The 144,179-nt window shown below is 38.2% G+C and overlaps 1 protein-coding gene across 1 annotated transcript; it reads left to right on the top strand.

Moving 5' to 3' along the window:
- The first annotated feature begins 64,330 nt into the window (after window positions 1–64,330).
- On the top strand, window positions 64,331–126,510 carry PTGFR (prostaglandin F receptor). Its single transcript, XM_082672538.1, has 3 exons — window positions 64,331–64,427; window positions 65,883–66,752; window positions 125,657–126,510. Exons 2-3 carry the CDS (start codon window positions 65,955–65,957, stop codon window positions 125,945–125,947), a joined length of 1,089 nt encoding a protein of 362 aa, XP_082528664.1. The 5' UTR covers window positions 64,331–64,427; window positions 65,883–65,954; the 3' UTR covers window positions 125,948–126,510.
- Window positions 126,511–144,179: the final 17,669 nt, after the last annotated feature.

The raw sequence follows: 144,179 nt of genomic DNA, 5'->3' as shown, positions 1-144,179 counted from the left end.
GGAGAACAGTATGGATGTTCCTTAAAAAACTAAAAATAGAACTACCATATGCCTCAACAATCCCACTACTGGGCATATACCCTGAGAAAACCAGAATTCAAAAAGAGACATGTACCCCAATGTTCATTGCAGCTCTATTTACAATAGCCAAGTCATGGAGACAACCTAAGTGTCCACTGACAGATGAATGGATAAAGAAGATGTGGCACGTATATACAGTGGAATATTAGCCATAAAAAGAAACAAAACTGAGTTATTTGTAGTGAGGTGGATGGACCTAGAGTCTGTCACACAGAGTGAAGTAAGTCAGAAAGAGAAAAACAAATACTGTATGCTAACACAGATATATGGAATCTAAAAAAAAAAAAGGTTCTGATGAACCTAGGAGAAGGACAGGAATAAAGACGCAGACGTAGAGAATGGACTTGAGGATATGCGGAGGGAGAAGGGTAAGCTGGGACGAAGTGAGAGAGTAGCATTGACATATATACACTACCAAATGTAAAATAGATAGCTAGTGGGAAGCAGCTGCATAACACAGGGAGATCAGCTCGGTGCTTTGATACCACCTGGAGGGGTGGCATAGGGAGGGTGGGAGGGAGGCCCAAGAGCGAGGGGATATAGGGATATATGTATACATATAGCTGATTCACTTTGTTATACAGCAGAAACTAACACAACATTGTAAAGCAATTATACTCCAGTAAAGATGTAAAAAAAATTAGCTTGGATATGAAATCATGATGGCATGAAGGGTTTCCCATGACAGTACGTAAACAAAGACATGAGCTGCCCTGGTGAATCTCAGCATTCCAAATTGTCATGGGAACTTACTGTGCTCTTCCTAGAGAGAGAGTCATTTCTCTGCTCCAGTGTCTACTTTGTGTACTCCTCTTGAAAAGAAGTGGCAGGATCAGCATTTGTGGCAGAAGCCAGACAGCCAGAAATGAAATGGCCATGCAGTGAACAATGAGGCAGATTTTCTTTTACAAACCTTCACATAAAACTTGTCAGGTAGCTTGTAGAAACTATTGACTGGTTCTGTGAATTCTACTTCTGTTTCTAATGATGTATTGAAAGTTCTTGTACATCAGTGCTTTTATGTCAGTGTGTTTATTTATAAAAAGATATTTTACTTTGGAGCAATCTCAAATTTATAGAAAAATTGCAAAAAGAGAGTACAAAGAATTTTTTTCCTAAATTATTTGAGAGCAAGTTCCCCATCACCCCTGGATACTTTAGTGTATTTCCTACTACTGCCAACATTCTCTTAATGAACCACAATAAAACCTTTACATTAGGAAATTAACGCTGACACATTCCTACCATCTAACCCTCAAACTCCATTTGAGTTTTGTGAATTATCTTGAAAATGTCTTTTGTAGCAGAACGATCCATGTGAAAATCACAAGTTGCATTCAGTTGTCATGAGTGCCCCTTTAGTCTCCTTCAGCCTTTTTTCAATCTTTTTTTGACTTTCTTGACCTTGAAAATTATAGGGAAGTTATTTTGTGCAAAGTCCTCAATGTTATTTTTCTTGGTTCTATTTATGTGTCTTTGGCAGGAATATTACAAAAGTGGTGCTGGGTTCATCTCATTGTATCCCATCAGGATTTCTATTTGTTCCATTATTGATGATGTGCTCATCAATCATTTAATGATGTTTAATGATTTGATTAAGGTGGTATATGCCAGTTTATCTTTGTAATTACTCTTTGTAATTAATGAATGTTCTATAAAATGGTCCTTCGAGAATAGCTAGACATCCCTTTCCTCAACAAACTTTTTTCTTTCTTTCTTTCTTTCTTCTTTCTTTTTCTTTCTTTCTTTCTTTTTCTTTTCCTTCCTTCCTTCCTTTCTTTCTTTCTTTTCTTCCTTTTTCTCTTTCTTCCTCCCTCCCTGCCTTCCCTCTATCATCTATCATCTATCTATCTATCTATCTATCTACCTACCTATCTATCTATCATCTTGCTCTCTCTATTTCTCAGTATAGAATCATGAATTCTTATTTTATTCAAAGATTATAATCTATTTATATCACTATTTACTTTGAACTTAAAATATTCCCTCATTTGATCAGGGGAATCTTCTTCAAGCTGGCTCCTATATCCTTTTGACAGCCCATTATCCTTTGAACACATCTGTACTTTCTGGCACAAGAAGAGCTTCCAGGTTCATTTTTTATTTTCCTTGCCTTAGTCCTGGAATCATCCATTTCTCCAAGGACCTCTGATTCCTTTCATTAAGAATGGTATTTAGAAACCAAGATCTTGGTGCTAAGTAAGCTCATTGTTACTATTGTAATATTGCTGCTCCCAGGCCTCTTGTAGCCAAAGCTGGGAAATATATAATATTATAATTATATATTATTTATTTATTTGTTATATAGAATAATTAAAATATTATATATTCTTTATTTGTTTATATATATAATATATATATATAATTATATATTCCCCAGCTTTTTCCACTCAAGGTGCCCAGGGGTAGCAACAAATGAGTTTATATATATATATATATTATTTTTTTTTTTGTGGTATGTGGGCCTCTCACCGCCGTGCCCTCTCCCGTTGCGGAGCACAGGCTCTGGACGTGCAGGCCCAGCGGCCATGGCTCACGGGCCCAGCCGCTCCGCAGCATGTGGGATCCTCCGGCACAGGGGCACGAACCCACGTCCCCTGCATCGGCAGGCGGACTCCCAACCACTGCGCCACCAGGGAAGCCCAATATATTTTTTTTACATCCAAATTTTTCTATTTCCATCTAAATGTTGAAACTGTGAGTTCACAGATATATCTCCAGTTCCAATCTAATACCACAAGAATCATTCTAGTTTTTTCTCTTTCCATATTTGTAACTCCCTTCACCAACTGTGAGAAATCTAGCTCCCAATATCCTCAATATATTTATTTGCTCAATTCTCCTGTGTATAGCCCATCCCCCACTGCCAACACCCCTTGCGTTGATGCTCTATTTACCTTGCTTAGACATCTCACTCTGCTTGGGCTTTGACACCGTGTGCTGTCATATACACACAGACCCTCCTCACTCCATTTGGACAGCTTGCACCTGGCCATCCCTCTACATGGATACCTTCCTCACCGTGCTCAGGCTTTGACAACCCACTCTGGGATGTCTCCTGGCAAAGACATTCTCTTCACTCGTTTCAAGGCTCCATCGCCCCAAACTGGGCTGCCACTATCACTGCTTCCCTAGGTGAACATCCTCCTCCTTTTGCTTGGGCTCCAGTTTTCCATGTGGGATGCCACCATGTGCCATAGCCCCTGTGCTGATGCTTACCTTGCTCAGCCCCACCTAAGAGATTTTGGATAGAATTGTTCAGGAAGGAAAGGGAAAGGCAAAAAAAGAACAAGAGGAAGAAGAAAAGTTGGTTTATACAGTTTGCCTTACAGGTAATGCAGTGGGGCAGAAACTGAAATGAGAAAGACACTGTCAGATGATCTTGAGGAATGAGTTTAGTAATGGCATAGGATGAGCACTGGTTAGTAGTAAAGCAAAGGCCTGCCAAAAAGAACATAAAAAGTGGCCAAGGGGCATTCTGTCTCTGGACTACTTTGACTTTTTTTTTTTTTTTTTTTTGCGTTACACGGGCCTCTCACTGTCGCGGCCTCTCCCGTTGCGGAGCACAGGCTCCGGACGCGCAGGCTCAGCGGCCATGGCTCGCGGGCCCAGCCGCTCCGCGGCATGTGCGATCTTCCCGGACCGGAGCATGAACCCGTGTCCCCAGCATCGGCAGGCGGACTCTCAACCACTACGCCACCAGGGAAGCCCTACTTTGACTTTTTTATTAGATGAAGGGGGAAAACAGAATGTGAATGGCTTGACCAAGCAAGTTCTCAGGATGATGGCCCAGGAGTAAAAGTTCTATGGATAATTTCATAGCAAGTTAAGAATAATTGTTGTGTACTTATTATGTGTTAAGAACTTAAGTTATTTTATTTAGCAATTTCCTTGATAGGTGGGCATTATTCTACCCATTTTACGAAACAGGAAACTGAGGTTTGTAAAGATTCATCAACTTGCTAATGATCAATGAGGGGTCTGAGCCAGGACTCAAATCCAAGTCTGACTGACTTCTATAATCATTCTTTATTTTATTAACCATGATTAAGCTTGTTAATTTAGGAGAAGAAGTGATGATGATAGTTAAAAGTTTTTGTTTGACTTCTCATGGATTTGTGTACAGGTATATCTGAGGTTCTGAACTCTTTCAACCAAGTCAGTCTGGAAAAGCAGATTCAGGAGATGCTGGAAAACTTCCTAGTCCTTACTATAGTTCTTCCAACATGGAGAAAAAAGAATCTGAGAAGAGAGGTTGAGAAGGTTACATATCAACTCTAAGGAGAGAATGATCCAGAAACACAGCAGTCAGGAGTGGGGCCCAGGAAATGAAGCTTTATTTAGATTGGTATCTTAGAACAATCAATCTGCATATGGAGGATAATTTGTCCCCAACATGGAAGCTGTAGAAAGAAAGAGCTAATATGTATTTGTATCATCGCCTTGTCTCAATTTCAAAGTCCCCCTTCCCCCTTTTAAACTTCTGTTGGACAGGAGACAAGTGAGATCATGACAGTTTCAACAAGTATTTATGTCTGCGATTAGGTGATGTCTCTTGGAGCATAGAGAACCTGCCATTTTGTCAGTGTTTTTCTCTACATCTGCATTGAAACTGAGTATGAAGTTATTCTGGTGACCTGTATGTCACATAATATCACAGACTCCCTGACTGCATTACAATGGGGAAAACATACTTCAGTTTCCAGAATCTTATTGTTTGATGTTGGTACCTGTTGTTGTAATCATTCAGTTGGTATGTTTTAATCTCCTATAATAAATAGAATAGAGGTTTGGTTTTATAGTTTCCCTTACGTAAGCAACAGTAAACGAAACATGATTTATGCAAAAATAAATTTATGGCTCTCTTTTCCCCAATCATTAAGAATGAAGACTCCATAAATGAAAATCTAAGCCTCATCCAGAGTTATAAAATGAATTCCACCAACCTACCTAGCCCACAAATTTGTGAAACTTTGTAGAGTCTTATAGAATGTTTGGAACCAAGAAGCATAGAAGAGGACAGCCAGCATGACTTTAGCTCCAGGGGGAGGGAATAAAACCTAATGGCAGCTTCTCAACGTCCCTTTCACTTGCTGTGGTTACTCAAGTGATCTTTATTTCTGATGATGTAATGTCACTTAGTATTTACATTATCTTTTTATAAGAGGCACTCATTGCTTTGCAACATAAATTTTCACTGTGTGTCTGAGTAGGCGAGCAATAAACAGCACTGCCCATATTGTGGGCCTCGTCTGTATGAAGGGATGTGGAGAATTGAGCAATTAACTGCTTTTTTTTTTTCCAAGTTAGAAAGTTAAAATACTTATCTAGTAAAACAAGCTAAGACTATTTATTTGGAGGACTATATTCAATTTTCTGTAAATTATAAGGTTCTAATATGGTTATTGCTTTTGCCAGAGTGCTGGACCCTGCTATGAAGATGGGGTAAATTTTATAGCTGAGCTTCATATTGGTAATAAACGGTTGGACCATTTAGAGTTAAACGTAAGAACAATTACTCAGCTGCCTGAAGAAAAGAGTACGACTGCATGGTGAAAACAGGTGCTTATTAGGTAATTATAATATATTCTAGAGAAGTGGGAGATAGGGCCACCACTTAGAAAAATAAGGTTGTGCTCACATTTTGCTCTTTTGTTTAGCAAATTATTTGGTATCCTAGACACAAAGAATATTAAGGAGTTAAACTAAAATATTGCAGGATAGAAAGAATTTTGGATTATTAAAGGGTGTAAAAACTATTAATATAGGGAAGAAATAATTATTATATTCAATTACATTCTTAAGTGAATTAAGAGATTCTATTATTATTGGTATTCATGATACATGGATGGACATTGCTGCAGTTACATTGGTTTAAATCTCGAACATACTATAATATTTTAGTACTTGGCACAGTGCTGTGCATGTATAGGAGTTTGATGCTTCTTGAGTTTCAATAAATATATATCCAGTAACTATTTAGACAGCTTAATGAAGGTTAAAACTTGAAAATGTATGCCAGAAGCTTGCTCACTGTCAATGAGAATTCACTTTAAAAATGTTATTAATGTCTGAAATCAAGAATTTTTAAGTAGAAAGATAGAGGACCCATATTATATTTATGAATTAGAAGTTAATATGGGTCTTAAGAAATAAAAATATTTTATAAATATTAAACAACTCTTCACAGAAGAGTTTTGTAAGTATACAAATAGGTTGCCAGAGAGGAGTTTACACTTAGAATACAAATACGATTGTATAGCCAGAGAGTCCATCTGACTTACTGTATGAGTATTGTAATGATAGGAAGAAAAGTCTACAGAAAAAGAAAGAGGAAAACCATTAGGTGGTCTCCATGGGTCATGGAGCTTAAAGTGGGAATAACACCGCAGACTTAAACTTCAGAGCGGACCAGCGAGATAGGTGAAGAAAGTTGTCCTAACACTGCGATTCTTCAGGGTTCCCCAGTGGGCACACTTGTTTATGTTGTGAGTCATTGACTCAGAATTCAGTGTTGTATGGAAAAGAAAACAGTAAGAACAGCAATAATTAAATAACACGAGGCATTTTCATAGTGTTCTCCTGGCTCCTTTCAGCAAAGCTCCAGTCCATTGTCCAGGGAAGGATCCTTTTATCTCCTCTCTGGGGATTTTTCTTCAGTTCCTAACCAAGCAAACTATTGTGTGCATTTCCCCTTCACATAAAAGAAAAAAGAATGAAGATAATCACCTATCCTCCTTAATGCTTTCAACCAAATGAACGATAACAGTTATTGAAAGGGTAGAGGAAAAGGGGAAGGCAAGCCCACTCACCTTTCTTTATGAGGGATGGCACTCTTAAAAGTTGGCCTTTCTTTCTCCCTAAAGAGACACCAAAAGGAAGGCATCTGCTGGAATGTAAGTTAACGAAGCTCATTAGTCTTTAGTCTTTGCGATAAGCATTGCTGCTTTTGACTTGTGAGAGGATAGAAAAGCTCGTCTGAAGCAGTAGAAAGTTAGGGACCTACACTTCACAGCCATCTCTTAGTGATCCAAGAATTGAGTGTAAACAGGATGAATGGAGTTTACTATGACCGAGACAAGCATTAAGTGACTAAACAGCTGTACGTTTACACATTTTCTTCTTACACATGCGAGGGACTTCATGCACTCGCATACAGCAGGGGAAGGGAACTAACTAATTAGTGTTTGTCTTGTGCCGAGTTCCATGGCAGACATTTTATTTAAATTATTTCTTCAACTCTAAAATACCTGTTAGATTATTGCAGGGCGCTGCTTATTGAATTATTACAGGATTGCTGTGAGGATTAAATGAGATGAAACTGATAGTATATGGTACATTAGATTCTCACAACAACCCTATAAATCTCAACAGGGTTAAAGTGACCCAGCCAATGTCACACCGCTAGAAAGTGGTCAAGATGGTGTTCTAATCCAGAACTGATCCCACAGGCCTCACTCCTGCCGCTGCACTACACAACTGTAAAAGAGTGCATTTGTTGGGTACTTGTTTGTGACTTGTGATAAGAGGGATCTTGGGCCAGAAATTTCAAGCAAAAGCTTATTACTGTTAAACAAAGTCCATTCTGAGGAATAATTTGTAGTTCCTGGGAGAAGTGTACTTTTATGCTTTTTCTACTCTTGAAGTACAATGGTTAACGAATTGCTTAATTTCATCTTTATACGCTAAGTGCTGCAGGCAAGCTGTGTTTTCCCACTGGCAAAGTGTTTCCAAATCTGTATCTATGGAGATTAAATTTGAGGAAATTTGACATCCCAAACTTTGGGTTATGAATGTGACACTTATTGGGGAATTTTGTGATCTTATGATGATAAAGTAATTTCTCTAAGCTTGGTTAGGTGGAATCCTTGAAATAGTTTTTTGATCGGAAAGAATGGTATGCTCCATGGGCAGAAATGTGAGTGGAATTTACTATTCATAGAGCTGTCAGGACTGTGCTTTTTAGTCCTAATATCTATTTGTCATATTTTTTGATGCAAACAGGGTGGGTGCACAAATATCAGGTGAAATTATAAAGAGCTTAAGGATGAATTACTTATGATGACAAAAGTGATGGTTAGGCCATAGTTAATTCACTGAGGTATATCCTTAATAATAACACTTAATTTTAAGTTATCTAACTACTACCTATCCTTTCTATCTAGTTAATTTTATGATACTAACATATTCTGGAATATAAGCTCCATATGGATGGAGATTTTTGTCAGTTTCAGTCACATCCATGTCCTTAGAACCTAGAAGAATTAGGAAGTGTCCAATAAACATTATTTAAAAAAAGAATGAAACACTTAGGCAAAGGGATAGAAGGTTAAGAAGTTGAACTCTAGTAATGCAGGAATAGAAAGAATTCTCATTAGAGGAACAAAATATTAAAGGGAAAAACTATTTTTAAAAATTAATTATTTCTATTGAAGTATACTTGATTTACAATGCTGTGTTAGTTTCAGGTGTACAGCAAAGTGATTCAGTTATATGTATATATATATATATATATATGTATTTATATAGCTATAAAGGAACATATATATATTTCCTTTTTCAGACTCTTTTCCATTATACGTTATTACAAGATATTGGATGTAGTTCTCTGTGCTATACAGTAGGTACTTGTTGTTTATTTTATATATAGTAGTGTGTATCTGTTAATCCCAAACTCCTAATTTATCCCTCCCTTGTGCCCTTTCCCCTTTGGTAACCATAAATTTCTTTTTATGTCTGTGAGTCTATTTCTATTTTGTAAATAAGCTCATTTGTATAATTTTTTAGATTCCACATATAAGTGATATCATATGATATTTGTCTTTCTCTGTCTGACTTACTTCACTTGTATGATAATCTTTAGGTCAATCCATGTTGCTGCAAATGACATTATTTCATTCTTTTTTATGCCAAAGTAATATTCTATCTATCTATCTATCTATCTACTATCTCACATTTTCTTTATTCATTCATCTGTTGATGGACATTTAGGTTGCTTCCATGTTGGCTATATCATATAGCGCTGCAGTGAACATTGGGGTGCATGTATCTTTTTAAATTAGATTTTTTGTCTTTTCCAGATATATGCCCAGGAGTGAGTGGGATTACTGGATCATATGGTAACTTTACTTTTAGTTTATTTAAAGATCACCATACTGTTTTCCACAGTGGCTGCACCAATTTACATTCCCACCAACAGTGTAGGAAGTTTCCCTTTCTCCACACCCTAGCCAGCATTTATTATTTGTAAACTTTTTGTCGATGGCCATTTTGACTGATGTGAGGTGATAACTAATTGTAGTTTTGATTTGCATTTCTCTAATAATTAGTGATGTTGAGCATCTTTTCATGTGCCTATTGGCTATCTGTATGTCTTCTTTGGAGAAATGTTTGTTTAAGTCTTCTGCCCTTTTTTTGATTGGGTTGTTTGTTTTTTTGATATTGAGCTGCATGAGCTGTTTGTATATTTTGGAAATTAATCTAAAGGCATAAACTATTAATGTGGGAGTAGAAATAATTTTATAGAATTAAATCTTCAAATGAAATATAAAAATTTTATTATTGTTGGTATTTGTATTACAGAGAGGCAAAGAGCCTCTCCAAACTATCAAAGATAGTTTGCATAATTCTTTCAGGTTATTCAGAAGAAAAGATGAAAAGGATCATACCACAATGTCAAATGTTAAGTTTTAATGTTTCATTAAAAAAAATGTGTGTGTGTGTGTGTGTGTGTGTGTGTGTGTGTGTGTGTGTGTGATGGGGCAGGTGAAGGAGAGAATGGAGGGGTAAAGGATGCATTAAGATATTTTAACTATCTCCCTTGATTACATCTTATTTCAGGGAACTAGCCATCAGCAATGTCTTTTTGTCAATTTTGTCTAGTGTCTTTTTGGTTTTAGCATTATCAGTGACAATATGGTGCTGCACTGTTACTTCTTCATTTAATTATTGTTTACCTTTACCTATGCTACACAGACTTTACCAAAGTTGTTACTTTTTCTCAGAGATCAAATTCTTTAAACATTAAACATACATAATTTGTTTTTCACTAATAGCATGTAGAGTAAAGGAAATAAAAGGACGGGGAAAAGGTAGCGTAAGGGATCAGCAAGAAAATCTCCCTAGTTTTCTATCTTCAGATTCTAGGAAAAACATGGAACTTCCTTAATTTGTAATTAAAACACAAAAATTTGCTAATTTTTATATTTTGATTATTTTGAGGGTCTAAGTTTGGGGAATAAGGAGAAGCTCTAAGTAAATTCAAAGAAAACAATTGCCTATTTCTAGGAAAAAAAGCTTTAAAATTATTAACGACTTTAGACTGTTTATAAAATGCCTCTGTGGACATCAAATAGTTCTTACAAAACAAAATTTTGATTATTTGTGTGTAAATAAATTAGAAACATATGAACTAAATTTCACATAAAATACACATGACTTCAGAAAAATTGTGTAAAACGGTACTTGGCAAAACTTATCTGGGGTTCAGTAAAGCCGCAAACAGTTGAAAAATATCTGGAAATAATCACCAAACCCAAAGTGTTCCTAAGTTAGCCCATTCCTTGGAAACTTTTTACTGTAATGATGTCTGATGATTGATCATTTATTTCTTTTACTAAAGAAAAGCAATTCAATTATGAGAAATTTAAGGAAGATCAAATTTTCTTTTTCCAGTGAGTTGCTAGAATTTGAAAACCCAATAATTTAACAGGCATGTTGTTTACTTGTTAAAACTCTGCAGCAGTGCTATTATTACAGTTGAGTTATAATATTCAAGAATTAGCCTCTTTCCATTCACACCTCGTGTTTCCTCTTTTAAAGTTTGAAGAGAACTTCAGAGTTCATCTCATCTCTCTCTTGATCGTTCCCTGCCTCCTGCTCTTCCTCCTTCTCCTTCTCTTCTCCTTCTACTCCTCTTGCTCTTCCTTTGGTATTTCATTGTTTTTCTTGGGTATATCTCAATAACCATATCCTGGGTTCCATGTTGGGAATTGCAAAGTAGGCAAATGTCAACCTTAGTCCCCTTCCATCCCAGCAAACTTATTGCTCCTCTATAATCCTTAGCTTCTCTCCAGATGCTCAGTGTTCTGTAGCCGTGCCTACCCTACACTCTCAGTCATACACTTACTTAAATCCACCTCTGTGGAGTTCCCAAAAAATCATCTCATCAAAGTTTACCTTGTGGACAGCCAGCATCACACTGGGGAGAGGGATGTTGGAAATACCTTGTATTATTTAATTACGGTTGCTCACATTACTTTGTTGAAAAAGAAAAATGGCATTAGACTTTAGTTGGAGAGTTTCTGATAAATTTCTCTTATGACTGTTGGTGCAAGCAACAGAATTCCACCTGAGCTAGAATAAAGCAGAAAGAGGATGCATGGACAGCTCATGGTTCCCAAGGATTGCATAGTAGTTACATCTAGAACCAGGGGCTGAAATACTATCAGGCTTTTTCTGCGTCTTTCATTAACTACTCTTTGGAGGAGTCTGTATCATTTTTCTCTCCTGCAGGTAGATTTCTACTTCTTTGGACTACATGGAAGAACATGGCTCATATAGTTTCTGAGTTTACTTATAACAAGTTCAGCCACCAGAAGAAAGACTAAATTTTCCTTTTGTTCCAAATTCTAAATTTTAGAGGCAGAACTCTTACTGGTCAAGCTCGATTAAGGTACTTACTGTCATACTGGTCAATTGTGGCTAGGGGACGGGAGTCATATGCATAACTGTGACTCCTGGGAGCTATTTTTTTCAGCAAGCAGATGAGGCTAGGTGGATGTGAGGAATGATGGTGCTCAGAAAAAGAGGGGCTGGGGGACAACCCCAAAGATACACACTACAAAGATTGCTCACATTTAAGTGTTAATTTTCTTGATAAAGAAAAGAAGGATATTTCTTATTTATATATTATTTACTTGAAATAATGGATTTCTAGTGTAGATTTTATTAGGCATTACAAGCTGGTAGAGATGAATAAAGAGAAAGGAGATGTATAAAGATGCTTTTCATATCACACTTGCAGATAATTACACAGTCTATGTAAAAAATCTTTTGTTAAAAATTTGTTCAGGTTTTAATTTTCCTTGTTGGAAAAAAGATCCAGAAATATTCTGATACTCTCATTAATGGTAGGACACTATCCATTCAGTTCCTTGTATAAACATTTAACGAATACCTACACACCGTGTTAGGTAAGAACACAGAAATGATTAAGATAATATTTACTCTGAAGGTGCCCATAGTTCATCAGGAAGTCTAACATTAAAAATATCAGGGCTTCCCTGGTGGCGCAGTGGTTGAGAGTCCGCCTGCCGATGCAGGGGACGCGGGTTCGTACCCTGGTCCGGGAGGATCCCAGGTGCCGCGCAGCGGCTGGGCCCGTGGGCCATGGCCGCTGGACCTACGCGTCCGGAGCCTGTGCTCCGCAACGGGAGAGGCCACAGCAGTGAGAGGCCCGCATACCGAAAAAAAAAAAAATCACACTACATCATGCTAAGTACAATAATAGAAGTATGTACCAGGGACAGTGGTGGCATAAAGGATGGAAAAACGCAATGATTTTATGTGGATCAGGGGAAGCTACAGAGAATGAAAAAGAGTTCTGCCAGGAAAAAGAGAGAAGAAAAGGTGCTTTAAGGCAAAAGAAATATGATCAAAGGCATAGATTTGTGAGACAACAAAGTCTGTGAAGAGAACCCAGACAAGATTCCGAGTCTAAAGAGGTAGAAGTAGCTATGAGTATTCATTCCCCTTCCCTCCTCCCCAATTCTTACCTTAGCTAGATTAATATCACTCCCTCTACACCCCTGCAAGCTGACTTTATTTGGACCCTTCAGTGCTGCTCAGCAATCACACCTTATTTCTGTAGTATACTCTCTTTCACTCTCCTAGACAATTATTTCATTACTTCTCCTCTTTCCTTAAACTTTGAAAATTTCCTCCTCCATCCTGCCTGACTTTACTTTCCATATTACTAAGAAAATAGAAGCATTCTGCAGAAAACATCCCCAAGCTCCCATTTCTTCCACCCACCTAAGCATATCTGTACACATAGACTCTCTGTCCCCTGTGTGACTATGGATAAAAAATCCATGCTCCTATATGAGGCTAATCTCTCCTCTTGTACATGAGGAGACATCACTTGATTAAGACAACCCTTGAGCAGTTTTCCCTTCTCTCTTTACTGGATCCATTCCCAGTAGCACAGAGATGGGCTGTTTTTTCCCCTCCCACCTTAACAAAAACAAAACACCAACCAAAAGACACCTCTCTTGATCCCACTTCCTCTTTGGCTGTTGCCTCATTGCCATATTCTTCTTCAGAGTAAGTCTTCTTGAAATAGCTATCTATATTTGTAATCTCTGATACCTGTTGTCCCTTTCTGTTTTGAACCCACACCAATCATGCTTTTACTCTCATCAGTTTACCCAAACTGCTCTTGTCAAGGTTACCAGTGACTGCCATGTTGCCAAATCCAATAGTCATTTCTTAATGCTCATCTTTCTTGACTCATTAGGACCATTGGACACAGTTGATCACTGTCTCATCTTTCAAACCCTTGTTTGACTTGAATTCTAGGACATTACACTCACTTGGTTTTCCTTCTTCCCTAGCCACTCTCAGTCTTGTTTGGCTATTTGCTCCTTATCCTCTCAATATCTTAACTTTGGAGTGCTCCATGGCTCAGTCCTTAGATCTCCTCTCTAACTAGACTTACTGCCTTGCTGATCTCATCTGGTCTCATGGATATAAACATCAGCTATATACCCTTACTTAAGATGTGTCTCTTTTTATTTTTTTATTTTATTTTTTTTTGCGGTACATGGGCCTCTCACTGTTGTGGCCTCTCCCGTTGCGGAGCACAGGCTCCGGACATGCAGGCTCAGCGACCACGGCCCCCGGGCCCAGCCGCTCCGTGGCACGTGGGATCCTCCCGGACTGGGGCACGAACCCGCGTCCCATACATCGGCAGGCGGACTCTCAACCACTGCGCCACCAGGGAAGCCCAAGATGTGTCTCTTTTTAAAAGAGACTGGTTTGATAATCATTGACTTGGAATATTTTGGTACATTGAATGGAAATATTGATATATAGTGGTTAAATATCTTTAATTCAGTCAACTTTTAATTTGTTTTCTATTGGTTCTAACTGTTCTGTGTTCTTTTTCCTCTCTCTCTCTTTTTCAACCATTTTTGGGGATTAATTAAGGAATTAATTATGATAATTAATCTCTGAATTATCTTGTTAGTTATCCATTATTTTACTACAGTGTTAGTTGTAACTCTGCACCATACATCCTTGATTTGTTGAAGTCTAATATTACTTACATCACTTTCTGAATCTTAGAACACTGTAGCTCCATTTACTCACCTCTTTCCTTTTGTGCTACTATTGTACATTTTAATTCAATGTAACCCCATAAGAAATTATTGTTTTATAAGGCCAATATTAATTTAGATTTACTCATGTATTTACTCTTTTTATTGCTATTTCTTCTGTAATTACTGGGCTTCCACCTGAGATAATTTTCCTCTGCCCAAAAAATTATCTTTAGTATTTTCTTTAATGTAGATAATGAATTCTTTAGTGTGCTGGTGATTAATTCTCCAAATTTTTGCTTTTCTGAAAGTATTTCTATTTCATATTTATTTTCGAAGAACGTTTTTGCTGAATATAGACTTCCAGGTTGACAGTTATTTTCTATCTGAACTTTGTATGGATTATCTCATTGTTTTTGAGAAGTCAGCAATAATCTCTGGAAGCTTTTAAGATTTTCTCATTTTTTTCTATTTCCAGGAATTGTACAATGCCTAGGTGCCTAAGTATGCTTTCCATTGTAAATATTTATCCTGCTTGTGGTTTGTAGAAATTCTTAAATCTATAGCTTGATGTCTTTTACCAGTTTTGGAAAATTATCAGCTATTGTCTCTTCAAATATTACTTCTGCTCAGTCCTTTCTTCCTCTTTTCTTTTTGGAGCTTCAATTACCTGTGTATTAGACCCCTATACCTTGTCCATTTGTCTCTCTTTGTATCAATCTGGATATTTTCTTCTGATTAATCTTTCAGTTCATAAATTTCCTCTTCAGCTGTGTCTCATGTGCTGTTAAACTCATCTTAATTTCAATTATTGTATTTTTAAAATTTCTAGAATATCTATTTTTTCTTTCACTTTCCTTATATTTTCCATCTTTTCATTTAATTTTGGAACATATTAATAACAATTACTTCCAAATATTATTTCTAACTCCAAAATTTGGATCTCCCATGTGCCTGTTCTGTGTAATTTTTTCCCCTTAGTTTGTGGTTAGTTCCTTTCTTCTTTTTTCCTTTTAAAAAATTAACTTCTGGACATATGTACTAGTTTGCTAGGTTTGTCATAACAAAATACCACAGACTGGGTGGCTTAAAAAAAAGAAATTTATTTTCTCACAGTTCTGGAGGCTGGAAGTCCAAAATCAAGGTGTTAGCAGGTTTGGTTTCTCTTGAGACCTCTTTCCTTAGCATGAAGACAGCTGCATTCTCACTGTGTCCATATATGGTCTTTCCTCTGTGCATCCCTGGTGTCTGTCTATGTCTTAATCTCATCTTCTTATAAGGACCCCAGTCAGATTGGATTAGGGTCCACTCTCACAGCCTTGCTTTAATTTAATTACCTTTTTAAAGGCCCTACTTCCAAATACAGTCACATTGTGAGGTACTGGGAGTTAGGCTTTAAACATATGACTTTTGGGGGATACAATTCAGCCTAACAGTACTGTTTATGAAGAATTGTAGAGATAATGTGAGGCTCTGGATAATGTTGTCTTCCTTCAGAGAGAATTAACTCTTAGTTCTGGGAAGCAGATAGGAGGGGCAGACCTCTTTAATTCAGTTAAGGGTTGTGCTGACTAACAGCTGGCCTTCAGTCTTGGTAGGGGCTGATAAGGTATATGCTTCCAAGGGCCCACTTGAAAACTTTAACTGTTTTCCAGGACCCCTCCTGCTTAGTGGGCCCTGAGTTTCAATTTTTGTCTCTCCAGACCTTCAGCTGCAGGTTGTGAATCAGTAAATGACTCATGAGGAATAGCAGTATCAAATTCCAGGCTAATTCCTCTGTGTCTTCATTCTCTTGAGCTTCTACTATTGGTAGCTTACTGATACCCTCAAGTAGATTTTTAAAAAATAGTAATATGTCCAGATTATTTTCTTTGTTCTCAGCAAAAAGGTAGGTCTGAAACAAGCCAGCCCATGGTTTCTAGAAGGAGAAATCCTAGTCCAATACCTGAAATTAATTATTTGAATACTTATTTACCAAAGGATCAATCAAATGACCAAATTCCTAATTTATCTTTTACTAAATGCCTGTGTTTCTTTAAAATATTTATAAAGTTTAAAAAAATTTATATTGGATAGGACAATATTAATACTTTTAATAATTTTTAGCATTTTTGAGAATGTTAGGTGTTGATGTTTACATTTGTTTCTTCATAGCAATTTTTTAAAATTAATTTTTAATGGAGCACGGTTGCTTTACAATGTCGTGTTAGCCTCCACTGCACAACAAGATGAATCAGCCATACATATACAGATATCCCCTCCCTTTTGGACTTCCCTCCCTTTTAGGTTACCACAGTGCATTAGGTAGAGTTCCCTGTGCCATACTCTATGTTCCCATCTGTTGTCTATTTTATACATAGTATCAGTAACGTATATGTGTCAGTTCCAGTCTCCCAATTCCTCCTACCCCACCCCTTTCCCCCTTGGTATCCATACATTTGTTCTCTATGTCTGTGTCTCTATTTCTACTTGCAAATAAGATCATCTATACCATTTTTCTAGATTTTACATATGTGTGTTATTATACGATATTTGCTTTAATCTTTCTGACTTACTTCACTCTGTATGACACTCTCTAAGTCCATCCACATCTCCTTCATAACAATTTTTAAAGGAATGTTGAGTTTGTCTCTTTTCCAACTCCATGCTGAAATGGACCAGGGCAGAGGTAGGGACCCTCTACTAGAAAAAAGAAGGAAAGTCAGTCTCAGTGCCATCTCAGCTGTCTGTTCTTGAGAGTGGGGAGACTAAGGAGAAAAGAACCAGGGGAGGGAATGGGGGCACAGAGTGAGGTTGGAAGTCTAAGGAGGTTAGAGTCTTGGATTTACACATTCTTTTGCTGGAGAACCATACATTTTTGAGAACTTTATAAAAATCCAAAGGAAAAAGTTATTGGTTAATACATAAATTTGGTAAATTTGACAAATTGGCATTTAGCTAATTGATCTTTAGGCAAAGTAGCTTTCTGCAATTGTTGGCCTTAATTAGGGTGCAGGATCTCATAATATAGACTCCAAAATATGGGAGCTTAAAGAAGATTGAAATGGATGTTTCTTTCATTTAACACTCTGAGCCCACTGTTGATAGAGCAGCTCCTTGATATTTAAAAGCCAGGCTCTTCCATCCCAAGATCTTGGCCTTGTCCAAATGGTCAAAGAAGGACCAAAGCTCAATCACAGTATCCACATCCCAGTGGGGAGGACAAAGCTGGGACAAAGGAGGGCACATTTATGCATTATAAGAACATGGAGCAACCTACAACAAAGATTACTCTACACAGCAAGGATCTCATTCAGATTCGGTAGAAAAATTAAATCTTTACAGACAAGCAAAAGCTAGGAGAATTCGGTACCACCAAACCAGCTTTACAACAAATGCTAAAGGAACTTCTCAGGGCAGGAAACACAAGACAAGGAAAAGACGTACAATAACAAACCCAAAACAATTAAGAAAATGGTAATAGGAACATACATATCAATAACTGCCTTAAATGTAAATGTATTAAAAGCTCCAACCAAACACATAGACTGGCTGAATGGATACAAAAACATGACCTGTATATATGCTGTCTACAAGAGACCCACTTCAGAGCTAAGAACACATACAGACTGAAAGTGAGGGGATGGAAAAAAGATACTCCACGCAAATGAAAATCAAAAGAAAGCTGTAGTGGCAATTCTCATATCAGACAAAATAGACTTTAAAACAAAGACTATTACAAGAGAAAAAGAAGGACACTATGTAATGATCAAGGGATCAATCCAAGAAGAAGATATAACAATTGTAAATATTTATGCACCCAACATAGGAGCACTTCAATACATAAGGAAAATGTTAACAGCCATAAAAGGGGAAATTGACAGTAACAAAATCATAGTAGGGGACTTTAACACCCCACTTTCACCAGTGGACAGATCATCCAAAATGAAAATAAATAACGAAACACAAGCTTTAAATGATACATTTAGCAAGATAGACTTAATTGATATTTATAGGACATTCCATCCAAAAACAACAGAATACACTTTCTTCTCAAGTGCTCATGGAACCTTCTCCAGGATAGATCATATCTTGGTTCACAAATCAAGCCTTGGAAAATTTAAGAAAATTGAAATTGTATTAAGTATCTTTTCTGACGACAATGCTGCAAGACTAGATATCAATTACAGGAAAAAAACTGTAAAAAATACAAACACATGGAGGCTAAATAATATGTTACTAAATAAACAAGAGATCACTGAAAATCAAAGAGGAAATCAAAAAATACCTAGAAACAAATGACAATGAAAACACAATGACCCAAAACCTATGGGATGCAGCAAAAAACAATTCTAAGAGGGAAGTTTTTTTTCTTTTCTTTCTTTTTTTTAAACGTCTTTTGGAGTATAATTGCTTTACAATGGTGTGTTAGTTTCTGATGTATAACAAAGGGAATCAGCTACATGTATACATATATCCCCATATCCCCTCCCTCTTGTGTCTCCCTCCCACCCTCCCTATCCCACCCCTGTAGGTGGTCACAAAGCACAGAGTTGATCTCCCTGTGCTATGTGGCTGCTTCCCACTAGCTATCTATTGTACATTTGGTAGTGTATATATGTATATGCCACTGTCTCACTTCATCCCAGCTTACCCTTCCCCCTCCCCATGTCCTCAAGTCCATTCTCTACGTCTGCGTCTTTAGTCCTGTCCTGCCCCTAGGTTCTTCAGAACCATTTTCTTTTTAATTCCATATGTATGTGTTAGCATACGGTATTTGTTTTTCTCTTTTTGACTTACTTCACTCTGTATGACAGACTCTAGGTTCATCCACCTCACTACAAACAACTCAATTTCGTTTCTTTTTATGGCCGAGTAATATTCCATTGTGTATATGTGTCATACCTTCTTTGAACATTCATCTGTCGATGGACACTTAGGTTGCTTCCATGTCCTGGCTATTGTAAATAGTGCTGCAATGAACATTGTGGTACATTACTCTTTTTGAATTATGTTTTTCTCAGGGTATATGCCCAGTAGTGGGATTGCTGGGTCGTATGGTAGTCCTATTTTTAGTTTTTTAAGGAACCTCCATACTGTTCTCCATAGTGGCTGTATCGATTTACATTCCCACCAACAGTGCAAGAGGGTTCCCTTTTCTCCACACCCTCTCCAGCATTTATTGTTTGTAGATTTTTGATGATGGCCGTTCTGACTGGTGTGAGGTGATACCTCATTGTAGTTTTGATTTGCATTTCTCTAATGATTAGTGATGTTGAGCATTTTTTCATGTGTTTATTGGCATTCTGTATATCTTCTTTGGAGAAAGTTCTATTTAAGTCTTCTGCCTATTTTAGGATTAGGGTTGTTTGTTTTTTTGATATTGAGCTGTATGAGGTGCTTGTAAATTTTGGATATTAAACCTTTGTCAGTTCCTTCATTTGTAAATATTTTCCCCCATTCTGTGGGTTGTCTTTTCTTCTTGTTTATGGTTTCCTTTGCTGTGCAAAAGCTTTTAGGTTTCATTAGGTCTCATTTGTTTATTTTAGTTTTTATTCCATTTCTCTAGGAGGTGGATCAAAAAGGATCTTGCTGTGATTCATGTCATAGAGTGTTCTGGCTATGTTTTCCTCTAAGAGTTTAATAGTGTCTGGCATTACATTTAGGTCTTTAATCCATTTTGAGTTTATTTTTGTGTATGGTGTTAAGGAGTGTTCTAATTTCATTCTTTTACATGTAGCTGTCCAGTTTTCCCAGCACCACTTATTGAAGAGGCTGTCTTTTCTCCATTGTATATTCTTCCCTCCTTTGTCAAAAATAAGGTGACCATATGTGTTTGGGGTTATCTCTGGGCTTTCTATCGTGCTCCATTGATCTATATTTCTGTTTTTGTGCCAGTACCATACTCTCTTGATTACTGTAGCTTTGAAGTATAGTCTGAAGTCAAGGAGCCTGATTCCTCCAGCTCCGTTTTTCTTTCTCAAGATTGCTTTGGCTATTCGGGGTCTTTTGTGTTTCCTTGAAAATTGTGAAATTTTTTGTTTTAGTTTGTGAAAAATGCCATTGGTAGTTTCATAGGAATTGCATTGAATCTGTAGGTTGCTTTGGCTAGTATAGTCATTTTCACAATGTTGATTCTTCCAGTCCAAGAACATGGTATATCTCTCCATCTATTTGTATCATCTTTAATTTCTTTCATCAGTGTCATAGTTTCTTGCCTACAGGTCTTTGGTCTCCTTAGGTAGGTTTATTCCTTGGTATTTTATTCTTTTTGTTGCAATGGTAAATGGGAGTGTTTCCTTAATTTCTCTTTCAGATTTTTCATCATTAGTGTATAGGAATGCAAGCGATTTCTGTGTATTAATTTTGTATCCTGCTACTTTACCAAATTCATTGATTAGCTCTAGGAGTTTTCTGGTAGCATCTTTAGGATTCTCTCTATATAGTATCATGTCATCTGCAAACAGTGACAGCTTCACTTCCTCTTTTCCAATTTGGATTCCATTTATTTCTTTTTCTTCTCTGAATGTTATGGCTAAAACTTCCAAAACTATGTTGAATAATAATGGTTAGAGTGGGCAACCTTGTCTTATTCCTGATCTTAGAGGAAATGGTTTCAGTTTTCCACCATTGAGAACGATGTTGGCTGTGGGTTTGTCATATATGGCCTTTATTATGTTGAGGTAAGTTCCCTCTATGCCTTCTTTCTGGAGGATTTTTATCATAAATTTGTGTTGAATATTGTCAAAAGCTTTCTCTGCATCTATTGAGATGATCATATGGTTTTTCTCCTTTAATTTATTAATATGGTGTATCACATTGATTGATTTGCATATATTGAAGAATCCTTGCATTCCCAGGATAAACCCCACTTGATCATGGTGTATGATCCTTTCAATGTGCTGTTGGATTCTGTTTGTTAGTATTTTGTTGAGGATTTTTGCATCTATGTTCATCAGTGCTGTTGGCCTGTATTTTTCTTTCTTTGTGACATCTTTGTATGATTTTGGTATCAGGGTGATGGTGGCCTCATCAAATGAGCTGGAGTGTTCCTCCCTCTGCTGTATTTTGGAAGATTTTGAGAAGGATAGGTGTTAGCTCTTTTCTAAATGTATGATAGAATTCGCCCGTGAAGCCATCTGGTCCTGGGCTTTTGTTTGTTGGAAGATTTTAAATCACAGTGTCAATTTCAGTGCTTGTTATTGGTCTGTTTATATTTTCCATTTCTTCCTTGTTCAGTCTTGGAAAGTTTTTCTTTTCTGAGAATTTGTGAATTTCTTCCAGGTTGTCCATTTTATTGGCATATCATTGGTTGTAGTAATCTCTCATATTCTTTGTATTTCTGCTGTGTCAGTTGTTTACTTCTCCTTTTTCATTTCTAATTCTGTTGATTTGTGTCTTCTCCCTTTTGTCCTTGATGAGTCTGGCTAATGGTTTATCAATATTCTTTATTTTCTCAAAAGAACCAGCTTTTAGTTTTATTGATCTTTGCTATTGTTTTCTTCATTTATTTTTAATCTGATCTTTATGATTTCTTTCCTTCTGCTAAGTTTTAGGGTTTTTGTTCTTCTTTCTCTAATTGTTTTAGGTGTAAGGTTAGGTTGTTTATTGGAGATGTTTCTTGTTTCTTGAGGTAGGATTTTATTCCTGTAAACTTCCCTCACAGAACTGCTTTTGCTGCATCCCATAGGTTTTGGGTTGTCGTGTTTTCATTGTCATTTGTTTCTAGGTATTTTTTCATTTTCTCTTTGACTTTTTCAGTGATCTCTTGGTTATTAAGGAGTGTATTGTTTAGCCTTCATGTGTTGTATATTTTACAGATTTTTTCCTGTAACTGATATCTAGTCTTGTAGCATTGTCATCAGCAAAGATACTTTCTATGATTTCAGTTTTCTTAAATTTACCAAGGCTTGATTTGTGACCCAGGGTATGATCTATCTTGGAGAATATTCCATGAGCACTTGACTAGAAAGTGTATTCTGTTGTTTTTGCATGCCATGTCCTAAAAATATCAATTAAGTCCATCTTGTTTAATGTACCATTTAAAGCTTGTGTTTCCTTATTTATTTTCATTTTGGACGACCTGTCCACTGGTGAAAGTGGGGTGTTAAAGTCCCCTACTATGATTTTTTTACCATTGATTTCATTTTAATGGCTGTTAACATTAGCCTATGTATTGAGGTGTTCCTATGTTGGGTACATAAATATTTACAATTGTTGTATCTTCTTCTTGGATTGATCCCTTGATCAGTATGTATTGTCCTTCTTTGTCTTTTGTAATAGTTTTTGTTTTAAAATCTATTTTGTCTGATTTGACAATTGCTACTCCAGCTTTCTTTTGATTTCCATTTGCATGGAGTATCTTTTTCAATACCTCAGTTTCAGTCTGTATGTGTTCCTAGGTCTGAAGTGGGTTTCTTGTAGACCGCATATATACGGGTCTTGTTTTTGTATCCATTCAGCCAGTCTATGTCTTTTGATTGGAGCATTTAATCCATTTACATTTAAGGCATTTATTGATATATATGTTCCTATTACCATTTTCTTAATTGTTTTGGGTTTTTTATTGTAAGTTTTTTCCTTGTCTTGTGTTTCCTGCCTAGAAAAAATTCCTTTAGCATTTGTAGTAAAGCTGGTTTTGTGGTGCTGAATTCTCATAACTTTTTCCTGTCTGTAAAGTTTTTAATTTCTCTGTTGAACCTGAATGAGATCCTTGCTGGGTAGAGTAATCTTGGTTGTAGGTTTTCTCCTTTCATCACTTTAACTATGTCCTGCCACTCCCTTCTGGCTTGCAGAGTTTCTGCTGAAAGAACAGCTGTTAACCTTATGGGGATTCCCTTGTATATTATTTGTTGTTTTTCCCTTGCTGCTTTTAATATTTTCTTTTCGTGTTTAATTTTTGATAGCTTGATTAATATGTGTCTTGACATGTTTCTCCTTGGGTTTATCCTGTATGGGACGTTCTGTGCTTCCTGGACTTGATTGACTACTTCCTTTCTCATTTTAGGAAAGTTTTCAACTATAATGTCTTCAAATATTTTCTCAGTCCCTTTCTTCTTCTTCTGAGACCCCTATAATTCGAATGTTGGTGCATTTAATGTTGTCCCAGAGGTCTCTAAGACTCTCCTCAATTCTTTTCATTCTATTTTCTTTTTTCTGCTCTGCAGTAGTTATTTCCACTATTTTATCTTCCAGGTCACTTACTTGTCTTTTGTCTCAGTTATTCTGCTATTGAATTCTTCTGGAGAATTTTTAATTTCATTTATTGTGTTGTTCATCATTGTTTGTTTGCTCTTTAGTTCTTCTAGTTCCTTGTTAAACGTTTTTTGTATTTTCTCCATTCTATTTCCAAGATTTTGGATTATCTTTACTATCATTACTCTGAATTCTTTTTCAGGTAGACTGCCTATTTCCTCTTCATTTGTTTCATCTGGTGAGTTTTTATCTTGCTCCTTCACCATGTGTGTTTCTCTGTCTTTTCATTTTGCTTAACTTATTGTGTTTGGGGTCTCCTTTTTGCAGCCTGCAGGTTTGTAGTTCCCGTTGTTTTTGGTGTCTGCCCCCAGTGACTAAGTTTGTTTCAGTGGGTTGTGTAGGCTTTCTGGTGGAGGAGACTAGTGCTTGTGTTCTGGTGGATGAGGCTGGATCTTGTCTTTCTGGTGGGCAGGACTGCATCCGGTGATGTGTTTTGCAGTGTCTATCACCTTGTCATGATTTTACGCAAACTCTCTGCTAATGGGTTGTGTTGTGTTCCTGTCTTGTCAGTTGTTTGGCATAGGGTGTCCAGCACTATAGCTTGCTGATTGTTGAGTGGAGATGGGTTTTATTTTTGAGATGGAGATCTCTGGGAGCGCTTTCAGTGTTTGATATTACCTGGAGCTGGGAGGTCTCTGGTGGACCAATGTCCTGAACTCAGCTCTCCCATTTCAGAGGCACAGGCCTGACATGCAGCCAGAGCACCAAGACACTGTCAGCCACGTGGCCAGGTATGTGGGGTGTGTCTTGCCTTTTGGGAAGTCTGAGTTCTTCTGCCAGCATTCTGTAGGTGTTCTGTAGGAGTTGTTCCACATGTAGTTGTATTTCTGATGTATTTGTCATGAAGAAGGTGATCTCCACATCTTACCCCTCCTCTATCTTGAAGGTTTCCTTCATTTTTTATTATTTTTATGGGAAGTATATACACTCCTGTTTTCCTTTTCTAAGTTCATATTACACTGTGATTGCCTATTTTTTTCCTCTCTTTCTCCTGCCTGTTTTAAGCCCTTTGTAGGCAGGCACCTTGTCAATTTTGTTCTCCCAATATCTCCTCAGTGACACCTCAGGCTGAGTATAATCTACTTGGTGAACTCTATAAATATTTGAGAAATAAATGTTTGAATATTCCAGAAAACTTAGTAATAACAGAAAATGTTTGTTTGGCTCTTACCTATGTGCCACGAGCTGAGCTAAGTTTTTTCAGTAGATTACTTACTTTAAGCTTCAAAATAAATCTATAATACAATCTATTATTGACCTAGTTTTAATGTACAACCACGGAAAATAAGGCACTGAGAGGTTTGATAACCTACTCATAAGTCACATAACATAATAGACAGTGGGGTCAGAATTCAAACCTGGGAAGTCTGTCTGGGGCTCCGCCCTTAGCTCCCATGCTCTTCAACACTATTTCATAAGCTGCATCGTCCTTTGTATTTATGGTGTTTAGAAACTCTTTGTTCGGCACGATATCTAGGTTGCTGAACTTTCTTCTACAAAGGGAGAATATTTTCTTGTGTACTTAGCATTGTTTTCTTAAGGATAAGCCAAATTTCTCAACTCTGACATGGTGAAAGTTTCTTTACATCCAACTCTTTTTTTTGTTTCTTTTTGCGGTACACGGGCCTCTCAGTGCTGCGGCCTCTCCCATTGCGCAGCACAGGCTCTGGACGCGCAGGCCCAGCGGCCATGGCCCGTGGGCCCAGCCACTCCACTGCATGTGGGATCTTCCTGGACCGGGGCACGAACCCGTGTCCCCTGCATCGGCAGGCAGACTCTCAATCACTGCGCCACCAGGGAAGCCCCATCCAACTCTTTTTATGACCTTTTTAAAATGTGACCTTCTTGAAATTCTTTTTTTTCCCCCTTATTTCCATGATTTGGATGAATCCTTTCTTCACCATCATCAATTTACTAATGTTCTAACGTTCCCTGGTCCTTTGTAAACTCCTTTCTAATTGGTTAAAGTAAAAAAAAAAAAACCCACATCCTCATAGAATATACACACCCAATCATTGTATATATAATATTTACTGTTCATAATCGTGTTCCCACTAAGCTATGGGTGCCTTGAAGGAGTGGGTGTTTGTCATGCAGGTGGCTCTCTAAGGCCGAGTGTCTAATACATAGTGGGTGACAATCAGTGTTTTGTTACTGACAAAGGAATGAGTGTTGCTTTTGGAGGTATAGCTCCTTTGGGTCACTATCTAGATTGTAGATCTTCCATCCCAGAACTTACTTGATATCTGATGTGATAATGAATTGGAAGGAATTGCTAAGGTAGAATATGAATGCTTTTATTTGGTGAATACTCATAGTTGATACTCTTGATTTCCTCAAAACAGTAGTTCATTCCCCTGATTCTAGGAATATATGACATTAAACACTTGTTTGGACATGTTATTGGTTAAGTATTATTATATAGGCTCAGTCTCACAATAAATGAGTTTTCCATAACTCAGAGAGAGACAGAAATCCCAAACTACACAATCACATTTTCTTCGTCAAAAAGGCTGATCACTCTCATGTGCAATCGGTTTACAATAACTATATATTTTTTTAAGACTTAAGAATTAATTTGACCTGGAAGACAAGAATTCATGGTTATTTCATTGATTTTATGTGACTGTCATTCAGCCCACATGTTCTATAGGTCAGCAATTTGATTTCAGCATTTCATCTTACTCAGTTGGCTCTAGCAGTGGGATTGATTTTCAGATAAGAAACCCAGAGAAGCTCACTTACTATTCTTATATTTCTCAAAACAACATATAGCTCAAGGAATGAGCTTCCTTCTACAGATAATGAAGAGCTGATGGTCAGATAGTTACTCTTTGGCTTTTGACAAAGAAGTGCAGCTGGAGTAAAGGTTGTGTGTGAAAGCCAGTTAGGGAAAGGGGCCCCTGGCACTGCCTTTGTCATCCTAGCTGGAGGCAACCAGGCTCAGTCTGGGTCCTGTAGATATCTAACCCCTGACTGTCTTGTCTTTCCCACTGAGCCATTCAAATAGCTGTAAGGAGAGCCTCTTTTTTAGGACTGAAGAACTGATCCATGGTCATGAAATAATCTATTGCTGTCTCCACGCTGCATTTTTCTTTTAAAAAACACTCAAACTTTAAATTAATAAAACACTCCTTTCTTTGATTTCTTCAAAGGGCTTGGGGAAGCCTCTGAGTATAATCTCTCCTTAGGTTATTTCATTCACGCCCATGGCTTTAAAATCATCTATTACTATGACTCATATATTATAGCTCTTCCTTGATCTCCAAACTTGTATATCCACTATGTTCCTGATGATCCACTTGGATGTTTGTTGGAGTGAAGGGGTAGCTGGAGATGAAGATCAATTCAATTTTGAACATGAGAAATATAAAATTTCTATTAGATGTCAAATTAAGATTGCAGAGGTAGAAAAGTGAAAAAAAGCTCAAGACTTCCAACATTTAGGTGTCAGTAGAGGAAGGGCCAACAAAGGAGACTGCTGAGACACCCAGAGAAATAGGAAGAACACCAGGAATTGAGGCATCACAAAATCAAGTGAAGATTGTGCTTTAAGAAGGTGGTCACCTTTCATACTCTGCTGGGAGCCAGCGGAAGGTGAAAACTACAGAAGTGATCGTTATACTTGACAGCATGGAGGTGGTTAGTAACACAGGGGTAATACAATGATATTGACAAGTACTTTCAGAGGTATGGGAGGTCAGAAGCCATACTGAAGTGGATTCTATCACGAACTGTCAAATCGGTAAAGCAAATAATATATGCCATGCAATTTCACTCTGTAAGAACAAGCAATGATAGTAAAGTCCCCCAATCTAAAAAAAATGGTACAAATGAACCTATTTACAAAACAGAAATAGGGTCACAGATGTAGAAAACAAACTTATGGTTACCAAGGGGGAAAGGTGGAGGGAGAGATAAATTGGGAGATTGGGATTGACATATACACATTACTATATATAAAATGGATAACTAATAAGAACCTACTATATAGCACAGGGAACTCTATTCAGTACTCTGTAATGACCTATATGGGAATAGAATCTAAGAAAGAGTGGGTATATGTATATGTATAACAGATTCACTTTGCTGTACAGCAGGAACTAACCTAACATTGCAAATCCACCATACTCCAATAAAAATGAAACAAACAAAAAACCACAAAAACCTAAAGCCCCTCTATACATGCATATATGTTTGCACACATGAAAGGGCATGTGGATGAATACAAACCATGTTATTAACGTTGGTGACCTTACATAAAACATCCTTATACCATTGCATTCCTTCACTAAGTACAATGAATATGCATATTTATTTAATTAAAAATTAATTAAAATGTTGAAAAGAAAAGGGTTCAGAAGATAGAGAAGTGGTTACAGGGTATTGTGAGACTTTTTGCTAAGCTTTGTTTTGAAGCAGAGCAGGAATATGGGACAGTAGCGTGTGGGTGGTGCCGAGGAAGGAAGACTTTTAGAGAATGTCTGAACACTTCAGGATGATTGAATAGACCTGGTGAGATTGACAATGCAGGACAAGGGGATAACTTCAGAAACAAAGTTTGGGGAAGATTTCCGTGTCTTAATCTCCTAGTTGAAAAATTATCACAGGGAACTGAAGACAATTCAGGACCTTGCTTTGTGGAGTCATCTTCCTTATACGCCAAAGTGTCTCAGTGATGGAAAGTCAAGGACTTCAGGGTGAGAGAGGACAGCTATGTTTTCCTCCTTCCTCCTCCAATGGCTGTCACCCAACTCTTTGTCCAGAGATGTGACTGTGGTAACGCCTTTAACCTTTGTCATACTTGAATGTTACCACATTTTCCTCAATCCCATATTTCAATTCCATACTTCTGTTTCCTCCTGTTTACTTTATACTGTAAGCCTTCTTGTATGACTAAGTAGGTTTTACAAGCCTGCATAGATGCTTTATATACTTCTGCTTGCTTTTATTGGAACTTTTTTGTTAAGACAGTCTGTTACGAGCAATCTTTATAAATCTTTGTGGCTGAGAAGTTTCTCACTAATAATGAGCCTCATTCTTTCTCTCTCTCATCTCCCACATAGAAATGGGTGGAACAGTTCTTTTTGGTGACTCCTTACCCAAGAGATGGAGTCATTACGAGAGTTCTTGAACAACAGAACAAAATGACGAAGAATGTAGTTTTTGCTACTTGAACAACTTTCAGGCTGTGACTTATCCTAACCCCAGCTTACATACTTGATAAGCAGGCACTTATCCTTTCAAAAATAGATTGATAATTTGAACAACATTGCTGTTTTAAATTAGCAAAGGCAGTGTAGCAAGAATGCTACGTCATAAAGTGATACTCCAGCTATTATTTTTACCATGCCTGTTCTTGGTGGAGAAACTGGCCAAGACTATATTCACTTCTTTCACCCTCTAAATATGTTGAAAGATCTTTTCACACATTGAGGGAAATATTACAAATCTATGCCACCAAGAGGAAAGATGTAAAAAAACAGGAGATATTTTATCTGGAGAAAAGAAGAATAAATTCTCCATGCTTGATATCTTAAAAACTTTTGAAGAACTATTGTTTATAACTGGAATAAACTTATTCTCCATGACCACTGAATGGAAGCTATAGGGAATCAGATTACAGCTAAACACAAGAACAAATTCTCTCACAGTTGAGAAGTCTTCCTGGGGATCCTTAGGTCACCTCATTGGAGACCTTTGAACATGGAAGGGAAGAAGGCACCGGGAGTATTATGCAGGAGGACTAAAAACAGGTTTTGTAGTTAACCTACGTAAGTTAAATACCATTTATTAAATTTTTTTTGGTTACAAAGAATTGTATAGATTTTGCAGACATGGGAAGCCTAAGAGGAATATACAAGTCATCTTTATATAATCTTAGTATGTGAAAATAAACACCAGTAATATTTTGATCCATAGGGCATCCCTATGTGGCTGTTTAGATTATTTCTGCTCAAAGGTGCCAAGAAAAGGGAACAAGTGGGGCCCTAAGTGTGTGAATTTGCAAAGCTACGATCACACAGTACACTCTTTTGTAGGTTACTTTTCTCTTGTACCACTTAGCAAACATTTCTCACGTGGTCATGGTATTTTTAAGGTCAGTTTAGTAAACACAGTTTAGGTACACAGTGTGGATGTACTGTAATTTCTTTAAGCAAATAGCCTTTGTGTGCATTGAAGTTTGCAATGTTGCACTCTTAAAATCTGATGTGAGCATCATGTGCATATTTTTGACTTCTTTCTAATGAGACATCCTCTGAAGTGGATATGTTATAGCAATGTAAATATTTATAAGGCTTTTGGTTCATATTAGGTGATTTGTAATTTTCTTCTTAATTCTGAGATTCAACCAAATCTTGCACCTAGGTAAGTTACCACGTCAAAGGTCACACAGCTAATTATAAGCAGATTTACTTCTAATTGTATTATCCACTATCATGTGGATTGATATAATTTTCTATGAATACAAAATTCAGAACAAGGGATATGTGTTTTTCCTCTAGTCTTCTTGCTACTCTTGAGATAAAATGGGATGTGACCCTATTTATTTATGTTCAGTGATCTTTTTCCTTCTCTTATCCTTATTTTTCACCTCTTTCTGACTACATATACATTGGCTTGGATAAATTGTGAGTTCATTGAGTGTAGAGACCAGTTTACACACATAATTTAATGGACAATCTTGATCTTGAATTTTCTATGTAGGCAATTATATCATTTGCAAATACTATTTTTTCTTCCTTTCCAATACTTACCTCTTATTCTTTTCCTTTTATGCGTTGGCTAGGTCATCTGGAGTAATGGTGAATAGTAGCTGTCAGTGGGAATCCTTATTTTGTTAGTAATTTTACAGATTTCCTCAGTTATCTTGTTCCTTCATCTGGTACGTAGTCCTCTGCCTCTTCATTTTGTCTATCTTTCTGTGAATGTGGTATCTGTTCCACAGGCTGCAGAAGTGTAATTCTTCTAGCTTCTGCTGTCTTCCTTCTGTGGATGAGGCTATGTAAGAGGCTTGTGCAAGCTTGCTGATGGGAGGGACTGGTGGTGGGTACAGCTGGGTGTTGCTCTGGTGGTAAAACTTTAACCTATTTGTCTGCTGATGGATGGGGCTGCGTTCTCTCCCTGTTGGTTGTTTGGCCTGAGGCGACCCAGCACTGGAGGCTACAGGCTTTTTGGTGGGGTTAATGGTGGGCTCCGGGAGGGTTCACACCAAGGATTACTCCCCAGAACTTCTGCTGCCAGTGTCCTTGTCCCCGTGGTGAGCCACAGCCACCCCCTGTCTCTTTAGGAGACCCTCCAACACTAGCAGGTAGGTCTGGTTCAGTCTCCTATGGGGTCACTGCTCCTTCCCCTGGGTCCTTATGTGCACACTACTTTGTGTGTGCCCTCCAAGAGTGGAGTCTCTGTTTTCCCCTGTCTTGTTGAATTCCTGCAATCAAATCTCGCTAGCCTTCAAAGTCTGATTCTCTGGGAATTCCTCCTCCCGATTCCAGAACCCCAGGTTGGGAAGCCTGACATGGGGCTCAGTACCTTCACTCCACTGGGTGAACTTCTATGGTATAATTGCTCTCCAGTTTGTGAGTCACCCACCCAGTGATTATGGGATTTGATTTTATTGTGATTGAGCCCCTCCTACTGTTGCACTGTGGCTTCTCCTTTGTCTTTGGATGTAGGGTATCTTTTTTTGTGAGTTCCAGTGTCTTCTTGTGGAAGATTGTTCAGCAGTTAGTTGTGATTCCAGTGCTCTCGCAAGAGGGAGTGAGCTCATGTCCTACTCCGCCATCTTGAGCCAATCCCTCTTGGGCCAATTTTGATAATTTATTTTTCTCTAGAATATCACCCATTTTATCTAGATTTTCAATTTCATCTGTATTTGTGACTATATTGGCTTTCTTATTGCTAATTTTGCATATTATTTGTTCTTTCTCTTTTTTGCTTTTCTTCAGATTTGCTAGATGTTTGTCTGTCTTATTCATGCTAAAAAGGTTTCATTTTGCAATTTCTAGAAATATTACATTTCTAGTTTATTAATTTCTGCTTCTATCTCTATGAATTCTTTCTTCTGACTCCCTTTTGGCTTACTTACTTATTCCTTCATTAGCTCCTTTAGAAGAATGGTGAATTAACTTGTTTGATATTTCTTATTTTCTAATAAATACGTTTGGGGTTGTATTATTTTTATCCCATGCTCCTCGATTTCATCTTACTGTTTCAATGTGTTATCGTTGCCTTTCACTTTAAAAATTCTATAATTTCAGAATCAATTTCTATTTAACCCAAATTATTTGGAGGTAGATTTTTAAAGTTGCAGATGTTTAGCTGGATGGTGGGGGTGTGGAAGACACCTGCTAGTAAGAATTGCTTTTATCGCAGTGTGGTTAGTGAAGCACACTGTAATAATTATACATTTTGGAATTTATTATGATTGCTTTTATGGTTTGCTATATCATTAATTTTTAAGATAATTCCATGATATCTGAAAAGAATGAGTATTTTATTGGGTACAAAATTCTACATACTAATAAATCAAGCTTATCGAGTTATTCTAATCCTCTGTTACCTTATTTAATTTTTCTCTCCTGGATCTAACAAGTATTTCTGAGGTCACAGTTCTTTTTCTCAGAATTCTATTTTTTTCTAGTAGCTGCTAAGGAATCTATGTTTTAAATTCTTATACTTAATAATATAGAATAGAAATCTAACACCTATTTGATTCTCTTTCATTTGGGGATAATTTTTAAAAAAATATTTTTGTAAGTATGTAGCGTTTTCTTTACAGCTATGGAGTCAAAAAAACTCATCAGAAAATGTCTAGTTATCCTCCCTGACATTAAAGAATCAAGCCCTTGTTGGGGAAGGGTTTTCTCTTATGTTTTCAAACTGGCAAAGGAAAGAGTATGTGTGCAAATCTTGAAGATCTTTGTGTATCTGGAAAACTACAACTGGGCTCGTGTGCTTGGAGATGTGTGAGCTCAGGGAAGAATGGTGAAAGATGTAGTTGGGAGGTAGACAGGACCTAGATCATGCCGAATTTTTGGGGGACAGAGGTTGGCTTTCATTTAAGCATATTGGGAAGATGTTGGTGCATGTCACGCAAGTCAGTGGCATTATTTAGATTTATATTTTAAAAACCTGTTCTGGGAGTTGTACGGAACATTGGAGGTAGACAAAAGTGGAAGCAGGAGACTAGCAAGAAGCCTATTGTAGTATTCCAGGTGAGACTTAGAGTGCGGCTTGAGCTATGTTGTGGGGCAGAGAAGTGGGAGGAATAGATGGAGTCAGGGTTTATATTAGAAGTGGGACCAACTAAATTTACCAATGGATTCGATAAAAGGGATTGGGGAGTTGAAGAATTAAGGAAACTGAGACAGTTTCAAATTATTCTGTTGGTGGAAAGGAGGTACAGAATTATAATGGAGTATTAGAGACACTGTTAAATTAACCCTGCCTTCTTATGCATTATCCTCATTCATTCTGCAAACATTTGTGGCATATTTTGTGTGCCAATAACTGGGGTTGCAAAGAGGACTGCAATCCCTTCCAATTCTCAACTAAGTCCCAGAATTATCCTTGATCTGGTGAGCATAATCTCAGGGGCATTTCTTCCTTAAATGATATGAGCATGACAATGGAGCTGTGTTGGGAGCTTTTGTTGGGAGTGGATCTCCAGCATCAGCAGAAGCTCAGTTGCTATTCAACTGATTGATAAGGTCTGGCAGCATCTCCCAGTCAAGAAAGATGCCAAACTCTGGCTGCTCAGCAACATTCTGTTTATATAGAGGCACAATATTCTCTGACAGCTATTTGGAAATAACAAGTATTCTTGGAAAATAATCCAACTTGTCGAATTGATAACAGTCAGAAATCTAAATTAAGGTGGAACAATACAATTGCTCTAGTTCACTAACAGTATATACATAAATATATAATATAATTATATATTAAATCAATATATATTCACTTAATTTAAATTTATTAATATAATTTAAATAAATTAATTTTAAAATAAATAAATATAACTATATATAATATAGCATATTCCATATATACATAAGTGGAATAGAGAAATTGCATTGTTCTACCTTGATTGAGAATTTAGATTCTTATCAATTTTATATTGAATTATTTTCTGAGAATATTTGTTATTTCCAAATATGTGTCAGAGAACATGGCACTATTAATAATAACAAAAATATTATTATTCATATATACTGATATATATATATATTACTAATTGTTAGTGGAGTTGAATATACACACACCATATATTGCAGAGACTATTTGTAAGTACACATAAATTCCTAGAGAATTTTCTAGTTTGTCAGTCCAGTAGAAAATCACTTGTGGAGAATTTGGGAAGCAATGCTGCATAAAAACCAAACATGAATGTTAAGAATTTGGCTGAAGTTAACTCATGGAAAAATCCTGTGATAAAATTAAAAGGTCTGGAAAAACATTAGGGCAACGCAAGGAAGAATATAAAAATTTACAGATTTATTTAAGAAAAGAACTTTGTGATTTTGATTGGTGTAGTAGAATGGACACATTGTGGTGTGATAATTGCTGGAAGAACTTAATACTGACGGAAATTCTTCTCAAGAACATAGGAATGGAAATAACACACTCAATTGTATACCTCTTGAAATCCAAGCTAGAAAGTCAGGACATAAGAATCATTTAACAATGTGGTACTACATATTTTATAATCACATCACCTGTAAAGTGTGAGTATATACCTAATATATATGATTTTGAAGTCATCAGATGATAAAGGAGAGAAATGGATAAAGAGTGTTGAAACATTAACATTTCACAGTTTTAAAAGTGCCTGGAAAATAAACTAGACTTGAGTATTTCAAAATGAGTTTATAATAGCCTTGCAAATATCTCTTTCCACTGTCCCACATAGAAATATAAGCAAATTCTACCTAGATTAAACACAGTGCTGATGGTTTGGCTCATCATTTTAACAATGCAGTAGCCAAGTGGGTTCAGGTAGTTGAGAACAGACAAGTCTTATGCTTGGTGTTATCTCACCATTGTGTTAAGTACACAGGAAGTGATGAGTGAATATTTCACGAATTTATTAACATTTCAGTCCCCTATTATAAATACGTTTTTGAATACCAAATCTAGTTTTTCAGATATTCAGAATTGCTTCTGTGTTAGGTAAACATCTAAGAATTTATAGTCTGATTTAACTCTTGTACATTAAACAAATGAATCACTATATATCAAAATCTGTATTTTATCTTGTGCTATGTAGCTTGCCATATTGAATAATAGTTAAGAGAATGGGCTTAAGAGTTAGAGTGACCGGGTTTTAAATTCCAACTCTAGCACTTAATAGCTGTGACCTTGGGCAAATTACTTCATGTGTAAAATGAGGATAATAAGAGTACCTATTTCACAAGGTTGTTGAGAGAATAAAATGAGTTAATGCATGTAAAACAGCACTCTTTTTTTTTTTTTTTTTGTGGTACGCGGGCCTCTCACTGTTGTGGCCTCTCTTGTTGCGGAGCACAGGCTCCGGACGCGCAGACTCAGCGGCCATGGCTCATGGGCCCAGCCGCTCCGCGGCATGTGGGATCTTCCCGGACCAGGGCATGAACCCGTGTCCCCTGCATCGGCAGGAGGATTCTCAACCACTGCGCCACCAGGGAAGCCCTAAAACAGCACTCTTTGAAGGATATTTTTACACATGTTGTTCTTCCTCCTCACCTCCATTTACTCTTAGACCTCTTCCAATCTGGCTTCTAGCCCCATCACCTATTGAAATTTCTTTTGTTAAATTCACCAATGACCTCCGTATTATGTTGATTTTTCTTCGTTTCTCTTATGCTCAACATCTTAGTATCCTTCCTCTTTTACTTATCTTTATTTCTTCCAAGGTTATTTCACTCTCACCTACGATTTTAAAAACTGTCTACATGCCAACAGTCTCCAAATGCGACCTCATGAGAAATGTTTGCAATGTGGTACAAGAGAAAAGTAGCCTACATGATAGTACACAGTATGATCCCAGCTTTGCAAATTCACACACTTAGGGGCCCACTTGCTCCCTTTGTTGGGCACCGAAACAGCCACATACGAATGCCCTTCAGATCAAAATATCGTTGGTGCTTATCTATACATACTAAGATTATATAAATTGTATAAACAAAATTTGAGGTCTGAAGACCTGGGTTTGAGACCTGACTTCATAACTCACTTTCCAGACTTTCTCATAATACGGCACAAAGAACAAATTACAGTATTTAGTATTTAATATATATTGATTTATATATAGTATGTAGTTCATAATATACAGTACTTAGTATAGTATGTATACTAATATACATAGTATTAGTATAATATTTAGTTTAATATAGTATTTAGTTGTTGTTGTCTAAGTCACCAGATATTTCCACTTTCCTAAACATCAATTCTTAGAACTTTATTTGACCTCCTGGTAACATCTGTCATAGTTGATTACTTTTTTGTCCTTTACCTTTACTTTTTTTTCTTTACTCCCCCCCCCCGCCGCCCGCAGAATATCACGTCTGTCTGGTTTGCCTTCTACGTATCTGCTGCTTCTTAGTTTTTTTTTTTTTTCTGTTCCCTCGTCATCAACCTGAACTCAGTATAAAAGCCCTTCCTCTTCTTACCTCTGTCTATACTTATTACTCCTTTGGTGATCACATTTGGTTCCCTAGTTTTAAGCATAATCTATAGGTAGACAGTCCCCATATTTACATCTTCAGTCGGATCTCCAAGCTTATGTATGCAATTGCCTGATCAACACTTTTACCTGTAGTTCTAACAGGCATCTAAAACTTAACATATCTGCAACTGAATTCCTGCCTCCCTCACCAAACCTTCTCTACCCCAGTCTTACTTTTCTCAGCTAATAGGAACTCCATCCTTTAGTTGCTTTGGCCAAGGTCTTGGAGGCATTTTGGCTCTTCTTTCCACTCTGTGTCAAATCCATTGGTAAATCTTACTGACTCTACCTTCAAAATATGTTCAACCACTTATCACATTTCCACCACCTGGTTCCAAGCTACCATCATATCCTTCCTGAGCTAGTCTGGTTACCTCCAAACTGGAGACCTGAAGTACGAGAGGGAGTCAACAGAAAACACGGTAAGAGCAGTTATGCCAGAGGGAACAGCTAGTTCCAGGACCCAGGTCTCCTCCCTTAGAATGAAAGCTCCCCAAGGGAAGGGATTTTGGTGTTTTGTTCACTGCTATATTCTCAGAGTGTTACCCAATGCCATAGAAATGCCTCAAAAATTATTTGTTAAGTAAATAAATTTTCACTTTTAATGATATCTTATGACAGGGAACCTATGGATTTCAGTTGTACAATTTCTTATACAGTTATGAAAATTTTGCAAATAATTATTTTTGTCAGTGTTACTTCTCTCTGCCTTGACTATCTTATTCTTTTTATTCTACCTTCTAGTATGCTTTATATTTCTATGATCTTTCCACAAACTATTTTTTTACCTCAAAAAGGGAAGGAGAGAGAAGTAGGGGAGTGATATATTGTGATCCAATTTTTTTGCAACTTGATATTTTTATTCTTAAGTGTGCATATTAAGATTTGTAATATTCATTAAAACAATAGGAAAAGTTAAAAAAATTATCTTCATGAACATATTTTTTCTTCATGAACATTTATCTTGTCATTTCTTGGGAAATATTTTCAATCTAATCATAATATATATTTTTATTTTGAAATTTTTGAACTTCTACTTAAAAAATAATAAGTAAAACATATTGCTATTAGCTAAAATTCCTAAGTTTCCATTAGCCATTTGTAAACTGTGTTTTTTAAACAGCAAAAAAGAAAATCTAATTAGAATCATACATATTTTCAGGTTTTCCTTTGATGAACAATGAAAAATGACTACTTTTCAAATGGAACTTTTTCATCTCTTCTTTTTTTTAATCAGGGAAATGAGAGTAAGACCCAAGCATTTGTTTGGAACCTTTTGCACAGTCAGTTCAGAGACGTTTAATAGTCACTTATCCCCATAGGCCCTGTGGGTTGGGAGAATGGGACTGCTCAGTGCCAAACTTCTGCCCTGCCAGGTCAGCTGCCTGCAGCTGCTGGGAACAGCCCGAATTGGGGGGGATCCTCCCAGAGTCTTTGGACTTCTGCTTTCTGTCACTCTGAATCACTCGGTCTACATTCCTGAGTTTTCTACAGATGCTGGTGAATGGCTAACATTATTTTTCATATTATCCCTAAACCTTTCTTTTCTGGAAGATGTCCAGAGAATTTAGGCTTTAGTTTTTATAAAATTATCGTCTCGAACCTCATAAAAATACCAAGGAAAAATTTTGAGAGCTATGAATCATAAAATCTGTCTTCAGTGCTTATAGACAGAAAATGCTGGTGGGCATAGTAATAGTTTCACAGTTAAGATTGTTACTGCTTCAGTAATTAAAAATCGTTTCCTTAATTGTTATTTGGTTTTAAAAGAAAGTGAATTCATTTGAGCCATTGGTTGTTACTTCTTATTTGTAGCTGGTTATTTTAGCCTGTACCAGTTTCAGCCTACCTAACCCTCCACACTGCACACACAAAGGTATGCAAATTCTGTTTTTGAACTTAGAACCCTGGGAACCATTAGGAGACAGAAAATGCTGTCACATTATAAATACAGTTTTTTGAATAATTTTAAAATGAAATGTTTTTAAAGATTGAGTTATACAACTTTTTTCCCTCAAATATTCAATCTAATACTTAAAAAAAAACGCTCTCTGAACTATTATTTTAAAACTTTTAACTTTTTATTGGTGTTAAAGAGCTCTTACTACTTAATTAATTTCTTATTGGACTCTAGAGAAAAGACACTTTAAATAAGCATTTATTATGTTAGAAAAGATCACATTTTACACTCTGAGAAATATAACTATATCTACACATAGCATCACTTGTTATTGGATGTACTCTTAACCCTTTCATATTTGTAATTCTAAGAAAATCTATTTGTTTTGTATTATTAATATTAATAAGATCACATATTTACAAGTGAGCTTTTCTCAGAGGGATTCCTCTCACTGCTTGACTTTCACTAGTCTGAGAAGCACTTGCTTTTTCTTTCAAATAGCCTGAAGAATTGATGCTATGTATGGGTTCTGGCCCATTGGAATGGATTCAGGGCACTGAGCTGGAGCAGGGTAGCCAGGTTTCTGCTATTTAAAGCGTTAGCTTTTCAATGTTTAAATTCAACGTTTCCGATATAGAGGCGACCCAGGGGGTGTGGCCTGGGTGGAGGCTGTGTGCATGGGCACTGCAATGCTTGAGTTGGCACCTAGTTATCTATTGGCATGAAAGTATTTCAATGTTTTAAAAGCCAGATCTCCCATTCTGGTTCATATTGAAGAGTATTAGTACTAGTGGTAGCTCTGTTATTATCCCCCATTTGCAGTTAAGGAAATCAAGGCACAGGGAGATCAAGTACCTTGCTGAAGGTCACAACTAATACATGATGAAGCTGGAGTTGAAAGAGGAATGTTGGTGCCAGGACCTGTGCTCTTAGTGTGTAATACAGCTTCAGAGAAATGTGTGCTGCTTATCCTTTTTTTTTTTCTTTTTCAGTTTAAAATTTTGCTTTATTTATTTTTTAAATTGAAGTATAGTTGATTTACAATGTTGTGTTAGTTTCAGGTGTACAGCAAAGTGATTCAGATATATCTCTCTCTATATATTTTATATATATTTATATCTATATTCTTTTTCAGATTCTTTTCCATTATGGATTATTAAAAGGTATAGAATATAGTTCCCTGGGCTATACAGTAAGACCTTGTTTTTTATCTATTTTGTATATAGTGGTTTGTATCTGCTAATCCCAAACTCCTAATTTATCCTTCCCCTACCCTCTTTTCCGTTTGGTAACCACAAGTTTGTTTCCTATGTTTGTGAGTCTGTTTTTGTTTTGTAAATAAGATCATTTGTATCATTTTTTTAGATTCTACATATAAGTGATATCATATGATATTTGTCTTCCTCTGTCTGGCTTATTTCACTTAGTATGATAATCTCTAGATCCATCCATATTGCTACAAATGGCATTATTTCATTCTTTTTTATGATTGAGTAATATTCCATTGAATGTATATACCACATCTTCTTTATCCATTCATCTGTCGATGGACATTTAGTTTGCTTCCATGTCTTAGCTATTATAAATAGTGCTGCTATGACACAGGGGTGCATCTAACTTTCTGAATTAGAGTTTTTGTCTTTTCCAGATATTTGCACAGGACTGGGATTACTGGACAATATGGTAACTCTAGTTTTAGCTTTTTAAGGAACCTCCATACTGTTTTCCATAGTGGCTGCACCAATGTACATTCCCACCAACAATGTAGGAGGGTTCCCTTATCTCCACACCCTCTCCAGCATTTATTTGTAGATTTTTTGTTGGTGACCTTTCTGAATGGTATGAGGTGATACCTTGCTGTAGTTTTGATTTGCATTTCTGTAATAGTTAGCGTTATGCTTATCTTTTAAAAATAAATTTATTTATTTTTGACTGTGTTGGGTGTTCATTTCTGCACGTGGGCTTTCCTCTAGTTGCGGCAAGTGGGGATTACTTTTCGTTGTGGCACGCAGGCTTCTCATTGTGGTGGTGGCTTCTCTTGTTGCAGAGCACAGGCTCTAGGCACACAGGCTTCAGTAGTTGTGGCACATGGGCTCTAGAGCACAGGCTCAGTAGTTGTGGCACACAGGCTTAGCTGCTCCGCGGCATGTGGGATCTTCCCGGACCAGGGCTCGAACCTGTGTCCCCTGCATTGGCAGGTGGATTCTTAACGACTTCACTACCAGGGGAGTCCTATGCTTATCTTAAGCTTCAATAAACAGTGCAGGGATTGAGTGGAAGGGAGACCGATGGACTCTAAAATAGACATCAAGCTTCTTGATTCTTTACCCCAAATGACATCCATAAGAAATTCAGTTGTGAAATGACCTTGAGAAACCAAGAAGGAGAAAATTGCAATAGAATGATGTCTGGTATATACTTTTTTAGCTTGCAAAAGTATGGAAGACTATTTTTTTTATTTTTTATTTTTTTGCGGTACGCGGGCCTCTCACTGCTTGGCCTCTCCTGTTGTGGAGCACAGGCTCCGGATGCGCAGGCTCAGCGGCCATGGTTCACGGGCCCAGCTGCTCTGTGGCATGTGGGATCTTCCCGGACCCGGGCACGAACCCGTGTCCCCTACATCGGCAGGCGGACTCTCAACCACTGTGCCACCAGGGAAGCCCTGGAATACTATTTATGTAAGTCCATATTTCATACGGAAACAGGTTGATTTAAAAAGAAATGAGAAAGGAGGAGCTTCAAGATGGCAGAAGAGTAAAATGCGGAGATCACCTTCCTCTCCATAAATACGTCAGAAATACATCTACATGTGGAACAACTCCTACAGAACACCTACTGAACGCTGGCAGAAGACCTCAGACCTCCCAAAAGGCAAGAAACTCCCCCACGTACCCGGGTAGGGCAAAAGAAAAAGAAAAAACAGAGACAAAAGAATAGGGATGGGACCTGCACCAGTGGGAGGGAGCTGTGAAGGAGGAAAGGTTTCCACACACTAGAAGCCCCTTCGCGGGCGGAGACTGCGGGTGGTGGAGCGGGGAATCTTCGGAGCCACGGAGGAGAGCACAGCAACAGGGGTGCAGAGGGCAAAGCGGAGAGATTCCCGCACAGAGGATCAGTGCCGACCGGCACTCACCAGCCCGAGAGGCTTGTCTGCTCCCCCACCGGGGCGGGCGGGGCTGAGAGCTGAGGCTCGGGCTTCGGTCGGAGCGCAGGGAGAGGACTGGGGTTGGTGGTGTGAACACAGCGTGAAGGGGGCTAGTGCGCCACGTCTAGCCAGGAGGGAGTCAGGGAGAAAGTCTGGAACTGCTGAAGAGGCAAGAGACTTTTTCTTCCCTCTTTGTTTCCTGGTGCATGAGGAGAGGGTATTAAGAGTGCCGCTTAAAGGAGCTCCAGAGATGAGCGTGGGCCGCGGCTATCATCACGGACCCCAGAGACAGGCATGAGATGCTAAGGCTGCTGCTGCCACCACCAAGAAGCCTGTGTGCAAGCACAGGTCACTATCCACACCTCCCTTCCGGGGAGCCTGTGCAGCCCGCCACTGCCAGGGTCCTGGGATCCAGGGACAACTTCCCCTGGAGAACACCCGGCGCGCCTCAAGCTGGTGCAATGTCACATTGGCCTCTGCTGCTGCAGGCTCGCCCCGCACTCCGTACCCCTCCGTCCCCCCGGCCTGAGTGAGCCAGAGCCCCCGAATCAGCTGCTCCTTTAACCCCGTCCTGTCTGAGAGAAGAACAGACGCCCTCAGGTGACCTACATGCAGAGGCGGGTCCAAATCCAAAGCTGAACCCCGGGAGCTGTGCGAACAAAGAAGAGAAAGGGAAATCTCTCCCAGCAGCCTCAGGAGCAGCGATTTAAATCTCCACAATCAACTTGATGTACCCTGCATGTGTGGAATACCTGGATAGACAACAAAACATCCCAAATTGAGGAGGTGGACTTTGGGAGCAACAATATATATTTTCCCCCCCTTTTTCTCTTTTTGTGAGTGTGTATGTGTATGCTTCTGTGTGTGATTTTGTCTGTACAGCTTTGCTTTTACCTTTTGTCCTAGGGTTCTGTCTGTCCGTCTTTTATTTTTTACTTAAAAATTTTTTTTTCTTAATAATTATTTTTTATTTTAATAACTTTATTTTATTTTATTTTTATCTTATTTCCTTCTTTCTTTCTATTTTTTTCTCCCTTTTATTCTGAGCCGTGTGGATGAAAGGCTCTTGGTGCTTCAGCCAGGAGTCAGTGCTGTGCCTCTGAGGTGGGAGAGGCAAGTTCAGGACACTGGTCCACAAGAGACCTCCCAGCTCCACCTAATATCAAATGGCGAAAATCTTCCAGAGATCTCCATCTCAACGGCAAGACCCAGCTTCACTCAACGACCAGCAAGCTACAGTGCAAGACACCCTATGCCAAACAACTAGCAAGACAGGAACACAACTCCATCCATTAGCACAGAGGCTGCCTAAAATCATAGTAAGGCCACAGACACCCCAAAACACACAACAAGATGTGGACCTTCCCACCAGAAAGACAGGATCCAGCCTCATCCACCAGAATACAGGCACTAGTCCCCTCCATCAGGAAGCCTGCTAACCCACCGAACCAACCTTAGCCACTGGGGACAGACAGCGAAAACAAAGGGAACTATGAACCTGCAGCCTGTGAAAAGGAGACCCCAAACACAGTAAGTTAAGCAAAATGATAAGACAGAAAAACACACCGCATATGAGGAGCAACGCAAAAACTCACCAGACCTAACAAATAAAGAGGAAATAGATAGTCTACCTGAAAAAGAATTCAGAATAATGATAGTAAAGATGATCCAAGATCTTAGAAATAGAATAGAGAAAATACAAGAAACGTTTAACAAAGACCTAGAAGAACTAAAGAGCAAAATAACAGTGATGAACAACACAATAAATGAAATTATAAATTCTCTAGAAGGGATCAATAGCAGAATAACTGAGGCAGAAGAACGGATAAGTGACCTGGAAGATAAAATAGTGGAAATAACTACTGAAGAGCAGAATAAAGAAAAAAGAAAGAAAAGAAATGAGGACAGTCTCAGAGGCCTCTGGGACAACATTAAACACACCAACATTCGAATTATAGGGGTCCCAGAAGAGGAAGAGAAACAGAAAGGGACTGTGAAAATATTTGAAGACATTACAGTTGAAAACTTCCCTAATACGGTAAAGGAAATAATTAATCAAGTCCAGGAAGCACAGAGAGTCCCATACAGGATAAATCCAAGGAGAAACACACCAAGACACATATTAATCAAACTATCAAAAATTAAATACAAAGAAAAATTATTAAAAGCAGCAAGGGAAAAACAACAAATAACACATAAGGGAATCCCCATAAGGTTAACAGCTGACCTTTCAGCAGAAACTCTGCAAGCCAGAAGGGAGAGGCAGGACATATTTAAAGTGATGAAAGGGAAAAACCTACAACCAAGATTACTCTACCCAGCAAGGATCTCATTCAGATTCGATGCAGAAATTAAAACCTCTACAGACAAGCAAAAGTTGAGAGAATACAGCACCACCAAACCAGCTTTACAACAAATGCTAAAGGAATTTCTCTAGGCAGAAAACACAAGAGAAGGAAAAGACCTCCAATAACAAACCCCAAACAATGAAGAAAATGGTAATAGGAACATGCATATCGATAATTACCTTAAATGTAATGGATTAAATGCTCCAATCAAAAGATATAGACTGGCTGAATGGATACAAAAAGAAGACCCATATATATACTGTCTACAAGAGACCCACTTCAGACCTAGGAACACATACAGACTGAAAGTGAGGGGATGGAAAAAGATATTCCATGCAAATGGAAATCAAAAGAAAGCTGGAGTAGCAATTCTCATATCAGATAAAATAGACCTTAAAATAAAGACTGTTAGAAGAGAAAAAGAAGGACACTACATAATGATCAAAGGATCGATCCAAGAAGAAGATATAACAATTGTAAATATTTATGCACCCAACAGAGGAGCACCTCAATACATAAGGCAAATACTAACAGCCATAAAAGGGGAAATCGACAGTAACACAATCATAGTAGGGGACTTTAACACCCCACTTTCACCAATGGATAAGTCATCCAAAATGAAAATAAAGAAGGAAACACAAGCTTTAAGTGATACATTAAACAATATGGACTTAATTGATATTTAAAGGACATTCCATCCAAAAAACCAGAATACACATTCTTCTCAAGTGCTCATGGAACATTCTCTAGGATAGCTCATATCTTGGGTCACAAATCAAGCCTTGGTAAATTTAAGAAAATTGAAATCGTATCAAGTATCTTTTCTGACCACAATGCTATGAGACTAGATATCAATTACAGGAAAAAATCTGTAAAAAATACCAACACATTGAGGCTAGATAATACACTATTTAATAACCAAGAGATCACTGAAGAAATCAAAGAGGAAATCAAAAAATACCTAGAAACAAATGACCATGAAAACACAATGACCCAAATCCTATGGGATGCAGCAAAAGCAGTTTTAAGAGGGAAGTTTATAGCAATACAATCCTAGCTTAAGAAATAAGAAACATCTCAAATAAACAACCTAACCTTACACCTAAAGCAATTAGAGAAAGAAGAACAAAAAAACCCCAAAGTTAGCAGAAGGAAAGAAATCATAAAGATCAGATCAGAAATAAGTGAAAAAGAAATGAAGGAAATGATAGCAAAGATCAATAAAACTAAAAGCTGGTTCTTTGAGAAGATAAAGAAAATTGATAAACCATTAGCCACACTCATCAAGAAAAAAAGGGAGAAGACTGAAATCAATAGAATTAGAAATGAAAAAGGAGAAGTAACAACTGACAGTGTAGAAATAAAAAGGATCATGACAGATTACTAGAAGCAGCTCTATGCCAATAAAATGGACAACCTGGAAGAAATGGACAAATTCTTAGAAATGCACAACTTCCTGAGACTGAACCATGAAGAAATAGAAAATATGATCAGACCAATCACAAGCACTGAAATTGAAACTGTGATCAAACATCTTCCAACAGGTCTTCCCTGGTGGCGCAGTGGTTGAGAGTCCGCCTGCCAATGCAGGGGACATGGGTTCGTGCCTCGGTCCGGGAAGATCCTGCATGCTGCGGAGCAGCTGGGCCAGTGAGCCATGGCCATTGAGCCTGTGCATCCAGAGCCTGTGCTCTGCAACGGGAGAGGCCACAATGGTGAGAGGCCTGCGTACCACACACACACACACACACAAAAAACTTCCAAAAAAGAGAAGCCCAGGACCAGATGGCTTCACAAGTGAATTCTATCAAACATGTAGAGAAGAACTAAGACCTATCCTTCTCAAACTCTTCCAAAATATAGCAGAGGGAGGAATACTCCCAAACTCATTCTACGAGGACACCATCACCCTGATACCAAACCCAGACAAAGATGTCACAAAGAAAGAAAACTATAGGCCAATATCACTGGTGAACATAGATGCAAAAATTCTCAACAAAATACTAGCAAACAGAATCCAACAGCACATTAAAAGGATCATACACCATGATCAAGCGGGGTTTTATCCTAGGAATGCAAGGATTCTTCGATATACGCAAATCAATCAATGTGATACACCATATTAACAAATTGAAGGAGAAAAACCATATGATCATCTCAATCAATGCAGAGAAAGCTTTCGACAAAATTCAACAGCCATTTATGATAAAAACCCAGCAGAAGGTAGGCATAGAGGGAACTTTTCTCAACATAATAAAGGTCATATGTGACAAACCCACAGTCAATATCATCCTCAATGGTGAAAAACTGAAAGCATTTCCACTAAGATCAGGAACACAACAAGGTTGCCCACTCTCACCACTATTATTCAACATACTTTTGGAAGTTTTAGCCACAGCAATCAGAGAAGAAAGAGAAATAAAAGGAATCCAAGTCAGAAAAGAAGAAGTAAAGCTGTCACTCTTTGCAGATGACATGATGCTATACATAGAGTATCCTAAAGATGCTACCAGAAAACTACTAGAGCTAATCAATGAATTTGGTAAAGTAGCAGGATACAAAATTAATGCACAGAAATCTCTAGCATTCCTATAAACTAATGATGAAAAATCTGAAAGTGAAAGTAAGAAAACACTCCCATTTACCACTGCAACAAAAAGAATAAAATATCTAGGAATAAACCTACCTAAGGAGACAAAAGACCTGTATGCAGAAAATTATAAGACACTGATGAAAAAAATTAAATATGATACAAAGATATGGAGAGATATACCATGTTCTTGGATTGGAAAAACCAACATTGTGAAAATGACTATGCAATCCCTATCAAACTACCACTGGCACTTTTCACAGAACCAGAACAAAAAATTTCACAATTTGTATGGAAACAAAAAAGATCCCGAATAACAAAAGCAATCTTGAGAAAGAAAAACAGAGCTGGAGGAATCAGGCTCCCTGACTTCAGACTATACTACAAAGCTACAGTAATCAAGACAGTATGGTACTGGCACAAAAATAGAAAGATAAATCAATGGAACAGGATAGAAAGCCCAGAGATAAACCCACGCACATATGGTCACCTTATCTTTGATAAAGGAGGCAGGAATCTACAGTGGAGAAATGATAGCCTCTTCAATAAGTGGTGCTGGGAAATCTGGACAGGTACATGTAAAAGTATGAAATTAGAACACTCCCTAACACCATACACAAAAATAAACTCAAAATGGATTAAAGACCTAAATGTAAGGCCAGACACTATGAAACTCTTAGAGGAAAACCTAGGCAGAATACTCTATGACATAAATCACAGCAAGATCCTTTTTGACCCACCTCCTAGAGAAATGGAAATAAAAACAAAAATAAACAAATGGGACCTAATGAAACTTAAAAGCTTTTGCACGGCAAAGGAAACCATAAACAACACGAAAAGACAACTTTCAGAATGGGAAAGAATATTTGCAAATGCAGCAACTGACAAAGGATTAATCTCCAAAATTTATAATCACCTCATGAAGCTCAATATCAAAAAAACAAAAACCCAATCCAAAAATGGTCAGAAGACCTAAATAGACATTACTCCAAAGGAGATATACAGATTGTCAAGAAACACATGAAAGAATGCTCAACATCATTAATCATTAGAGAAATGCAAATCAAAACTACAATGAGATATCATCTCACACCAGACAGAATGGCCATCATCAAAAAATCTACAAACAATAAATGCTGGAGAGGGTGTGGAGAAAAGGGAACCCTCTTGTACTGTTGGTGGGAATGTAAATTGATACAGCCACTATGGAGAACAGTATGGAGTTTCCTTCAAAAACTACAAATAGAACTACCATGCAACCCAGCAATCCCACTACTGGGCATATACTCTGAGAAAACCATAATTCAAAAATAGTCATGTACCAAAATATTCATTGCAGCTCTATTTACAATAGCCAGAACATGGAAGCAATCTGTGTGTCCATTGACAGATGAATGGATAAAGAAGATGTGGAACAAATATACAATGGAATATTACTCAGCCATAAAAATAAACGAAATTGAGTGATTTGTAGTGAGGTGGATGGACCTAGAGTCTGTCATACAGAGTGAAGTAATTCAGAAAGAGAAAAACAAATACCGTATGCTGACACATATATATGGAATCTAAGAAGAAAAAAAAAAGGTCATGAAGAAACTAAGGGCAAGATGGTAAGAAAGACATAGACCTACTAGAGAATGGACTTGAGGATACGGGGAGGGCGAAGGGTAAGCTGTGACAAAGTGAGAGAGTGGTATGACCATATATACACGACCAAACGTAAAATAGATAGTGGGAAGCAGCTGCATAGCACAGGGAGATCAGCTCGGTGCTTTGTGACCACCTAGATGGGTGGGATAGGGAGGGTTGGAGGGAGGGAGACGCAAGAGGGAAGAGATATGGGAACATATGTATATGTATAACTGATTCATTTTGTTATAAAACAGAAAGTAACACACATTGTAAAACTATTATACTCCAATAAAGATGTAAAAAAAAAGAAGTGAGAAAAGGTTATTAAAGTTTTCAATGAAATTTTAATGTGAGAAATGTTATGAATATATAAAATATTTTACATATAAATAATATACATTACATCATTAAAATTTTAATGTGAGGAAATATTATGAATTCGTAAAGTGTTGTATATCATAAAATGGGTAACAACATGTAGTGATTGTGCTCTAAGTTTTGCTAGATCCTTTAATTCTTACTCCTCTTGACCATATATTGTTTCATCCTTGATCCCATGTTGGATTTTTTAGAGAGAATGAGAACACAGCTGCTGTATGTGAGGTTAAGCTCTGAGTGAGCACCAAGCAGTGTCCTAGCTTGTGGACTCATGAGTTACGAGAGGACATTATCATGTTCCATGTCTAGCACAGCGCCTAGCTGGTGGGTGCTCTATAAATATTAGTTCCAAGTACCAATGTTTGAAAATTTGGGATGAACACAGAGGCAGATGAGCTAACCTTTCAGGGCACAAAGTACAAATTCTTCAGTGAGAAGAATTCCATTCTTACATATTGCCTTTTTCTCTTTTGATCACTTCAGTTTTGTTAGAACAAAATGACAGTAATAATATATTCCAGTTTCTTTTGGCATATTTGCTGTGGGGTTAGTTAGCAGAATTTGATTCAGAACGCAAGCTCTGGATATTACTGCCTGAATTTGTCTCTCAATCCACCACCTACCAACTTTGATACCCTGGACACATTACTTATCCTCTTGGTAATTTCCTCATCTGCAAAATTAGGATAATAATAGCACTTGCCTCATAGTACAGTCCTGAGAATAAAATATGTTAGCGGGTTAATATAAGTAAAGTACTTAAGAAAGTTCTTGGGACCATAGAAAAGGATAAAAAATGTTGATTACTTCTGAAAGTCCAAGCAGGCAGAGGACCACCTAAAGTTTACTTATGAAAACAGGCAATGTTAAGAATTTGCAAAGTGTGCAATACTCGATGAGAACCATTATTAGATGTCTGATGAATGACTGAGAGAAATAAAGAGACTGCTCTAATTGAATGAGATCTAGCCATCTTGTTAATCGCAGAGCAGGAGATCAAGACAAAGTGGCAAAACAGGGGGCCCGGCTTACCATGCTCCTGAAGGTTAAGGCTGTGCTTCTTTACTAAGTTCGTGCGGATAATAAGACAATGGCTCTGCCTAATGTGGAGATCAAATGAGCCACTAGAATAGAAGCATCATATTTAGTCAAACATTAAGTTTAGTTAATTAATTAATTCTTTTCACTGAATTGTTTTTGAAGGTCAAGTGTATGCTGCAGCAGAGGAGTACTGGAGCCATTCTCCTCATACATTTGAATGCACCCACCAGCCACAACTCTCCCAGCCATGGAGAGTTATTGGCTACCTCCCCACTCACACACTCTCCCCCACAGAGTGAAGATCTTCTTATGTTAGTTTTGCCATAATTACCTGAGGATCTTGGACAAGTCCCCAGTGTCTTCTAGGACTTCTTTCTCCATCTTTAAAATGAGGAGTTACGTTAGATGTTCTCTCATTGAACTTTCCAGTCTGCTATTATTATAAGGTTGTGACAATTTGTTCAATCAAATTTGGAGAGAACTAGAGTTATCAGTTACTTCCTTGCTGGGCTTGGTTAGGCAAGCTATTTAGACTTCTCGAACTTCAGTTTCTTTAACTGTACAATGAGGAACAGAATAGTATTTTCCTTATAGGGTTGTAGTGAGGATTCAATGATATGGTATGTGTGAATTACTGGGAACAATGTCTGGCTGTATGGCAGACACTCGATAATATTAGATATTACCGTTATTTATAGCAAAGTTGGCAATATATTTAGAAATTGTCAAATTAATTTCAGCCCATTGTTTTTAATATAAAACAGTACACTAGAACCTCACATTTAACTTTAAGCTCCCAGTTAGATTCCCAGGTAGGACATTTATCTTAGACATAAAATGCTAGTGGATGTTAATAATAGCCAAGATTGCTTGAATCTTTTGGTGCAGTGTCTATTGCGTGCCTGAAACACTTGCATCACTTAGTCTGTACAGCAATCCTTTAAGGTAGATATTGCTATCCATGTTCAATTGCTTTGCATGTAAGACATAATTTACTCTTTACAATAATACTCTTAGGTAGGGACTTTAAAAAAAACCTCTGTCAACAGGTGAGAAAACTGAGGCTTACAGAGGTTAAGTAGTGGGGCCAGTATTCAAACCCAGATCTTTATGACTCTAGTGTGCTTATTCACCTTTGCACATTACATGTCACATCATGTTATACATCTCCCATCATGGTATCTCTCATTCACGTGCTAGGAACAGTCCTCGCCCCCCACCTTAAAGAACTGGCATTTCTCCCTTCCTTCTTTGTCTGAAACAACTATATGACTATTTCTTCCTTTACAAGAGACCTATTAGGAAGCTTAGATCCAAATATGAGACTCAAATACAGTAACTTTATAATGCTGACAAATTACATTATAATGCTGATAAGTTTCCCTGCTATCCTACTCTCTTATTTGTATTTTGCCCACCCCTGATTTTTAATCCTAAGCTTGTCTTTTTTTTTTTTTTTAGATCTTTATTGGAGTATAATTGCTTTACAAGGTTGTGTTAGTTTCTGCTGCATAACAAAGTGAATCAGCTATATGTATACATACATCCCCATATCCCCTCCCTCTTGAGCCTCCCTCCCACACTCCCTATCCCACCCCTCCAGGTGGTCACTAAGTACCGAGCTGATCTCCCTGTGCTATGAGGCTGCTTTCCACTATAAGCTTGCATTTTTTATTTAACAAACTATTAGATATAAAATAAACTACAAGGATACATTGTACAACTCGGGGAATATAGCCAATATTTTATAATAACTGTAAATAGAATATAATCTTTAAAAATTGTGAATCACTATATTGTGCCCCTGTAACTTATTTAATATTGTACATCAACTATACTTCAATAAAAAATAAGTTAAAAAATAAACTTGCCTTTTTATTAGCCATCTGTTTATTAAAACAACCCCCTTTAGGCTACAGTCAGATCTTTTGTGGAGCAAGATGAATGAATAAATAAATAAAGCCTATATCCATAGCTTGATAAATTGCTTAACAGGGTGGATTAAAGATACAATAGTTATTAACTGAGAGTGACCACTGCTCCTGGTTGTTTCCACAAGGTTTATGAATCTCAAATAATCACCTGTAAAATATACATTTTTGAGAGTCAATAGTGTGGGTTATTATCTGGAGTTGGAATTCTGTGAGGTAATAAACATTTTAAAAGCATGCCAAGACTAATATGTCATTCAATAACTGTTGACTGGTTAGTTAAACATTCTGAATTAGTAACTCTGAATGTATGTACCCCGAGAAGTAGTCCTTCACAGAGATTGTACAGCATATAGACAAAACGAAAAGGTGGAATAATTTTAAGGAAAGGAAACAAAAGGGGGTCATATTTCAATCTAATCATTCAGGGGTGATTCAATTCAATAGAGACTTCATTTCTTTCACAGAAAGAAATGTTCTAAGATGTGGCAGAGGTAAAGTAATTGTGTGAATAACGCTAGGCAGTACGGCTTCTTTGGATGCCTTTACCACATTGTGAAATTCTCTATGAATGCTTCTCAAGATCACATATGATACAGTCAAATTCTCAACTAAATATTTTAAACTACTTGTATGATTTCACTTTACACAGTTTAACTTTATTAATGCAACTGGTATTTATTGAGTCTTTACCGTGTTCCAGGTTTGGGTTGAGATAACCTGAGGGAACAAAACAGACAGAATTCCTATCCTCGTTGGGATAGGCTGAGAAATGCCCACCAAAGAAGTTGACATAGTCCCAGGAAGCTGTGAATATGTTAATTTCTGTGGCAAAGGGACTTTGCTGGTAGGATTAGGTTAAGGACCTTGAGATGAGAGGTTAGCCTCACAGGATTATCCCTGTGAGCCCTAAATGTGATTACAAGTGTCTTTACAAGAGGGAGGCAGAGAGAGATTTTCCTTCAGGAGAGGAGAAGGTGGAGATTGGAGTGATGTGCTACGAAGGTATAGGAAGGGCCCACAAGCCGCGAAATGAGGGTGGCTTCTAAAAGTTGAAAAAGAGAAAGAGATGGATCCTCTCATCAGAGCCTCCCTGCTGATACCTTGGTGTTAGCCCAGTGAAACTGGCTTTGGACTTCTGAGCTCCAGAACCATAAGAGAACACATTTATGTTGTTTAAGCCACCGAGTCTGAAGTAGTTTGTTATTGCAGCCATGGGATACTAAGGCATTCACGGAGATGTCATCCTAGAGGGGGAGAGAGCAAATAATAATTACAATAAAGAAAGAAATCATATATTATGTTAGAAGTTAATAAGTACTATGGAAAAGAGGAAACGTAGTGCATGGTAAGAGGGATGGAGAGGGTCTGATCCATGCAGGGGTGCTGGTGAGGCATGGGGGGAACAGTTTACAGTATAACTAGGAATAGAACTCATTGAGAAGGGGAGATTTCAACAAAGACATGAAGTTGGTAAAGGAGTTGGCTAAGCGGATATCTGTGGGAAAATTACTCCAGTCGGAGAGAACAACAGTTCACATGCCCTAAGGTAGGAAAAAAAGCCAGGGTGATTAAGATGATGAGGTAGAGAAGGATGATTAGAGAGGTAGTTGCAAGCTGATCGCGTAAGCCACCGTAAAGTCTACTGTTAGGAAAATGAAACCATTTTACAGATTTGCTGGAAGGTATTTTCTAGAAGATGATAAATATCTGGTCAGTTAAGTTAAATAGGCTTCAATTGAAAAAAATTATTGATAGGGTAAACTAGGGGATAACCCTAGACCCAGAGACATCTTCTAAATTAGTTTCGAAACACCAGTTTGGAAGAGTGAAATCAATTAACTGATGATGTGTGTGAGACAATAGTTTTCCATTGCTTTTGAGTGTAAATACATAAGGACTGTACTTAAACTGAATGTCAGCGGATATCACTGCCTGTTTTTATTTTATACATTTTGATTGATTATTTTAAGGTCAAACTTCACAATTCTGACGAAATAATTTCTTCTTAATTTTTTTCTTCTTCTAGCATATGGTTTTGGATTACAGTGCAGTTTTGGTATAGTCTATATCTGGATTTAATGTACCTGAAACGGACAGATTCCACATGTGAGGCAGGGGTAACTATCAATACATTTTAATTGGATGGGTCAGCCTCAGGCCCTCATGGCCGAACAGCCTGGACTGACCAATTGGAGCAGATATCTTGGTAAATTGAAGGCACAATGACACAGTGATTGCCAACCTAATCCTGGCCCAGTGGTTCATTTCATATTCCAAGTACCTTCAGGCTTTCAGAGGTAGCCTGGTTTACCCAAAGTATTTTCCATACCACACCCTGATGTGGTTAAGTTCTAAAATCACCTGTAGATGTGGTGTGATTATGAGCTCAACTCCTCTTTCTTCTTCACATGTTATATTTGGGTGATGTCTACCATGCCAATTCTATCAAAGGCCTCTTGCCCACTTAAATTTTAGCTGCATAACTTGATGGCAAACTTACTCCAGAAAGTCTGGAATCGTTGTATCCAGAATTTTGTTCAAGCTAAACCCATAAACATTTGTTGAATAAATTAGTAAACCAGTGGTAGAATTAGCAGGGAGTGCCTGTCTTTGTTAGAATCTTCTCTAGCAAATTCCTGGGCTTGTTCTGATGGAGCGGTCGGTGGACTCAGACCACAAGCAAAGGGGAACTGGAGTGGACTTTGCCCATGGGGTACGTGGGAAGAGTCCTAGGCACTTGCATGTCCGGTGGGCTGACTTACGCTAATTCCACTTCATTCACCCACTCTTTACAAACAGGCTTTTCCCTTGGTTTTTTATTCTGTCCTCTAGTTCCTTGTGTGACTGGTTCTCTGTACGGAATGCTGTCTAACTGCTGGTGCCCTGACCATCCTCATGGTGTATGGGAGGGTCGTTTTCATGTAGAGGCCAAGCAGTAGGATTAGGATTTTGTATCAGGGTTCTCCAGAGAAACAGAGCCACTAAGTTGTGTGTGTATATGTATATACACTGAACATCTGATTAGAGCAAAAAGACAGGCGTCCCCAACTGAGAGGGAATTCTCCAGTGGTCTGCCTTTAGACTGGAACTGGAGCATGGTCCTTCTGGGTCTCTGCCTGTGGGCTGAACACTCATGTAGTATATTACATATATATGTATATAATATATACTTTATATATAATTTATATATATAATATGTGTAATATATATATGTAGTGTATATATGCACACACACGCATACACAAGCACACACACACACACACCTTATTGATTCTGTTTTTCTGGAGAACTAATACAGAATCCTAAAGAGCATTCTAGCCTAGTCATTTCTCTTTTCTGTTCCCTTGCCTGTTGTTCTCCAGTGTGTAGATGAGACGTCTGAAGATCAGAGGAGTCCAGTGACTTGTCCAAGATGATCAGCTAATTAGTGACTGAGTTGGTATTTTGAGCTATCGGTGGGGTAGGGAGAGAGGGCGCATCAAAGATGACTACTATATTGACCTGCTGGATACCTGGGATTGTCTAAAGGAACAGAGATGTCAGGAGAATGTTCACATTTTGAGACGAAGTTTGACCCTCATTCAATTGTGTTTAAACCATCAGCTGTGGCAGAGACACAGAAGGTAGTCAATGTGCAAGAGAGGTGTTCTGGAAAGGGAGACATCTCTGTCTGATGATTGTCCTGTTGAGAATAGAGATTTATTCTCAGTTATGATGATGTGAAAGAACAAACTCTCAGCATGTGTGAAAAGAGCCAAGTTTCTATTTGTCAAGGCTGCAGCATTCTAACAGCAGCATTGTTCCCTCTGATTAGTGAAAAATGCCTCTGGCTGACATTTTCACAAGATGAGAGCCTCTTACAGTCAGAAAAGTCACACTCTGAAAGCCAAATTTTTTTTGAATTAAAAAAAAGTCATGACCATACAGAGCTTTCAACCTTCAATTTGATTAAAAATTTTTTTTACGATAGAAGAAGAAACAATGTCAACCACATTAGAATAAGTTCTAACTGGCCTTTTTGAAAATGAGATGTGATGCCTCAGCTCTGTCTGGGTAGGAAACATGTTGTGGAGAACGTGGCTAATAAGTTGCACAATTCAGTCTGAGAACGACTTTTCCTCTCTATTTTTTTTTCTGCCTTGTGTGTTGGATAACTTGAGAGTATTTTTTGGTTTTAATTTACTCAGCCTATAATTTTGATCTCCACTTCACATTGTCTAGAGAGATATGGTTACTGAGACAAGGGAAAACACAAATGTATGTGGTGATTCAATACACTCTACTGATCATCAACAAAGGAAATGTGCTAAGTTTAAGGGAAGATACAAAAATATAGATGACACAGCCTCTCTGTCAGTTTAGCAGGTAGAAAGCTTTTAGTGCCATAAGGGAAAAGTTGTTACAGGAGTTTATTCATTCACTTACCAAATGTTTATTGATTGTATGTTATAGCCTAGAGGTACCCAGATGATTAGGATCCAGTGTTCGATGTGTGTAAGCTGAGAAAGAAATGCAAAAAGCAGAAAAAAGGGCAAAGATACTAAAATATAAAGCTTTTCCTTCCTTTGTGGTCTGTCTCTGGCCTTGTCTTGGTGTTGTTTATTTGCTAGTTGATGTTCTAAGAAAATAGAAACTAAAATAATACATTACTAGCATGAATTTCATTGTTCTCTATATGGTGCAATACCAATTCAAATGCAAATATCACATTTCACTTTGGGGTGGAGTCACCGAAATTACACAGTTTGTATTTTGTGGCTTGTCCTTCAAGGTTTCCTCTAGCTGGTCAGAGACAAACTCAAGACTGAATGAGGAAGGTTGGAAGGAAGAAGAGAAAATCCGGCAGCCTGGAGCTGGCTGAGGGAGCCCTGGGGGCATAGGGGCCAGTGCAAAACCCTCACAGATACCCAAGGGTCCCGTTCTGTGATTTGAGGTGTGTATGCATTTGCTGGGGCCTGATGGCTACTGGGTTCCTCCTCCCCTCAAACAAGGGACCCATGTGCAGTGTCCCGGTAGGGGACTTGGGCCAAGGAAGTCTAGCCAGGTGGCTCCCTGTTTCCAAGGGCCCATTGCCCCACCCCACGGTAGATGGGAGACCCCTCAAGATCTTAAACTTCTGTGCCAGGATGTGCTCAGTACCTGGTTGAGAGGCTTGTCCTGCCCTGGCCCAGACAAGTCTCACCCGGAGTGGGAATGGCAGCAGCCATGTTTGGCCCAGAGATGCCAGAGTGTGTGCCTGATCTCCACCCTACCAAAGCTCGTGGCCAGACCCCTTCCCAGGTAAAGAGTGGCAGCAGTCACCTGCTGGGGGTGTCAGAGGAGACTGGCTGAGGTCTGGGACAGGGGAATGAGTGGCCAAGAACCCATCCCAGGGAGGCCCATCCCAGGGAGGTGGGATTGTACAGGAGTTGGAGGTCTAAGCCCTTGGTTCAGGCTCCATTGTCCCACTGCACTTCACTTAAATACACAAGTTCAAAGATAAAATGATGAAGTGATTTCAAGGTCGCACTGGCTGCCTGCCCAAGAAGGCAGCCCTACTCTGGAGCTCGGCTTGTGGCTACTGTTTCCACAGCTGAGATGGCTCCATCTTTCAAGAAAAGCAGTTTCCCTTTTGTGCTGAGCTGGAGGAACAGTGAACCTATCACTATTTTCTTCTTCAAGCTCTCTTTACTTAAATTGCAGTTCAAGGGACTCATATTTAATGTTTTTTTAAGGGGAGGTTTTCTTGACTTTAGCAAGGACGGTCTCATCATCTTTCATGGTGGTTTCAGATTTGCTCTGGATTTGGGTGCGGGTGTTTTGAAACTTCACTGAAGGAACATTCACGTGAAAACCCTGGACAAACACTGAATGCAGATGAGGAATCAAGATGACCCCTGATAACTACTTAGCCACAAAGGACATTCCGTGACAGCTGCCAATACTGGGAAAACCCTGCGTGTCCAACCACAGCGTGCGGGGGCGTCTTGACAGCTTATCATTTTCAGGGAGGCGGTTGGGCCAGGGGTTAGGGTCAAGGAGTTGAGCAGACCTGGTACTGAGTTCCTCCTCTACCATTAAGCAATTTAACCCCTTAATCTTTCTGTGCCTCAGTTGCCTCTGTGCAAAACGAAGATCATGATTTTGCCTTTTTAAATAGAGTTCTAGGGTAAGTTAATTGAATATATATGTAAAGTGTTTAGCATTGAGACACAGCCAATTCTCAACAGATGTAAATTCTATATCTTTTCATATGCAAGCATGCAAAAAATAGTGAAGGAGACAAAGTTTCTTTGCATAACACTGTCTTCCTTTTTGGCCCCTGTGGGGTCCCCAGTGCCTTCAGGCATTTCTGTGATGCTGCATCTGGTCCATTCTCTCCCCTGATGCAAACTCTTGCTTGCCACTTTCACTTTTGTCAAACACTGTATGTCTTGTGTCTCACCTGCTCAGGGCCACTTAAAAATGATAGTTTACTGGGTGGATTAAATTTGCTTCTTAGTTGGATCCTAGCTATCTATATGAAATATTGAAGTCAAATAAATCAGGAAGAAAAGTATCAAAAGGGCAAATGGGAGCCAGGAAAAGGATGAAGGTGAAATGGAAAGAAAAGTGAAAAATCGGTCATTAACAAGAACGAGCATACTAGTCTAGATTTTAAGTTTCTTGAAGACAGAAGCTGGGGCTACATGATCCCTGCATCTGAAAAGTCCTTAGCATAACACCTTGCTCAGTTTGAGTCTAATAAACTTGTAGAATAAATAGTGAATGGTGATAGGCATCCAGGGCTCCAGAGGGACTAGCCAGGGACAGGGTCCAGGCTGATGGGGAGGTGTGGGAATAGACGGGAGTTTTAAGAGGATCTGCATGGCCCCCTGTCCCTGAATGAAGCAGAAATTGCTGAGCACCTCATGGTTTGGGTTGCATCTCACTTTCATCATAGCTCTGTGATCTTGGACAAAGAATTTATGTTTTTTGGGCTTCGGTTTCTTCCTTTCTCCTCTGTGTAATGAGGATAAAATGACCATCTGATGGTGTTGATGTGTGCATTTAAAGAGCCTGTCACAGTGCTGGGCACAGGGCAGGAAGTCAATAAATATTATCTTGCTATTCTGCTTCCTTCCAACCTTTCCCATCTTTTCACCTCATAGACTTTCCATTCTGCCTGTCTTGAAGAGTTAACAAAAACATCAGTGCTATAAAAGTGGCATTGTGGGTCTTGGATCTTGTGAAAGGATGTAGATGGATTATTGAAAAACTTCTTGCACCAAAAGAAAAACAATACAGGCATTTGTCCTTCTTGTGGTAGGCTTAGCAGCAACAAACCCTGTGCATAAAGGACAGCACTTTATGTTTTATTAAACCCAGAGGCAATACGAAGAGTTGGTAAGAGTATGGGTTTTGTGGTCAGATAGACTTGGTTTTGTCACATGTACTTGCCACTCTAATCAGGCAAGTTACTTGTTTGTGCTTGGGTTTCCACTTCTGTAGTATGTCTACTTCATTCATTCATTCATTCACTCATTCATGAGCACTTCCACAGCATGTGCAAGGTGCTGGAAATACAATGGCAATGATAGACATGCAGTTAGCACGATGTACAGAAACCACAATAACTTTTGAGCACTGAAGCCTGAATAGGGATCAGGCAATGTGTGAGGGGTTGGAGGAAGATTGCTAAAGATAGAGGTGGCAGAAGGTCAAGGGACAGTTTGTAGGAGTTGAGGATGTCAGTGTTGCTGTGGCAAAGAGTTTAAGCAGTGAGGAATGAGAGTTAAACCTCGGGGCAGAAGTAGGGGGATAGATTAGGAAGAGCCTTGAAAACCACCCTTAAAGAATTCAGAGTTTATCCTAAGGATGACAATAGTACTTCCGAGGGGAACCAGAGTCCAGTGGGAACCACTGAGCATGGTAGGTCTGTCAATGAATAATAATTTCCCCATGCATATATGGAAACTCGGTCCGTGAGAGATATATGTTTCAGATAAGTGGGGAAGGGAGGATGTACAAATTTGATAGGGCTGCCATAACAAAGTACCACAAACTGGGGGACTTAAACAACTGAAATGTATTGTCTCACAGTTCTGGAGGCTAGAAGTCCAAAATCAAGGTGTTGGCAGCATTGGTTCGTTCTGAGGGTTATGAGGGCTATGATTCTCTTCCAGGCCTCTTTCCATGGCATGTAATTGGGTCATCTTCATGTTCACATGGTGTTCTCCTTGTGTGTCTGTCTCCAAATTTCCCCTTTTTATAAGGACACCAATCAGATTGAATTAGGGCCCACCCTGATGGCCTCATTTTAACTTGATTACCTCTGTAAAGACCTTATCTCCAAATAAGGTCACTTTCTGAGGTGCTGGGGGTTAGGACTTCAATATTTGCATTTTGGGGGACACAATTCAACCCATAATAGTGGGATCATTTAATAATGGCGCCACAATGTTGGTTATCCATATGGAGAAAAACCCTGGATTCCTACTTCACAAATACTCAAAAATAATTATCTGAAGGATTAAAGACTCAAACGTGGAAGGCAAAAATGTTAGAACATTTAGAAAATATATTGTAGAATATCTTTATAATCCAGGTTCTGGAAGGCGTTTTAAAATGTGACACAAAAAATGTTAGAGTACAGCATAAAATGTGCGATTAAAAATATTTAAATTTGACACCATTAAATTAAGCACTGCTTGTAAAAAAAATGATAGCAAAGAAATGATAGTAAAGAAAATGAAAAGGCAAGCTGTGATTTGGAAAAAGATGTTTGTTCTACAACTGATAGAGGATTAGTATCTAGAACACATAAAGAATTAATAAGAAGATAAATAACCCAGTAAAAATTTGGACAAAAGAGACAAACAGATATTTCACAGAAGAAGAAACAGGAATGCAAAGAGAAATATAATTTAGTTTCCCAATGTGATATCACTTTACAACCATCTGGTTGGTAATAATTAAAGAGATAGACAATTGCAAGTGTTATCACAAATGTAAAGGAAATCTCTTAGGCACAGCCTTATCTTGGCAAGTTAGACATTTTCATATGCTATGACCCAGTAATTTCACTCTAGGTATATATCCTAGAGAAACTCCTACACAACGTGATAAATACAAGATTATTCATAGTAGATTATTTCCTAAGAACAAAAAACTGGAAATAATCCCAATGGTTATTAACAGGATGATATTCTAAAAATTTGGATATCCAAACATTGACTATAGAATTTTGTAAATGAATATTACTGTATACAATATGTGTGAACCTTATAAATCTTGCATTAAAGAAACAAGTTACAGAAGGTTAAGTTACAAAACAAGGAAAATTAAATTACATATTGGTTCATCTGGTTATTTATGTGATAAAACAATAAAAGGCAAGGGAATGATGACAAACAGTTCAGGATAGGGGTTATCTCTGGGGGATGGATACAGAGGAATGAAATGGAGGCAGAAATATGCAGATAGATGTAACGATATTAGTAATGTTCTAGTCTAGCCCTTGTTATGGATGGAATTACTCCCCGCCCTCCCCTCAAATATGTTGAAGTCCCAACCCCGGGTATCTCAGAGTGTGACTGTATTAGGAAATAGGGTTGTTGCAGATGAAATCAATTAAAATCAGGTCGTACTGGAGTAGGGTGGATCCCAAATCCAATATGACTGGGCTCCTTATAAGAAGATGATCATGTGAGGACAAAGAGAGAGAATGGCACGTGAAGATGAAGGGCAGAGATTGGAGTGAGGCATCTAAAAGATAAGCAACAATAAAGATTGCCAGAAATTCATCAGAAGCTAGGCCAGGTTTATGGAACAGATTCTCCCTCAGAAGGAACTAACCAACACCTTGATTTTGGACTCTAACCTCCAAACTATAAGACAATACATTTCTGTTGTTTAAGCCACTCAGTTTGTGGTACTTTGTAACAGCAGTGCTAGGAAATTAATGCCGTCCTTAAATTAGATAGTAGGTGCATGGGTGTTTATTTTATAATTCACAACTTACAAATGCATTATGTATGTTACTTTTCATGTTTCAAAGAGTTACATAATAAAAGTAAAAAGACAAAAGAAGTTGTTATTAGTTTCATTACTACCAAACTGGGCATAGTTTCTAGTATTAATGTCAATGGCAAGTTCCAGAAAAGTTTTCCTAGACAGTTTTATTAAAACTATAAAAATCAACTTCCAACACTTCCTTTGATTTTTATGGAGTTTTAATTTCAGCCTCAGTGTTATTGAGTCCCAGTTTCTCTGACTTTAATTATAATGTGCACACTCTTCTGAGCAAAGTGATCTGCATCTTATCCTGAATGAAGATGATTGCCAGGTACACACCTGTCATGGTATGTTATCTCCTTGCAGACAGGCTGACATCAGCTTTGCCTCCATTAAAGGGAAGCCACCAAATCACATCAGGGTTTTGGACACATGCTCCACAAAAGTAAGTACCTCCCCCAGCCTAGAAGCCATACCAGAGCAGAGGCTTGGATTCTTTGTCCACACAGCTGTACCTCTGCCTCTTAGAAACAGTGCCTGACACAAAGTAGGTGCTCAAGAAATTTGTTGAATGAATGTATAAATTAAGAGTTTTATGTGCGTCCACTTAGCAGTAGCAATACCAACTACCACTTTTCAGAAGTTTATCAGCCATCCCCTCCCCCCACACACAATTTTTGATCTGTTTGTTTCTCTCATCTGCTGATTGGCCAGCTAGTCTTCCTTATATAAGCAGTCAGAGACTGCCATTGGGAACTTGGAATAGGGGATCAGATTTGGGTGTGATAAGGCCAGACATATATTTTTTTCTTTTAAGAGTAGTTAGCTGTTTAATCTTCCATATAAATTAGTAGCTTTCTCTACTGATACTAATATATTCTTTCTATCTTGAGAAGAGATGTAGATGCTTTAGAATCTTTTATTGAGACTCAGGTGAAATGTGTCGATTAAGGAATGGATTCTAAAAAAGTAACTCCAAGAATACATGTGAAGTGGATGCTTTTTTTTTGCGGGCCTCTCATTGTTGTGGCCTCTTCCGTTGCGGAGCACAGGCTCCGGACGCGCAGGCTCAGCGGCCATGGCTCACGGGCCCAGCCGCTCTGCGGCATGTGGGATCTTCTCGGACCGGGGCACGAACCCATGTCCCCTGCATCGCCAGGCGGACTCTCAACCACTGCGCCACCAGGGAAGCCCTACTGGAAGATTTTTAATCACAGTCTCCACTTCAGTGCTTGTGATTGGTCTACTTACATTTTCTGTTTCTATTTCTGTTTTCTATTTCTTCCTGTTTCTGTATTGGAAAGTTTTTTTTTTTAATAGGATTTATCTAGTACTTTGAAAACTAAATTAATAATGTTTTGAATATATTACATAATAAATATTATGACTTGAAATTGCATTAACGAGAATTTTCTCTTTCTTTACCCAGTAGATTGAGCAGCTGTTGTTAGTGAGATGTGCCAGTGAGAGATGGGGACTGTTCAAGATTTTGAAGTGTGATACTGGAAATGTCGGTTATAACATTGATGAATTCAGACAGCGTTGGATAAGTGACCAGGCATAGTCCTGGGTGAGGACGGAGAGATGAATGAGACTTCTGCAGGAATTCAATTCAGTGGGAGGGACATAAGTAAATAGGTAATTGCATCTAATGTGATTAAGTGCTGTTAATCACTAAAGGAAAGAATAGTTCTCTGTGTCATGCACATTTTCCATGTGGTTTATTACATAGTTGTTTTTTGGACACTGGTCATCCAGATGTAATATTTCTCTACTAACCAGAATATTTGGTTAACCAAATTTTTCAATTCCCTGACCATACCTGAGTAACAGTTTATTTTACAAGTTATGATCATATCATTAAAAAAAACCCTCAATATTTACCACAGGGGAAAGCTGTGCAATCATTCTTTTCTATAGTTAATGGCTAATTTATTTTATCTCACTGTAGCACTTTATGATCCTTTCCAATTTCTAGGAATTTAGAGTCCCTTTCTGATTTTAGAATGGAGAAAAGAGAGTTTATTTCCATGTGGCATTGGTTTTTCACAAAAGCCGTGGCAATATTTTACTGATAAAAGAGCAAAGGTCAGTAATAGATTTCCATAAGTGATTAGCTATAAAAATGAGATAGTTAATAGGTACAGATCAAAACAATATTAGCAAAAAGTGGTTACAGCATTAAAATGGCTCAAATTATAATTCCTAATGAAGTATTGGATTTTTCTTTACTTGATCATAAAAATAATCTCCACAAAATTTAAGAGTCACATCTCTTTGGGTAAACATATCACTAGAAATTCTCTCACCATTGGGCTTTTTTGATCATTAAAATGTTACTAATGCTTTATCTGCATGTGTCCTGTGAGAATACTGCTTATCCCTTTCCCTTCTCACATTCTTTAGAAAGCTAGGAACAGTCCAGTCCTCTAAGTGACAGTGAATCCTAAGGCAGTGACTTTCCATTGACAACACGTGGCCCGAATACCTGTTTTTAACTTCCTGGGGATGTCGGTCCCTAAGCCCAAATACACCATCTCTTTCCTTCTACCTGGTTTCTTTATCCTTTTTGAGCTGGATTTGGGATGAAGTGTCTGCAATCTGCAATCTGACAGTTCAAGACGCTGTCACGACAGCTTTCTGCAGGCTTTCCTCAGCTCTCCTGGTTCCTATTTTACAGCCGTAGAGATGGCGCCTTTAGCTGGAGAATGAGTTTAAAACAAAACTTTTCCTTAAGTGGTCGGGCAGCTGAGGGGGCCGCTCTGATGCTGAGGAGGGGGACGTAGCATCCGAGTGCGGTTCTCAAGTCCCTCCGGGTCCGGCTCTGGACTCCAAGCAAAAGGGGCGGAGAGGAAGGGGCGGAGGTCAACCGCGCCCTCCACCCCGCCCAGGCGGTGAGCGCCGCTAGGTGCTAAAGGATCGGGGGAGCCCAGCGCACCCGGCAGGTTCCGCGCTGGGAGCGCGCGCAGAAGCACGCGCGGCGAGACAGAGTCGGAGCCCGGGCCGGAGCTGGAGCGAGAGCGCGGCGCAGAGCCCCAGGAACCGGCGGCAGCGACGGAGCGAAGCCGGGCGCGGGATGGCCCACGGACCCGCGCGCTCTTCTGCTCCACCTAGAGCCCTGCCCGCGGCCCGGGATGCCAAGGTAAACACCCCTTCAGCGGCTGGATTCCCACGCGTTGGCCACCCGACTGAGGTTTAGCCACCCCACCTCGGATGCCCGGCGGCAGCAGCAGCCGGCGGCACCGGAGGGCACCTTAGCCTGAGCTGGCCAACAAGTTTGGACCAGATGCCCCAAGCTGGGGAGACCCGCAGAGCAATGTCTGATCCGTCTGGAGCCTGAGGTGCGCGCCTGGGGACCGGGTAGAACGGATCTCAGAGGAGGGAAACGGATAAAGGAAAAGATCCCCTTCCCTCTCCTTGCTTTCCCGCCCGCGACACTTCGACTCCGGCATCTTGGCCAGCGCAGGCCTTTGGCGCCCCCCGGGGTGGGAGGGAAATCGGCCTCTGGCGTTTGAGCAATCGCAGAAAGTTTCAGGCAGTTCAGAGGTTTGGGAAGGATGTTGCAAGCAGAGGCCTGGGGGCGGTGGGGTAGTAGTGATCGAAAGTCGAGCTGTGAGTAAGACCGGAGGAGGCGGCCGCCCTCCGGGCAGTCCCGGGCGGCCCCACTTGGGCAGGTCCCAAGAAAGGCTGGCTCCGGAATTCCTAGCCTCCCAGAAAGCTGCTGGGGAAACGCCGGTGGAAATAGCTCGGGGCGGGGTGGCAGTAGTGGCGGGTATAGAGGGTCTGTGACTCAGGCCTCAACTCACTAGAGAAAGAACGACAAATAAATAATTCGCCTGGGATGTAGCTACCCTGAAGCTATAACTTAGATCAACAGCATCTAGGCAGATGCGCCCACAGTGAGGGCGGCCTGCCTCCTATGCTCTCATCAGCCAACATTTCTGCACAGGTGGTAGCTGGACCAGAAAATCTTCCTAGAGACTCAACACTGAGCCTTCCAGGGGTCACTGATGTGTGTGGTTTGCTGTTATTTGACCTAAATCAAATAGTTTTAGAACTTATTCAGAGACGCCCCATGCAGCGTCAGTGAGCTTGTGGCTCCACTTTGCACCCTCCCAAAGTTTGGAGAAGATGATTTTGTCTGCCTGACAGTCATAGGTCTCAAAGAAATAATCTGCACTTTGGGGACAAAGCTCATCAGAGAAAAAAGCAGAAACTTTAGAAAGTCACCTAGTTATTAAAATAGACTATTATACTTTAAAAACTCAACTGGGTTTAAATCTAGCCTTGTTAAGCGACTTCGTAAACCTTAGGAGTTTTAAGGTGTCAGTGAATTGTCAGGAGGCAGTTTAGGAGGTGCCCAGTGGCAGAGTAGCCATAGAAGTTAACCAAGGGGTCTCAATTCTGGTAGCTTCTTTACCTTGAAAATGAAATGTGGAACTGCAGGCAGATGTGTGCTATTTTCAGTATGATGCAACCTTGCTCATGACAGGCCAGATAAGTCTGATTCCCACCACAGGGTGCTGGGGAGCTTTGGCCTTCAATGTCAGATGAACAGTTATCCAGGGCTCATAATTTCTCTGTCTTTATGCTACAGATCTCTGGACCGCAAGCCTGCACTGTTTTGAGAGGGAGATGACTTGAGTGGCCAGCTCTTATCTCCACAACAATGTCCACGAACAATTCCAAACAGCCAGTGTCTCCTGCAGCCGGGCTCCTTTCAAATACAACTTGCCAAATGGAAGAAGAGCTTTCAATATCTTTTTCGATAACCTTCATGACAGTGGGAATCTTATCAAACAGCCTTGCTATTGCTATTCTCATGAAGGCATACCAGAGATTTAGACAGAAGTACAAGTCATCGTTTTTGCTTTTAGCTAGTGCTCTGGTAATCACAGATTTCTTTGGGCACCTCATCAATGGAGCTATAGCAGTCTTTGTATATGCTTCTGATAAAGACTGGATCCATTTTGACAAATCAAACGTCCTTTGCAGTATTTTTGGTATCTGCATGGTATTCTCTGGTCTGTGCCCACTTTTTCTAGGCAGTGTGATGGCCATTGAGCGATGTATTGGAGTCACCCAACCAATATTTCACTCTACGAAAATTACATCCAAACATGTTAAAATGATGTTGAGTGGAGTGTGCTTTTTTGCTGTTTTCGTAGCTTTGCTGCCCATCCTTGGGCATCGTGACTATAAAATTCAAGCATCGAAGACCTGGTGTTTCTACAAAACAGATCACATCAAAGACTGGGAAGATAGGTTTTATCTTTTACTTTTTTCATTTCTGGGGCTCCTAGCCCTTGGTATTTCATTTTTTTGCAATGCCATCACAGGAATTTCACTTTTAAGAGTTAAATTTAAAAGTCAGCAGCACAGACAAGGCAGGTCTCATCATTTTGAAATGGTCATCCAGCTCCTGGGTATAATGTGTGTCTCCTGTGTTTGCTGGAGTCCGTTTCTGGTAAGGACCTACGGTTTTGACAATTTTTGCTTTGTTCAGTTAATCGATATTCAATACAAGGTTTCTTGTCTTTTCAAAGTTGGTAGTCTTGATGGGCAATGCTGTTTCATCTTTTAAATGCTGGAACTTACTTCTACTCAGAACTTACTTTAGTTCTCAGCTCTGGCTTAGAATTAAGCTATTTATGACATAGATGGTTATTTCCCCACAAGCCCAGAATTAAAAGAAATCTCTCCCTAAACAATTCTAACCATAGTGTTACCTGTTGCAGTGTGGTATAAAGTAATTTTCACAAAAGTAACATAGTTTTAATATACTGAATATGATTAGTTTCTAAAATGTGAAAAAAAAGGCTATAAAACAATATTAGAATGGACTCCAGTAAGTCTTGATAGAAAACCACATGGACTTGTAATTTATAGACTGGCTGCTTCTCAGCACACAATGACCAGGTCTCAGCTCGCAAAGGGAGGTGATGGGTTGAGATAGTTGGATAGTGTAGGTGAACTAGATGGGTAGATAAAGAATCACTAGTTCACTAACCCAGGATGATAGTAATGCAGGGAGGGGTATGATTGGCAGGAGAGCCAGGGATTCTTCTCTTATCATTTCATTCCTTCCTCTTTTTCAATTTAGCCAGCAGCTATATTTAACATCTTGGTATTTTTATTTGGAAATGACGGCTAAGTTTAAAGAATTAGCAACAAACATAAATCATTTATATGACTTTCTAGGTAGAAGACAAAATACTTATGATTGATAAGTATGACCATAACTGTCTCCAACAGTTTACTTTATGATGGAAAAAGTGATAACATACAACGAAAGAGAAAACATCCTTCTGTATGTAGCTCCTGATGGCAGTAAAGATTATTTTGATCCCTTTTTTTGTACCAGTGGGGAAACAGATTGGTATCCAAAGATAGTAATACAGGTGATACCCAGGTAGAGGTAAAGCAAAAGGGTGAGACAAAGGTAGACATAACACAAAGGTCATGGTCATACCTTGCATCGTGTTATGCAGGTGCTTGTTAATAATGCAGTTCTTCTAGGCCCCCTTAGGTCCATTGTCCAAGAACTGTTGCCAGTAGGGTTTTAATAAACAATCCTGATGGTCCTGGTGAACAGAAAAGTCTTTGAGAGCTGTTGCTGCAGACAGATCCTATGGTAGTTGATTTTATTCTGCAAAAAGATTTCTACTTTTAAAATATTTCTTGGGCTTCCCCGGTGGTGCAGTGGTTGAGAGTCCGCCTGCCGATGCAGGGGACGCGGGTTCGTGCCCCGATCCGGGAGAATCCCACATGCTGCGGAGCGGCTGGGCCCGTGAGCCATGGCCGCTGAGCCTGCGCATCCGGAGACTGTGCTCCTCAACGGGAGAGGCCACAGCAGTGAGGGGCCCGCGTACTGCAAAAAAAAAAAAATTTGTTTCTATCTCTGTTATTTCCTCACAATTTGAATTTGGCTTCCGGAATTTTTGTATCATTTAAATATTTTTTTCGTGATGTTCCAGAACTGTCCTAGGGGCCCAACCGAGGAGAGGATAGGCTACATCTGTCAATGGCAAGTCAACGTTTTGAGGCTGGCTTATTGTCAATTTAGGAGGCCTTGGGTGACCCCAGTTAGGGGTCTCATCTGAGCTCATAGTTCAGTTGTTTGAATTTGAATAGCAGAGACGAGTTCTATCAACACATCGAGTCATTTCAGTGTTCATTCTTAGAGAGTTTAATTTATGCTACTTGACAAAGGAAATTCCCTTAGAGTAATGCTCCTCTTCTTCTTAAACTTTTAAGTAGAGTAGCTTTTTAAAATAAACAGTGAGTCTGAGCAAAAACGAAATTAATTTGAGGGTTGGAAAGGGAATACTAAGAAAGGGAGAAAAGAGGTAGCTGAAAATATTTAAAGAAAATGTAAAAATGAAAGTCCTAGCTCTGGAGAAAACCTGAAAACCATGAAATAGTGAACTTAATGAGAGACAGATAATCTGGACACCTGGGCTAATCACTGGTGTTTTGGTTTTTGCTTGTTCTGAGTCACCTTTAAAATTCTACTTAGTTCTGGCTTTTGACTTTGAGAAATAGGAGTTATAGGTTAACTACTGTAAGGGAATGGAAAGTAACAAAATTTCATCCTCACCATGGATATTTTGAATTTATGTTTTTCTCTAATTTCTTTTCCTGAATTTTTGGTTTTCTTTACTGTTAAAATAGATATTACAATTTAATTCATATTTTGAACATATTTCCTAGTGGAATTATAATTTTATTTTTGTGAAACGTTTTCTGAGGTCTGCGTTCTATTTAACTGTGAATTATTGCTACACCTATGACACCAATGTATCAATACTTCTAAAATGCTTTTTAATGTGGAAAATTATTTCTGCATTAGATGTGTAGTAGGTCTACCACAGATACCCCTGCTGGATTGATGTTTTAAGTTGTTTCAAGCATTATTTTCAGTTTCTCTTGTGGAGTCTTGGGTCTTCATGGCAAGTTCTGTCTGAAGGATTTATAACTTGTGGCCTGGACATAAGTGCCTTGCACATTACATTAAGACCACCAGACAGTTCTAAATGGAACCTGAGTGAAAAACCCAGGCTTGGGAATGCCAAAATAACACCTAACACTGATTCCTCTGTTGAACCATTTCTTCTTTACTACGTAAGTGCCCAGGAGGAACTGCATAGGTATTAATGACTGAGCCATTATTCTCCACCCTATATTTTAAAAGCTTCTTGTTTAAAAAATATCTCTGAAACCAAGCTTCTAAATTCCCATAGATGCACTATAGTTGTGACATCTTCCATGTCAATGGCCTACTTTACACCATGTGCCTTCTCTCTATGATTGATGAGGATGAAATGTTGGATTTGTCATTTGAATGAACATCTGAAGACACTCTTTGACCTGTGTTCACTGTCATTTTCAAGCCTCAAACTGGAATGGGGTACAGGTGCATACACTAAAAGGAGGAAGTGAGTAATGCGGATGATGGTGTCTGGGTTTGGCAAGATTTACTGCATCAAAACATCAATAGTGGCATAATTTCTAAAACTTTTTAAATTTGTAGCTGATGAAAAGGGGGATACTTTATTAAGTTTGATGATTGACTTTAATACAAAGGTAAGATGATCATGATGTTTGTTAGAAATTTCTCTTTTAATAGACTTAATTTTTCTTGTGTAGTTTTAGGTTTACAGAAAAATGAGTGGAAAACACAGAGTTCACATATAGCTCCTCATGTCTCCACCCCTCCACCCCACAGTCTTCCTTATTATTAACATCTTGCACTGATGTAGTACATTCGTTACAATCAATGAGCCAATACTTGTACATTATTATTGACTAAAGTCTGTAGTTTACATTAGGGTTCTCCTTATGTTGTACAGTGTGTGGGTTTTGACAAATGTATATTGACATGTGTCCACCATTGCAGTATCATATAGAATAGTTTCACCACCCTAAAAATCCCCTATAGCTGTTTTTCTTAATTTAATGTTTGTTTGTTTTTTTCCCACAAAGGGGAAAATGTGTGTGTGTGTGTGTGTGTGTGTGTGTGTGTGTGTGTGTGTGTATTTTCAGGAACTGAAATTTAGAAATGTAGTACAATTGTAATATTAGTTTAAAATATAACTTGTTAATGACTTAAAAAAATTTTCAATAACTGAATTTTATAGTTTTAAACATGGTTAACTCATATAAATTCATTTAATTACAATCCCAACTGAAAAATCCAGGAAAATACAATAGGTACTTATTAGCTTACAATTCCATTTAGCAACAAGTTAATACAAAAATCTTTGAGAGTCAAATGGCAATTATAAAATTGTCTTGCATGCATTCTAGGTAAATCACTTTTTCCAAATAAATCTTGAAGATTTTTTCTGATGTTTCTAAAGTGACGGAGAAAAAGAAGACATTTAACAGCACTTCTAAGTAACATTTCCTTAATAGTCTTTGCTTCTGTCTTTCTACAGGTACTGATTCTTTTTAATGTTCCATTTCTAGAATATGTAGTCCTAAAAGGAATTTATTATTATTGCTATGCTTATTTCACTAGTTTGGCAGAGCATTAAATACTTGTTGACTGCTTGACTGTAACTTAAGTAGTATGAATGTCAAGAGATTGGAAATGATTGACCAGAATGTGGATTCTGAGTTCTGTAGCTGAGCGTTAATTAAGCAAATATTGAAACCAAATGGTAATTTTTAATCTGTTCCTTAAGTCAGCAACTGTCAAGTTATGACACAATTAAACTTCAGGGATCTTTTCTGGAAGGCTGTTTAGTTTGTTTACCTTCTCTTCAAGGGTAGAGGTTCATTTTGAATTGGGAAAAGAAGTATAAAGTATATGAAGAGAAAATGATACCTTATGTAGGTGAGTTTACCCAAGAAATGTGTTTTCTTGTGTAGGTAGAGTTTGAATTTGATTTTTCTAAGGTTGTTACTCTTCTGCTAGTATTTCTAGTCATATAGTTAAACATTTGGTCACTAAGATGTTTGTCAGATATAAATCAAAAAATGAATGGTTAATTGAATTCTACTGAATTACTAAAGGTATTGGCATCATAATGACCAGGTCTTACAGGGCTAGTGGCAAACGATGGAACAACACAACAGAATAGGACATTTTGACTACTAGTGAAGATTGCTTTCTTTGAGAGGCTGGCTCTCATTATTGTATGTAAGACCTGTGTAATGGAAATCTGTGTATGTGTCTTGTGCACCTGCCTCTACACTGAAAGGACGGTGAACAGATGTATAGTTACATGCTTCAAGTGAAAAGAAAAATACGGAAAATGTATAAATATGTATATACATAATGTGTACATGTTTGAATTATTTCCCAAACTAAAAAAATTAACTAATTTTTAAATTAGTTTAAAAATTTAACTAATTAGATCCATCATTGGATCTAATTGTACCAAATAAAAAGGGCTTTGAATGGGTTTCATTCTAAAATTAAAAACAAAATGGACTCTCACTCTCATATAGTTTTATGTCAGATCTTTTTGGTTATTCTTGCATTGCTGCTGATCTTAGAGGCGATTTGTCGGAAATTGTTTTAGCTGGTTTCCTCTGTGAAGTGGGAATGCTGCCCGGTTTGGAATGTGGAAGTAGCAATCATGATGTCTGGAGAAAGGACTGGTAAGACTTAGGTTCTACTTTTAGGAAATTCGTAAACAACTCAGACTCATGCAGCTTAAAATTCATATCCAGACGAAAAGGTATGTTTTAGAGATACATTAAATATAGTTTCTATGATGGGAATTCAGGCTGCTCTTGTGTTTGGGTGGACGTGGAGTACGTGGTGTGAGGTCAGTGACAGGAGCTGGCAGAGGAGCAGTTCTGAGAGATTTGGGAACATATTCCTGTCCCTGAAGCCTTGGTGTTCTCTTGCCTGGAGTACTCTCCTCCTGACATCCATGTGGCTCTCCCCCGACTCCTCTCTTAAATCTCATGTTGTCTAGGTAGTCTATCTTAAAAAGTACCCTTTCTCTTCTCTCCTCCATTGCTCTGCCTTATTTACTCTCATAGCACTTAGCAGTATTCGATAACATGGGGTACATTTCTCTGTTTATTTTGTGTTTTGGCTTCTGCCTCTAGCATGTAAGCTCCTTGAAGGAAGGGACCTCGATTATTGCTGCGTCCTCAGTTCTGAGACCAGTGCCTGGCACAGAGTTGAGCTCAGTAAGTATTTGCTAAATGAATCTCCCATAAAGGAGGGCTCAGTGGGTAATGGCCCTCATTTCCACTTTGGACCCAGTCTGCTGATGAGGTCAGGACTTAATTGGTCGGTCTCGGGAATACTTCCAATACTTTGAATTGGGATTTGGATTGGAGAAGTCCGAGAGGGGAACGTGTGTTCAGAGGTTCCCCAGGAGTATTAGTTGGAAATGGTGTCCTGGAGAATCCTGAACATTCTACAATTTGCATCTGGTGCTGGAATTTAGGAATTTTGTCAGCATCATGGATAAACTAGGAATGATATTATTTTGTTATGATGTTTACATGCCAATTTCCTCTGTTAGTCTCAATGGTCCTTGGTAGCTAGGAGCTATATTACTGGTTTGTGTTTTAGTTTCTACAAGTAGTAGGTCATAAACCAATGTTAATTGAATGAATGGACTAAGGAACCAAGTATTAAATACAAAGTATTGAAGGCAAAGGAAACAATTAGGTGATATAACTTATTCATAGTTATATTTGCCCCATTATTATCTTTAGCGCCACCTTTTTCTCTACATGCACACATTTTTTCTCCCAAAATGTATGTATTTTTTATTGGTGTTTTATCTTTGAGGGGGTCACTTCAGGAGACAGAAGGAAAAACTTTCTTTGAGTAAAGACCTGCAGATACTGGTTGTACATTGTCATAAATAAAATCTCCAGAGTAATTGTCGAAATTTCTCTATAAAATAGGCTTGCTTACCTCAAGCCTTTGCCAGCTGATTGAGTGACTACATGGCTCAATTTGTATTGCTAATCAGACTAAAAGATTGAGTAGGTCTTTTATTCAGGGAGGATTAATTCTCAGAGAACTCCAACAGACCTGCTTAGTAGACATGGTGCCCCACGCAGATCCCCTTTGTGGTGAGTTTTGCCCCTGGGGAAAGTACCCTCAGTCAAGGGAGCTGCCTTGCCCGTGGTTGTGCCCCCCTCTCTTTGGTCATTCTGCGTACAGTGACAGGTGGATGTGGGGATCCAAAGCACTTACCCCCTTGCCTCATTTGGGACATTTCTGAAGGATCATATGCGCTTCAGAGCTTGTAGCTCCATTCCAGCTCTGCTTCTCCCTGTGCCAAGTCCTGCTTTCCTCATCACCTCACTGTGCTCAGAAAAATGCCTGCATGTAGATCTCTGTCTCAAAGTCTACTTCCTGCAGTATCCGGTTTAGGACCGTTTTCTAGAAGTCCATTTGTTCACACATTATCTAAATATAAAGTATATTACACATAGGTTTACAGTGTGATTTGGTAAATATATTGAGTTATGCATAGGCCTTTGGAATTGAATTCATTTGAGTATATGATCTCTCTTCATGGAAAAGTATGGTGCAAAATTGGACCAAAAGTCAATCAATTAAAAAAAGACACTGCTAGGTTGAGAATTTACACAAAAGTCTGTTGATTTAGTTGTGCACGGTTGTCTGGAATACTTAGGTATTTTAAGTTTATTTACTCTTGGCAAAATATGGCTTCCTGTTTTTAAGGAGAGAGACATAAAAACGCCCAAAGATATCAGACATTGAGACGGCACTTACAAAACATTACTTGAATGATTCAAGTGTAAATGAATCAGAAACATGTGGATTAAATTTATACCCCCATGAATCTAAAACTCTTCTGGCTTAATGTGTTTTGGGGTTTTAAATTAAGCCCCCAAACATTTCAAGAACAATTCAAGATGTTGATTTGCCCCAAATCTCTCTGGGTTGCCAGTTTTAACTTTATTTGCTTAGTCTCATCCTTACAGGAGGTATATAAAATGCATTTGCATTTATGTTTGCTTCGGAAATCATTTACAGCCACACCAGATTTTAACTGTTATTTCAATGCCATTTATCTGTATTTAGAGAGGATTTCATTCAATAGGAGAATTTTGTCTTTTGATATTTGCAAATATTACCTTTCAAAGCTTGTGTAAATTTGTCATTCTGTCAGTCCTCCGTCCTGGGTGTCAGGATGGTAATGCCACAGAGGAGTGGGTACAGTTGTGGCTTTATACAGACAGGGAGATGTTTTTTTTCACTCCTTCTAAGCTATTGAATCCCCAAATTAAATTCAGATTGTGAAATGCCAAAACAGAGTATGGCTGCGGTGTGACGGCAAAGGAGACAGAGACAACTGGATTGTGTAAAAGATTCCCTTTAGCTTTTAGTGCACAGTCCCAAGTCAAGCATTTCTTTTAGAATGCTCTAGTTATTTAAGCACAGGCGGGGGGTGGGGCAGGGTCCCAGCCCCACCATCTCTTAGCTGTGACCTGGAGTTACTCTAAACCAATTTTGTACATCCGTGAACTGATTATAAAAATGGATCTTACTTAAAAGTACCACTGGAAAATATGATTTGTCCTCCTTACAATCTCATAACATAGTGATTGGCATACAGTAAATGCTCAACACAGTCCCCAGATCCTCAAGCGTCTATTGCCGTTATTGCTACCTGCCATCTCAGTTAGAAATAGTCATCTGTGTTTAGTCCAGATGTTTTCCATTTCTCCTGTCTCGAGAAGGTTTGGTCACGCTGGGATCAGAAAACGTTCCTGAACAATGTCCCTCGAAGGTTCAGATTATTGTGCCTCATTTCACTGTCTCACCAGAAGTAAAGATGTTTTTGTGCTAATCTTTCACATCTTATTTGAATTCAAATAATCTAATAATGTAGTATTATAATTATAATAATGTATTAGATATTAACTTATACATTGTTGAACCAAGCTAAAATTAGCAAAAACTATTGAGACTGTTATGTATAAAGTACTACTATTGGGGCTGTGCCCAAAAGATAAAGCTTTTTCCTCGAAGAGCTGACAACTTAGTTGGAGTAAAAGATATACTCGAGGAGCTAAAATATTAGCTCAGTGTCATGTAGTAGTTAAGAGCCTGGGTTCACGTCCTGTTTCTTCTGGTTCCTGTGTGTCCCTAACCACTCTGTGCTTCAATTTCTTCACATGTAAAATAGGTAGAGTAATAGTATCTCTTCATTGGGTTGTTGTGAGGACTAAATAAATGAATAGATGTAAGTTAAAATAGTGCCTGACATAGTACCATATGCTTCAGTTATTATACTATTATCGTTATGTTGCTATTACTGGCAAATATTAATGCTGTCGACCAATAAAAGCCAACAAAAGATCATCTCTCAACAAGCTGATCAAAGGCACTTTTTAATTAGTTATTAAGTGAATAAGGGTGCTATAGTAGGAAGCCGTTACTTCCAATTTGGTAGTCCACAAGGAATTATTTGTCTACATGTTTGACAAACGTTTATTGAGCACCTGCCAGGTGCCAGGCAGTGTTCTAGATGCAGAATAACAACCTCTGTGATTTAATTGGTCACTATATCTATGGCCTTAATTAACAGTGTTTATAGAAAAGGAAGACATATATAGAAAATTGAAATATGAAGATATTTGATTATAATTTATGTTAGAATAAAATAGCAGATACATGTCAATCCCAAACTCCCCAACTATCCCTCTGCTATGTTTAAAATGGATAACCAAATAAATGCCTTTGCTTGAAAAAAATACAATAAAATAGCTATGGCAAAAAAAAAAAAAAAGAAAAAGAGTAGCAGGCATACTGTTATGAATGTAGTGGATAAGATTATTTTTGGTAACTTATAAATATCTATAGCATATCATTTAGAAGGAAATATTACTGGAAAAAATTGTGATCCAAAGTCAAGTAATGTAAATTGTAAGGTAAAACAAGGAGAAAACAGATACTAATGTATATAATTTCTAGAGATATAAAAGTGTAAGAATAACAAACTCTTTAGTATTTGGGACAGGCTTGAACAAGATTAGAATACAGCAGGTTGTAATAAATTAATATTAAAAGCTAGATTTTTTTAAGTAATGAAATATGAGTAGTAGAAAAATTAAATCAGATGATAAAAATTTCATAATTCAAAGTAATATTTTCTACTATCTTTTGACAAGGGAAGTGACTCAGGATATAGAAGAGAAATAAATGTTGGGTGAAATGAAACATCACAAAACCCAATCATTCCATCCAAGAATTTAGGTTAAGAAAGTGTTAGCAAGGACTGAAGGTAAAGAAAAACAAGTTGCTATGAACATTAATAATATAAATGAAGAAAATTAAAAAATCATTTATTCTTTAATCTACTTGTTAATTTACTCACTGATTTATTCTTTGAGCAGGTTTTTACTGAACAAAAGGCTGGGTGTCTCTCCAGGTGGAGAGTAAAGCATAGAGACAGAGACATGACCTGGGAAAATTTTCCTGAGCCAAATTCTAGGAATCATATTTTCTAGCTCCTTCAATTTACCCACAACTTTTGTGCTCGCTCCTCCAATCTCTCTTATGTGCGTCCTCCTTTTCCTTTTCTTTCTTCTTTTAGTATGACATAAATAAAACTATTTGTATTTTTTTGACCTTGCCTGGGAGCAGGGTAGAGGGTTAATTGCTTTAGTAATAGTGGAGGAACCTCTGGGTCCAAAGGTGTATTAGTATTAAATAATAAATAATAACATTGCTGTAGCAGCAGCAGCAACAGTCATTGTTGCTATTACTTTGATTACATCTTCCCCTGTTTTGCTTCTCGCATTTTTGTTCATGGCAGAGGACCAGAAAACAAGGAAAATAAAAACCACACAACAGACAGAGAGACGGAATGCAGGATGGGGAGCGAAGCAGGGATGAAGCAGCGAAGGCAGCAGAAAGCTGGCATATATAGATGTGAGGGTGGAGAGGCACTCTCATGTTATAGGAACTCTGCTGGAAAGGAAAGACCTCGCCTTATTTCCACGGGCATCTTATCCTTATTAAGGAATATTAAATTTCATGTGTTATATTCCCTCAAGCTACTTTGAAATAATGCAATGTTTTCTTTAACTATAAAATTTTATTGTAAGAAAGTACATCAAGCTACAAATTAAAATTTTAAAAAATCTTCCAAATCTGACTACCCAGAGATAAACACTATTAACATACTGGGTGCATCCTTTTACTCATCTGATACAGAATACATATTAGTTTAATTTCTTTGATTAACGGAGTGAACTTTTTTTCTTATATTATTGGGCATTATCTCCTTTCTTTTGTGAATGTGTGGGTATCTGTAAATGATTTTCAAGAACTTTTTGGATAACAAAGACCAGATAATGCTAATATATAAAAATAATTATAAAATCAATTGTTATAAAAGCAATTGTTTTTCCGTATTCATTGTTCGCCTTTTAACTTAGTATTTTAATTATACAAGTAGTGAATGAATCAATAATTTCTTTTGTAGTTACTGCTTTCTGTTTCATGTTAAGAAATACTTTTTCAGGCTAAGATGACATTGGTATTCATTTCTTTTTTCTTCTAGCACTTTTGCTTTTTCATTTTTTTGTATTTATGTTTTTAATACATTCATAGTTTATGTTGGTTTAATTTGCAAATTAATAACATGAATTTTCTTTTGAATGGTTAGCTAGTTATCCCAAATCATTTATTAAATGGTCTTTCTGCAGCTGTTCTAAATTCCTACCTTTATTACATATGAAATTCTTAAATGTGTTTGGATCTTTCTTTTTTTTTTTTTTTTTTTTTGCGGTACGCAGGCCTCTCTCTGTTGTGGCCTCTCCCGTTGCGGAGCACAGGCTCCGGACGCACAGGCCCAGCGGCCGTGGCTCACGGGCCTAGCCGCTCCGCGGCATGTGGGATCCTCCCGGACCAGGGCACGAACCCATGTCCCCTGCATCGGCAGGCAGACTCTCAACCACTGCGCCACCAGGGAAGCCCTATTTGGATCTTTCTATATTCTTTATTTCATCCTATTGATCTAAATTTAACTTTACGTACAATTACCATTTTCTTCACATTTTATTTAGACTTGTGTTCAGTTTATCAGTTACAATATAGAGTGTCCCCTTTCGTGATCATAATCATGTTTTGAATAATAATTTTGTAGTTTTGTCATAACACAAAATTTGAAATTTTTCTTTTAAAATTAGTCTTTCCAGAGGGCTGTTTAGTTTAACAGTTTAAAAATGCCTTATATCCTTTGTCAGTTGCTTCACCACTGTAAAGCAATTATACTCCAATGAAGATGTTAAAAAAAAAAAAAAATGGCATACATCAACTTACAAACCTTACTGTTTTCAAGTTAGTTAACTTCTTGGTTTCTTTCTTTCTTTCTTTCTTTTTTAGTTAACTTCTTATTATCAGATTTTGTAAATATCCCATGGGCATTTGAAAAGAATTTACACTCTTTTTTAAGCTACAAAGTTCAATACATAGGTATTAAATCAATATTATTGGTAATAGAATATTATTTTCTTATTATTCTTTCTAATTGTTCTGTCAAATAATGTGTATGAGGGCTTCCCTGGTGGCGCAGTGGTGGAGAGTCCGCCTGCCGATGCAGGGGACACGGGTTCATGCCCCGGTCTGGGAAGATCCCACATGCCGCGGAGCGGCTAGGCCCGTGAGCCATGGCCGCTGAGCCTGCGCGTCCGGAGCCTGTGCTCCGCAACGGGAGAGGCCACAGCAGTGACAGGCCCGCGTATGACCAAAAAAAAAAAAAAAAAAAAAAAAAAAAAAAGTGTATGAGAACTTGGAATTTTATTATATTTGTGTTTTGTTAGTTTATATTTGTATTTCTAATGGTTTTCATTGGATTTCGATGATTTAGATTTCAACATAATGTCATTGGGGTTAATTCATGTCTTTTATATCTTTGTTGTAAATTATTCCTTTTATAAACATAAAGCAACCTTCCCTCTCACTTTTAAAACAGTTTGCCTTAAATTCTTTTTATCTTATACTGAAGGTGAGCATTATTAGTGCAATGAAAGCAATAGAATTTTCGGGTTTTTTGCATTTTGTTTGTGCGTTTACTATTATTGGGATAGTCTAAGAATCTTTTTGTGCCATTCTTATTAATGGAATACAGCATCATCATAACATTCAAGCAGAACAAGAAGAGCTTTTCTCTCGCTCTCTGTCATGCCCCCAATACCTCTTGGTTGAGCTCTAGAATTCTGACATTGAAGAAAATACAACATGGGGAATAAATTTTCTGATATTCTGTAGTATGTACTCTGGTGGGTGCTTTAGTTCTGCTAATTTGGGAAGCATGAAGTTGAATCAGAAGGGGGGTCAGTGAAGGGAAGAGCATGGCTAATTTCCAGTTTAGAAAGTAGGTCAGTTCTACCTGTTCCCACGAATTTGTTACAGACCACAGTGGACCTCAGCACCTGTAACTGGCCTGTCCCTGCTCCAGGTTGTAGTTTGGAATTGCCCAAGACCTATGCACTAGGAAGAAACTTCTGAGAATGTTTCTGCAACCCAGCATATCCCGTGGATAGGCTTAAATTAGAAATGCAGGCTTTTTGGGGAAAAGCCAGATTAGAATTGCATATAGAAAGAAAAAACTGTGTGAATGCCTTCTTTCTCCTCATTTCCTAATATGAAAGCTTATTTCCAAATTGCAACACAGAAGTAACAACACATATCTCTTTCATTATGCTTGTGTTCAGTGCAGTGAACAGAAAATTAGTTTCTGATACAGTTTAATATTTATATGCTTCTATAATGACATTTTTGTGACTGACCATTTCAGTGTTTCTCTCATATACTATTTCTGAATCAAAAAATGACCTGACATACAAAAGAGCTAAAAAAAAAATTCCATAGTCTTTATAATCTTTGCTAGCATGAGGTGGTTTTGAAGCTATTATAGGGTGTGTGGTGATTGTTTATTCCATTGAAAGTCCAAAGACAGCTAAGGCAGACTCTTTCTTATTTCAAGGGAATATAAAGAATTGCTGTTTTCAATCAAGAAAAACAAATACTAAGCAGTTCTAAATGCATGACATTTAGAGGACATCTTTGCCTTTCTAGTTCATCTCTCTAAGCTTGTATCAGGCTCATCTGTGGATACGGATGCCAGGGCCAGCTTGCTAAAAGCATTCCTGGATGATGGAGAAGACAACAGTATGTCTCAGAGTAATTTCCATTGTGTGCTATTGACCTGATTGCGCACTTTAGGTTTGTCTATCTAAGATAAATGGTAGTAATACAAAAGCTAGCCTGCTTATTTCGAGGGTTTTAGATTGACGTGGATTTCACGTTTGATTTGGCAAGCCATTTTATATTTGGCTGTTACGATGAATGAATAACCAGCTTTACCTATATTGGTGTCCTTGTCTCGAATACCTGCTTTGAGTATGAATTGACTTAATCTATAACCACAGCATTGGAGTCACCTTTCTCTTGGACTTCTTGGTTTGTTTTACCTGGTTGCCGAAAGCTCAAGTTCATGTCAATTCAACTTGCTCAGAGCTTATTTATCTGCTAAACAGGATAATGAGACAAGTAAGCAATCAGTTAAAAATCACGCATCACAGTGATTTCTGAAGGATGCCCAGCATATTCAGGTCCTGAGCAGAGTAACAAAGCCTCGTGAGTCCTGAGGAGTTTCTTTGTTACCTCCACCCCACTACCCACATTTCTCCAACAACAAAACCAAAACGTTTCAGCTTGAAGGATGAAGGTGTGTATTCTGGAATTAAGCTCATTTTTCCTGTCCACTGAATGCCACTGGCATCTGTGGGAAACAGGAGCCTTCTTTGTGGTAGGTAGAGGGAGAAGTTTGGTCTCCCTATTCGGTGACAGATTACCACCTAGCCTGAGGAGGGGACAGAGGAATTAATGTGCTAGCATGACTTTAAGTACAGGTGAATACAGTTTCTTAAATAATGCTTTTATAATTAAAATCAGAACACTCATATATGAATGTTGCTTAAGTAACTTAAGTATTTTTCTTCCAAAATTTCTTGAAGAAAATCTAACGTTTCATAAATGAAATGCCGAAATTGCATGGTTTAGCATGAAGTATAGTCAAATGTATATACGGCTGGTGGCTAAAGATCATCTCTCTAGGAGAATATGTCGCTATAGCATTTATACTGATGCAAATCTGATTTTCTTTTTATTAGAGAAATTACAATTCTGGAAGTCTTGATTTGTTTTTATTTATATCTAATGATTTTCTTCATGAAACCTGTTCTGATTATTCTAACCCACATTTATCTCTCTTTCTATGGATAAAGTATAGCATCAAATTCTATATAGTCATAAATTTGCACTACTTGTCTTGTGACTGTCTAATATCTCAAATGGACAGGGAGCCCCTAATGACAGAGTCAAGGCCACATGTTTCTACTCTATTTCTTGTGGTGCGTGGTACACTACTTGGAGAGGTTCAAGGAAAATGCAGCTCATCCATTAGAATCCTTTCATTACAAAAGAAATTAGTGAATGAAGCAACATCCTTATAATGATGGTTATTAAATGCATATGATGTCACATAAGGATTTTATTTTTAAATGTTAGTTTTGGAAAAAAGCAGTAAAGTTCTTGAAAGGTAACTAGAAACTATAACTGTGGTGATCATTTTAAACGTAAAGTTTTTGCCTAGAAATTTCATTTTGTAGTGTGAGAATTAATTAAAACCCCTCATCTATATAGCTCCTGCCATATGCCAGACAATGCTCTCAGCAGTTTACAGATGTTAACTCACTGAATCCCTATTACCTTTTCAATTGTATATTTCTTCAGACATGGAAACTATTTACGATTCTGTATGTTCAGAAGGTTTACCCAAAGAATACAATCGTATTCTTGGACATTATTTGCATTTAGCTGGACATTATTTGCATTTAGCATCATGAGCAGTTGTAACATCACTGGCCATGTGTTACAATGCAAATTTTATATAGTTAAAATTAAGATATCTTCAGATTTCAGTCAAGAGAAGAGCTCTGACATGAAGAGAGCTCAAAGACATTGAGATGGTTGTAATTTGTGAAGAAAGATGAACAGGATTAAAAGGAAGATTATTTTTGTACTCTACTATTTTTCTGACATAGGCCTGACTGGGAGTAAGTCCTTGAACAAATTTGCTAAAAAAGTCTGCCTTAAATAAATTAGAAAAAAAAAAATTGCTTCTCTTCTTCCTATTGATAATATCCTTAGTCTCCTACCTTTTCCTGCTGTCCCCAAGCTAAATGGGTCCTAATTTATCTGGGTAAATTACAAAAATGATAATAGCAGCTCTGTTAGTTGCTATTGAATATCAAGAATAGCGTGCCATGAAGAGCCAGTTTCAGAATTTTGATTACAGCAAAACAAACTTTTATCCTGAAAATGTGTTTATCTCTCAGTGAACAGCCTCTTTGTTCCAAATGTCTTGCAGTCATAACCAGGCATGTTTGCAGCTGGAAGAAGCCATCATCCTTGATTTTTAGAGAGAGCTGAAGATATGGCCTTAGTGAAAATTCACTCTAAAAAAACCCTAAAATGCATCCGTAAATATAATATGTTTAGAAATGTTCATTTATTCAATAAATATTTTTCTTAGAGCCTTTCATGTGTCAGAGACTGTTCTGTGTTCTAGGAGCATGGTGCTGGATAAGACAGGCAATATTCCGTCTTTTATGGAGGTTACATTCTTCTGAGGGTGGTGGTAGCCAGGGGTAGGGACTATTTGGGGGGAGAGAGAGAGAGAGAGAGAGAGAGAGAGAGAGAGAGAGAGAGAGAGAGAGAGAGGAAGAAGAAGTAAACAAAGAAATTAACAGAATGACTTCGTATAGCTGTATGTGCTATGACAGAGGGTGGGCTGGGACTCTTTTAGATTGGATGGTCAGGGAAGGCTTCATGATGAGGTTAGCCCTGGATGACAAAAAGGAGTCAGCCACAGGAAGATATATGGGCAGGGTGGTCGGGTAGAGGGAACAACCAGCACAAAAAACTCAGTGGTGGGTATAAGCTTCTTGTAATGAGAAGCAAAACCATTTGTTTTGGTTTACCTAACCACAGGTAAGGGTGGTAGGATTTGAGGATGGAGAGGAAGGCAAGGGTCAGATTTTCAAGGACGTTTTAGGTCACTGTGAGTTTGGATTAAATTAGGTTGAAATGCTTTCTTAACAAGAGAAAGATATGATCTGACGTATGGCTTTAAAAGATCATTTTGGTTTCTACATAGAGAATGGATTACAGCAGAGCAGGAATATGGCAGAAAGTTGTTTGAAAAATTTCATTTGAAATATAAGTAATGTATACATTGCTTTTCTAGAACTTATATTGGGAAGTAAGGCAAATAATAAATCACTGTTAAATAAAGATTAGCTTGTGAGTAACAAAGGAAACACTTTCGAAACAATTCTCCTTAAGGCTTAAAATACAATTATATTGTGTGGCAAAAGTTTTAAAGGAAACATTTAGTTTCATCTTATCTATTCTACTTGGTTTATAATCTCAGTACATCTTCTTTGCTGCCTTAGCAAAGGGCATTTTGATGAACATTCATTTGGTTGAAATATGCAGTTATCCATCCTATTTTGCTTTTGAGATGAGGTTATTTGGCTCTCTTTTAATTCTCTCTCTTTTTTTTTGCGGTACGCGGGCCTCTCACCGTTGTGGCCTCTCCCGTTGCGGAGCACAGGCTCCAGACGCGCAGGCACAGTGGCCATGGCTCACGCGCCCAGCCGCTCCACGGCATGTGAGATCTTCCCGGACCGAGGCATGAACCCGTGTCCCCTGCATAGGCAGGCGGACTCTCAACCACTGCGTCACCAGGGAAGCCCTAATTCTCTTTATTATTGTAATCTTTTTTGATTTTGGTTTTGCACAGCTACACACACACACACACTCACACTCACACTCACACTCACAAATTTGATAACTTCATGCTTTAGTTACAAATGATTTTCTGTTTCTTGACCCTAGAACAGCGGTCCCCAACCCTTGGGCTGGGGACCGGTACCAGTCCGCGGCATTTTAGGAACCGGGCCATACACAGGAGTGAAGCTTCATCTGCCACTCCCCAGCGCTCCCCATTGCTTGCATTACTGCCTGAACCATCCCCCCTCGCATCTATGGAAAAATTGTCTTCCACGAAACCAGTCGCTGGTTCCAAAAGGTTGGGAACCGCTGCTCTAGAGAAATCAGCTTTGAAATGCCCTAATAATTATTTTACAACAAAAGAAAAATGTTCAACCATTATTGTGTCTATGATAACAGTATGAAGGAAACACATGTACATGCATTTCTAGAAGAGTGTGTGTTACATGTCAGATGGACCATGGGCCAGGAGTTTACATATCCCTTGTTTGGGGTTTTTAGGTTTTGACTCTGGAATTAAAAACATTTTTTTTTTTTTTACTATTGATTTTAATACTATAGTTCCCATTGTTTAAACTGTATAACGCAGGAATGGGGCATATCCTTTTATTTTACAGAGCTTTTCTACAGGGCCTTAAAGTATTTAAGGGCAGAGAAAGAGAGCAAACCCCACCATAACAAGCCTCAGCTAATTCTGACTTGAGAAGAGGCTGTGTTTTCTGAGTCAAGGCGCTTAACTATTCTCTAGCTTCTGTTGCTGGGAAGAAAGGATCAGTATTCATTCCCTGTTGAATGGCATAGTTAGGACCTCAGTACAATTCTTTGACTTGGAAAAATTGTTTCCCACTTTAGTTCTGCATTCACTTACCAAATATTTAGCAGGCACCTACTATAGTCAAAGATGTCTTGATTTTTTATGTTGTCTGCATCAATGAGCATCTTCATCAGTGTTGACTCCACAACATAATGACTATACTGAGTCTCTGTAGCCTATTCTTGAATCTCTACTACTAATTAGGTGAGTTCCCATAGCCTATTGTAGTGTGCAGAAATTTCTTTTTCAAAAATTTTTAAATTTTATTGAAGTATAGTTGATTTACAATGTTGTGTTAATTTCTGCTGTACAGCAAAATGATTCAGTTATATATATATATATATATATATATATACGTTCTTTTGCAGAAATTTCTCACTACCCAAGTTTGGATATGCTAGCCACATCTCCTTTGACAAATTATTAAGGATTTTTGTAAGCTTAAATTTTAACTTCTGTAAAATATGGTTAACAGTACTGATTATATCTATATACTGATTTAATCAAGTAACCTGTGAGTTTTCACATGATATCTGGTAAGCACCCAGCGAAAGGTGCTGTGTGATTGTTCTGATTATTATTATAACCATTATTCCAAATGATACTCTAGTAAAACTCAGTGGTAATTTGAAAAACATTCACTAAGTGCCTTCCATGGGCATTTATTTGCACATGTGCTACATGGGTATATAAACATGAATAAAATGAGATCCTAACTTCAAAGGAATTTGTAGTTTATTTGGGGAGGCAGGAGCAGAACTGGCTCTGTTACAAGAGAACCCTGTGAGCAAGTGCCCATGACCTTCCAAGGAGCAGCTTTGCTGGAAACTTCATCTATGTTTAGTCTACACCAAACAATGGAGGGTAGAGAGTTCTTGACCAAAGCCCCCTTGACTTCAGGCTTATGTGGTCTCTGGTGGTCTTTGGGTTTAGTGAAATAGGTGCTTAACTACCAATCATGAGACAGAGTTCTCTTCTAGAATTGCAATTCTTGTCTTTTGATTCAATCATTGATTTATAAACTTTCTGTTTTCTTTTCTTCCTTGGATTAAATGGTCTCATCTTTTCCTTACACTGATTTCTTTTCCATAAACTTGTAGTAAACACCATTTTCGGTTTGTACCGCCTCCTTTCTTTTCATGATGTGTTTCTTAATATGAATGTATTTAATAAAGTCAATTCTTCTCGAAGATGCCAACCTGACATCGTTTCACCTTTTGGGATTTTGGACCTTTGCAATTCAGGGTTTTGGATCTTGTATCTTTCACTGGTTAACCCAACCAGGGAAATCTGGAGGCTAGTTCAGCTCTTCTTTATCAAAACACTTACCTGAATGCAAAGCCTAATTTCTTGTTGATTACATATGTTTATCTCCTCTTGTTTACTTCTGGGAAAAATCATGTTCTTTTAAGCAAGGCCATTTTTGTGGTATTATTTGCAAAACAGCTTAGGAATCCAATGTCTTCTATATTACCACAGAAGAAGGGCTTGGCTTTCTGGTATTGCAAATAATGCCACAAAACTTGGTAGCTTGATGGAAAAAATAACAGAGAATTTATATACTGGAAAGAATGGAGTGGCATGGGAACCAGTTTGACAGTACTGCAAGGATGAAATTTCCTGAGCATTTTCTGAGAGTCTCCTAAGGGAAGAACAGTCTTGATACCTTTGATGGTCATTTTCAGACCTACTAGACTTTTCTTAGTGATATGAATGAATCATTAGTGCAATCTGGCAACAAACTGCCTTCAGTTTGGGATCAATCATGATTAAAGTATACAGAGGGTGTCTCTATTGCCTTCCTTGAATGTGTTTGTAAAGTGAAAACAACTTGACCTCTTTGGTCATCTATTTTAAATATAGTAGCGTGTACATGTCAATGCCAAACTCCCAATCTATCAATCCCCCCACCCTGACCCCCAAGTAACCATAAGTCCATTCCCTATGTCTGTGAGTCTGTTTCTGTTTTGTAAAGTGGATCTTTCCATTTCCTCAGTTTTAAATATTTTATGGCTTTGTGCAATGCCAACTATTGTTAGTTAGGCACCATTGATGTTGTGATAGTGAACAGCTGCACAAATAATATTTCAAAAATTATCCAAAGATGGAAAGGAATAAGTGCAAAATTCTGAGATAGTATTTTTTAGAAGTCATTTCTTGACATTTCTAAAACAATTCTATGTTAAGAGGAGAAACAAATTATCTGTTGGGAAGACCAGGATTGTGATTAAAAAAAAAAAAAAACCCACCAATTTGACCTCTTAAGCTGCTTTTTATGTTAAATTTACTTACCAATCTGGTGGATTTTGTAAAAGTACTTATTTAGTATGTTGACATGCTTTAATTACTATTTTTGATTGCCCCTGGGGTCTGAAAATCAAGCTCCAAGGATTATTACCCTAGTCATTTCATAATTTGAAGGCAGGTAATGGCAAGGTCCCCAGCATTTGCATTCTCTGAAGACTGAGTTCATGTGGGGAGATGTAATTTGAGCTACACGTTTTTACTCTGTCCCCTCAGGCAGGATAGGATGGTCAGCTTGCTGGTCACGCGCAGGCCACATGGGTTGGTTTTGATTTCTTTTTTGTTTTCTGGCTGAGCTGTGCAGCTTGTGGGATCTCAGTTCCCCAACCAGTGATTGAACCTGGGCCACCGCAATGAAAGTGCTGAGTGCTAATCACTGGACCGCCAGGGAATTTCCTGGTTTTGTTTTCTTACTTTCCCATTCGCCATCCCTGTAGACATGTCTTTCTCCCTTCTATGCCAGTTCTGTTTTTTGTCTCATGCATTTTTTAAGTAAGCCAGCTTGCCTTGTTGATCTAATTGCACTCTCTTACCTTTCTTTGTAAGTACAGGAAAAAATAGTCAATTGACAGAAATTCTTCAAAGAAAGTGGAAGGCTGAAGTTTGTTCTTCCCAGTCAATTCAGGGAGAGAAATATAATGATTACTTAATTAATAATTATAAGTCGTGAAGCTCTTCTTCACCTGGCATATACCTGTATGGCTGAACTACTTCTTTATTGCCCGTGCCATTCTAATTGATTGGTAGCAATGTTCTAAACATTTTGAATATCACCATTGATATGGTATATTTTTATTAACAAAGTAATATGTGTTCATTAAATATGGTTTGGAAAATACAGAAAAAGGAGAATTGAAAAATGTAAGCCCCTGGCTTCCCTGGTGGCGCAGTGGTTGAGAGTCCGCCTGCCAATGCAGGGGACACGGGTTCGTGCCCCGGTCCGGGAAGATCCCACATGTCGCAGAGCGGCTGGGCCTGTGAGCCATGGCCGCTGAGCCTGTGCGTCCAGAGCCTGTGCTCTGCAACGGGAGAGGCCACAACAGTGAGAGGCCCGCGTACCGCAAAATAAATAAATAAATAAATAAGTAAAAGTAAAAGAAAAATGTAAGCCCCTTTAAAGGGCTTGTTTATTTCTTGATTAAGTAAATTCCTAGTTTATAATTTCTATGCTATTTTGAATGTTTTTTTCTTTTTCTTATATTCTCTGGTTGCTAATGTTAGTGAGGAGAAATGTTTTTAATTTTTCTGAGTTGGTCATGTATTCAGCAACTTGCTGAACTCTTTTATTGGTTTCAATCATTTATTGACTCTAATCATTTCTAGACAACAAAGGGTTGATCCCTTTTCTTCTAATTCTTATATACCTCATTTTTAAAATAGCATTGGCCAGGAATTATAATACTAAGTTAGGCAATGGTAATAATAATAGATGTTCTTATTTTATTCCAGATCTTAAAATGCATCTATATTTTCTCCATCAAGTATAATGCTGTTGTAGGTTTTTAATACACAAATTTTAGTTTCCTAATTCTAAGTCCCTCATAAGTACTGTATTAGTTTTCTATGGCTAGATAACAAAGTCCTACAAACTTAGCAGCGTGAAATTGCCCACTTTATTATCTCACAGTTCTGTAGGTCAGAAGTCTGGGTGGGTTCAACTGGGTTCTCTGCTCAGGGAATTGAAATCATGGTAAGAGTGAGGTTGGGCTCCAACCTAGAGGCTTGGGGGAAGAATTCTCTGCAAAACTGATTAGGTTGTTGTCAGAATCCAGTTCCTTGTAGCTATAGATCTGAGGTCCCCATTTCCTGGCTGGCTGTCAGCTGGGGGCTGCTCTCTGGTCCTAGAGGCAGCTGAACTCCCTTCTCATGTGGTCCACTCCATCAACAAAGCAGAAATGGTGTACTGAATCCTCCTTACACTTGGAATCTTCGCTGGCTTCTTGCGCTACCTGCTGAAGAAAATTCTCTGCTTTTAGAGGAGCGCCTGTGGTTAGATTAGGTCCACCTGTGATAGTTGCACTGTGTTAAGGTCCACTGTGCCTTTTAATATAATCGCGGGAGACATATCTCATTGTATTCAGGGATTGGGTTGGGACATCTTTAGGGAGTCATTCTATTGTAAAAATTTTGCTTACGACAGGTACATACCCAACTTCTCTTAAGTACTGTTGATATTCTTCCATGCTTTCCTCAAGGCATATACACAGGTATTAGAGAGGCTGTATTAAGGGTGTGATTTTGGGAGCCAGATTATCTTTACTAACCATTTGACCTTGGGCACGTTAATTAACTTTGTCTCTTTTTCCTTATAATTAAAATGGGAATATTTGTAGTACCTATTTCAGAAGGTATGTAGTAATTATGCAATAAGTTTCAGCTATTATAATTATTATAGTAATCAAACTAAAATGCTACTATTTTGTAATCTTTATTTGCTTAACTACAATATAAATGTTTTATCTTATCTGTAAGCATTCTTAGGCAACATCATTTTAATGGCTACAAACTGTTCCATTGTGTAGGTATCCTATAACCTATTTTACAAATCCCTGCTTATTGGAGGCTGCTTCTGCTTTTCTGTTTTATAAAGAACATTGAGGTGTGCATCCTGTGGATTTTTGCACACTAATTCTATTTACTTCCTTAGAATAAATTCATAGACATGGAATTGATCGTTTCAAGGGGAAATATCTTATGAAGATGTATGGGGTATTTTGCCAAGTTGTCCTACAGAAAGATTGAACTAGTTTGTACATTTCCCTCTCCTTTCTCCCAGAAGTCTGACTTACTTTTTAAAAAACTTAAAATTATGGAATACTATATTTAGGGAGTGAGCCTAGGGTGGTCAGTACCTTGAAGCAGTGGAAGGAGGAGAATTAGTACAATTCAGAGCTCATGGGGAAGTGGTCAGAAATAGAAGTCTGTGTTGGAGAATAGCATCTGGGGAAAAGGAGAATGTGAAAGACAAGTGTAAGTACCTTTGGACTACCTAGGAAATTGGCAATCTAGGGGTCAGAACCCTACATAGCTTTCAGATATGACATAAAGTTCCATTTAGAAAATAACTCTTTTTGTGTGTGTGTGTGAGGATTACTAACATTGCAACAGAATTTTATTTTAGTTATTTTTTTGTGTGTCAATGGCACAATATTTTAAACAAGCTTATATAGTAAGTAGATTCTACATTGTTATGTGAGCTGTATTCTGTGCTCTAAAAAGTAACTGATAAATGAATGCTATTTCAAAAGTTTGTAAATCAGGGACTGTCTATGGTTCGTTGTTTAAAGAAGTGATCCAGAGGATTTTTAAAGTACTCAGGTCACTCATTAATTCGAATGTTGTACTGATACACTGCTAACTCTTGGGAACTGTATTCCTAGCATGTATAAAAGTGGCCTCCAATTCAGCAAAAATATCAATACCAGATTTCTGGAAACAAAATCTCAACAGCTCTTTGGAACACAAAGATCTGGTTGTAATTGATAGCGTAAAACAGTGTATGGATTCCTTAATCTTGATGGTGCCTTTTAGGCAGCTGGTGTAGTAGCTTATTGAGTATAATCATCTATTCATTGAAAAAGAATGATATAACTTGATAAGGGCACTTGTTAGAGGCTGGTGAAACCTTCTCCATCTCTGTACTTGCCCTCTTCAACCTCCACACTCAGCACACTCAGCAACTGCACACACCCAGGCTTGATGAGTTAGTTTACCCCAGAAGGTATTAGAGCCAGTTTACTCCATCTGACTCCAACAGAATGAGGAAGAGAGTAAATACATGCTATCTATAGTATTACTGCATTTTTATTAGTTCTTGAACCCAGAACCAGAAAATCCTAATAATATCAACAATAATAATGACATCTTTAATAATTATGCTAACGCTCATAAGCAAATACTAGATGTACCTTTTCAGGAATTTATTATGTACCTGACGTAATACTATGTGTTTAAATATTTTATTTAACCTTATTCACTTATAAACTTGTTTTTTTTTTTTTTTTTTTTTTTGCGGTACACGGGCCTCTCACTGTTGGGGCTTCTCCCGTTGCAGAGCACAGGCTCTGGACGCGCAGGCTCAGCGGCCATGGCTCACGGGCCTAGCCTCTCCGCGGCATGTGGGATCTTCCCGGACCGGGGCACGAACCCGTGTCCCCTGCATCGGCAGGCGGACTCTCAACCACTGCGCCACCAGGGAAGCCCTAAACTTGCTTTTATTATTCCCATTTTACTGATGAGGAAAGTAAAGCACAGAGAGATTAAGGAAGTTGCCCAGGCTACATTGCTAGTAAGAAATAGAACTATGTTTTAAACCCAAGACTCTGACCCTAAAACCTATATTCCTTAAAACAACAACAACAAAAACAGTCCAAAAAAAACTATACAAGCTTTTTTTTTTTTTAATTTAGATTTACTAAATAGTTGCAAAGATGTTAAGGAGAGTTTATATCTATCTATCTATCTATCTATCTATCTATCCCCTTCACCCAGCTCCCCCTAATGTTAACATCTTGTTTTACCATAGAACAATTATCAAAACTAAGAAAATCACATTGGTACAAGATAATTAACTTAAATATAGACTCTATTTGGATGACTGGTTTTTCTATTATGCCCTTTTTCTGTTCCAGGGTCCAGTCCAAGATCCAGCATTACATTGTTGTGACTCCTTAGTCATGTCTTCTTAGTCTCTGTGACAATTTCTCAGTCTTTCCTTGTCTTTTTTTGACCTTGACACTTTTGATGTATTCTTGTCTTTATTTTGTAGGATGCCCCTCAATTTGGCTTTGTCTCTGGATAGTAAACTGATAGTCTTAATTGCTAGTTCTCTTAACAAAGATTGAGTTCATTTTTTTGTATAATTAATTTATACTTGTGTGTTTGTTTTGATGGACTGTATCACTTTTCATCCCTGGAATCCTGAGAAGCTACCCAAGGATTACATAAGCGGCAACATGCCTCCCACTGTTTCTTATAGAGCTGGAGAACTCCATGCTGGAAGGACTCCTGCAGCCAGAAATATTTTACTTGTTTTTCCTCCCAGACAGTGCCTCAGTGACTCAGTGGGCTGGAGGTCTGTGAGGGATCTCAAATGTGCTTACATGCTCAAGTGGGTGCCTGATTCCTTTACTATCTGCCTCAAATTTCTTCGTGGCCCTCACTTGAGCCAGGAATTACAGAACTCAGTTTTAACTGTTCATACAAGGAATTGGTTATACCTTCTTTATCATAAGACTTCTACAATAGGGACTGAACAATACTAAGTTAGAGTGTATCTGGCCATCTTCACAGTTTTGGCAAAACCATTGTGGTTGCTGAGGCATGTAGAAAGAAAAGCAACAAGGAAGCATTTCTATTGAGATCTTCAAGCAAGTTGGCAAGGTCATGTCCCATGCATGCCTTAGGGAAGGTTTTTTTTTTTTTTTTTCTGTTTTTTGTTTTGTTTTGCTTAAAACCCTTTAATGGCTTGTCAGGTCTACAGAATAATGGCCAAATTCCTTAGTCAGCCAGAAAAGACCCACCCATGATATCCCCAGCTTTCTTTTCTGTGCTCTCTCTCTGAGGCCTTGATCACAGGACTTATACAGCTGTGTTTATTTTTTAATGAAGGATGAAGTTCTCACTAGAAAAGAGGGGCTTAATAATTAATCTTGATATCTCTAAGTACCTAGTACTGATTTATAATAGATGCTTTATAAATGCTTATGAAATGAGTGAATATCTGCATTGGCTAGCTCTTTTGTTAGGTAAGTCAGCAGAAATGTAAAGAAGACATGAAAAGGGCTACTTTAATGATCAAAACATGTGATTGTATCCTGCATGCTATTTTTTGCTCTCTCTCTCACTGGCAAGACAACTAGACTAAAATAGATCTGCCTCAGTAACTGAATATGTTTTGCCACAAGGAGCTTGGGAATCACAGTTTGATTTGAGATGTTGCAGATCTAGTCCCAGCTCTGACACTAAATATCTATTGGGCAAATTCCTTATCTCCTTGGCCCCAGTTATTTTCTTCCCTGTGAAATGAACAACTTAAGCTACATGATTTTTAAGGTTCTTTCCAATTCTAACCTTTTATACTTTTCTATAATAAAGTATTTGTCTTTTTTTTTTTTAACATCTTTATTGAGGTATAATTGCTTTACAATGGTGTGTTAGTTTCTGCTTTGTAACAAAGTGAATCAGTTATACATATACATATGTTCCCATATCTCTTCCCTCTTGCGTCTCCCTCCCTCCCACCCTCCCCATCCCACCCCTCCAGGCTGTCTCAAAGCACCGAGCCAATATCCCTGTGCCTTGCGGCTGCTTCCCACTAGCTATCTATCTTACTACATTTGTTAGTGTGTACATGTCCATGACTCTCCCTCGCCCCGTCACTGCTCACCCTTCCCCCTACCCATAACCCCAAGTCCGTTCTCCAGTAGGTCTGCGTCTTTATTCCTGCCTTACCCCTAGGTTCTTCATGACATTTTTTTTTTCTTAAATTCCATATATATGTGTTAGCATACGGTATTTGTCTCTCTCTTTCTGACTTACTTCACTGTGTATGACAGACTCTAGGTCTATCCACCTCATTACAAATAGCTCAATTTCGTTTCTTTTTATGGCTGAGTAATATTCCATTGTATATATGTGCCACATCTTCTTTATCCATTCATCCGATGATGGGCACTTAGGTTGTTTCCATCTCCGGGCTATTGTAAATAGAGCTGCAATGAACATTTTGGTACATGACTCTTTTTGAATTTCGGTTTTCTCAGGGTATATGCCCAGTAGTGGGATTGCTGGGTCATATGGTAGTTCTATTTGTAGTTTTTTAAGGAACCTCCATACTGTTCTCCATAGTGGCTGAACCAATTCACATTCCCACCAGCAGTGCAAGAGGGTTCCCTTTTCTCCACACCCTCTCCAGCATTTATTGTTTCTAGATTTCTTGATGATGGCCATTCTGACTGGTGTGAGATGATATCTCATTGTAGTTTTGATTTGCATTTCTCTAATGATTAATGATGTTGAGCATTCTTTCATGTGTTTGTTGGCAGTCTGTATATCTTCTTTGGAGAAATGTCTATTTAGGTCTTCTGCCCATTTTTGGATTGGGTTGTTTGTTTTTTTGTTATTGAGCTGCATGCGCTGCTTGTAAATTTTGGAGATTAATCCTTTGTCGGTTGCTTCATTTGCAAATATTTTCTCCCATTCTGAGGGTTGTCTTTTGGTCTTGTTTGTGGTTTCCTTTGCTGTGCAAAAGCTTTGAAGTTTCATTAGGTCCCATTTGTTTATTTTTGTTTTTATTTCCATTACTCTAGGAGGTGGGTCAGAAAGAATCTTTCTGTGATTTATGTCATAGAGTGTTCTGCCTATGTTTTCCTCTAAGAGTTTGATAGTTTCTGGCCTTATATTTAGGTCTTTAATCCATTTTGAGCTTATTTTTGTGTATGGTGTTAGGGAGTGATCTAATCTCATACTTTTACATGTACCTGTCCAGTTTTCCCAGCACCACTTATTGAAGAGGCTGTCCTTTCTCCACTGTACATTCCTGCCACCTTTATCAAAGATAAGGTGTCCATATGTGCATGGGTTTATCTCTGGGCTTTCTATCCTGTTCCATTGATCTATCTTTCTGTTTTTGTGCCAGTACCATACCGTCTTGATAACTGTAGCTTTGTAGTATAGTCTGAAGTCAGGGAGCCTGATTCCTCCAGTTCCTTTTTTTGTTCTCAAGATTGCTTTGGCTATTCGGGGTCTTTTGTGTTTCCATACAAATTGCGAAATTTTTTGTTCTAGTTCTGTGAAAAATGCCAGTGGTAGTTTGATAGGGATTGCATTGAATCTATAGATTGCTTTGGGTAGTAGAGTCATTTTCACAATGTTGATTCTTCCAATCCAAGAACATGGTATATGTCTCCATCTATTTGTATCATCTTTAACTTCTTTCATCAGTGTCTTATAATTTTCTGCATACAGGTCTTTTGTCTCCTTAGGTAGATTTATTCCTAGATATTTTATTCTTTTTGTTGCAATGGTAAATGGGAGTGTTTTCTTGATTTCACTTTCAGATTTTTCATCATTAGTATATAGGAATGCCAGAGATTTCTGTGCATTAATTTTGTATCCTGCCACTTTACCAAATTCATTGATTAGCTCTAGTAGTTTTCTGGTAGCATCTTTAGGATGCTCTATGTATAGGATCATGTCATCTGCAAACAGTGACAGCTTTACTTCTTCTTTTCCGATTTGGATTCCTTTTATTTCCTTCTCTTCTCTGATTGCTGTGGCTAAAACTTCCAAAACTATGTTGAATAAGAGTGGTGAGAGTGGGCACCCTTGTCTTGTTCCTGATCTTAGTGGGAATGCTTTCAGTTTTTCACCATTGAGGATGATGTTTGCTGTGGGCTTGTCATATATGGCCTTTATTATGTTGAGGAAAGTTCCCTCTATGCCTACTTTCTGCAGGGTTTTTATCATAAATGGGTGTTGAATTTTGTCAAAAGCTTTCTCTGCATCTATTGAGATGATCATATGGTTTTTCTCCTTCAATTTGTTAATATGGTTTATCACATTGATAGATTTGCATATATTGAAGAATCCTTGCATTCCTGGAATAAACCCCACTTGATCATGGTGTATGATCCTTTTAATGTGCGGTTGGATTCTGTTTGCTAGTATTTTGTTGAGGATTTTTGCATCTATGTTCATCAGTGATATTGGCCTGTAGTTTTCTTTCTTTGTGACATCCTTGCCTGGTTTTGGTATCAAGGTGATGGTGGCCTTGTAGAAGGAGTTTGGGAGTGTTCCTCCCTCTGCTATATTTTGGAAGAGTTTCAGAAGGATAGGTGTTAGCTCTTCTCTAAATGTTTGATAGAATTCGCCTGTGAAGTCATCTGGTCCTGGGCTTTTCTTTGTTGGAAAATTTTTAATCACAGTTTCAATTTCAGTGCTTGTGATTGGTCTGTTCATATTTTCTATATCTTCCTGATTCAGTCTTGGCAGGTTGTGCATTTCTAAGAATTTGTCCATTTCTTCCAGATTGTCCATTTTATTGGCATAGAGTTGCTTGTAGTAATCTCTCATGATCTCTTTTATTTCTGCAGTGTCAGTTGTTATCTCTCCTTTTTCATTTCTAATTCTATTGATTTGAGTCTTCTCCCTTTTTTTCTTGATGAGTCTGGCTAGTGGTTTATCTATTTTGTTTATCTTCTCAAAGAACCAGCTTTTAGTTTTATTGATCTTTGCTATTGTTTCCTTCATTTCTTTTTCATTTATTTCTGATCTGATTTTTATGATTTCTTTCCTTCTGCTAGCTTTGGGGTTTTTTTGTTCTTCTTTCTCTAATTGCTTGAGGTGCAAGGTTAGGTTGTTTATTCGAGATGTTTCCTGCTTCTTAAGGTGGGCTTGTATTGCTATAAACTTCCCCCTTAGAACTGCTTTTCCTGCATCCCACAGGTTTTGGGTCGTTGTGTCTCCATTGTCATTTGTTTCTAGGTATTTTTTGATTTCCTCTTTGATTTCTTCAGTGATCACTTCATTATTAAGTAGTGTATTGTTTAGCCTCCATGTGTTTGTATTTTTTACAGATCTTTTCCTGTAATTGATATCTAGTCTCATGGCATTGTGGTCAGAAAAGATACTTGATACAATTTAAATTTTCTTAAATTTACCAAGGCTTGATTTGTGACCCAAGATATGATCTATCCTGGAGAATGTTCCATGAGCACTTGAGAAAAATGTGTATTCTGTTGTTTTTGGATGGAGTGTCCTATAAATATCAATTAAGTCCATCTTGTTTAATGTATCATTTAAAGCTTGTGTTTCCTTATTTATTTTCATTTTGGATGATCTGTCCATGGGTGAAAGTGGGGTGTTTAAGTCCCCTACTATGAATGTGTTACTGTCGATTTCCCCTTTTATGGCTGTTAGTATTTCCATTATGTATTGAGGTGCTCCTATGTTGGGTGCATAAATATTTACAATTGTTATATCTTCTTCTTGGATCGCTCCCTTGATCATTATGTAGTGTCCTTCTTTGTCTCTTTTAATAGTCCTTATTTTAAAGTCTATTTTGTCTGATATGAGAATTGCTACTCCAGCTTTCTTTTGGTTTCCATTTGCATGGAATACCTTTTTCCATCCCCTTACTTTCAGTCTGTATGTGTCTCTAGGTCTGAAGTGGGTCTCTTGTAGACAGCATATATAAGGGTCTTGTTTTTGTATCCATTCAGCTAATCTGTGTCTTTTGGTGGGAGCATTTAGTCCATTTACATTTAAGGTAATTATCGATATGTATGTTCCTATTCCCATTTTCTAAATTGTTTTGGGTTCGTTATTATAGGTCTTTTCCTTCTCTTGTGTTTCTTGCCTAGAGAAGATCCTTTAGCATTTGTTGTAAAGCTGGTTTGGTGGTGCTGAACTCTCTCAGCTTTTGCTTGTCTGTAAAGGTTTTAATTTCTCCATCAAATCTGAATGAGATCCTTGCTGGGTAGAGTAGTCTTGGCTGCAGGTTTTTCTCCTTCATCACTTTCAGTATGTCCTGCCACTCCCTTCTGGCTTGTAGGGTTTCTGCTGAGAGATCAGCTGTTAACCTTATGGGGATTCCCTTATGTGTTATTTGTTGTTTTTCCCTTGCTGCTTTTAATATGCTTTCTTTGTATTTAATTTTTGACAGTTTGATTAATATGTGTCTTGGTGTATTTCTCCTTGTATTTATCCTGTATGGGACTCTCTGTGCTTCCTAGACTTGATTAACTATTTCCTTTCCCATATTAGGGAAGTTTTCAACTATAATCTCTTCAAATATTTTCTCAGTCCCTTTCTTTTTCTCTTCTTCTTCTGGAACCCTTATAATTCGAATGTTGGTGCGTTTAATGTTGTCCCAGAGGTCTCTGAGACTGTCCTCAGTTCTTTTCATTCTTTTTTCTTTATTCTGCTCTGCAGTAGTTATTTCCACTATTTTATATTCCAGGTCACTTATCCGTTCTTCTGCCTCATTTATTCTGCTATTGATCCCTTCTAGAGTATTTTTAATTTCATTTATTGTGTTGTTCATCGTTGCTTGTTTCATCTTTAGTTCTTCTAGGTCCTTGTTAACTGATTCTTGCATTTTGTCCATTCTATTGTCCATTCTATCTCCAAGATTTCGGATCAACCTTACTATCATTATTCTGAATTCTTTTTCAGGTAGACTTCCTATTTCCTCTTCATTTGTTAGGTCTGGTGCATTTTTATCTTGTTCCTTTATCTGCTGTGTGTTTTTCTGTTTTCTCATTTTGCTTATCTTACTGTGTTTGGGGTCTCCTTTTTGCAGGCTGCAGGTTCGTAGTTCCTCCTGTTTTTGATGTCTGTCTCCAGTGGCTAGGGTTGGTTCAGTGGGTTGTGTAGGCTTCCTGGTGGAGGGGACTAGTGCCTGTGTTGTGGTGGATGAGGCTGGATATTGTCTCTCTAGTGGGCAGGTTCACGTCTGGTGGTGTGTTTTGGGGTGTCTGTGGCCTTATTATGATTTTAGGCAGCCTCTCTGCTAATGGGTGGGGTTGTGTTCCTGTTTTGCTAGTTGTTTGGCACAGGTTGTCCAGCACTGTGGCTTGCTGGTCGTTGAGTGAAGCTGGGTGCTGGTGTTAAGATGGAGGTCTCTGGGAGATTTTCGCCGTTTGATATTATGTGGAGCTGGGAGGTCTCTTGTGGACCAGTGTCCTGAAGTTGGCTCTCCTACCTCAGAGGCAGAGCCCTGACTCCTGGCTGGAGCACCAAGAGCCTTTCATCCACACGGCTCAGAATAAAAGGGAGAAAAAGTAGAGGGAATTAGTGGAAGTATGAGGAAAGAAAGAAGGAAAGGAGGGAAGGAAGGAGGGAAGGAAGGAAGGAAGAAAGAAAGAAAGAAGCAAAGAAGGAAAGAAGGCAAGAAGGAACGAAAGGAGGGAGGAAGGGAGGGAGGAAGGAAGGAGGGAAAGAAGGAAAAGCAGAAAGAAAGATACAGTAAAAATAAAATAAAGTATAATAAAGTTATTGAATTAAAAAATTCTTATTTAGAAAAAAAAAAAAGAAGAAAAAAAAAGGGACGGATAGAACCTTAGGACAAATGTTGGAAGCAAAGCTATACAGACAAAACCTTACACAGAAGCGTACACATACACCCTCACTAAAAGAGGTAAAGGGGGAAAAATCATAAATCTTGCTGTCAGAGACCACCTCCTCAATTTGGGATGATTCGTTGTCTAAAGGAGGGAAGGAAGGAAGGAAAGAAAGAAAGAAAGAAAGAAAGGATGAAGGTAAAGTATAATAACGTTCTTAAAATTAAAATTGATTATTAAGAAAAAAATTTTAAGAAAAAACCATGGACGGATAGAACCCTAGGACAAATGGTGGAAGCAAGACTATACAGACAAGATCTCACACAGAAGCATACACATACACATTCACAAAAAGAGGAATAGGGAAAAAAATCATAGATCTTGCTCCCAAAGTCCACCTCCTTAATTTGGGATGATTGGCTGTCTATTCATGTATTCCACAGATGCAGGGTACATCAAGTTGATTGTGGAGCTTTAATCCGCTGCTTCTGAGGCTGCTGGAGAGATTTCCCTTTCTCTTCTTTGTTCTCACAGCTCACCGGGGCTCAGCTTTGGATTTGGCCCTGCCTCTGCGTGTAGGTCGCTGGAGGGCGTCTGTTTTTTGCTCAGACAGGACGCGGTTAAAGGAGCCGCTGATTCGGGGGTTCTGGCGTACTGAGGCCGGCGGGGAGGGAGGGGCACGGAATGTGGGGCGGGCCTGCGGCGGCAAAGTCCGGCGTGACCCTGCACCAGCCCGAGGCCCGCCGTGCGCTCTCCCGGAGAAGTCGTCCCCGGATCCCGGGAACCCGGCAGTGGCGGGCTGCACAGGCTCCGCGGAAGAGGGGCGTGGAGAACGACCTGCGCTCGCACACAGGCCCCTTGGTGGCGGCAGCAGCAGCCCCAACGTCTCCCGCCCGCCTCTGGGGTCCGCGCTTTTAGCCGCGGCTCGCGCCCATCTCTGGAGTTCCTTTAAGCAGCGTTCTTAAACCCCTCTCCTCGCGCACCAGGAAACAAAGAGGGAAGAAAAAGTCTCTTGCCTCTTCGGCAGGTGCAGACTTTTCCCCGGACTCCCTCCCGGCTAGCTGTGGTGCACTAACCCCTTCAGGCTATGTTCAAGCCGCCAACCCCAGTCCTCTCCCTGCGCTCCGTCCGAAACCGAAACCCGAGCCTCAGAGCCTCAGCTTGCAGCCCCGCCCGCCCCGGCGGGGGAGCAGACAAGCCTCTCGGGCTGGTGAGTGCCGGTCGGCACCGATCCTCTGTGCGGGAATCTCCCCGCTTTGCCCTCCGCACCCGTTGCTGTGCACTCCTCCGCGGCTTCGAAGCTCCCCCCTCCGCCTCCCGCAGTCTCCGCCCGCGAAGGGGCTTCCTAGTGTGTGGAAACTTTTCCTCCTTCACAGCTCCCTCCCACTGGTGCAGGTGCCGTCCCTATCCTTTTGTCTCTGTTTATTCTTTTTTTTTCTTTTGCCCTACCCAGGTACGTGGGGAGTTTCTTGCCTTTTGGGAGGTCTGAGGTCTTCTGCCAGCGTTCAGTAGGTGTTCTGTAGGAGTTGTTCCACGTGTAGATGTATTTCTGGTGTATCTGTGGGGAGGAAGCTGATCTCCGCGTCTTACTCTTCCGCCATCTTCCTGCTCCTCCTCAAGTATTTGTCTTATGTCAATCGGAAGGGGATCATAATAACTTTATCTAAAACTCTATACTTTGAACAAATGCAAGAATTTTTTCTGCTACTAGTTATGCCTAGGGTATCCACCATGGCTTAATTGAAAAGTTCATGTATATCCTCCGACTGCTTTTTAATGGTATGAAAATGGTATCCCAATCACCAGTTCCAACATGTAAGATCAATATCAGGGTGCCTAAAATGAAGCAGTCCATGGCTATTATAATATTTCCAGCCTTACTTAACCTTTACCACACTTACGTGCTTGAAGATGTAACAAGGGACCTGCAATGCAATTCTGATGCTGACTGGCCAGAGTTATTTCAGATTTTACAGATTAAGGGCACAATCCCCTGCAAGATTGCCCTTACTTCAGACACTAACTGCAAGCTTGGGGATTCTCAGGCCACCTGCATTTCTGACCAACTGGAAATAAATTCAGGCATTCCTACTACCTCCTCAGGTTTGATAATTCTCTAGAATGACTCATAGAACTCAGGAAAGTGATATGTTTAATGTTTTACTGTAGAGGATATAAATCAGGCTAGCCAAAGGAAGAGACCCATAGGGCAAGATCAGGGAGGGTCCTAAACACCAAGTTTACATGTCTTCAGGGTGCTTCACCCTCCCAATACATCAAGGTGCAGCACCAACCAGGAAAGCTCACCCAAGCTTTCGATGTCCAGAGGTTTTATTGGATTTCATTACTTAGTAATGATTGATTGAATCATTGACCCTGTCAACCTCCAGGAGGTCAGGCTGATCTCATGTGGTTCAAAGCTCCAACCCATTAATTACATGAGTGGTCTTTCCAGCATGGCCTGACCCCATCCTGAAATTATTTATGGGTCCACCATGAGTCACTTCATTAGCATAACTCAGGCCTGATTCCAGGGGCCCATCATAAATAATAAAGACAAATCTATCATTTGGGAAATTCTAAGGGCATAGAGGCTTCTGCCTAGGAACCAGGGGACAATGGCCACCCAAATTCTTTTTTATATTACAGGACCAAAGGTGGTATTACAATATTTTGTTTGCTGTTTTGAAATCTTAGAAACTGTTTCAATTCGCTAGTTATAAAGTGTAAGCAATCTTCTGAAATTAGTGATCGGCTTATGTAATAAATCTACATCATGATCGTACCAAGGAGTACTATTGTTGATTTTGGTCTATTACTGAGACTTATTTATATTTGATTGGCAATATGCCTTTAAAAGCAAAACATACAAACAAAAAATCCCAGGTCCTGCCCCATACTGCAAGAACTATACACAATTTAAATTATTCACTGGAACTAAAAGCTTATTGCTAGATCTTTATTTCAAAGTGGTGTCCTATTCAGTGATAAACAATTGAAGACAACCAATACATTTTTCCAAGAGGCCGCTTAAGTGTAGGGTTGACGTAGCATCAAGTTTAACACCACACTGAGAGTGGAGAAGGCAGGAACATTCCTGAACCTCCATTATAGGCATGATTCATTTCTACAGAGAGTCTTAAATGAGGTGACTGAATCCTGCTAGGCATGTCTTAGTGCTCTTGCCTTTTGCTTTGTTTGACGTCATTTGTCAGCAAAGAATGATAGAAATGTGTGGTGTGAGTGGACAGAGTAGAGGTAGCCTGGATAACGCTAACATCCAGTTTGCCACAGACATCCAGGGTCCCAAACAGTTTCACCTATAGGTTCTCCTGAACACTGAGGGGCACGACAAGAACACCAGTGATTTTACTGGAATGAAGCCAGGTCACCAGCATTTTCGTATACTCTTTAAGATGTAGATCCTCATTTGGGACAAATAGAAAGAATGGGGTCGCCACCTATGTCATTCTTTGGCAAGCTACCAGTGAGGCAGTAAGCAATACCTCAGTCAGTAGCATGGCAAGGAAATGCTCATAACAAACACCGTGATTCGTGAGAGTAACGAGAGTGAAGTGTCTTTGGTGGAGCAAAAGTTTGGGGTCAGTATTGAGTCAAGGAGATGTTTCATGGATGGGTTGCAGTCACCCATTAAAAGGGATAGAATGCACTTGTGTTCACTGTAGAGATAACCAGGACTTACCCATAAAATAGGTGGAAGACGCAATCTGCTTCATAAAAGGCCGATCTCACAAGGCCGTGTAGCTCTTGTTAAGGATTAATGATAGCATGGCTCATGTTTCTTTTCTAGTAGAACACGTTGGCAAATTCTCAAAGTCTTCTTCTTATACTTTACCAAAAGCCATACACTTCAGCCACAAAGGCAGCTGATATAATTCACATTATCAACTATGAATTTTTAGGTAAGATAAAATGCTTTAAAAAACACAGAAATGTTGCTTAAGCTACATGAAAAAGTCAGTACATTTTTTTTTAAAATCTTTATTGGAGTATAATTGCTTTACAATGGTATGTTAGTTTCTGCTTTATAACAAAGTGAATCAGCTATACATATATCCCCATATCTCCTCCCTCTTGCGTCTCCCTCCCACCCTCCCTATCCCACCCCTGTCGGTGGTCACAAAGCACCAAGAGGATCACCCTGTGCTATGCAGCTGCTTCCCACTAGCTATCTATTTTACATTTGGTAGTGTATATATATCCATGCCACTCTCGCACTTCATACCAGCTTACCCTTCCCCCTCCCCATGTCCTCAAGTCCATTCTCTACGTCTGCATCCTTATTCCTGTCCTGCCTCTAGATCTTCATAACCATTTTTTTCATAGATTCCATATAAATTTGTTAGCATACGATATGTTTTTTGTCTTTCTGACTTACTTCACTCTGTATGACAGACTGTAGGTCCATCCACCTCACTACAAATAAGTCAATTTTGTTTCTTTTATGGCTGAGTACTATTCCATTGTATATATGTGCCACATCTTCTTTATCCATTCATCTGTCGATGGACACTTAGGTTGCTTCCATGTCCTGGCTATTGTAAATAGAGCTGCAATGAACATTGTAGTACATGACTCTTTTTGAATTATGGTTTTCTCAGGGTATATGCCCAGGAGTGGGATTTCTGGGTCGTATGGTAGTTCTATTTTTAGTTTTTTAAGGAACCTGTTCTCCACAGTGGCTATGTCAATTTACATTCCCACTAACAGTGCAAGAGGGTTCCCTTTTCTCCACACCTTTTCCAGCATTTATTGTTGGTAGATTTTTTGATGATGGCCGTTCTTTTTTTTTTTTTTTTTTTTTTGCGGTATGCGGGCCTCTCACTGTTGTGGCCTCTCCCGTTGCGGAGCACAGGCTCCGGATGCGCAGGCTCAGCGGCCATGGCTCACGGGCCTAGCCGCTCTGCGGCATGCGGGATCTTCCTGGACCAGGGCACGAACCTGTGTCCCCTGCATCGGCAGGTGGACTCTCAATGCCTGCGCCACCAGGGAAGCCTGATGATGGCCATTCTGATTGGTGTGAGGTGAAACCTCATTGTAGTTTTGATTTGCATTTCTCTAATGATTTGTGATGTTGAGCACTCTTTCATGTGTTTGTTGGCAATCTGTATATCTCCTTTGGAGTAATGTCTATTTAGGTCTTCTGCCCATTTTTGGATTGGGTTGTTTGTTTTTTGATATTGAGCTTCATGAGGTGATTATAAATTTTGGAGATTAATCCTTTGTCAGTTCCTTCATTTGCAAATATTTTCTCCCATTCTGAGGGTTGTCTTTCATCTTGTTTATGGTTTCTTTTGCTGTGCAAAAGCTTTGAAGTTTCATTAGATCCCATTTGTTTATTTTTGTTTTTATTTCCATTACTCTAGGAGGTGGGTCAAAAAGGATTTTGCTGTGATTTACGTAATAGAGTGTTCTGCCTATGTTTTCCTTTAAGAGTTTGATAATGTCTGGCCTTACGTTTAGGTCTTTAATCCATTTTGAGTTTATTTTTGTGTATGGTGTTAGGGAGTGTTCTAATTTCATTCTTTTACATGTAGCTGTCTAGTTTTCCCAGCACCACTTATTGACGAGGCTGTCTTTCTCCACTGTATATTCTTGCCTCCTTTATCAAAGATAAGGTGACCATATGTGGGTGGGTTTATCTCTGGGTTTTCTACCCTGTTCCATTGATCTATATTTCTGTTTATGTGCCAGTACCATACTGTCTTCATTACTGTAGCTTTGTAGTATAGTCTGAAGTCCAGGAACCTGATTCCTCCAGCTCCGCGTTTCTTTCTCAAGATTGCTTTGGCTATTCAGGGTCTTTTGTGTTTCCATACATATTGTGAAATTTTTTGTTGTAGTCTGTGAAAAATGCCATTGGTAGTTTGATAGGGATTGCATTGAATCTGTGGATTGCTTTGGGTAGTATAGTCATTTTCACAATGTTGATTCCTCCAATCCAAGGGCATGGTATATCTCTCCATCTGTTTGTGTCATTTTTAATTTCTTTCATCAGTGTCTTATAGTTTTCTGCATACAGGTCTTTTGTCTCCTTAGGTAGGTTTATTCCTAGGTATTTTATTCTTTTTGTTGCAATGGTAAATGGGAGTGTTTCCTTAATTTCTCTTTCAGATTTTTCATCATTAGTGTATAGGAATGCAAGAGATTTTAGCGCATTAATTTTGTATCCTGCTACTTTACCAAATTCATTGATTAGCTCTAGTAGCTTTCTGGTGGCATCTTTAGGATTCTCTATGTATAGTATCATGTCATCTGCAAACAGTGACCGCTTTACTTCTTCTTTTCTGATTTGGATTCCTTTTATTTATTTTTCTTCTCTGATTGCTGTGGCTAAAACTTCCAAAACTATGTTGAAAAATAGTGGTGAGAGTGGGCAACCTTGTCTTGTTCTTGATCTTAGTGGAAATGGTTTCAGTTTTTCACCATTGAGAATGATGTTAGCTGTGGGTTTGTCATTTATGGCCTTTATTATGTTGAGGTAAGTTCCCTCTATGCCTACTTTCTGGAAGATTTTTCTCATAAATGGGTGTTGAATTTTGTCAAAAGCTTCTTTTGCATATATTGAGATGATCTACAGTTTTTCTCCTACAATTTGTTAATATGGTTTATCTCATTGATTGATTTGTGCATATTGAAGAATCCTTGCATTCCTGGGAAAAACCCCACTTGATCATGGGGTATGATCATTTTAATGTGCTGTTGGATTCTGTTTGCTAGTATTTTGTTGAGGCGTTTTGCATCTATGTTCATCATTGATATTGGCCTGTAGTTTTCTTTGTGACATCTTTGTCTGGGTTTGGTATCAGGGTGATGGTGGCCTTGTAGAATGAGTCTGGGAGTGTTCCTCCCTCTGCTATATTTTGGAAGTTTCAGAAGGGTAGGTGTTAGCTCTTCTCTAAATGTTTGACAGAATTCGCCTGGGAAGCCATCTGGTCCTAGGCTTGTGTTTGTTGGAAGATTTTTAATCATACTCTCAATTTCAGTGCTTGTGATTGGTCTGTTTATACTTTCTATTCTTCCTGGTTCAGTCTTGGAAGGTCGTGCATTTCTAAGAATTTGTCCGTTTCTTTGGGGTTGTCCATTTTATTGGCATATAGTTGCTTGGAGTAATCTCTCATAATCCTTTGTATTTCTGCAGTGTCAGTTGTTACTTCTTTGGATTTCTAATTCTGTTGATTTGAGTCTTCTCCCTTTTTTTCTTGAAGAGTCTGTTTATCTTCTCAAAGAACCAGTTTTTCGTTTTATTGATCTTTGCTATTGTGTCCTTCATTTCTTTTTCATTTATTTCTGATCTGATCTTTATGATTTCTTCCCTTCTGCTAACTTTGGGTTTTTTTGTTCTTCTTTCTCCAATTGCTTTAGATGTAAGGTTAGGCTGTTTATTTGAGATGCTTCTTGAGGTAGGAATGTTTTGCTATAAACTTCCCTCTTAGAACTGCTTTTGCTACATCCCATAGGTTTTGGGTCATTGTGTTTTCATTGTCATTTTTTTCTAGGTATTTCTTGAATTCCTCTTTGATTTTTTCAGTGATCTCTTGGTTAGTAAGTATTGTATAGTTTAGCCTCCATTTGTTTGTATTTCTTACAGTTTTTTTTCCTGTAATTGATATGTAGTCTCAGAGCATTGTTGGAAAAGATACTTGATATGATTCCAATTTTCTTAATTTTACCAGTGCTTGATTTGTGACTCAAGCTATGACCTATCCTGGAGAATGTTCTACGAGCACTTGACAATAAAGTGTATTCTGTTGTTTTGGGATGGAATGTCCTATAAATATCAATTAAGTCCATCTTGTTTAATGTGTTATTTAAAGCTTGTTTTTCCTTATTTATTTTCATTTTGGATGATCTTTCCATTGGTGAAAGTGGGGTGTTAAATTCCCCCACTATGATTGTGTTACTGTTGATTTCCCTTTTTATGGCTGTTAACATTTGCCTTATGTATTGAGGTGCTCCTATGTTGGGTGCATAAATATTTACAGTTGTTATATGTTCTTCTTGGATTGATCCCTTGATCATTATATAGTGTCCTTCTTTGTCTCTTGTAATAGTCATTGTTTTAAAGCCTATTTTGTCTGATATGAGAATTGCTACCCCAGCATTCTTTTGATTTCCATTTGCATGGAATATCTTTTTCCATCCCCTCACTTTCAGTCTGTATGTGTCCCTAGGTCTCAAGTGGGTCTCTTGTAGACAGCATAATATGGGTCTTGTTTTTGTATCCATTCAGCCAGTCTGTGTCTTTTGGCTGGGGCATTTAATCCATTTACATTTAAGGTAATTATCGATATGTATTTCCTATTACCATTTTCTTAATTGTTTGGGGTTTGTTATTATAGGTCTTTTCCTTCTCTTATGTTTCCTGCCTAGAGAAGTTCCTTTAGCATTTGTTCTAAAGCTGGTTTGGTGGTGCTGAATTCTCTTAGCTTTTGCTTCTCTGTAAAGGTTTTAATTTCTCCATTGAATCTGAATGAGATCCTTGCTGGGTAGAGTAATCTTTGTTGTAGGTTTTCCCTTTCATCAGTTTAAATATGTCCTGCCACTCCTTTCTGGCTTGCAGAGTTTCTGCTGAAAGGTCAGCTGTTAACCTTATGGGGATTCCCTTGTATGTTTTTTGTTGTTTTTCCCTTGCTGCTTTTAATACTTTTGTTTGTATTGAATTTTTGGTAATTTAATTATTATGTGTCTTGGCATGTTTCTTTTTGGATTTATCCTGTATGGGGCTCTCTGTAATTCCTGGACTTGATTAACTGTTTCCTTTCCCATATTAGGGGAGTTTTCAACTATAATCCCTTCAAATATTTTCTCAGTCCCTTTCTTTTTCTCTTCTTCTTCTGGGACCCCTATAATTCGAATGTTGGTGCATTTAATGTTGCCCCAGAGGTCTCTGAGACTGTCCTCAATTCTTTTCATTCTTTTTTCTTTAGTCTGCTCTGCAGTAGTTGTTTCCACTATTTTATCTTCCAGGTCTCTTATCCGTTTTTCTGCCTCAGTTATTGTGCTACTGATTCTTTCTAGAGAATTTTTAATTTCATTTATTGTGTTGTTCATCATTGTTTGTTTGCTGTTTAGTACTTCTGTGTCCTTGTTAAACATTTCTCGTGTTTTCTCCATTTTATTTCCATGATTTTGGATCATCTTTACTCTCATTACTCTGAATTCTTTTTTCAGGTAGACTGCCTATTTCCTCTTCATTTGTTTGGTCTGGTGGGTTTTTACTTTGCTCCTTCACCTGCTGCATATCTCTCTGTCTTTTCGTTTTGTTTAACTTACTGTGTTCGGGGTCTCCTTTTCGCAGGCTGCAGGTTCATAGTTCCTGTTGTTTTTGTGTCTGGCCCTAGTGGCTAAGATTGTTTCAGTGGGTTGTGTAGGCTTCCTGGTGGAAGAGACTGGTTCCTGTGTTCTGGTGGATGAGGCTGGATCTTGTCTTTCTGGTGGGCAGGATCGTGTCTGGTGGTGTGTTTTGGGGTGTCTGTGACCTTATTATGATTTTAGGCAACCTCTCTGCTGATGGGTGGAGTTGTGTTCCTCTCTTGCTAGTTGTTCGGCATAGGGTGTCCAGCACTGTAGCTTGCTGGTCGTTGAGTGGAGCTGGGTCTTAATGTTGAGATGGAGATCTCTGGAAGAGCTTTTCCCTTTTGATATTATGTGGAGCCGGGAGGTCTCTGGTGTCCAATGTCCTGAACTCGGCTCTCCCACCTGAGAGGCTCAGGCCTGACACCCGGTCGCAGCACCAAGACCCTGTCAGCCACATGGCTCAGAAAAAAAGGGAGAAAGAAAGAAAGGAAGGAAGGAAGGAAGGAAAAAAAAATAAAATAAAACATAATTATTAAAAATTAAAAAAAATAAAAATTAATAAGAAAAAGAAAGAAGAGCAAAGAAATCCAGCAATGATAACAAGCGCTAAAAACTATACTAAAAAAATAAAAATAAAAAAGGACAGACATAACCCTAGGACAAATGGGAAAAGTGAAGCTATACAGACAAAATCACACAAAGAATCATACACATACACACTCACAAAAAAAGAAAAAGGAAAAATATATATCGTTGCTCCCAAAGTCCACTGTCTCAATTTTGGGATGTTTCGTTGTCTATTCTGGTATTCCAGAGATGCAGGGTACATCAAGTTGATTGTGGAGATTTAATCCGCTGCTCCTGAGGCTGCTGGGAGAAATTTCCCTTTCTCTTCTTTGTTGGCACAGCTCCTCGGCTTCAGCTTTGGATTAGCCCCGTCCTCTGCATGTAGGTTGCCCGAGGGCGCCTGTTCTTTGCTCAGACAAGACGGGGTTAAAGTAGTTGATTCAGAGGCTCTGGCTCACTCAGGCCGGGGGAGGGAGGGGTGCGGATGTGGGGCAAGCCTGCGGCGGCAGAGGCCGGCGTGACGTTGCACAAGCCCGAGGCGCACCGTGTGTTCTCCCGGGGAAGTTGTCCCTGGATCGCGGGACCCTGGCAGTCGCGGGCTGCACAGGCTCCTCGGAACGGGGGTGTGGATAGTGGCCTGTGCTCGCACACAGGCTTCTTGGTGGCGGCAGCTACAGCCTTAATATCTTATGCCTGTCTCTGGGGTCCGTGCTTTTACCTGCGGCTCGCGCCTGTCTCTGGAGCTCCCTTAAGCAGCGCTCTTAATCCCCTCTCCTCGCGCACCAGGAAACAAAGAAGAAAGTCTCTTGCCTCTTCAGCAGGTCCAGACTTTTCCCGGGACTCCCTCCCGGCTAGCCGTGGTGCACTAACCCCCTGCAGGCTGTGTTCATGCCGCCAACCCCAGTCCTCTCCCTGCGCTCCGACCGAAGCCCGAGCCTCAGCTCCCAGCCCCGCCCGCCCCGGCAGGTGAGCAGACAAGCCTCTCGGGCTGGTGAGTGCCGGTCGGCACCGATCCTCTGTGCGGGAATCTCCCCGCTTTGCCGTCCGCACCCGTTGCTGTGCTCTCCTCTGCGGCTCCGAAGCTTTCCCCCTCCGCCACCCGCAGTGTCCGCCCACGAAAGGGCTTCTAGTGTGTGGAAACCTTTCATTCTTCACAGCTCCCTCCCACTGGTGCAGGTCCCATCCCTATTCTTTTGTCTCTGTTTATTCTTTTTTCTTTTGCCCTACCCATGTACGTGGGGAGTTTCTTGCCTTTTGGGAGGTCTGAGGTCTTCTGCCAGCGTTCAGTAGGTGTTCTGTAGGAGCTGTTCCACATGTAGATGTATTTCTGATGTATTTGTGGGGAGGAAGGTGATCTCCACGTCTTACTCCTCTGCCATCTGAAATAAAGACAGTACTTTATTTCAGAAAGAACATCAACTCAACCTAATAACTATATACTGCATTGTAGAGTTTTGGCTTTATTTAAAAGTTGAATTTTTATGACTTTTAAAAAAGCTATGGGATTAAAGGTTTAAATGGTATAAATGCAGTAATTTTTCATATTGTCGTAAAATGCTTTAGATTTTAGACAATGACTGCTGGCCTCTGAGTCTTAACTGTATCTTAAACTAACAAAAGAATTTATTGTAATTTTTGATGATGATGGCGATGATGCTAATACACCAGTAAATGACAGCCTTTCTGAGGTCTTAAGGAAGTGATGATTAATGGAATGCAAAAATGTCATTTTAATTGCATTCCCAAAATCATTTCAAAGAGACACATCAATGACATGCTTATGCCAAACTTTTAAGGTCTAAGTTTACCACTTCAAATATCTGAGTCTCTTACCTAAAATAAAATAAAATAATAAATTTAAAAAGATCCCCTTTCCCCAAACCCTACAACCCATTAATTCTGCTTCTATTGGATGTTGAACATAGAAGTATCATGAACTTGATGAGTGTTGGCTATTCATTTATTTATGATATGATGTGGCCATTGCAGCAAATTGGGATGGTTTTCTGCATTACTGAGAAGACTGTATACCAATTCACAGTTAGGCACTCACTATGTGCCCAGCGCAGGGTAAAATAAGAGTCATGGTTTGTGACCTCCATGGACCATAAAATTTCTTCTCATTCATTCTTTCATTTGGTATTTATTGAGCACCTGTTATATACTGCACATTGAACAAGGCACTTGGGATAAAGGAGTCCACAAGACAAAGTCTTTTTCTTGATAGAATTTACTGTTTATTGGAGCCATGGTATGTGCTTCTGAAACAGTTGAAACGGCTGAAAATTCACATGGGAGTGAATTTGTTTGGATTTAGGCCAGTAGACTGTTGTCTAGAGAATGCTAGTGTATACACTGATTTACAACTAAGGAAGACAAATTTCAGTTTGCTACTTAGATACCCCAAAGAAAAATTAAAAGTGTAACTACATCTCTCCAGAGAATTAAGTTCAGAAAGTAAAAAAAGAAATCTCAATGATTAACAAGTTGTCTTATCCTGGTGACCAAACAACCAGACTGACTCAAGTGCTGCCATGAAATGGAATTATTAATTAAATTGACTGGATAATCTGCGAGGCCTGATTTTTTTTCCTGACCAGAAGTATATGTTGATTTCATTTTGAACTATACTCATATTATGCTTTAGATTTAAATAGACATTGGTTATAATCCTGAGCCAGACTCTACCTAGTTATGTGTTCTGTGTCTCAATTTGTTCATTTGTAAAGAGTCTGTAACAAACTTACCCATAAGGTTGCTGAGAGCCTTTGCATTTTGTTTGTGGGCTTAGGTTGCCTTTTTCAATGACTGATTTTCTCTTAAAAATGGTGGATGTTTTTTCTCTTTAAAGGGACACTCATTTCATTAAAAATTCCCATTACATAATAAATTATTGTGCTAGAGCCTAGAGAAGGCTTTAGAAAATCCTTCCAAACTTCTGTAGTAATAAACCGACTTTGCCTGTAGGAAATTTCTCTTTGGAAAAACATAATGTGTTTCAGGGCAGATGTTTTACTGAAACACCTTAACATCTGTCCTGAAACACCTTACTGCTACAGTCTGCTTTTGCTATTAAAACAGTGTTGCCACTAAGTGTCCATTGACAGATGAATGGATAAAGAAGATGTGGCACATATATACAATGGAATATTACTCAGCCATAAAAAGAAACAAAATTGAGTTATTTGTAGTGAAGTGGATGGACCTAGAGTCTGTCAAACAGAGCAAGTCAGAAAGAGAAAAACAAATACTGTATGCTAATATATTCCATATATATGGAATCTAAAAAAACAAATACCATATGCTAATATATTCCATATATATATTCCATATATACGGAATCTAAAAAAAAAAAAAGTTCTGAAGAACTTAGGGGCAGGACAGGAATAAAGACACAGACGTACAGAATGGATTTGAGGACACAGGGAGTGGGAAGGGTAAGCTGGGACAAAGTGAGAGAGTGGCATGGATATATATACACTACCAAATGTAAAATAGACAGCTAGTGGGAAGCAGCCACATAGCACAGGGAGATCGGTGCTTTGTGACCACCTAGAAGGGTGGGATAGGGAGGGTGGGAGGGAGGGAGACGCAAGAGGGAGAAGATATGGGGATGTATGTATATGTATAGCTAATTCACTTTGTTATAAAGCAGAAACTAACACACCATTGTGAAGCAATTATACCCCAATAAAGATGTTAAAAAAGAACAACAGTGTTGCCAGCAGTCAAAGTAGTCTTTTATTCCCCAAATAGTGCACCTCCAATACTACAATTGATTTCCAACCAGTTGTTCTCTCTTTAAATCATAGGTGAGTTGTTAATAATTATCTTAGTCATGACATTTTAGATAAACATTTCTTGATTAGGGTGAGAATATCTTATGCATCTCTTGTTGCTAATGTTTAGAGCATAACCAATATTTCTTTAGCCTAACTATGGGTTTAAGGTAGATACTCATAGCTAGAAAAAACCAGAGTTTACAATACTGCTAAAAGCATAATTCAAAGTAAAATGCCTCAAATCATTTTTATAACAAGGTAGGACATATAAAGAAACATACATATTTTCATACACGTTTTCTTTTTCTAAGACTTAAAATTTTTTCCTACCCATTTTTTATTTTCAATGTTGCCTAAGAACAGAAATGATCGACTAAGGATAACAATTAGAAGTGTGGATTAAAAAAAGATTCAAAAGGGTATTTGAAGACCAGTCAAAAGGATGAGAGGAAAGAGACTAATAAAATGATAATCATGCCATTTATCATGGGGTAGATAAGAAGAAGAAAAAAAAACACACGATGCTGAGCTTTGTCTATTCTATCACTTTACATCTATTAGTTAATATTAAAAAAAAAATACCTTTCCCTTCTGGATAAATAGCTCTCCTCTGCCCTTGCAGCTTTTTGACAACCGTCCTTCTGAGCCTAAGTTGGTACCCAACTCATATGACTTACCTGTCAGTTGCATCTGTTTTTATGGCACAAGAGATGTGGAGCAATACATTTATAAGCATATGTTCCCGACTTAAATAAAAGTTACTAGTGAAAGTACATTAATAGAAATACCGGGTGAGGGAGTGCTAGAATCAGATAGAAAGACAACTAGACATAGGCAGACAGAAATAGAAACCTAGAGATTTAAAAATGAGACCTACCAATGCCAGGGAGACCAGTACATGAATCCTTATTCACCATCTCCCACTCCTCAAATCCTGACTCCACCACATTTTAGTTGGATGACCTGGGGCAAACTGCCTAACTTCTCAGTGCTTCAGTTCCTTCATCTTAATATAGCGATAATACTGCTTTCCTCAAAGAGTTAACAGGTTTAAAAATGATATTAGGTATAAAGTGTTAAAACAGTGCTTGGGACATAGTGACTACTCACTAAATGTTAATTGTTATTTTCTTTTTATTTTCTTGTTCATGAACGTAACATAGCACTACTGGTCTCACTACTGGGAATGGTAAAGATCACAGGCTTTGAAGCCAGATAGATTTGGATTTAAATCCTGCCTCTGCCATTTACCAGCAGTGCAAACTTGGGCAAGTTAATGTCTTTGTGATTTAGTTTTCTTATCTGCAGTATCAGAAAAATAGTAACTACCGTTGGGAGTTTTGTTAATATATATCTAGTGCCAACATGACTTTTCCTTTCCCTTTCTACCCTCCACTGAAGACAGATTGGGATTCCATTATTCCTACTATGCCCAAGCCACCTTAGGTGGGCCTAGTCTTCCTGTACCACTCTTGTGACTGGAGGTGTCAGACACTGAAAGGACTATCCAATGGCCAGCAGTAGGTGGCTTCTCTAAAATTAAATCAAACTGATTACCAGTGAGTTTGATTTAACAGTGGTTGAATCTAACAACTTATTATGTAGGAAGTGCGAGAATGGCACAAGCTCGCTCTTTTTTTTTTAAATGGTGGTAAGCATTACATTCTTGTTCAAAGAATGAGATAAATTTTTAGACAATTTTTGAAATCTTTTCTTTGAGTTATACTTGATGTACAATATTATGTAAGTTACAGGTGTACAATACAGTGATTCACAATTTTTAAAGATTATACAATTTATCTGAATGAAGGTAAAAATTATTTTATCAGTGTTTCAAAAAGTTTTTCATTTTGACTTTTTCAGTTTTGTTTTGTCTCCTTTGGAATTACTGTTTGCATTATGTTTTGATTTGGTTCAAATTCAAAAACTTTAAAAAGGTAAGTCTCTCTCACTCTTGTCCCATCCCTGACAGGCAACCACTGATATTAGTTTCTTATTTATTCTTCCAAAGACATTTTATGAATATGCAGGTAAACATAAATATATGTATAAATTATTTTCCCCTTCATACAAAATGTAATATATGCTTTCCTGCACCTTGCTTTTTCACCCTTAACAATGTGCCACAGAGACAGCCCTATTAGAATATATCAAGAGTGTCTCACATCTTTTTTTTTTCTTACAGTACTTTCTTGTATAGATATACAATGTTTTTTTGTTTGTTTGTATTTTTGGCGTTTATTTATTGATTTAAATTGAAGTATAGTCGATCTATAATATTTCAGGTGTACAGCAAAGTGATTCAGTTATATACTCTTATATATATTCTTTTTTCAGATTCTTCTCTATTATAGGTTATTACGAGATATTGAATATAGCTCCTTGTGCTATACAGTAGGTCCTTGCTGTTTATCTATTTTATGTATAGTGTGTATCTGTTAATCCTAAATTCCCTATTTATCCCTCTCCCCTTTTCCCCTTTAATAACTATAAGTTTGTTTTCTATGTCTGTGATTCTATTTCTGTTTGGTAAATAAGTTCTTTTGTATCATCTTTTACATACATATAAGTGCTATCATATGATATTTGTCTTTCTCTGTCTGACTTACTTCACTTAGTATGATAATCAGTACAAGCTTTTTAACCTCTAAGACAGAGAAGTCTCTGTTGTAGCACCTTGAATGCACCCATTCCCCCTGCCTCCCATTTCCAAGCTCCCAAATCCTTCTGGGATCTAGCCAGTGGAAATCTCTGCATCTGCATCTGTCCTCTTCACCCTCCCATATCATTCTCAGTTTTGACCAGAGACTATGACCCTTCCCTAAGGACAGGAAAGATTTCTGGGGAGATGTTTGATTTCTAACCTTAAAAAAGTTAAATATTTAAAACTCAGTGTAATTAACCATGTCTCTTTAAGTAAATAAGCACTTTTGGGCAGACTAAAACTTAATGGTCTGAAATATCTGAGGCATTCGTTGAAACACATGTCCACATAAGCTTTCTTTTATGTCTGTTGTTTTTCACTTTGAATCCTTGACTTGGATCTGGGGTTGTCAGGCCTGCTTTCTGCTTAAATCTCTGAACTTCTGTTCTTGAAATTGCCTGTTTCTTCTTGTCTTTCTCACCTAAGCTGTGGGAGTCTTTTCCCTATTGTCCTGCGTAAGGTAGAGGAGAAGGATTTGAGAAAGTGAAAGACATAATTCCTATCCTCAAGACACTTACAATATAATTGAAGGACTACTATACATATACTGACATTATCTCATTATATTTTTCGTATTACGCTGATACTATGTCTGTCAATGCTCGTGAAGTGGTGCCAAACATGATGGGAACGTATTTAGAATGAGAGATTACCAAGCTACAGAGAGCTTAGGGAAGGCTTCCTGGAGAAGATGGGGTAGGAAGGATAGAAGGATACGTCATTCCCAGTGAGGGAAGGACAGGAAAATGACATGTTTTTGGCATTTATGAAATATTTGATAAAAGAATAAAGAAGTTGAAATAAGATAAATAAATAAGTAAAAAAGTTGAGTCTGGAAGACCAGTTAGGAGCCTGTAATATAATGTTCTGTTTTTTAAGTGATAAGACACTGAAGAGGGAACAGGATGTGGGTTTGAGGGACATCATCAAAGTGGATCAAAGAGCGTATGCATTGGTGCTGCCTCAGGTTTGACATATGAGGCTCTGGAACTGGATGTTTATACCATGAAGTAAATCCACTGACAGAGTCATAAATCTGTGACTCTAACTCTGTATATATTTAGATGTATGAATATATTGATGTATATTTATACATTCATATATCTAAGTGTGAATAATTTGGAAACAAGCAGGGAAAAGTGAAGGTTATCTTACTCTACATATTCACTAAGAGTACAATTATTAAGAAGCTTATTTCCTATAATGTGCTAGGAGTTAGGATCCATTCATAGGCTGCATGCCAAGGAAAAACTAGCTGACATACTCCTGGAAGCACAGGTAGGTAGTTTGTCCAGATCACAGGAAATGACTGTTCCGTTGAGCTTTGTACTTACTGGACCATTTATAGAATGTTAATTTTATTTCTGACCAGTGCAATTTTTAAAAGGAAGAATGAAACTAGGGTATAAGAGGTAGACAGCAGGAGTTTGCAAACTGTGTTGTATGGGAAGCAGTTGAAGAAATGAAGAAAATATAAGACCAGCGTTATCTTTAAAGTATGTGAAAGGCTGACATTAAACATGTGCACTTATTCCATGATGCTCCGGAGAGGAAAAATTAAGATACATAGAATAAATTTTAGCTTGTGAAAATAGAGAATGTTCAACAACTCACACAGTTAAAATGGCAGAGATTCTTTCATGAGTAGTGCTGAGTCTTTCCCACTAGTTACTTAAGGACACCTGCAAGGGATTTGTGCTTTGTGGAGAAGACTGGACTAGATAAAGGAAACTTTCCTGTGTTCACTAAGATTTTGTGATTCTGTCTTCTCAGGTGAAGTGATGTAGACAGGTACATGTGTACATAATAAATGAAGCACATTTTGTTTTCCCTTCTCTCAGGATTAAATTATATTTTTGCTTTCTTTGAAACATGAACGTAGGTCTTAGTGGTGGTGATCACAAAATCACATAATCATTTACTGTAGCTCATGACTAGATTTGGGCCAAGAAACTTTAGCATAGTTCCTCGGACCCCTCTGACTCAGAGACATCAATCCTAAACCTTGTTTTATGGCCTCTGCCTTATTCTTGGCCTCTCATAGGGGCAAGTTGGATATATCTGTGTTAATCTGAAGGGAAAAAGAGAAGGGCTCCTTCAGGCATTTTTACAACTGGAGCAGGGCTTCAATCCTGCCCCGCTTTCTTCTTCCATCCCCATCACTGCCTCAGGGTGGACGGAGAGGTCGGCTGGAGCAGAAGATTCCCGGACCGCCTTCTCTAGGCCTGGTTGCGGTGAGAGCTCTGTTCCCTCAGGCAAGTGTCTCTCTCAGTGTCTCCCACTCCCTAGGAAGCTTTGTTTACTCTCCTGAGTGAAGTTTGGTAAGAATATTGAGCAAGTAAATTGCAGGACCCTTAGGCAGTTTGGTGTAGTAATTAGAAGGACAAGCCCTGGACATGCTTTCATTCAGGCCCTGACATTAACATGGACTGGTCCTTTATCTTATTGAACCATAGTTCCCTTATCTGTAAAGTGTAGATAACAATAGTACATATGTCATAAGGTCATTGTGAGGTTTATTTGACCTAATACATAAAAAGAGCTTTCCTAGCACAGGGCAGTACTCAGTTCTAATTTTAGTTGTTATTATTTGTGGCTGTATCTCTTACTCATAGGTGGCATAGCATGTTGCTCTTGTTTACAGGAGACTTTCTGCCTTTCCCATGATTTAGGATCCCATAACTGCCAGGATGACCAGTTCTTATGGTCTGATGCTGGCCTGTGTTTTTTTTTTTTTTTTTTTACGGTACGCGGGCCTCTCACTGCTGTGGCCTCTCCTGTTGCGGAGCACAGTCTCCGGACACGCAGGCTCAGCGGCCATGGCTCATGGGCCCAGCTGCTCCGCGGCTTGTGGGATCTTCCCAGACCGGGGCACGAACCCGCGTCCCCTGCATCGGCAGGCGGACTCTCAACCACTGCGCCACCAGGGAAGCCCTGGCCTGTGTTTTGATGGTGGTCCAGTTCTATGATAGAGTCTGCAGTTGTAGTAAAGATGTTCTCTTAACTGTATAGTTTGTTCTCATTCATTTATGAGTAAGTTTCTCTCATTGTAGCTCAATACAATCTCTATTTCGTTTGTAGAACATATCTTTTGATTGTATTCATTTCACATTTCCTATATTTTTTTCCTTAAAGAAATCACATGTGATATATATGTATATGTGTGTGTGTGTATATATATATATATATATATATATATATATATATATATAACATTTTATTTATTTAAAATTTTTGTTATATTTTGTATTCTGGGATAAATGTATTTTATTCCTTTGAAAAGTGTCAGAAAAAAAATATAAAAGTTGTTTTTTTTTTTGGTAAGGCCTAGCAGCAGGGGACCATGTGGACGATTATTCCTAGGAGTTCTGGCATAAATTTTCCCTCTAAACAGACTCAAAAAAAGTGCAGGCCTCGGAGAAGATACCGGAATAGAAAATGAAAATACACAGATTCTACAAATGAACCTTCTCTAGAAAGATTAATATTTTGTTCTTTCAAGTATTATATGTTTTTTCTTCTCTATGCACTGTTCAGTTGAAAATTTTTCCCTCTCTTCATTTTGCACCTGATTTCCTCAGCCGGCACGAAGCAGCAAAGATGCATACAGAATATTATGGTTTAGGACAGTCCCATTCTAGGGGGAGCTATCTTCATATAGCATGCCCTGTTTTCTCACTTCTTTGTAACTGTCCATGTCTTTAGGCAGAGACAAAAATGTGCTGTCAATCGGACCATTGGTTAATCCTCTATCAACAAATAAAACAGAAAAAAAAATTTATTGTACAAGTGTTTGTATTTTGCAGCACTGATGTATACTTTAGGGATAGACAACATTTCACAGCTCTTCTAGAGTTGTGGTGTAAGAAATACCACGTGTTTTTGTCCGTTTCTCCCTGCACTATAATATTTCTGTCTTACTTATCTCTGAATCATTCACCATGTGCAAATACTGTCTTAATTTTAATGAGTATTCAATAAATAGGAAATGAGTGAAATATTACCTTCTATATTCAACAATGTAGAAATTTATAAAATTCATGTATGGGAAAAGTTCATAGTTGAAAGATATATCCTGTTAGAGCCTCTATATTTCAATTTGTTACTTAAAAAAAATCTATTATTTGGGCGTTACACTAGAGTAAGTTTTTTTCTCAAGGTTCTTGTAGTCACTGATGCAGAGATAAAATATTCTATTTTAAGAATAAATGCTAGAGTTAAATCACCACAAATATATTCAACTCTAAAAGTTACCTGTTGTATTGAGATGGATTCAGTGATTTATATAATGTACCTTTTCCAAAATTGCCATTAAGGCAATTTAAATGAACATGAAATGAAATTTCTAATTTGCAATACTCATAGGTGCTGTGACATTTAAAAATCATTCATCTATACTTGGTTCTTTACTCACTAGTTATCCAAATTAACACATAGATTGAACTTCTCAAACTTGGAGGTGTAATGAAATGGTTCCTTGGTAAAGCTTCCAGATAGACCATTGTCATCATCTGGTAAGACTGGATTGTAATCGCATAATCACAATTAGCCCCCATCTCTGTGGTTATTCAAGTGCCAACCCTATAGATCAGTCTCTGGATGACCATGCTATAAGGGACAATAACTTGCTAATCAGTGAACTGTACTTCTGTGTATGCTTTCAGTCCCCAAAGAAAGTGTCCCTGAACTAAGTCTTTTATGATGACAGAAAGGAGGAAAGGAATGGTCTGCTTCTTGGAATAAGAAAGCTATGTGTGAGGGGCTTCCCTGGTGGCGCAGTGGTTGAGAGTCCACCTGCCGATGCAGGGGAAGCGGGTTCATGCCCTGGTCTGGGAAGATCCCACATGCTGCAGAGCGGCTGGGCCCATGAGCCATGGCTGCTGAGCCTGTGCGTCCGGAGCCTGTGCTCCGTAATGGGAGAGGCCACAACAGTGAGAGGCCTGCGTACAGCAAAAAAAAAAAAAAAAAAAAAATGAAAGCTATGTGTGAAAATACCTGCTTTAGTGACTAGATGAGAACCATGTATAGTTGTCATAGACATTGTTCATATGAAAATAGATGTTAATAAAATGCTAGAAAATGGCTTTGTATCTAAAGAAGTTGGACATTCTACCAGAAATGGTTTTTTGATTATGTATTCATTTAAATTTCCTTTAAAAATGGTGCCAAGGAGAAATACAAACTCTAGCAGAAACAAAATTCAAAATTAGTGAAGTCTGAGTAAATGAAGTTTTGATGTACTAGAAAAATTGCAAAACTCATTATTTTAATTACTGCATCTGTGATCATGTACCAGCAAATAGCTCTGCCTACGGTACCCTTTATATGTCTTTATTATATTACTTACAAATGATAACTGTTTGCTTTCTTGTCAGTCTCTCATCATAGGGACTTCATTCATTTAATTCATTCAAAAAATACTGACCTGCCCTACTCTATGCCAGGTGCTGGGGATACAGCAGAGAACCAGATAAAAATACATGCCTAAAAGATGATACTTTAGTGGCAGAGACAGAAGTAAAAACTAGATAAAGAAGCAAAATATATCATATGTTGGGATTTCTCTAATTATTGTTCTTTGCATCACTAGCATCTACCACAAGGCCTGGACATAGTAGACACTCAGACTACTCACTGCTGGCTTGATTTACTTTCGTGATTACTCAAAGGAACAGAAGTATAATTCTTGAATTTACCATTGCTTTTAATTGTGAGCAGCCACTGGAGTGCTGATACCAGTCAACAAATACACAGACTTAGGGTAGGGGATGATGGAGTAACTTCCAGAGTAAAACTTTAGTGACCATGAGCTGTATTATCTGTGAGTAAAGTAGCCTGGTAGATTCATTAATTTGGTGACCTTAACAGTTGATATTTGTACTATGGGGCCCAAATAAATGGAGATTTTATTTTAACACCTGTTTTGCTCTTTGCAGCTAGCAATGAACATAAACACTCTGGCCCATACACGTCTTTGATTTCATTATTTCTCTATTGTCTTGAGAAGTATCAGGTTAATTCATTTATTTTTTCATAGAGTATCCAAATATTTGGCCTTTCCACTTCTCAGTTAGAATTCTAATCATAAACAAAGATGACCAACTGTAACCTGCCAAGGTCCAATGGAAGATATTTTAGAAAATAACACATAATAGTTACATGTCAGGTAGCTCTTGGAAACTAGATGAAAGGCTGCGTGTGTGATGAGAATCTGTGCATGGCTCTCTGAAATCCAAGTTCCGGTGGGCTGGCTGGAGAAGAATGCTTTCAGGGCTTGTGAGGTGACTGTTGATGGAGCCTAGGGAAAATGGTAGACATTCCTGTTCTTACCCCAACTCCCAACCTTCTACCAGGCTTATCAGGGCTGAAATTCCCCAGCAATTCTGCAGCACCTCTCTCACATACACATAGACATTCATAAATGATTAACAATAGCTCTGATTCTTTAGTACCATAGTACAGGCTTACCTTGGAGATATTGTGAGTTCGGTTCCAGACCACTGCAATAAGCTGAATATCGCAATAAAACGAGTCATGAAATTATGGTTTCCCAAGGCATACAAAATTATATTTACACTATACGGTAGGCTATTAACTGTGCAATAGCATTATGTCTAACAAAAATCAAAATCCTCTGTAGTTCTACTATCTGGAGTTAACAAAGGAAAATATTGAAGTACACTCCAGGTTTTTTTTTCTATGCGTGCACAAAATTATTATTTTTTTTTAAATTGGGATCATACAGTGAATACAGTTTGGTAACTTGCGGGACTTCCCTGGCAGTCCAGTGGTTAAGACTCTGCTTCCACTGCAGGGGGCATGGGTTCGATCTCTGGCTGGGGAACTAAGATGCCGCACATGCCATAGGGTGAAGTTTGGTAACTTGCTTTAAAAAAAATTAAGACTGAATCACAAACATCAATGCTTTCATTTTTTCCCATTACATGAAATTACCATAATTTATCCTTTGTTGCATCCTTGGTTGTCCTGAATTTTCAATAATATACTATTGTCAACAATATACTATGATCTTTCTTTTACATGAATACTCCACCCACATCTTTACTGGTGGGTAAGTGGTTGGTGCTTCTCCCAAGCTAGGCCCTAAAGCAACCTCTCTTCCAGGTTGGGGCTGGGGGTCAAGGGAGGGAGAGAGAGGGAGTGCCTGGCCACTGCCCTGGTGTTCTGGAGAGAAGCCTGGGTACTGGCTGCCCTCAGCAGAGGACTCAATGGCTTTTCACGGCTGGTGACCACACTGCTGCTTGCAGGGAGGGAGGAGAGTCAAGTCAGAGAAGTGTGTGTCATGTAATTCAGGTGGGTTTTTTTTTAATTTTTATTTTATATTGGAGTATAGTTGATTAACAATGTTGTGTTAGTTTCAGGTTGTTTCTAAACTAGGCCCAGATGTTCCATGCAATTGCACCAAGCATCTTTGTTCCCGACTACACAGAGCCATGTCTTGGCTGGGCTCTGAAATCTCCAGGAACACACCTAGTCATAAATAGGAAATGCATTCACTTAATATTCATGAGGCAAGAGGAAGATTGATTCCTTCATTCTTGAACCAAAAAAAACCCTCCCAAAACTCAGCAAATAGATTTTAAGTTCCATAAGGGCAGGAAATGTCTGCTTTGTTTGCCACTGTGTCCTCAGTGCCTAGCACATTTCCTGACACATAGCAGATAATCAACACATATTTGATGGGTAAAGAAAAAACATGAAGTGAAAATATTGGGTTGGCCAAAAAGTTTGTTCAGGTTTTCTTGTAAGATGTTATGGAGAACCTGAACGAACTTTTGGCCAACCCAATATCTCAATCCGATAGCCAATTGGGGCTTCGCTCTGCTTTCTTCTGAGACAAACAGGGCTCATATAGGCTTACTTCTTCAATCCCGCTGGCTAACTTGGGGAGCAGGGATATAGGACTCTGGACCTGACCCAGGTACTATTGTATGGGGACTAATTTTCTCTGTGTTTGATACATTTTTGATACTTTGATACATTTTTCCCCTACAAAAGGACCCATAAAGGAAAGAACCATTTCCCAAAGAATCTGTGTGGACTGCAAGATCTTGTTCCTTTTAGTGGCAACAAACCACCTTGGAATCCTTTACTAGTGGATGGTGTTGTGTTAAAACTTTTAGAAGTATTCTAAGCCTCACAATATTAGACCTCTGTGATGGACGAGCAGATGTTTTTCTGATGACTAGCTGCTGTGCTTCTAGAAACAGCCTCAATAAATAAAAAATAATACAATTTTATTCATTTCAGCACTTACTAAGAACATCTTAGGTATCAGCTTTGTACCAGATATTAGAAATAAAAATAAAAAGAAGAGATGATCATAGATATACAGGATAATACATAATTATCAGGCAGTGTGGCAAGTGATACAACTGGGTATAGACAGGGTGCTGGGGCAGCACAACTTGCTAATTCATCTCGGTGAAGTTGGGGAAAGTTTCATGGAGGTGAGCCCATTTTGACATGGGGTTTGAAGGATGGGTAGGAGTTTGTCAGGCAGAGAAAGGCGGAGTAGAAGTTCAAAATGAAGAGACTTACACAAGCCAAAGTTCAGAAGGGAATGGTGCATTTGGGACAGATGAGGCCTTTACAGCAGTTGGAGCAGGGGGTGTTGGCAGGAGAGATGAGGTTTAGAGGAGGATTTCAGATGCATCATCAAGAAGGCAATTAAGGAGTTTCTACTTTGTTGTGTAGATAATGAAGGTTTTGGTAAGGGACATTTTTCCTTCAACCATCAGTATCACCAGGCCAAATTAAGATATTTCTTCTTGATAATGACCCATCAGGAAGACCAAGAAGACTTGATTTTCTTTTCATTTGGGTTTTAGGCTTTTACATCTTCTCTTAATCCTGGTGGCATAATAATCTAAGTCTCCCTTAAGTTTTCAGTTTTACCTTTTGTTCATTTATTTGTTATTTGTTTTTATATCCTAGGTGTTTTCAAAGATATCTTGTTTGCTCTGCAGTTGTTCATTTAGAAGTTAAAGCTGGGCTCAGTGATTAGACCAATTCTAACCTATAGCTGGGATCATTTATGGAACTTATTCTACAAAATGATCTCTTTAACATTATGAGTGGTCAGGAAATGGACACATGAGACCAAAATCTACATTGTTATCGTTAAGTCTCAATGGTAATGAAGAGGGGAACCCACTTCCTCAAAGCCCTTAGGAAATCCCATTGCATTTTGGAATATTTTAGCCAAGTTAAGGCTAGGGTAAGAGATGAAGGAAAGGGAATATGAAAGAGAAGACATTAGTATCATTGTAGTCACCAAGCAGAAAATTTTAAAAGTAACATTCCAGAACAATATAACATACCATGTGCAAATTAGTATCAGATGCGCTAAATAATTTTTTTTAAAACTCTATAGTTTATCCAAACTTTAGCTTATCTATACTTTATTTGCATAAATAAACTTTAGTTTTTTCATTGAAATTTACAAATATGTGTTGGCTTTGAATTTTCTCTTCCCAGAAGTAAGAGAAGGTCTGTTGCTAGGATCAGTGTTTGTCCTCTCTTGGGTCATTCTATTTGTGCACATTTGACTTGCCAGATAAGTTATCATTTTTGTAGTTCTGATGTCAGTTTGAATTCAAAGGATTCAGATGTCTACATCAATGTTTCTGTGACTGTTCATTTCTTTTTCTCAGTATTTTGCAAAATAACATCACTTTGTGGAAAGTGAAATGAATAGCATAAAGCAGTTTGTTCCGTTAAAAAACTATAGGACTGAGCTTTGTGACCACCTAGAGGGGTGGGATAGGGAGGGTGGGAGGGAGACGCAAGAGGGAGGGGATATGGGAATATACGTATACGCAGAGCTGATTCACTGTATACAGCAGCAACTAAAACAACAATGTAAAGAAATTATACTCCAATAAAGATGTTAAGAAACAAAACAGAACTATAGGACTGAGAAAATATCTCTCAGCTGATTTCCGTATTTTGTTTTGCAGGTGACAATGGCCAGCATTGGAATGAATAGGCAAGATTTTATGGGTGCCTGTGAAAGAACCCTTTTTACTCTTCGAATGGCAACATGGAATCAAATCTTAGACCCCTGGGTGTATATTCTTCTACGGAAGGCTGTCCTTAAGAGTCTCTACACATTTACCAGACGCTGCTGTGGAGTACATGTCATCAGCTTGCATGTTTGGGAGCTCAGCTCCATTAAAAATTCCTTAAAGTTTGCTGCTATTTCTGAGTCACCAGTTACAGAGAAAGTAACTCAGCAAACAAGCACCTAGTTCAGTAGGATGGTCAATCAGTGTAGGTCTAGGACCAAATTAAGGAAAGTTTTGGCAATATTTCAGTTAATGTACGAATACAGAAAGCCTAACTGGAAAAATCAACCCTCAGCCAGATAGTCTGGGGGGCACTTTTGTCAGATTTGGCTTTTGAAATTTGTTAAATTAACTGTATAATTGTGCATTTTCACATGTTTTTGTCAACTGGAGGTAAACATGATGAACTAATGCCACAGGAGTCAAATTGAAAACAATTTTGGGCTTATCTGTGTTATTGATGCTTTTGGAACAAGTAACTCTCTTGAAGCCTGTAGCATTTACTTGGCCTACTACCTGTGCAGTGAAATGGCTGTTTGGGGGTGTCACTGCTCTATAGCAGTTCCTTATAGACTAGGCACAGTGAAGCGGAGTGCCCTCTTTTGATCTGGTCTGTTTTACCCCAGATTATGTAGCCTCAATTAGTGTGTTGTCATGTCACAGTGGATTCGTTGTGGCTTTTTATAATGACTTCCACGTACGTGACGTGTGGCAGTCAGTTTGCCTGATCTTGTGAGCCTGTTTAGAATGAGCCTATCCTTGTTATATTTGACAGATATGACTGCTTGCATTTATTATTATGGAGGTCAAGTGTTGTTTGAAGATATTCTTGTTAAGTCATAGTTTTCAAGTAATCACCATTTCCTCTGAAAATTCTAGTGTATAGTCAATAATTTTTAGAGAAACAAAGGCTCTGTGAGCACGTGTATAGGTGACATGCATTATAGCAGTTCCTAAGAAGCTCTGCCATGGATAATGCAAACCAGTAGAACTTAAACCCCAAGTGATGGATGCAAAGAACATTGGCAAATGCGCTTTACTTTTAGAGTCATTGACACAGTGTCATTTCTATGTCAGGGAACAAAAGAAACACAACCTCTAGAGAATAATATTCAAAGACCATCTGCAGTTAGTGTGGTTCTTTCCACTTACACACACACACATACACACACACACACTCTCACACACACAAAGAACATCAGAAATTTCAGTTGAAGAGGGCTCCTTAAATCTGTAATGTGGCATCTTCTAAAGCCTGTGCTACCAGTGCCGAGGAGAGGGTTGGCAATTAGCAGGCATTTTGAGACCCTTATAATGGCTAACCAAGAGATCAAGGGTTGAAATCTTTCCCCAAATTTCTCAGTGATATTTTAAACTTTATTTTTGCTTGTTTGTATAACTTAGCCCAAAGAATTTTAGTAATCATTCAAAATGTCGTGGGTCTATCACAGCATAGGGTAGCTAGTTCTGCTTTATAATAGGGAAATGCATTTCTGTAGAAAGAGTCCCTTCATTAACTGGGGTCTGTTTTAAAATTAATCTTCCCCATGAGACTGATTTTAGATTCTCTAGGAAATCTGTGCAGTTCAATTAGACTTAAATTATTATTTTCACAAATTTTTGCTTTTGACTGGTAATTTACATTGGAAGTTATTGTTAACTTTGGTCACTGTTGGTAAATTCTAATGAATACATTAAAAGAAATTGGGGCTTCCCTGGTGGTGCAGTGGTTAAGAATCCGCCTGCCAATTCAGGGGACATGGGTTCAAGCCCTGGTCCGGGAAGATCCCACATGCTGCAGAGCAACTAAGCCCGTGCGCCACAACTACTGAGCCTGTGTGCCACAACTGCTGAGATCCGCACGCCTAGAGCCCGTGCTCCGCAAGAACAGAAGCCACCGCAATGAGAAGCCCGTGCACCGCAACGAAGAGTAGCCCCCGCTCGCCACAACTAAAGAAGGCCCGTGCACAGCAACGAACATCCAACGCAGCCAAAAATAAATAAATAAATTAAAAAAAAAACAAAAAACAGTCTCAGTGAAGATTTAAAGACAACTATCTTTTTTTCCAATGAATTTAAAGTACGGCAACATACATATACACACTGGCATATGATATTCTTAGTTTATGACCAGTAAATGATGAATCATACAAATGCAGGTCATTCTCATATATAGAGTACTGAGTAGGTGCTTGATACTTGCCAAAACTGGAAAGAATTTCTTGGTGCAAATGAGCATGGATGTGCAAAGTTTTTGTGCATTTTTAAACTGGCAATTACATACTGGTTATTTTAAGAAGATATATATATATATATCTTCAGTGCATATACTTTAAAAAAAGCCATTACAGTTTGTTATCGTTGTTGTATTACATAAATGTTCTCATGTGTTTTAGGAGCACTTAAAGACTAAAAGAACTTGCAGATGGTTTAGAGGAGATATGTATTTCCTACAGTTGCTTGAGAGAGTGTTGGTGTTTTGTGAGATGAGGCACAAGGAACCAAAGCTCCATCCTTTCTCCTCAGGCTGGGTAGCATGCTGCAGCGAACACTCCCATAGAGCCTGATCTGGGAGAGATGTGGAGGAGAAACCCTCATTCAGAGTTTTAGGCCTCTTCTCCTTGTGGCTTCTACTCAAATGACAGAATTGTTGCTCTATATCATGACCGTTGGCCATTATGTCATTCTGGCCATGTGTGTCTGCATTGAGGAGATATTGTGACATGCCCATGTGTGGGAGAGTATGAGCTTAGCATGCAAGATTTTGGGGAGTGACAGGGTGGTCATTCTCTGCATAACCTGGAAGGGTTATCTCTAATATCTGAGCATAGGTTTAGGGTAACTAAATTGGTTTTATGATGCTGTTAAACTCAAAAAATAAACACCAAAAATTGAAAAAAAAATTAGTCAAAGAATATGTGTGTTTACATTGTGTTAGGCTTTTTTTGTCCACAGAAAATGAAATAAAGTGAACACAACAATATGCATATCTGACTTCAGAATTTTATTTCTGTTATTATATGTATTTCAGTGTAGTTTGACAATTTATTGTATACGAAATAATAAATGGAGCATCTACCAATAACTTTCATATATTTGTTCAAAGTACTGGAAGTAAATAGTGTTCAGCACATTTACCAGTTTTGAAGTTTTACACTCTATTTTAAAATTTATCATTAGACCATCAGAGTAACTGAATTTCCCTTCTCATTGGATAAAGTAGTAGCTAGGCAACTTCACATGCAGTTTGATCAAATTATTTCTGGGGAATTATATTACTCTAGGCAAATTACTTGAAAATAGCAGACTTTTTCTGATGTTAACGAACTTAAAAAAAAATGAGACCAAAAAACCCCCAACAACACATGGGTTTTTATGCTTGTGAATGCAGAGACAGGTAACACTGATTCACAATTAGCTGTAAGTGTATCCCCAAAACATCAGATTGTTTGCTGATGGATTTTAACTAGGTGAGAGAAATATGTTCTTTAAACATTTTTTCTAAAGGTAGAAAGTTGCTTCTAACTATCTGTATTGCTGAAGTGGAAAATACTTAAAAGTTAAAACACACATACACACACACACACACACACACACATATACACAGATATATCTGTCTTGTAAAACAGATGGTCTTCTTTGATCATTTTCAGTCTTAAAATGAAAAACTTACTTCAGTTTTGTGCTAATCTGAGTTTAGAATCCAAATAAAATTATTTGTTAAATAAATAAAGTGTGAACTTTTTGTGAAACTTATTGCTAGCATCACCTATATCACCATTATTGCTCTAAATTCATTGTCTAAGGTGAGAATATAAAGGATGGGAGTGTACATTTTCCTGCTTCTTCATCTGGAGGTCAGAATATTTTACCACCTGGTAAAGAATAGTGTTGGACTTCAACTTGTTATTGACATATTTTAACAGCAGATGAAATGTGTTATGTGAATAAATGTATTTTGTTCTCTTCATACTTGTTGGATTGTATAAGAGAGTAAAGAGTGATATGTGTATTTTGTGGCTTCCGTCAGTATGCAACTCATGTAATTTTAGTGCTTTGACTAGTTTAAAACTTTAAACAAATGATTTTTAAAAAAATAAACTTGGACTGATGTTTATCAAGAGTGGTTATTTTTAGGAAGATCATATAAAACTTGGAACTCTTGAACCTACCTAAACTTCCATTTTTACCTGCTATTAGACGGGAAGAATTTCAGCTTGTTTTCCATTATTACCTTTTGCTATCCCTTTCCTGTCCACTCTTCTGTGACATCTGCTTTCTTTCTTTTACCTGTGCCTCATTTTATGTAGGTAGGTCATAATTCTGATGGGAATCTGATCATTTCCAAAACACAGTGGCCCAAGTATAAGTGTGATAACAAACAATCTGCAAATCTCAGTGCCATAAACCCAGAAAGGTTTGTATCTCACCTGTGGATGCTGTCCACTCAGAAGGGGAGCTCTGCTTACCGTAACCACTCAGAGACCTCAGGGGACAAAGCAGCCATCATCTTATATGTTGTTGTCTGCAGTGCTAAAGGGAACAACAGCCTGGTGAATCATGCACTAGCTCTTAGAGTTTACACCTGGAGGTGATACATATTACTTTTGCTCACACATTTCTGGCCAAAGCAAGTAATATGGCCCCACTAACTTCAAGCGGGGCAGGTAAATGCAATACTATAAAATGTCCAGGAGGAGAACTGAAAATAATTGGTAGATAGCACTAGTGATTTCCACATTAGGTAATTTTTTTTCATTATTGCCTTTCTAACGGCATTCAAACTGGAACCAGGTTTAAAATTTTTTTTTTTAATTTAGAAACGTCATGGGATTAAAAACATTTAGGTCTCATTCACCTAAGAATCTTGTAATCTATAAAGATAAGACAGAATGAATGCTATTATATATTCCACAAGCTTTTTGAAATTAATAGAAATTTTAGATGACAAAAAAAAAAAAAAAAAACACCATAGAATAAAAAGTGAAAAACTTGGTTCTTAAAAATGCAGGGAGTGGGACCTTTCTGTACAATGCCTAAGAATAGCTTAGTTGCAACACTGTCTGAAATAGTTGCTTTTTTAATAAATGAGGATATTTGAAATTTATTTTTGCCTTTGCATTTTCAGTCTCCTTATAATTGAATATCTTGATACCTTGATATACTCTTTGCCATTGAATTTTATTGAACTGTCAGAAAACCCAAAGTAGTATAATAGCACTAGAACAAGATTAAACTACATTTCTTTTCTTTTTCTCCAAGTCTCTTCATTTTGAACCCAAACATGACAGTATAAGAAATGAATCAGAAACTTGGCTAAATTTAAACCTTAGGAATCTTTAGATGTAAGTTCATATACACCAAATGTCCTGTTCAAAGATTCTGTAGGAAGTTATTGCAAAGAATTTCTGGCAGAACTGTCTTTCTGCCCTGCAAAAATATCAACTGAAAGTAATATGATAAGGATATGATATGCAATTATGAAAAAGTAGTTGGAAGGTTTTTACATTATCAAAAATCTCATATTTGTTAAAGTATACTTTTTAGTTAATCATCTAGTTTGTGAAAGAATAATGAAAATACTGTTTTATACACATCTTATTCATAAAAAGGAAAGGTAGAATTATTGAAATCTAAAGGAACTATATTTTGGATTTGAAGTGCCCTTTACAATTTTACTTAGGATGTAAACTCAGTCTTAGAGTTTTGTATTTAATTTCATTTGAATTATTTTTAATGTCTGATTGGTAAACTCCAAATTAACAAAGTGCATCCTGCCGTTACAGTGCTACCTTTCCCATGTTAAAGGAGGCAATTCAACACTAGTACACACCAACATCATCTTAGCTTTAAAAAATGAGATCATATGAGACATCTATTGTGTTCTGCACTTCTTAATTTCAATTGTCCATGTCAATATATTCAGAATACTCTTCTTTAAAAGCTAAATAGTATTATATAATATAAATGTGCCATAACTTAAAGAAACAATTTTCCTATTGAAGGAGAGTTGTTTTTGTTTCCAGTTATTTCCCTTTTTTAAATAATGCTATTTTGATATGCATACCTTTATACTTTGTGTGTGTGTATGTTGTGGAATTGCTGGCTTAAGACATGCTCATTTTCAGTGTTTATATGCATTGCTAAATTGTGCAGTGTGTACAGCCATTCTCTTCTAAAAGAAGATGCCCTATTCCTGACATCACCACATCACCTACCGTGTATTCCAGCAATCTTTTTTTTTTTTTTTTTTTTGCGATACGCGGGCCTCTCACTGCTGTAGCCTCTCCTGTTGCAGAGCACAGGCTCAGTGGCCATGGCTCACGGGCCCAGCCGCTCCGCGGCATGTGGGATCTTCCCGGACTGGGGCACGAACCCGAGTCCCCTGTATCGGCAGGCGGTCTCTCAACCACTGCGCCACCAGGGAAGCCCTCCAGCAATCTTTTCATGACAATAAAGTCACCAATCTTATTGGCAAAAATAAAGCATATTTAAGTCATCCTTTAGGTTACTTGCATTTCACTTTGCTAATGAAGATGAGCATGTTTTCATACATTTATTAGTCATTTGTGCTTCCTCTATAAATTTCCTGTTCCTGACCTTTATCTATTTTTAATACACTCATTTTTTCCTCTTGACTTACGGGAAGACTGTGTATATTAAGGATATTATCTTTGTCAGCTTGGGCTGGTCTAATGAAGTACCATGGACTGGATGACTTAAACAACAGAAATTTATTTCTCACAGTTCTGGAGGCTGAGAAGCCCAAGATTAAGGTGTCAGTCAGTTAGATAACTGGTGAGGGCTCTCTTCCTAGCCATCTTCTTTCTGTATCCTTACATGGCAGAGAGAGAGAGAGAGAGAGAGAGAACAAACTGCTGTCTGGTCTCTTCTTATAAGGGCACTAATCCCATTATGAAGATCTTGCCTTCGTGACCTCATCAAAACCTAATTACCTCCCAAAGGCCCCATCTCCAAATACCATTACATTGGGGGATAGGGCTTAAACATAGGAATTTTGTGGGGTGGGCAGACACAATTCAGTCCATAGCAGTTATTAATACTTTTTGATATATGTTACAAATACTTTTGTACCAGGCTTCCATTTTCTTCTGCATTGAAGGTGTCTTTCACTATATAAGAATTGTACATTTTTACTTAGGTAGAACTAACCTTTTATGGATTCCTTCTTTTGTTTCTTGTTTAGAAAGTCCTTCTGTCCTCAAAGGTTATAAATATATCCCCCTATGTCATTTTCTACAATTCAAGTTTTGTTTTTTATCTTTAAATTGTGTAGTTTTCATGGAATTTATATTTTTATGTCATGTGAGATGGGTATCTAACTTTCCTTTTTAAATCCCAGATGTATAACCAATAGATCCAACATCATGCTAGCAATTTCAGAATTTTTTTTTAAGTTATATTCTTGAAGTCTTATCTTGGGTAGATTTCTATTAGGCTTTTTGAAATATTGCACTCAGCCCATCTGGCCTCTATTATTAACTCAGGATGGAAAACAGTTGTCTAAACCACACAAAAGTAATACTACATTTTGTATTCAACAATACCACTAAGACCTATCACTACTAGGACTCAGCCTTTCAATTGTTTTTCCAGAAAAGAATACAATTTTATGTACTGCCATTTTTCCTGTTTGCCATATGCTTTCTGTGACCATCAACAGTTTCCAGCTTAAGGTTAAGCGGGTTAATGAGGAGGTGTATTATTTTGCTGGGGCTGTTATAACAAAGGACCACAGACTGTGTGGCTTAAACAACAGAAATTTATTTTTTCACATTTCTGGAAGGTAGAAGTCTGAGCTCAAGGTGTCAGTTGGGTTGATTTCTACTAAGGCCTTTCTCCCTGCCTTGTAGATGGCTTTCTTTTCCCTTTATCTTCACATGGTCTTTTGTCTGTGTCTAATATCCTCTTCTGATGAGGACACCTGTAATATTGGATTAGGGCCCACCTTAGAGTTCTCATTTAACCTTAATGACCCTCTTTAACCACCCTATCTCTAAATTCAGCCACATTCTGAGGGACTGGGGAACTAGGACTTCAACATATGCATTTCGGAGGGACACAATTCAGCCCATAACAAGAGTATAGTCTGAGACATTAAGATAAAGTTATGGTAGATGGACCATACAAGAGTTGAGTCTTACCTCAGGTTTATTATCCAGTGGTTCTCAAATGTTAGTATCCATCTCTTTTACATGGAGGTCTTGCTAAATCAGATTGCCAGGCCCCATCCCAGGGAGTGATTCAGTAGGTCTTGGGAGGAACCACTGAATTTACATTTTTAACAAGATCCCAAGGGAAGGTCCCTAGGCAATGCTGGTCTGAGGAACACACTTTGAGAACCACTGGCCTAATCAACTAGGCTAACCAGCCACAGATGGCATGATATGAAACATACAAAGAACCATGAAGCTTTTTGACAGTGCAAAACTGTACCACTGTTTTAGTACTGGCATTTTAATTATTTTCCTAAACACATTTTTTGCTCCAAGCCCAAACAAATTTGACCTGAAAAATGTAAGAACTATCCAGAAAGTGGCTAGAAGAACATGGGCTAATATAGATTGACAGTAAAAATTGTATACAAAAAGACAAAGCAGACCTAAGTGAGGCCACGATTTAGATGCCTATAAATTTCTTACTGGTGTCAAAGGATTTTTTGTGTTATGTTGTAGACTGGCAAAATTCCCATAGTCTAAAAATATTGCTTACCTTTTAATTTTAACCAAAAGCTTTTAACAAGGTTGTTTGGATAAATTTTATATTTTCCTCCCCACACTTTCAGTGTTTATAATCTTTTTTGATCCTTGTGTTTTCCACTCTTGCTTGAGTCCAGATGATCTTAAAATAATTCCCTGCTCTGATAAAATAAATCTTCAGTCAGTTTTTGGCTTCCCAGAGGGGTACTGAGACTTTTCAGTTCCCAAATAAAATATAACACTAATACTTTTGGGTCAAGTAAATTATTAGAGTGGTTTGTATTAAAAAACAAACAGAATAACAGTAGACAATAAATGGACCAAAACTAAATACTTGAATACAAAATCTTGAATACAAAATCTCATGCTAAAGGCATTAAAATACAAGGTCTTTTATACAACTCCAAATAAATGGTATTTCTAAGGTAAAGGGGAAAAAAGCTACAGAAGCAAAAGCCCAGGCTGTGCTTTTTCAAAACACAGTTCTACCTAGGAAAGTTCCTCTCCCTCTTAAGAATAATATGTCATTGGTTACTGGGAGACTTACAAAGAATATCAAACATAAACACAGATAAAAATGTTTTAAGTAGCTACTTTTTAAAATAAATATATCATTCTGAAATCTCAGTGCCAAATGTACTAATTTATAAAACTTGGACTATTAAAAGAGTGGAAAACAGCAACTGGATATAGTTTTCTGAACACTGTGACATTTGTCATCACTTTATGATTTTGGTTTTATAAGATTAGTGATTTCCTCACAGCAATGCTCAGGCAAAACAGAGAGCTTAAAAATGTCCTGAGAATTAAAGAAGCTAAAGTTAGAAGCACTACATAGCTATTTGCTTTCCAAATTGTGGTTGGGCAGATATTAAAATTGTCATTTAGTGATGCTTTCAGTAATGCCTTAAGAAACAATGGCATTTCCCATGAGGTAGCATTTGCCAGATGATCTAGCTGAGGCTCTTGTGGATCCTACCCTCTTTCTGGTTTGTGGTACACATCTCCCAGCCCTTATTAATTGCACTAATCAGAAACTTGTGGTGTTTGGGAAGAGTGTTCCAAGAAGAACTCCATGTGCCAGGGCCTTGAGGTGGAAAGCAGCTTGGATCTGTGTGGTGGTTGTAGTTTCGTGCTATAATAAGGAGGTATCAACTGGCTTTGAGGGCAAGTTGTTGGCCCTCTACTGATTTAAGCCCAATATAGCTTATGTCCAACTAAAATAGAAATACATTTTGGACCAGCTTGCCTTTACCTGTCAAGAGAACCTATCGTCGGTTGTGATTCAGTTCAGAACTGATTCAGCAATTCAATCTGACCTAATGAAGCAGCATCAACCACTTAGCTTACGGGCTGGCATTGCAGTCATTCACCTGTACATGTTTAGAAACTTCCCATAATTTTGATTTGTGGGGAGTAAGCATGAGGGGAAAAGAATGATTTTAATGTCTCTAGCTTCAGAAGAAAAACATCTGCAAGAATGGAAGATGATCCACCATCACATTACAACACTGCTCTTGGAAACAATTCAACTCTCATAAGCATTGCCAGTAATTCTTTATAAAATTATGATCACCCCCCTGAAATTCACCATTTCACTTGTAATGCTGAGTAAATTTTGCAAGTAGGTAAGTGTCATTATTAAATTTGTAACTATTAATATCATCTGAGCCTGTGTGGTTCGACCTTCACTTGCCCAATGACACATTTCTTTATGGATATAAATCATTTTTTCTCTGATAATTAAGCAAGGGTAGATGGCTGCTGAGTCCCAACATGTAAGCTTTTAAATTTTGCTCTTCATTACAATTACTACTGCAAGTCAAGTATCACATTTTACCTGATCTATAGCTGCCTAGCTGTTGTTTTTTTAAACCACTTTGTTTCCCAAAGAGTCACCACTTTGACCATTTACCCTGAGTGTGGAATTTTCTTCCTAAAAATAACTATGACTATTTTACCTACCTGCTTTTGAATTATTTCCATTCTTCTTTGCCTTCAAATTTGGTCCAAATTACTTAGCATGACAAACAAAGCTCTTCACTATCTTGTCTATAGTGGATCTTTTCTGGAGAGTCTGAGCAATCCTATAAACCATCCAGCCTTCGCTGAGATTTCTGAGTCTCCTTTTATCATTTTCAGAGGTTTTTACCAATAACTATTCTTGTACTCTGAGACTAATTGAATCTGACCACAAGTAAACCTCTTTATCAAGTTCTGAAAATCGGATTCTCTTGCCTGAAATTTTATTCACAAGCTTATCAGTGATCTAATTTGATCTTTACTTGGTATTATTATTCCATTATATTATTATGTCATTTTAAATAGACAAAATCTATAGCTTGGTGAAACCATTTGCTTAAGAGCACAGAGAGAGGATTAAAACACCAGTCTTAAAATTGAGGCTACATTGCTGCTGTGAAAAATAATTTTTAATGTGGTGGTATAATTAAAGAGCCACATGAATTACCTAATTTATAGGACTGGACATTGAAACCATTATTAAGAATTCTATTAGTCTGATGTTATTTAAAAGTTATCAAAGGATTCTGCATAAAGAAGATGTGGCACATATATACAATGGAATATTACTCAGCCATAAAAAGAAACAAAATTGAGCTATTTGTAGTGAGATGGATGGACCTAGAGTCTGTCATACAGAGTGAAGTAAGTCAGAAAGAAAAAAACAAATACCGTATGCTAACACATATATATGGAATCTAAAAAAAAAAGGTTCTGAAGAACCTAAGGGCAGGACAGGAATAAAGATGCAGATGTAGAAAATGGACTTGAGGACATGGGGAGGGGGAAGGGTAAGCTGGGATGAAGTGAGAGAGTGGCATGGACATACATAAACTACCAAATGTAAAATAGATAGCTAGTGGGAAGCAGCCACAAAGCACAGAGAGATTAGTTCGGTGCTTTGTGACCACCTAGAGGGGTGGGATAGGGAGGATGGGAGGGAGACGCAAGAGGGGGTAAATATGGGGATATATGTATATGTATAGCTGATTCACTTTGCTATAAAGCAGAAGCTAACACACCATTGTAAAGCAATTATACTCCAATAAAGATGTTAAAAAAAAAAAGAATCCATTGTGAAATAAACCAGAGTGCCAACTACAACTGTGGTACAAAAATATGCATGTTACAAAAGTTAATGTACCAGAAAAAACCCTGAAATTTCTACTGAGCTTTTTTTCTAAATGCACATAAAATATGTGATATTGCTCTAAAATAGAATGATGAATTAAGTGAAAAGTTCCCCAGTCATCAGAATCTTTTTACAGACGGTAAATTTATAAAAGAGTAGCCATGAAGTACAGATCTATAATTACTTTGTTTTCTCTCGTGTTTCTGCTGTTGAAGTTCAGTGTTCAGTGGGATTTAAAACATGTCATTAGCTGTATTCTAAAGGGTCTAAGTAAAATAGAATAATATGCTATCAGATTCATTAAGGGAATGAATTGGCTTCTTAGCCAATCACTTCAAAATTGATACGCAGTACTTACTAAAAGAGTATGCTGCCCCAAATTCCTTTCAACTAGTGGGAGCCCTATAACTAAATTCTGGTCCATGGATATCAGGAGAAATGTTTTGTAGGACTTGTTTTGTAGGAGAAAAATTGACTGAAAGGAGTTACTACAGTTAGTTGGAGTCCATTATTTCCCATTATACCTTTCCTCCTTCTGCAACTCAGACACGATGACTGAAGGTCTTCCTACCATTTTGGATTGTGTGGTTACCTGCCTATGTTTTCCTCTAAGAGTTTTATAGCATCTGGCCTTACATTTAGGTCTTTAATCCATTTTGAGTTTATTTTTGTGTATGGCATTAGGAAGTGTTCTAATTTCATTCTTTTACATGTAGCTGTCCAGTTTTCCCAGTACCACTTATGGAAGAGGCTGTCTTTTCTCCATTGTATATTCTTGCCTTCTTTATAAAAACTAAGGTGGCCATATGTGTGTGGGTATATCTCTGGGCTTTCTATACTGTTCCATTGATCTATATTTCTGTTTTTATGCCAGTACCATGCTGTCTTGATTACTGTAGCTTTGTAGTATAGTCTGAAGTCCAGGAGCCTTATTCCTCTGGCTCCATTTTTCTTTCTCAAGATTGCTTTGGCTATTCGGGGTCTTTTGTGTTTCCATGCAAATTGTGAAATTTTTTGTTTTAGTCTGTGAAAAATGCCATTGGTAGTTTGATAGGGATTGCATTGAATCTGTAGGTTGCTTTGGGTAGTATAGTCATTTTCACAATAATGATTCTTCCGATCCAAGAACATTGTATATCTCTCCATCTGTTTGTATCACCTTTAATTTCTTTCATCAGTGTCTTATAGTTTTCTGCATACAGGTCTTTTGTCTCCTTAGGTAGGTTTATTCCTAGGTATTTTATTCTTTTTGTTGCAATGGTAAATGGGAGTGTTTCCTTAATTTCTCTTTCAGATTTTTCATCATTAGTGTATAGGAATGCAAGAGATTTCAGCACATTAATTTTGTATCCTGCTACTTTATGAAATTCATTGATTAACTCTAGTAGTTTTCTGGTAGCGTCTTTAATATTCTCTATGTATAGTATCATGTGATCTGCAAACAGTGACAGCTTTACTTCTTCTTTTCCAATTTGAATTCCTTTTATTTATTTTTCTTCTCTGATTGCTGTGGCTAAAACTTCCAAAACTATGTTGAATAACAATGGTGAGAGTGGGCAACCTTGCCTTGTTCCTGATTTTAGAGAAAATGCTTTCAGTTTTTCACCATTGAGAACGATGTTGGCTGTGGGTTTGTCATATATGGTCATTATTATGTTGAGGTAAGTTCCCTCTATGCCTACTTTCTGGAGGGTTTTTTTTTAATCATAAATGCGTGTTGAATTTTCTTGAAAGCTTTTTCTGCCCCTATTGAGATGATCATATGGTTTTTATACTTCAGTTTGTTAATATGGTGTATCACATTGATTGATATGGGTATACTGAAGAATCCTTGCATTCCCGGGATAAACCCCACTTGATCATGGTGTATGATCCTTTCAATGTGCTGTTGGATTCTGTTTGCTAGTATTTTGTCGAGGATTTTTGCATCTATGTTCATCATTGATATTGGCCTGTAGTTTTCTTTCTTTGTGACATCTTTGTCTGGGTTTGGTGTCAGGGTGATGGTGGCCTCGCAGAATGAGTCTGGGAGTGTTCCTCCCTCTGCTATATTTTGGAAGAGTTTGAGAAGGATAGGTGTTAACTCTCCTCTAAATGTTTGACAGAATTCGTCTGTGAAGTTATCTCATCCTGGGCTTTTGTCAGAAGATTTTTAATCACAGTCTCAATTTCAGTGCTTGTGATTGGTCTGTTTATATTTTCTATTTCCTCCTGGTTCAGTATTGGAAGTTTGTATTTTTAAGAATTTGTCCATTTCTTCCCAGTTGTCCATTTTATTAGTATATAGTTGCTTGTAGTAATTTCTCGTGATCCTTTGTATTTCTGCAGTGTCAGTTGTTACTTCTCCTTTTGCATTTCTATTTCTAATTCTGTTGATTTGAGTTCTCCCTTGTTTTCTTGAAGAGTCTGGCTAATGGTTTATCAATTTTCTTTACCTTCTCCAAGAACCAGCTTTCAGTTTTATGGATCTTTGCTATTCTTTCTTTTATTTCTTTTTCATTTATTTCTGATCTGATCTTTATGATTTCTTTCCTTCTGCTAACTTTGGGTTTTTTTTGTTCTTCTTTCTCTAATTGCTTTAGGTGTAAGGTTATGTTGTTTATTTGGGATGTGTCTTGTTTCTTGAGGTGGGATTGTATTGCTATAAGCTTCCATCTTAGAATTGCTTTTGCTGCACCCCATAGGTTTTGGGTAGTTGTGTTTTCATTGTCATTTGTTTCTAGGTATTTTTTGATTTCCTCTTTGATTTCTTCAGTGATCTCTTGGTTATTAAGTAGTGTATTATTTAGCCTGCATGTGTTTGTTTTTTTTACAGACATTTTCCTGTAATTGATATCTAGTCTCATAGTGTTGTGGTCGGAAAAGTTACTTGATACGATTTCTATTTTCGTAAATTTACCAAGGCTTGAACACTTGAGAAGAAAGTGTACTCTGTTGTTTTTGGATGGAATGTCCAATAAGTATCAATTAAGTCAATCTTGTTTAATGTGTCATTTAAAGCTTGTATTTCCTTATTTATTTTCATTTTGGATGATTTGTTCATTGGTGAAAGTGGGGTGTTAAAGTCCTCTACTTTGACTGTGTTACTGTTGATTTCTCCTTTTATGGCTGTTAGCATTTGCCTTATGTACTGAGGTGCTCCTATGTTTGGGTGCGTAAATATTTACAATTATTATATCTTCTTCTTGGATTGATTCCTTGATCATTATATAGTGTCCTTCTTTATCTCTTGTAATAGTCTTTGTTTTAAAGTCTATTTTGTCTGATATGAGAATTGCTACTCTAGCTTTCTTTTGATTTCCATTTGCATGGAATCTCTTTTCCTATCCCCTCACTTTCAGTCTGTATGTGTCCCTAGGTCTGAAGTGGGTCTCTTGTAGACAGCATATATATGGGTCTTGTTTTTGTAACCATTCAGCCAGTCTATGCCTTTTGGCTGGAGCATTTAATCCATTTACATTTAAGGTAATTATCGATATGTATGTTCCTATTACCATTTTCTTAATTGTTTTGGGAATATTATTGTAAGTCTTTTCCTTGTCTTGTGTTTTCTGTCTAGAGAAGTTCCTTTAGCATTTGTTGTAGAGCTGGTTTGGTGGTGCTGAATTCCCTTAGCTTTTATTTGTCTGTAAAGGTTTTAATTTCTCCATCAAATCTGAATGAGATCCTTGCTGGGCAGAGTAATCTTGGTTGTAGGTTTTTCCCTTTCATTACTTTAAATATGTCCTGCCATTCCCTTCTGGCTTTCAGAGTTTCTGCTGAAAGATCAACTATTAACCTTATGGGGATTCCCTTGTATGTTATTTGTTGTTTTTCCCTTGCTGCATTTAATATATTTTCTTTGTATTTAATTTTTGATAGTTTGATTAATATGTGTCTTGGCATGATTCTCCTTGGATTTATCCTATATGGGACTCTCTGTGATTCCTGGACTTGATTAACTATTTCCTTTCCCATATTAGGGAAGTTTTCCACTATAATCTCTTCAAATATTTTCTCAGTCCCTTTCTTTTTCTCTTCTTCTTCTGGGACCCCTATAATTTGAATGTCGGTACATTTAATGTTGTCCCAGAGTTCTCTGAGACTGTCCTCAATTCTTTTCATTCTTTTTTCTTTATTCTGCTCTGCAGTAGTTGTTTCCACTATTTTATCTTCCAGGTCACTTATCCATTCTTCTACCTCAGTTATTCTGCTATTGATTCCTTCTGGAGAATTTTTAATTTCATTTATCATGTTGTTCATCATTGTTTGTTTGCTCTTTAGTTCTTTTAGGTCCTTGTTAAACATTTCGTATATTTTCTCCATTCCATTTCCAAGATTCTGGATCACCTTTACTCTCATTATTCTGAATTCTTTTTCAGGTAGACTGCCTATTTCCTCTTAGTTTGTTAAGGCTGGTGGGTTTTTACCTTTCTCCTTCACCTGCTGTTTCTCTTTCTTCTCATTTTGCTTAACTTACTGTGTTTGGGGTCTCCTTTTTGCAGGCTTCAGATTCGTAGTTCCCATCGTTTTTGGTGTCTGTCCCCAGTGACTAAGATCGGTTCAGTGGGTTGTGTAGGCTTCCTGGTGGAGGGGACTGGTGCCTGTGTTCTGGTGGCTGAGGCTGGATCTTGTCTTTCTGGTGGGCAGGACCACGTCCGGTGGTGTGTTTTGGGGTGTCTGTGACCTTATTCTGATTTTAGGCAGCCTCTCTGCTAATGCATGGGGTTGTGTTCCTGTCTTGTTAGTTGTTTGGCATAGGGTGTCCAGTACTCTAGCTTGCTGGTTGGTGAGTGGAGCTGGGTCTTAGTGTTGAGATGGAGATCTCTGGGAGCGCTTTCACTGTTTGATATTATGTGGAGCTGGGAGGTCTCTGGTGGACCAATGTCCTGAACTCAGCTCTCCCACTTCAGAGGCACAGGCCTGACACCCAGCCAGAGCACCAAAACCCTGTCAACTACATGCCAGGTATGTGGGGAGTTTCTTGCCTTTTGGGAAGTCTGAGGTCTTCTGCCAACATTCAGTCAGTGTTCTGTAGGAGTTGTTCCACATATAGATGTATTTTTGATATATTTGTGGGGAGGAAGGTGATCTCCATGTCTTACTCTTCCGCCATCTTGAAGGTCTCTTCACAATGGAGTCTTAAGTTGTGTCTTTTTTGACACAGAGATACTTTATTCAAACATGCATTCATTTGATTTTTATCTTGATTTTCCTACTTTTGACAGGAAAATGGCTTTGTAGATGCTGCTGGGTTTCCCCAGCCACATCCTTTCCACCCTTTGATTTTGGAAGTGACTGTGGTGGATACTTCCCTGATTCCTACGTCAAGCCCCAGCAGTATTGCTTAGTTTTTTCTGCCTCAGGGCTTTCCCCAAAGTTAAGGGAGCTGATTCTGCCCAGAGTTGGTTGGGGCAGGTGGTGGGGTGGTGGAATGAAGTGTCCCTAGTTGCAGCCCTCAACTAATATAGAGAGGGGGAAGCAGTGGATGAATACACCAGCTCCTATTATTTGAAGGAAAAATTCTGAGGTGGCATCTTCACAGTTCTCAGAGGTCCTTGGGGAGGACTGTGCCTCCATTGTTTACTGCAGCACCAGTTCAGTAAAGGATATTCCTTTGTTTTTCTCTCCCTTGCTTTCTCAGTCTTCCTAACTCCCTCATTCTGGCTTCCTTCATTCCTTCCCAAATAAACTCTCTGCGTTCAAGTCCCTGTCCCAGGCTGTGCTCTCTGAGAAACCCAACCAAGACTCACATTTACAAGAAATGTTCAACTTTTCTAACTCTGTTATTAGAAAAACTATATCAACAACAGCATAAGAACACTGATGTTTATCCCTTCCTACTCAGCCCTAGTTTTTGAATAAAACAAGGAATAGTGCAGATGAAAGTAAACTAGAAAGAGTTATTTCCTACGCAAAGGGAACAGTGCAACTTAGTTCCAGTCTATTTGTAATTTCTGGGAATGGGCTAGATCTCTTAATTTTTCAAAAGGACATGGAATATTGCTAATTGAAGTTTTCAAAATAAAGTATTCAAAATAATTGTATTTAGTATGGTTTGCTTTTAGTCTGGATTAAGTCTTTGGATTAGCAGTTAATAAAATAAAATTACAATGTCAGTAAATGGCTTTCCTGCAAGATAGCCAGACCAGTTGGTGTCAAGTAAGTAGGAATAAACATAGTAAAAATGTTCAGAATCTAAATGAAAAATACAAAGTCTTATTGAGAGACACCAAAGAATATTTGAAAATTGTTAAGATGTATATCTTCCTTAAATTAACCATTAAAACTAGCGCAATACTAATGAAAATTACATCAATTTTTTTCAATCTGAAAAAATTAATATAAAGGTCATTTAAAAATAAACAAAATTAACCTGATTGTTTCAAAAAATAGGAAAGATACTTGCTAAAGCAGAGAGTATTAAATTTATTATAAGTTAGAGTAATTAAAACCTTGTGGAACCACAATAAGATATCATTTCACACCCACTAAGATGGCTATAATAATAATAAACCAGGATTAACAAGTGTTGGTGGGGATGTAGAGAAGTTTGCGGTGG

This window comes from Grampus griseus, assembly GCF_964374135.1.
Source record: "Grampus griseus genome assembly, chromosome: 1".
NCBI classification, from domain to species: domain Eukaryota; kingdom Metazoa; phylum Chordata; class Mammalia; order Artiodactyla; family Delphinidae; genus Grampus; species Grampus griseus.
This window is presented reverse-complemented; position numbering and strand designations above follow the sequence as displayed.

Excerpts from the sequence above, each read along its gene's own strand:
- PTGFR (XM_082672538.1), top strand. The coding sequence starts at position 65,955 with ATGTCCACGAACAATTCCAAACAGCCAGTGTCTCCTGCAGCCGGGCTC. Across the intron at positions 66,753-125,656 it reads TTTGCTGGAGTCCGTTTCTG|GTGACAATGGCCAGCATTGG; the intron begins GTAAGGACCTAC and ends TTTGTTTTGCAG.